At 34.4% G+C, this 144,179-nt stretch overlaps 9 protein-coding genes, 1 non-coding gene and 1 pseudogene across 11 annotated transcripts; 3 read left to right on the top strand and 8 right to left on the bottom strand.

Moving 5' to 3' along the window:
• Positions 1–6,590: 6,590 nt before the first annotated feature.
• On the top strand, positions 6,591–9,072 carry LOC104907910 (transcription factor TCP17). 2 transcript variants are annotated; one of them, XM_048644367.2, is made up of 2 exons: positions 6,591–6,880; positions 7,344–9,072. In XM_048644367.2, exon 2 carries the CDS (start codon positions 7,402–7,404, stop codon positions 8,569–8,571), a length of 1,170 nt encoding a protein of 389 aa, XP_048500324.1. In that variant the 5' UTR covers positions 6,591–6,880; positions 7,344–7,401; the 3' UTR covers positions 8,572–9,072. The 2 variants fall into 2 exon arrangements, with proteins under 2 accessions (XP_048500324.1, XP_010695237.2); XM_010696935.4 differs by having other exon boundaries at positions 6,592–7,006.
• Positions 9,073–26,531: 17,459 nt separating this feature from the next.
• On the bottom strand, positions 26,532–26,603 carry TRNAT-CGU (transfer RNA threonine (anticodon CGU)). The gene has a single exon. It is a non-coding gene; the product is annotated as a tRNA-Thr (tRNA).
• Positions 26,604–38,487: 11,884 nt separating this feature from the next.
• On the top strand, positions 38,488–38,937 carry LOC125497690 (uncharacterized). The gene has a single exon (XM_048645348.1). The coding sequence runs from the start codon at positions 38,488–38,490 to the stop codon at positions 38,935–38,937; it is 450 nt and encodes a 149-aa protein (XP_048501305.1).
• Positions 38,938–40,865: 1,928 nt separating this feature from the next.
• Positions 40,866–43,428, bottom strand: LOC104907909 (tetraspanin-2). Its single transcript, XM_010696934.4, has 2 exons — positions 42,635–43,428; positions 40,866–41,499 (listed from the first exon to the last, which is right to left on the bottom strand). Exons 1-2 carry the CDS (start codon positions 43,187–43,189, stop codon positions 41,152–41,154), a joined length of 903 nt encoding a protein of 300 aa, XP_010695236.2. The 5' UTR covers positions 43,190–43,428; the 3' UTR covers positions 40,866–41,151.
• A 4,938-nt stretch (positions 43,429–48,366) lies between these two features.
• LOC125497689 (uncharacterized) lies at positions 48,367–49,340 on the bottom strand. Its single transcript, XM_057394784.1, has 3 exons — positions 49,280–49,340; positions 48,779–49,093; positions 48,367–48,713 (listed from the first exon to the last, which is right to left on the bottom strand). The coding sequence occupies exons 1-3, from the start codon at positions 49,338–49,340 to the stop codon at positions 48,367–48,369; spliced, it is 723 nt and encodes a 240-aa protein (XP_057250767.1).
• Positions 49,341–51,937: 2,597 nt separating this feature from the next.
• On the bottom strand, positions 51,938–54,757 carry LOC125497688 (uncharacterized; annotated as a pseudogene).
• An 8,984-nt stretch (positions 54,758–63,741) lies between these two features.
• On the bottom strand, positions 63,742–67,345 carry LOC125497687 (uncharacterized). The gene is made up of 11 exons (XM_048645345.1): positions 67,175–67,345; positions 66,819–67,086; positions 66,627–66,711; positions 66,386–66,513; positions 65,975–66,059; positions 64,967–65,084; positions 64,722–64,879; positions 64,482–64,602; positions 64,218–64,394; positions 64,056–64,118; positions 63,742–63,888 (listed from the first exon to the last, which is right to left on the bottom strand). Exons 1-11 carry the CDS (start codon positions 67,343–67,345, stop codon positions 63,742–63,744), a joined length of 1,521 nt encoding a protein of 506 aa, XP_048501302.1.
• A 1,725-nt stretch (positions 67,346–69,070) lies between these two features.
• Positions 69,071–69,952, bottom strand: LOC125497686 (putative F-box protein At1g67623). Its single transcript, XM_048645344.1, has 3 exons — positions 69,831–69,952; positions 69,583–69,745; positions 69,071–69,490 (listed from the first exon to the last, which is right to left on the bottom strand). Exons 1-3 carry the CDS (start codon positions 69,950–69,952, stop codon positions 69,071–69,073), a joined length of 705 nt encoding a protein of 234 aa, XP_048501301.1.
• Positions 69,953–70,849: 897 nt separating this feature from the next.
• LOC125497685 (uncharacterized) lies at positions 70,850–71,503 on the bottom strand. The gene is made up of 3 exons (XM_057395018.1): positions 71,401–71,503; positions 71,125–71,307; positions 70,850–71,035 (listed from the first exon to the last, which is right to left on the bottom strand). Exons 1-3 carry the CDS (start codon positions 71,437–71,439, stop codon positions 70,850–70,852), a joined length of 408 nt encoding a protein of 135 aa, XP_057251001.1. The 5' UTR covers positions 71,440–71,503.
• An 8,216-nt stretch (positions 71,504–79,719) lies between these two features.
• Positions 79,720–81,835, bottom strand: LOC104907908 (tetraspanin-11). Its single transcript, XM_010696933.4, has 2 exons — positions 81,072–81,835; positions 79,720–80,466 (listed from the first exon to the last, which is right to left on the bottom strand). The coding sequence occupies exons 1-2, from the start codon at positions 81,612–81,614 to the stop codon at positions 80,137–80,139; spliced, it is 873 nt and encodes a 290-aa protein (XP_010695235.2). The 5' UTR covers positions 81,615–81,835; the 3' UTR covers positions 79,720–80,136.
• Positions 81,836–129,416: 47,581 nt separating this feature from the next.
• LOC109136530 (uncharacterized) lies at positions 129,417–131,644 on the top strand. The gene is made up of 6 exons (XM_048645342.1): positions 129,417–129,980; positions 130,571–130,819; positions 131,055–131,135; positions 131,218–131,265; positions 131,342–131,400; positions 131,521–131,644. Exons 1-6 carry the CDS (start codon positions 129,909–129,911, stop codon positions 131,642–131,644), a joined length of 633 nt encoding a protein of 210 aa, XP_048501299.1. The 5' UTR covers positions 129,417–129,908.
• The last annotated feature ends 12,535 nt before the right edge of the window (positions 131,645–144,179 follow it).

Genomic DNA, 144,179 nt, shown 5'->3' on the forward strand with positions numbered 1-144,179 from the left:
ATGATGATATATAATAACAATAATATCTAAGAAGTAAATTAATATTACTATTTTAATAATTAAATTTAATAATATAATAATATTTAGTAATAAAAATAATGATTGGGTTGGACCGCAAAAATTACATCATAAACCGTCTTGAAGCGATTTGATTGGTTTATGATCTAAAAACGTGGGTTTATTTGTGTTTTAACCTAAACCATGTTCATCCTAATAATAATAGTAATAATAATGAGTAAAGCTATAATAAACAAAATAATATATAAAAACGACAACAACAACAACAATAATAATAATAAATAATAATAATACTTAATAGTAATGATACAAAAATAAATAAATAATAATAATAATAATAATAATAATAATAATAATAATAATAATAATAATAATAATAATAATAATAATAATAATAATAAGAGTAATTAGTAAAATAAATTATACCAATATAATAATAATATTTAACAAAATGGTTCTAAAAGAATGGAGCTGAACTGAACTGAACTGAACTGAACTAAACTGATTGGAGCTGAATTGAACTAAAAATAAGTTGGGGAGAACATGCCCTTAGTTCTGTTAAAATCTCTCTTCAATTCAAGTTTAATTTAGCCCATATCAGTCGAAAAGAACAACCCTTACTAATTAAGTATATAATCTCTATTCTTCTCTTTCTCTCTCTAGGAAACTTTTTCCCCAGTGAACTTTCCCTCCTTTACTATGTCTTGTTGCTTTCGAAAGTTTACCCTAGCAAGATTATTTCTTTTCTGTTCCTTTAATTTTTTTGGGGCGAGGGCATGTATTCCTTTTTAAATGTAGTCTTTTACGCCAATTTTTTTAAATTAATATATTTCACTTCTTTTTATTGCTTTTAGCTTTTACGGCTCATCAATTTTAGATTAATTTCCAAACAGAAATTTCATAGCATACGTCTACGTCTCATCTTGAAATTGGATGTAACGATCTTATTCAAGACCAGCTGATGATATAAAAAATAAATTCACGTATACACTATAGTACATAAAACAAACTAGAGAATATGATAAAAATTACTTTCAGACAACACACAATTGAACACACTGTTTTAGTTTCAAGTGTGAGTTACAGGTTTTAGGACGGCTGACTTGGAAGGTATGTAATTGATAATCTAATTTTTTGAGAAGTAAATTTCTTATGCGGCACAATGTAAAGATAGATAATTCTTCTCAAAAAAATTGGTGTGTCAATGTTAGGAATGTTACAAACAGGTTACAAGGATCTCGTCAATAGAAATAACAATGGACAATTTTCTAGGCACGATGCATTTTTCCAAAAGCAATATTCTAACCCTTACTTTGAGCACGGATTACACGAAATTCACTCTCGTGATACAAATTAAAGAAGAAACAACGATGATCACGATCACTATGATAATCGTCAAATGAGAATAAGTTTGTGAATGATTTTGATGTGATGAACAATGACTTTGTGCTTTTCAAAAGAGAGTTTTTTTCTTATTGCTTTCATAAACATCTATAGAATAATGAATTAGAGCCAGTTTAAACACAGGAACATCCGGTATTATATGATAAATAAGAGTCACAAACCAACTGAAGAGACGCGAAAATAGCACAGCGCAAAGGGCGAGCGAGCGCTCCACGCAGAAGTGTGCGCTCCTTCAGCACTTCTATTAGTTTTCATGTTCCGTAAAATCTTTGTCAATCCTGATCGCTCACTCTAACCTTGAGAGAACGCTCCTCCATCAATGTAATAAATAAATCAATAATCTCTATAACTCATGTTAATTCGAGTCACGACACCATAACCATTGTGACTCAAAACAACATGACATACAATCAATACATCTAAAACTCTAAGCTCCAATAGTCAACTGATGAGGCCGTTAAGTACTAACAGCTAGAGTCCAGTTTTGAAATATGATGCAAAATATAACATTAAATCTTGTAGTAGAACTCGGAATTAAAAGAAATAGAAAATGTTTAGTTTGTAGTAAACAAAGGTATTCTAATAATAATTCTAGTAGTACAAAAAATCATTGTGATCATACTAATATATATATATATATTTTTTTGTACTTGTACTAAGATTAAAATGTTTAGCTTGTACTAGAAAGTGATTAGGTTGTACTAAAAAGTAAGTAGTACGAAAATTGTTACGAGTAAAATTATTGTATTAATACAAGTAAAATGTTTATTTTGTACTAATTAATGTTAGTACTGTAAATATATTCAATAATACTTCTGGTATACACCTAAAATATGTTCTGATTCAATAAATTAAATTGACATTACCTTCTTTTGTCCCTTGTTAGAATCCATCTTGGACTCTAATAGTTAGTTACTACTCCCTCCGGTTTTTGAAGATTTAATCGACAATTGTGGATACACACTTTAAGGTAAATTGGAGAGTGTAAAAAGTAGGCCCACTTAATTTCTTTACCTTTTTTAATGAGGAGAAATAGTGTGGGTTTATTATATTTTTAAGGGACACAGAAAACATGGAAGAAAGAGAATATGGGCCGAAGAAGATTAAGTTATTGTATATCTTTTGCCAAATCAGAAGAAAAGAAAAGTAAGTAGATCTTCAAAAATAATACAAATGAAAAAAGAAGCGAGCAGATTTTCAAAAAACTAAGGGATTGATTAGTAGGGATTCCTTTTCAACTTATATACCAAGTCTCAATGTTAGGCACCATCAATTATATAGCTATTGAATCAAATTTGACATCCTATAAATTTATGACATAAACTGTGCATATTTCTTCTTGTAGTAGCAATACAATGATGAACGACACAAGACTATATCAAAAGTTGATACATTATACATTTCTTGATATAGGTTATGTTTGGAGAAGCAATTATAGGTACATTAAATGATAATGTGCATTTTAGTAGTATTGGGTAAGTTAAAATTATTAATGTTTCAAAATTGGGTGACTATAATTTTTTAAATTTTGATAACAACTAATAATGTCAAAATAATTCATCAACTTAAGCAATTAATTTTGCTAAACAACAAAACTAATCTACTATTTTATCAGTTCCAACTAGTACCTTATCAATTTCAACTAATAACTTATCACTTTCAGCTAGTATCACCAATCATAGACGTTGTATTAAAAGATCTCCGGTCTACTGAAAATTTTAACATTTGAAGCATATGCTCAACATAAATTTGGCTTTTCAAATCTAAAAACATAATCATGTAATTTGTTTTAAAAACCATTTTGAATTTTGTTTACCCCTTTTACTCTTCATGGTTTTTCCCCCCGTATTTTCTAGTGCACTATTGGCCATAAATCTCTTTCAATTACGTATTAGTAAAATATTAAAAGTATATATTGAAATAAATTCAATTATATCTTGCGTAAAATATTATTCCCTCTGTTTTTTTTTGTCATTCCTACTTTTCTGTGCGCGTCTTCCAATGTACGTTTTAAAACTTAAATATCTTTCATTATATATTAGTAAAAATTATAACGATTGAATATTAATAAAGTACTAATTGAGACGAATCAAACAAGACCCCACATGACTATGTTTTTTCTTATAAATTGAGAACATTTGAGAAGATTTTCTCTATGCAGGAATAGTGTCAAGATTCCAAGTGAAAAAGATAAAAAAAAAAACAAAGGGAGTATTTCTTAAATACTTTTGCGAAATATTTTGGTGAAAGTTTGGCTATAATATTGAGACATAATTATTGCCATGGAGCACAAAAGAGAAGAGAGTATATATTAGTAGTATGTTTCTGATAATCGCTAGTTTTTGGTTACTAGTGTCAAGCTATTGTAAGTTAAAAACTAAAATTTTGTGTCAGTAATTGGGTATGTCAAGTCTATCAATGATTGAATATAACCTATTTAAAGGGAGGTGATGGTTGCTATTTCTTTGACAGTAGCCTCTTTATGTCATAAAGGTAATAGATATCATATATTTATAACCTCCTTAATTTCCTCAACCCCATCTTAGCAATTTCATGGTCCAAAGACATAAAGTCCATTCAATAGTAGTTCATCCAATTAAAATTCTGAAAACTTATTTTCTTTTTACTTGTTTTTTTAACTTCCTAATTTTAGGAAATGTGAGAGTATATGCACTTATGATATATCACAGCTATTCAATTAAGGAAGACGATTCTTTGGTTGTATAAGGATCTTACGTAAACTATAGTCTTTGCTTATTGGCCTCATGCTATAATAAGTAACAATAAAAGTTTGACTCATCTATCCATGATAAGGTGTTAAAATTGGTGGTGTGAATGCCACTTATTGTGTTTGTTAGGGGAAGTTCCTATTCTTTTGACAAGATAAGGTTTCTCCGACCTCATCTCATTGTTGTTATATAGTCCGAAATCCTCCAATGCATTCAATGATTAGACTTCATCCAATCATAAGTTTTTTGTTTAAAACAAAAAAATCATTTTCTTATGGAAAATTTAGTCCATACAACATTAGCTATTGTTTCCATGCATGTTGTTGAACCAATTTAAGCAGGTGTATCGTGTGGTACCAACTATATTCTTGAATGCATCCAATGACATGTGACCATAAATGCTAGTGAATCTATCTTTTCTTGCCGATAGTAAGCCATGAGTGGCGAGTAGGAAGTAGATGCATGGAAGGGTTTTGCAAGTAGTTGAACAAGTGAAAAACTGACATAATCTATAACGATACATTTCGTTGAGCACACCAACATTAAATTTGACTTGCTCGTTATTCTAAACATCAAAAATTTATTTTTTTATACACTTCGTTTAGTTAGTAGTACTACTTTATAAATATAGTTACTATTATATAGACAACTTACAATGTTTTTTAACCGATTACCAAAATCTTTCAATTTTAGAATCAAGAGAGAGTTGCACTCATTACATGTATGTTACATATGATACAACAGTTGAAGAAAATTTCTGGTTACATGGATTGAAAAAATTATGACACACTTCTTATCTAGTGCAAAGTACTCAGAGAATTCAGAAAATTAGTCTTAAGTGACAGTTGGATATCCCTCTCAAGTAGGTAACATCCATCAGCTTAACACACATTTCACAAACCTTCATTTTCCTCTCTTAGGGTCCACAAGTATGATGAGCCCTTAAACTCCTTCCAATCTTATGGAGGGATATATCACCTTCCTATTTCTCTCTCCTCTTTCTTTCTGTCTCTTTCTTTCTCTCTCTGCTTCCAACTACAGAAAAAGGTTATTTTCTTCTGTATTTTTAGCATTATCAGTTTGGCACAATTCTTCACTTTTGGTGCTCTAAAGAGCAGTCACAGAACTGTATCAGATTGCTAACTGACACTAATCATTAATGATCTCATACTATATACACATTAAGCTTATAATTAAACATGCTACAATCAAACCTAATTAAGTTTACTTAAAATCAGATTATGTACCACTTAATTTTGCTGCTTCCATATATATATATACTGCTAAAATGATACACAAGTGGTCCTATTTTGCTCTACAAAAAGAAACATGCCAAAGTTTGGTCCCTACTCTAGCTACAAAGGTCTGTGTACCTCCCCTATCCCACACTTCTCCGGCTGCTAACCGCCTCGAATCACAAGCCACAGCTTTTTTTTGCGCGAGCTGGCTAGCTAGCCCAGTCTGCTAGAAGAATTAAATCTCAGCTATATTTGTATATTTTAGCTTGGAATATGATAAACCAACAAAAACTTTTTAAAAAAAAAAAATTTGCATTTTGTCATATTACTTGATAGTTGATATAATCAATGTGAACCCAAAAACTGAACATTCCAATGATATTGACAGTGAAATAAGAAGATTAGGGTTTATTTGTGGCCATTTTTGATTAAGTAATCAACTTTTTTTTGTTTTGTTTTGTGGGGGAGGTGTTAGCTGAGATAAGGTTAAATGATGTCTAGCTATCACAAGTTTATTCCAAAGAGGTTTAATTGGACTGAAAAAAAAATCTAGTTGTGTATATTGTTTTAGTCAAGACAAGCATTAGTCCTCGTCGTTTTCTCTACTACAACATGCATATGTAGAATGGTCCCCCTAGTCGAAAGCTCAGCATTCTTCCCTCATCTCTTATAATCAATCAACAATCATAGAATGTGAACCATGTATGTCTAAATAAGACATACAAGGTATACATATAAGTGTATGAAAAGCTTATACTTCTTATAGTTTCCTATCAATATTTAGCTTAACATGCATTTGTCATGTATTTTGATCTATTAGTTGCTACGTTTGCTTTTTCACAGTCTACAAAGACGTACAATTTTGGTTATGATGTCTTCAATTATGTATCAGTAGAAAATAGAAAAAGGCTTATTATACGAAAATATATTATAAGACAGGTTAAACAGTATCTCATATGATAGTATATCTTTTTATACGTACATTAGTGACTATGTATAGTAAAAATTTGATCTGCATAAAGAAAGTGTTGCAACTAATGAATAAGAACTAGTGAAAGTATTATTCAATGTTCAATGCTACTAGGCCAGTATAACATATCAGTATTTTAAGCATATTACATAATAAGCGCGTACAAGAATACAAAGGAGCTAGGGGGATTGTGTAGTAGTAATAAGCTAAGCTCGCGTGTCATTGTAGACACCACTTGCCACATGGTAGGTATGTATGCCATTCCTTTTCCTTTTAGGACGTGGTAAAAGAAATTTTAGGCATCTTCTCCTTAGCTTTACACAAGAGCATGATTTTCTTGAATAATTACCACCTCATCATGACTCTCGTTCTTTGCACATTGATAGGAATATTTTGCAGCTTTAGAAACCTCTGATCTTCTTTGCCTCAGCTCGCACATATATAATTACATGAACTTCACTTCATTCCTGCTACCTATTTCATCAACAAACTTCCAGCAAGTTTGAAGCTTGCTCTTCAAAGTATATTTTTTTTCCCTTCTTTTCATCACAAGTCACAATGTCTTCCATTTTCTCCAATAAACTTGAGATTCATTGAGATTATAACTTGTCATCATCAGCTTCAAGTGCATAGCTTATAGATTATATGTAAGTCCATCTACTGGATTCCTAATTTTTCTCATTTGAAGCATGAACAATTGAACATGAATTTATCTTTGTTAATTCTTCTGTATTAGATACATATATCTATGTTTTCTCTTTTCATCTTTGTTTACTGATGAGTTACCTTCCATAATATAAACCCTAATTACTAATTCTCAAAGCAAAAACTTTGCAGATTGTGAAATTCATCAAAAAGTTTATAAAATCCTTGTAAATTCTTAGATCTTTCATTGAATTTAGTTGCAAATTCCAAATACATCTATCATTTCTTTGTTTATTTTCTTCCCCTTTTATCTTATCTTATTTCATTTTTGTTTGGCAGCATTATTATGATGAAAAAGCGTATTCAAAGATAGATAGATACATAGATAGATAGATAAATGACGAGTTTGAGAGACAAAGACGAGGGTGCTCATGTATACAATACAAAGCAAGAAGTAGGAGAGTCCACCAAATCAAGTTTAGCAGCTTCTTCAAGTAGTAATTCAAGGCAATGGTCATCAGGATTCAAGAATCCAAGAATAGTTAGAGTTTCGCGTACCTTTGGAGGCAAAGATCGACACAGCAAAGTTTGCACCATCAAAGGATTGAGAGATAGAAGGATTAGGCTGTCTGTACCAACTGCAATTCAGCTATATGACCTCCAAGATAGGCTGGGCTTAAGCCAACCAAGCAAAGTCATCGATTGGTTACTCGATACCACTAAACATGACATTGACAAGCTCCCACCCTTGCCTGTTATACCGGGAACTTTTGCTCCTTCTCAAGGATATGGAGTTCCATTTTCTTCTACTACACCATTTTTTGATGCAAATTTGTTATCTTCTAGGAAAGAAGTTGGTATCAACATTAACAGTGCTACTCAAGATGTGGATGTGGATGAAGAGGATGAATCTATAGTTGCAAAATTGAAGTATTGGGATTCAAATGCAATGATGAGATCCAAACAAAAAGGAGTAGATCATCAAGGTACATCTCAAGTTTTGGCTCAAAATTTGTTCCCAATTGCAAGTGCTAATAATAATAACAATAGTACTAGTATTCTACCTCCACAACAACCTTCCTTTTTGAGCAATAATCCTATGTTAAATTATTATCATTTGGAACCTTCAAATTTATCCTTGACACAATTAGGAAGCCTTGGACTTTCTTCTTCTCATCATAATGATCACCATAATCAAGGTTCTTCTCAAACAAGCTCGACTCCACAACAATTACCTCCATCTTCGTTATCTCTATCTTCGATGTCTCAATTGTTTCTATATCCTTCCATGACAACGACATCATTCTTCCCTCAACATCATCATTCCTCGTTCATGAATAATAGTCATCAACATCAATTAGAGAATGACATGCGACAATTTAGTCGTTTCCCTTTCTCAAACAATCCTTTCTCTTCGTCTAATTTCCACAACTCTAGTGGATTGGATATGAAACCTAGCTTCAACCCAAGTATGAATAATCATGACCCTCATATGCAACAAGGTGATGATGAAGATAGTCAAGGAAAGAATAGCCATAATCCTTGGAAACAATCCTCAGGGAATTGAATTATGATATCATCATAATGCTCCCCAATTTGTTGTGAGATCGATCAAATGGGAACGCGAATCATGAGAATCAATAGTGGTTAATGGTTTCTCGCTTCTTGCTTCTGATTTTGTTCCCCTTGGGAAAGAAAAAAGAAGCCATTCGTTGTCGCAATTGATCATGGTTATTATCTCATGAGATTTGGTAGGAAGACTACACTAGCTACATTATATGCACAGCTAGCTAAGATTTGTGTTTGAAGATATGAGAAGCAACTCAATCCTATGCTGCCAAGACTCTTGATACAAGTAAGTTTTATATTTGATCATTGTAACTTACATTAAAAAAAACTTTTGTACTTGTAGACATGTTTCATCAAATTGTGACACAAGAATATATAATATATTATAGGTCAAAATGAGCTTCTCTCTTACAATGTCATACATAGATGATTCAGGTCATGTATTTTAGACAATATTTTCTTATAATAATAAGCTGAGTAATTAATGATGTCAAGACAATATTTACTTCTTTTATGTTTTTAGAAAATAAGGAGAAGAAGTCCAAGACCTATATTAAGGGAATAGTACCATAAGTTAAATTACCCCAATGGGATATAGCACAGCTGCACAGGTGCAAGTGAAACCCCATAAGTGTATATACTAGGCTTTTTTTTCACCATAAAAAAATATACTAGGCTTCATACATGCCAAATGAAGAAATAAAACATGGGGATGCTATAAAAAATTAAATCAAGTCAAGTTGAGTTTTAGTTTGTCCGTGCATTTTGTTCCTTTTTTTTTTTCCCCTAAAAAAACATATCATCAATTTTAAGTCAAGATAAACACTTTTGACTGGCTTGACTTTTGTTGTTCAAACTCTGTATACTGATTAGGTGAATGAGTTTGACCTTTTTGTGACGAATAAAACAAATTCCAAAAATAAACAAAATCAGTCAAAGAGAACAAGTACAGTTAGAGGCGAAGGTAGTAAGTTTAATAACTAGACACATGAAGTATCTTATATCGAACATAAGCTATTTAAACAACTGTGTTAAGAAAGTGTAAAATAAAAAGGGAAATTCTTATGTAAAACATTCTCATGCCATATATGTCACCCCAAAATTTGCTATTTTTTTCGGTGCGAAACCCACAATTTGCTAGTTAATTACTCCAAAAGTCAATTCTAGTCATACATGTCGGCTCTGTTTTGCAACACATTTACTTCACCTTAAATGAGAAAGTGTTAAAAGTTTAAGTCACCTAAGATAAATAGTCGTATTTGGAGATAAGAGTTAAAATAAAATTTAAGCTCAAAATTTAACTTGTGTTGCTAGAAATATAGCATCTCAATTTAAAATGCTAAAATTTTCAGCTACCTTATCAGTTAAGCTCCTTTTAATCACCTTATCAGTTTCAGCTCTATTTCAACTTATATTCCCAAACATAACCGTCTTATTATACAATTGTCTCACACAAAAATAACTAAACTATAGTCTATATTTACAATATACTTGAGTGATTTGAATATGGAAGTAAGCGTCCGTGTCAAACATTATGGTGTTCATATAGTTTATGACCTTACAGTTGAAGATTCCAGCAAAATTAAAGGGCTTGCAACATGAAGAGTTTAATGCAAACTTTTTGTTGATTGCTTATGTTTTTCATTTATTCGGGGTTTAGAACTGATATATACATAAACAATTTGTTCAATATATTTTTGATTTGCTTGTATAAATACCTAATAGCACTATATGCACACGATGTGTGCGACAGTATATTAATATTAATAGTAACATCAAATAGTATTAAAAGCTAACTTGAGATCGAGTGTGATATTTATGGTGAATATTAATGGACGTTACAATTTTTTTTATTAGCATTGCTCTAGAGTAAAGAGTAATGTTTTCGATAAAGGACTATGTTGAAGTAGGATATGTTATCTTGTATTTGGTAGATAATTCAACAACTCTCCTTTTTAAACGATGATCTAGGCTATGTTATTTATTTAAAAATACATACATATATATTATAGGCGTATTTCATTATGAGTATTAGTTTAATTTAATTTCAATGGCGAGTTGAGATTTTTAGACATACTATAATGAGTAGTACTTCAATAAAAAAATTATAAATTGATATTATCTGATGATGTATATTTATCTCTTTAATTATTTATTATCGCAACTAATTGTGAGCCCAAAAATATAACAAAAATGAATATTCTCCAAGTTTTTCTATTTTTTTATGATTTGTTACTGAATGTTATTTGAAATTATAAATTGACAGTAAGAATATATGTCAATCTATGCTTTTATAATTGTTAAATTGATCTAGTCTTAGTTTATATTTTCAATTGTGAGTTTCTTTTCACATATTTTTATGTATTTAATTTTTAGTATTATAGAACTTTTCTTATTATCCATATTTGTAAATGAGGAAAGAGTTAAGAAAATTTTTTCTTTATTATTTTTTTATGAAATTAAGGGTATAAAAGTTTTTTCAAGAAGGGATATCATAACTCCCCTTGATTTATATAATAGAGATTATTTGTGCTCGAAATTAGGTGAAACCGCAGGGTGAAAACTGAAAACTTTTGAAAGTTTCTAATTTTTACATTATTCTTTCTAAATTACATATTAGGGTAATAAACTCCGTTCCTTGAGTTTGGTTTGAAACCACAAACTTACTACTATTTCTTTTGACAATAATCTCTTCATCATACTCTCCATTAAGCTTTTTCTCTGGCATCCTGGGTGCAAGATTATTTTTCAAATCTTAAGCAACAAAACAATTCTAGTCTTGCTGCCATCAACATTTTTTGGTTCTTATTTTTTGTCATAAATAACATTTCTACTTAACTACGATGAGAGTAAGTTTTGTGTAAAAGAATCTCGCATTAGCTTACTGTGACAGTGAATTTAATTGAAAGCATTATTGAAAAGACTACAAAGTCTTCCCCTTATTAAAGAAAACAGTTTAACCACAATCTTTTGATGCGTATATATACAAATGCACTTCTCTTAATTATAAAACTTTCTTTTTATCTTGTTTACATTTATATTGATCTATACTACTTCTGTTCTTTTTCTGTTGCAACAATTGAGTTTCTACATTTTTAATGCAAAACTGTAATTATTAATATTTTAATTACTTTTTATTAAAAATTATAAACAAATTGATATTTTAAATCTATATATCGAGACAAATCTAAAAAGACCCTGAACGACTATATCTTTCCTTCTATAAAAATTACAATAAATAGTAAAAGGATGGTGAGTGAATAATATAAAACCTTTATTGTTGTAATAGAAAAAGATGGGAGAAAATATATACTAATTTCATAGAAAGCCAACTATGTAAATGTCTTCTATAAAAAAACAAATTAAAAACTATGTAAATGTCACATGTTCTTCTCTCTCTCTTACTCTTCTAACCTTATTCCTTTTTTATTTCCTTTGTACTGTACAAGTTAAGTTATTATTGCTAACTAGACATCAATAATTCTGAAAGTATAACTTTTGATCAGTTTTTCCTTTTGCTTTTTATGTCATCATTTTGTTTCCCTAAACCTAAAAACATTGTTAGAGCACTTTCATGCTTCACCCCAAAGAGCAGTACCAATCAATTTTTGAGTGTACTTCTTCAGTTTCTAATTGAGGCTTCTAGTTTTTTCAGGTTAAATGCATCTACTTTGACCCTTAATAATAACAATAAACATATTATGCGGAATCTTGTTTGTTTTAATGTGTACGGTAATTTCAAGATACATAGTTATATAGGAACAGTAACAAGGAAGATCTTTAGAAAACGGATGTAGTATATGACTAATATATATAAAATAGATATGAGCTTTTTTAAGAGATAATGTACCTTAAAAACCTTTCAAAAGTGAGTTAATGTTCAAACTCAATGAGGATATAGCTAGAGACAATAGGAGAATAATGGAAGTCCTCATCTATAACCGTGGGAGTCCATTATTAACACCCACATTGGTACCAAAAGTTGTTAAATTAATACTTCTTGCGGTAATCATAACAAATGTTTTATAGTACTCCCTTGGTCCTATGTACTTAGTTAGAATCTTGACACTAAGGCTCCGTTTGGTAGGGCGTAAAACATTTTCAGTGTAAAATGATTTTCATGGAAAACAATTTACAATGGAAAACACAATTCCAAAATTAGTTTTCCGTTGTTTGGTTTCATGTAAGGAAAATGATGAAATGAAAGGAAAATGAAAGGGAAAGTAAGGAGGTGGTGAGAAAAGTGTATAAGAGAGATAAGGAAAATAGTTTTCCCTTCATTTTGAAAGGAAAATGGTTTTCCATCATCGGGAGAGTAATTTTACCCCAAGGGAAAATGATTTTACACTCTTTTGCCAACCAAACAATGTAAAACTGAAAATGGAGGAAAACAGTTTTCCAGAAAAACGTTTTACGCTCTACCAAACGGGGCCTAATTGGAAGAACATAAAATCTTCTAGATTATTTTTTATATATAAAAGATACATAATTATGTGGGATCTTGTTTTATTCATCTCAATTAGTACTTTGGCAATATCAAATTTTTATAATTTTTACAAAATACATAATTAGAGATATTTCTAGTTAAAAATGTGCATTGGTAAATGGGCAAATGTATAAGTTAAACCAACAATATCAATCAGAAATGGGGAGAATACTACAAATTTGACTCTAACGGCCCGTTTGGTAGTTGGTCATAAATGGTGGTAATGGGAATGAATTTGTGGGTAAATTTGTGAAAAATATCAGTGTGCATTCCCATGGTAATGCTAATTTATCCTAAAGTGTCTACTTTTCTTCTTGAATTTTCATTCCCATCCAATACCACCTTGTAGGTGGTAATGAAAATTGCTTCCCCTTGGAGACAAAAACACAAGTTTAGGGGTGAGATTGCTTGCCCATGGAGAAAAAATGCCTCCCCATGGAGATTTTAATGATGCTTCCCTAATAAAATTATTACTTAAAACTCATTCCCATTACCGCAATTTATTAACGACTATGAAACGGGCCATAAGTCTTTAATGGTACCAATATCTAAATTATTGAATTGGTACTTAGAAAGTGTTAGATTGGTTTTTAAAAGTTGTGGTTTAATTAGTACTCCATGATTAGAGATGTAAATGGATCGGGTTCGGGGCGGGTGGAGCATCACCCGCATCCATCACCTGCTACCATCTGCACCACCCGATCCATCCATCACCCGGAAAAATCACCACCCGGATCCATCCATCCATTTACTTTCGGGTGAACGGATGGATCGGGTTATAATCGGGTGAAATTACCTCAAAATAATGCTAACCATAAAATTTCAGAATAATAAAGTTTCAACCGACAAAATCATAGATCCACAACCACAATTCAAATTAAGTTCAAAATCACAGTAATTCGAATACAGAATTTAGGAAAATTAGGTTGGGCATTGGGCTTTTAGATTTGGACATTTAGCTAGGCATTGAGGATTGAACCTAAAAAATGTTTTTTTCTAAATAAACGGGTGATGGGTCGGATTAACGGGTCGGGTGATGGATGAAAATTGTCCACCCGAATCCGATCCATCACCCGCATCCGTTAATCCGTCACCCGTTCACCAGCTGTTTAAACCGGGTTTTTCACCCGTCCATTAAGACGGATGGACCGGGTGATCGGGTGGTCCACTGGATATTGCCATCTCTATCCATGATAGTACCTATTCAACCACTTATGACAATAATTTTAATAATATAAAAAGTGACTTTAATCGGTATAGAGTTGTACTACCCATTAAACTATATACGATATCAATTTTTACCTCTAATTTGTAGAAATGCAAAATTTGCCTTGTTAGAGTCCCATTTGACCTCCTACTGAGGTGGAGATAACCCTCAAGACACTAGAATATAACCATCATATAATAATAATATTAAAATTTTTACGGGTCTTTGCTACTAAAAAAAATGCAGATTGGTGAATTATGATCTCCACGAAGCTACCATTGGTGGTACCAAGGACATGGTTAGATTTTGAGTTTGTGTCATATCATCACCATATTTCAAAAGTATGACTGTATGAGCATAGAGCATAACTGCATGTCATTGAACTTATTATGTCGGCTAACTATATGTCATGACGTAGATGTTAAATTTTTTGGTTTCAGCATGGGTTTTGTAACCCTTTGGAGAGAAAAAGAAAAGTAGTAATTAGCAGTTAAAATAACATGGGCATGCATAGAGGCAAGACATTTGACTGATTTGATCATAAATTACAAAAGGGATTCTATATTAATCGGTAGATTTGTAAACCCTACTCTTGAATATAGGTAACGTATATGTTACAACCCTGCTTTTTTTTGCATTAAGCGCTTAGGGCACAAAAATATGCCGTGTATATGACTAATATATATGAGGAATGCAAAGTCACAAGCAGCTGTATAAGTTGTGCCTAGGTTAGACATGTAATTTGAAAATTGGTCAAACTAAGGGTGAAAAAAACAAAAATACATCTAAACTTTATATTATTTTAACAAAAGTGTATTAGATGACACCAGAAGAGGAATTCGATTATTAAGTAATTAGGCTAGACATACACATGCTAGAAGATAAAGTCAATACATATTTCAGTCTCTTATTACTTGCAACAGTATGTAGTTTTTTTGGGTTATTTTAGTATCCTTGCAACTTTTGATTTGCGGGTAAATGTTTTATACAAAGAAAGTTATAATTTGTTGTTAATCACAAGGGTCATGTTTCAAAGCTCTTTCCTTCTTCTTCTTTCATGTGTTATTTTTCATATGTTGCGATATTATGAAATGAAGGTAATATGTTATAAAAATCTATGTGCTGGTTATTTTTTATATCATACCTGTAACTATAGCTGGAATTTTTTTTCTAGCCGGAATTATTTAATGTATTTTAGTTCACATCACCTATAGTCTGGATATATCTATATTAAACTTCTCCTTCTATTTTTATATCTCTACTAGTCATAATGGTCGTTCGGTTCACTATTTTTGGGTTTCAAAAAACGGAATCAATTACCGATTCCCTTTCTTCTTGTTTGGTTCAACCCCTCATCAATCCCTTACCATTACTTGATGGTAATGGATTCCCCCAATTTGTTACCTTCCCTCCCCCTCAAGTAACAAAATCCATTACTTGAAGTTAATGGTTACCGTACCCTTCCTTTTCATTTATTGACTTGAACCAAACACTCAATAAAGGTAACCATCTTTGTTACCATTTCCCTCCTCTATTTGTATCCATTCCCTTTCCATTTCATATCTTGAACCAAACGACCCAATAGAGTATAGACTATTGGAAACTATCGATATATTCTCACAAACTACTTCTATAAAATCAGAACATGCGTGAAGATTTTTTTTTTTGTGTGTGTGAAAAATTTCCATTACTACCCGGCCACAATTTGGTAAACACCCTACAGATTCAAGAAAAAAATACTTAGACGCTGGAGGCTTGATCAGTATCTATCTTGAGTTAAAGCTACCAATATGGAAATCTTCAAAGCAAACTTTTCCACACAGCTAATTGACTCACTTAGCTTGCAATCTTGTACGTATCCGTATTTCTAAGTCTTGGCTCACTGAGCCATTTTACGATCTTGTTTGTGTGTTTATGGTTCACACCGATTTTCAGATAAATGCGTGAGGAAATTGTCTACATACATGATAAATTATTTTAGTTATTATTGTCAGCTTCTATAGAGGATTTTGAATAGGAACTAGTTGTTGGCTCAAAAATCCCGTTTATTTTATTTATTAATGTGTGAGGTTAGATTTTTATATCATTATAAGATAATTTTAGAGCATCACATTTTGTGATAGTTTGTAGTAGTAGTGTAATAGATTAAGTTGAACCGATTGGTCATCTTCCATTACTAAGAAAATTGAATCCTAATTTATCGGGGCAATCACCAAATTAAAATCTTTATTTATTTATTTTTGATAAAGTCAAACTAAAACTTTTCGATAGTCAATGCAATTTAATACACACTTGTAGAATTGTAGGCAAAAGCACTTGTACTGTATCCATTTTATACTGGTCTACCAAATTAAATACAGACAAAATTTTAATTAAACATGATGATATAAGCTTAACATACGATTGATAGTCATTTGAAAAAAAAAAAAAACAGGTTTTTATGCAAGAGATTAAAGGAGTCATCATTCTTTAAAAATAAGATTGATCATAAATTTATTTTATTAAATTATTTAGTTTTGTGTTTTAAGATATGAAATTGTCATTTTAGGATAATAAAATATGTAATTATGAGTTTCCTATTTGTTTACCAGTTACTAAATTCGATAATTATGAGGTGTATGTTATATTATCTTTACATACTTTTTTTCCATAAAGACCAATATAGAATTGTAGATTTGAGGGTTAGTGTCTTTAATTTATTTGTATATCAAATGAAGCTTTTAACACATTTTTAATGTTTACTTTGTGTCATTGTTTGGGAGGGGAGGTATATGTGGCAGAATCACAATTCTTATTTATATATATATATATATATATATATATATATATATATATCGAAAAGTCTTATGTAACACCGTCTCAATCCAAGTAGATATCACTGAGACAGTTGTCAGTTTAAGCCTGACATATATTAGTTTAAGTTATAAATCTATTAACTTAACCCGAACATGTATTTGTTTAATCCAACATACTGAGTATTAGTTTAACCCTAATATCTATCCGTTTAAACTAGAAATGTGTTAATTTAACCCAAAATCTTAATATATATAGTAATTTATTAAAAGGTGTTCCTAAAAAAGTTTATGTATCACATGGCACTCTCTTCTAAAACTCTAATGTAAATCCTTTATTTTCAAGTAAAACCCTCAATTAAAAAAACAGTGTTATGTAGTACTACAAGGTATTGAACATGTGACCTTTGAAATGAAAAGTGAAAGCTTAACTATTAATCCACCATAACACCATTGTTTTTTATTTCAAAATAAAATATCATAAGATCTTATAATAATATCTCATTAAAAGATTTGCACAAGTAGTTAGATACCTAACCTTCTTATGACAATAACAAGAGACTATTATAGACATAAACTCTTAGTCCAACCTTGTATAGAGTTAAGCTATTGCTTTCATCCCCAAACTTTTGAGGATTTATTTTTCAAAAATCATGCAATTACTTATCATGTCATTATGTCAATTTTTCCTTACTTGACAAAAAGTTACAAAAGTAACAACACGGGGCATTGTCCGGGACACTCACTAGTTTGGCTAAAATATCTTCGGTTGAATCCCAATAAACTGATAATTTATATCTATACTAATATATTAAAAACCGTTCATAAGCAAGGTCACGTGGCGTCTTCACTTGGAGTATTTTATGCTATGTAATCTACATACACTGAAAGAAATAGAAAATGCATCATGTATGATTTGATCCAATAACCACTAAACCAAGTAATACTTTATGTTATTATTTCAAAGTAAAATATTCATAAATGAAAGATATTACCCGAAACGTAACCCGAATATAATAACTAGTTCATAAATTATAAACAACTAATTAACTTTAGATTTTCATTTTTTTTGGGGGGGGGTGGAGGTTTTGGATTTTCATTTTTAGGTCCAAGTTGAATCTTCAGTAGACCGTCCAGGTTTGATCCACTTCGCTATGCCCTAACATTAGCCACGTAAACAAAAGGGCCACTAAAACTTCGAAATGCATTTATTTTTGTCCTTTTCTAGTTCGTTTGGGACCAAATCAGAAAGAAAATGATCTTATCAATAATTCAATATCAAAGAAGATTTGCTTTCGCGTCAAAAAGAAAATTTGCTTCTTAAATTGTCCTTTGAGGATTTGACTCAAGGTGTTCATTCTACGTTTTCCAATTACAATATTTTTGATGTTCCGGTATGAAATAAATGTATTGGAGTGAACCGATATCTTTCGAATGTATAAGCCGGTTTGATATTCTGCAAGATAGAACACGTAAACTGTAATAGCCGGTATATCTCAGATAGAATGTAACAATGTATGTGAACGTATCAGATGAAGGGTAGTTATAGGAGCCGGCAGTGTCCTTGCTAAGGTAGGATTCTGCTCCTATTGGTTGGATACAATTCTATCCTTTTTCATACTTATCTTCCGGCCTATAGGCACATTAGATAAACATTAGATCAGACCCAATCCCATATGAGAATGGCCAAGTTAAGAGTACCATCAAGGTATCCTGATAAAGCCTGTATGACGTAGTAAATGACCCTATCGTAAATGAATTGATCATAACAGTCTTTAGCGGTTCCTTAGGACCGGTATGGAACTTAGTCAACCCCATTATAATTGATGGATGTGGTGTATAATGTTACTCTTTTTTTCCTATAAATGTAACGAAGTGATGATAGTTTGATAGAGATTCAATTTTAAATTAGCTAATGCGTTAAGATTTTGTGGCTAAAATAGCTAATACTTGGTACTTGCACTGAACTAAATTGAACTAAGTGTTTATTTAATATACCAAAAATAATATAAGCAATGAAAATTTTCATGATTTTCTAATTTGGGCAGTTGTTTGGTTGACATGAAGTGGGAAAAATGGAGGCAATGAAATTTTTTTAATACCCTTAAAACGTGGGAATTTATTCATTCACCCCCCTTCGATCATTCAAAATAACCACATCAGTTCATGGAAATTACCATTCAAAAGCTAAATTGTTTTATTGTTAAGTTTAATAAAGGCTAAAATAAGAACGATATCATATATGTATTAGTATTCCTTGATATTTCAACCAAACTTATATTGACGAGCTAATAAGTTTTAAGACTAAATTATTCATCATACATAAAAAATTCCACTAGGTATTTAGTCCGAGACCTGGTTTCGTCAAGTATCCAATGGGTATCGGGTCCAAAGTTTTACTACCCATAATTGGAACCATTTACAATCGGGTCTTCAAATTTGGACCCAGACCCAATCACAGCAGGACCAATTACAATTCCAGACCCAATCACAGCAAGACCAATTACAATTCCAGACCCAACGGGTCCAATCGGTTCTGAGTTTCGAACCGAAATACCCAGTTTCTATGCTCACCCTAATTACATTATATAGATCTCCATATTCTGTTTACACGAGTCGGCTTCAAATGGCTCATTAGTTAGGCGCAGTAATAAACTTTTTTCGATAGAGATAAACATCTATTTTCAAGTATTGGAGATAGCTGTTATAACTTATAACTCAGAAGCAACTGGTACATGAATTAAAATCCTATTAAAGCAACAATTATACCCATTTTTTTTCTCTCTAAAAGGGAGCCTCTCTTACTTAATAATTGAGAAAGATCAGCAAAATAAAGTAACCTAGAACCATGTCCCTCTCTTCACTACCCCCGTTTCTCCTCATCTCCAAATCCCTGCCCATCTAAACCCTTATAATAATGAACCCCTTCTCCCCTACAATCAACCTTATGAATGGCAACAAAAACACAATGCGAAAAATGGGGCCTGTGATCAGACCTCTTGAAGGTGATATATCCCCAGAAGACATTACTTCTAAACGCCATAGTCGACAAAGCAAAAGACTACTGCGACTTCAAGGAGCGGGACATATGGGATTTGGTGTACCTCAAGTGGATAACTCATGATGACATCTCTATCAAAAAAAATGGTAAACTCTTCTTTTTCTTCTGCTTAGATGTTAGAGATAGAGATAACCTAGAGGCTCTAGGGTCTGCTTGCTTTGATGGAGCTCTTTTCTTGTTCACAAAATGTAAACCGAGAGCTTCCTTCCAATCCTTCACTTTCACCCAATCACCAATATGGATTAGAGTAGAGGGCCTACTGCTTATTTACAACAAGCCACAATTAGCTAGAAGAGCACTCGAAAGAGTAGGGAAAGTCCTTTACTTCGATAATCCGTCCACATCCTAAGGTTTCAAAGACTATCTTAGAGCAAAAGTTGTCATCGCTACAAATAATACTCTCATCACAGGGTTCTTCCTAGATTATCATAGTGGAGAGCCAGACTGGGTGGACTTTAGATATGAAGGAGTCTTCGTCTACTGTAACAAATGCGGGCGTATAGGCCACAGAAGATCAAAATGCAGAATGCCAATTGAAACAGCTCAGAAACACTTTAAAATAGTCATGGAGAATGTAGGGAGAAGAGCGGGTCCCTTTTACACATCCCAGTCTTACCACCCACTATTGACTAATAAGCTAATAGGGTTAAAAAGAGTGGAGAAATAGAACTATGTGCATTAACTTGGTTAATTACTCATGGGAAAGGGACGAAGAAGGAGACAGTCCATCCGAGATCACACTCCCCGCAGAGCAAGAAGAAGACCTAGAGGATGATGGTAATACTGCGGGAAACAACCATAACAACAACGGCAACAACCTAGACAACACCGATTCCAACTCCTCATCCTCAAATGACCCTCTCTACTCTCTCTGCTCAAGCTCCTCCGAGACTAGCGATCATCTTCTTCTTCACTGTATTTTCTCTCAACAGGTATGGAAGTGGTGGCTTGAGTTTTGGCACATTCAATGGGTATTTCCAAATTCTCTTAAAAAAGCATTTCGGCAATGGCTCTACCCTTCGAAAAATATATTCTTCAAAAAGGTATGGTCTACCATATTCTTCATTATCGTGTGGTCTGTCTAGAAAGAAAGAAACCTCCGAATTTTTGGAAATACATCAGTATCCATCAAGGATTTCAAAGATTTAATTCTCCTTATTCGTCTTGGATGGTGGATATCAGGACGGATTAAAGACTTTCCTTATTCTCTAATTGACATCCAAAGAAACCCCTCTTGTCTCCTATGGAACGCAGGCGCAACTAGTAAAGCATTGCTGCAGCAGCCAAGCGAACCAGCAGTATGGAGCCCACCGGATGAGAATTGCATAAAGTGAAATGTGGACGCTTTCTTCAACCCCACTGAAGTAAATTCTTGCGATTGGCGGTGTGCTTCGAGATAATCATGGAAACTTCAAGTGCCTTTTCTCATCCCCAATTCCGCGCATGGAAATCAATAATGCTGCAATTTTAGCAATTCACTGAGCCATAAAAATCTCACTATCAATAAACATCTCCAAATATGCAAAGTTGATCATAGAATTTGATTCGGCAAATGCAGTACAATGGAGTAACAGTGAAGGAGGAGGGCCATGGAATATGAACTTTCACTTGAATATCATAAGAAACGCTCTCAAAAGCAACCAAACCATCGAAATCAGCCACAAATCCTAGAGCACAAATTATGTGGCTGACTCCCTTGCCAAGCAAGGGCTTCGCCGCAAGTCAGAATTCATAGTATGGTTGTAGTTTGCCCAGAAGTGTACCAAGTCTCTTGTCATGATATGGGCAGCAGGGAGGGTGAAGCAACTCAAGGTGACTAGTAGGGTGCATGTTCTATAGTGGTAAAATACCAGTGATTGTAAGCTCAATGAGGAGCCAGATTCATATTTGTAATGGACTGTGTGTTATTCTTTGAGTTCGAAAACCTCCTCGTCATTGGGTGCGGTATCACTATAAAAGTTTCCTTCTTCTGAGAAGGAATACCTAGCGACCAGTTGAGCTCTTCTTTCTCCCATATCATTAATAAAATTCAAATGAATTATCAAAAAAAAAAAATCACACATTAAACTACATATTGTTACCTTGATTATAATGTATTTCAATGGATACAATTTTTTCTTAAATTCTCTTTACTTATTCTCATGTTTACATTATTATTGGAACTTTTTCAATATTTTATAAATTTTTCTTATATTTTTTGAAAATAATATATATAATAAAAAATTAAAAACGAATGGACCATTAATATATATATATATATATATATATATATATATATATATATATATATATATATTCTAGATCCAATGAAAAGAATTTTAAAATAAGAGGGGTGAGAAGGATTTATGTACATATTATTTGATCTGAATACAAAGGGACTCCTACTAGGAAATATCTAAAATATATCGTATTCTTAATACTAAGTAAACTCTTATTGAAAATATTCCTAAGATAATACTATATCCTAAAGATATTATGATATCTTTATTTTACTGTTAATTTCATAATGAATAATTGTTAGATGTGCTAGTACTACCTCCGTTTCCTAAAGATCTTCCTTGTTACTGTTCCTACAAATACCAAGGAGGATCTATTTGTGTGGGGGTGTGAAGTGGGTAAAGTAGGAGATAGAAAGGGGTTAAAATAAATAAACAAATAAAAATGGGTTAAAGTAGGAGAGAGAAATGGAGTAAAATTGAATTAATAATGTAATGGTAGACCATATGATAGGGACATGAGAGGGTAAAAAGGGGATAAAAAATTCCAAATAAGGAATAAAGTAAAAGAGGGAAGATCTTTTGGAAACGCACTTAACGAAAAGAAGGAAGATCTTTAGGAAACGGAGGGAGTAGCTGTTAGTGGTTGGTGTGTAATTGTTAGCTATCAAAGTAGCCGTATAAAATATTGATGTTCGATAAAAGAATCTATTAAATTAACTGTTTACAAATAACTAGTCAAAAATTCAATCATAACTATAGTACTTCCTGCATTATATGTTAAATGAAATGTAAGGTATTGGGTCGGATTTTGGAGGAGAGAGAGATAAGAGAAAGAAAAAGAGGGGTCCACCGTCCATGTTATGAAGAGAGGGATAGAGAAAAGTAAGTACCTAATAGAGTAATGTTTCATTTATTTTGAAACCGTATATAATGGTAAGTGTTTCATTTATAGAACGGAATAAGTATAAATTTTACGCACCACTAAACACTATCCCAAAAACTACAAAATTAAATCTCGGTTTTGACAAACACGAAACACTACTTCTACCAGTATAAGTTTAATCATACCACTACCTAATTAAACACTCCTATTTTTTTAATTAGTGTTTTGACTTAGTCAAAATACTAAACTATCTTTAAAGCTTGTGCATAACATTATCTTTATGATTTGGGAAATTTTACGTAGTGACCCTTAGTTTTGAAAAATTCTACATGGTGAATTCTTGAAATCCAGATTACACAACGTGACCCTATGGTATTGTTTTACAAAGAAAAGTGACATTGATGATTTTTTCCATCCATTTTTATAACTTTTTCCATCCATTTTTGAGGTTAATTAAGTTTTAAGACACTTGATTCAAATTAAAACTTTTAAAAAAAATCTAAACTACCCAACCCCCACCTCAGCCCCACCCCGTCCCCTGTTCCCACCCCGACCCCTTTCCTTCCTCACCCTCGAAGCTACCCCCCAGTCGGAACCACCCCATCCCCCTCCTCCCTCCTCCCTCCTCCCTCACCCGAAACCACCCCACAGTCGAAACCGCCCCCTCCTCTCCCTCTCCATACCCATGAAACCGCCCCCTTCTCTCTCTCTTTCTAAAAATTCAAAAGCAACGGGAAAGTTTTGAGGGTGAGGGAGGAGAAGAGAGGGGGTGGCAGTGGTTGAGGGGTTGGTTTCGAGGGTTGAGGAGGGGAAGGAGTGGTAATGGTTGGGGGAATAGTTTCGAGGGTCGGGGAGGGGAAGGAAAGGGGTGGCGGTTAGTTGGTTTCGGGGGTCGGGGAGGGGAGGGGAAGGGGTGGCAACAGGGGAGGAGGTGGTTGTAGTAGCTACCAAGGAAGGGAGGGAGGCAAGGCTAGGATGGCAGCAGGAGAGGAGGCTGAGGTGGAATGTGGTTTAAATTAGGTTTTTTTAAAAAAAAAAAGTTAATTGAGTATTTATTAATTAGATTCAAACGTTTTAAAAATTGATTAAATACGAAATTGGATGGAAAAAATCATTAATATTACTTTTTTTTTAAAAATAATAACATAGATTCACCTTGTGTAATCCTATTTCAATAATTCACCATGTAAAATTTTCCAAAATTAAATATCACCACCTAGAATTTTCTCCCCATCTGGCTATCTCCAGCTTCTATTGTCCAATTTCAGACATTAAACCGATGGTCCGTCTTACGGGACGTACAAAGGATAAGTGGCATAATCCACAAGTCAAATTAAAGTAGGTAAAGGCTGAAAGGTTGAAAACTTTGTAACTTCCAACTTAAATTAAATAGTATAGTTGTAAATTTTGTGGACGGTACTGCATGATTAATGTGATGGATGTAGATGTCTAAGATTCACTATATGGAGCTTGATACTCAAAAGTCATACATAATGGCTTAGTTATGTCACAAGGCATAGGAGTAGATCAGCGTAGTATATTTTTCATATATGCCTATATTACCGAGCTAAATTTGGCGTAGTGGTGAGGAAAGAGCCTCCAATCTCAAAGTTAGGTGTTTGATCCGTACTAGGAACACTTTGATAGAGAGTTTCTCGTTATCATTCCTTCACTTTCAAAGTGTACCCGCAAACCCAAAACGAGTTAACTTGCTAGAGATTCTGGTGTAGCAGGGCCCTTCATCTTAACATGTGTTCCCTAAACAAAACAACAAATATATATGCCCATACGATACTAGTATAATAATATAAATCTCTATTATATGAGGTAACACATGGGGGACACCAAAAAATAGAAAAAGGAAAAAAAGAAAGGTTAATTTAGGGCCTGTTCTCCCCAGCTTATTTTCAGTTCAGTTCAGTTCAGTTCAGCTCCAATAAGTTCAGTTCAGTTCAGTTCAGCTCCAATAAGTTCAGTTCAGCTCCAATAAGTTCAGTTCAGTTCAGATCAGTTCAGTTCAATTCAGTTCAGTTCAGCTCTATTCTTTTATAACCATTTTGTTAAATATTATTATTATGTTGGTATAATTATTTTACTAATTACTATTATTATTATTATTATTTAAATATATATCATTACTATTAAGTATTATTATTGTTGTTTCTATATATATATTTTTTTATTATAACTTTACTAATTATTATTACTATTATTATTAGGAGGAACATGGTTTAGGTCAAAGCACAAATAAACCCACTTTTTTTAGCCCATAAACCAATCAAATCGCGTCAAGACGTTTATGATGTAATTTTCGCGGTCCAACCCAATCATTATTTTTATTACTAAATATTTTTATATTATTAAATCTAATTATTAAAACAGTAATATTAATTTACTTCTTTGATATTATTGTTATTATATATCATCGTCAAGTATTAATATATTAATACAAAAATATAAAATAATTATTATTAATTATCATTATTATCATTATTATCATTAATTATTATTATTATTAATTTATGATTATTAATATTATTTATTTATAACTATCATTTAAATATATTCAAAATACTACTATTATTATTATTCATTATTATTACTTATCATTATAATTATTATTTAATATTCATATTATTATTGTTTAAAATATTATTTATATATTAATTACATTCAATTTATTTCAATGTAATTTAATTCAATTCAATTCAGTTCAGTTCAGTTCAGTTCAGTTCAGCTCTGATAAGTTCAGTTCAGCTCCGATAAGTTCAGTTCAGTTCAGTTCAGCTGTTTTATGCCGAAGAGAACAGACCCTTAGAGGTGATCATGGACTGGGTTCGGGTAGGGTCATGTCCAAAAAAATTTGCCCATTGATCGGACCGAGTTCAGGTCTTGTATCTATTAAAGAAATTGTCCATTAGTCGAGCGGGCTCAAAATTGGGACCAAATTTATATACCTGAAGTCCACTATTTCAAGCCAAAATTGGTGTAGGCCGAAATTTAGGGGGAAAAAAAATCATTTTCGGCTTGTCCAAAACCCATCACAAATCCAAAAAATGGATCGGGTCAGGCTGATTTGATCACCTCTAGCTTAACTACCTACTTTCATTAAAAAAAAAAAAGAAAAACTAAGATAACCGTATCTCTATTTCGATTATATATATAAGACAATTTAATATGCTTTGACATACATAATATGCACATAAGATTAGTTTATTTATAACCAAACATGGAAACAAACATTCAAACAAATATAAAAAAAAAACAATTTGAAACGAAGGAAAATTATATTAAAGACAGAAAACTCTAAAGCCCCCGGCGAGGATCGAACTCGCGACCTTTCGCTTACGAAGCGAACGCACTACCACTATGCTACGGAGGCGACTTTGTTGATGTATTTTCCAATTTTCTTAATATTATATTCTAGTACTACTCATTTGGGATGTAACCCATGAATAATACTACTAGAGTGGCGGTCCACTAAACATAATCATTTTCTCAAAGATTTTTTAATTTGATTTAGTTCCACCTATCTAGCCTGTTTTTGTCTTACTAGTTATCTTGTTGGTTGAGAAGTAATAATTCCAACCTCTAGATCCAATGATCAAGCTTTGGTATCTCAGTTTCCACTATCCTAAGTCAAGTACTTCTTCAATCTCTTTAAGTTTGGCCCATATTGTTCTATTGTGTATTTGTGTTGAAGGAAGAATTTTTTTTTTTTTTTAAATTTACATATGTGACCAGATAGATAAAGTGGTCTTCATTGGCCCAAAAAAAAATGGAGTATGTTTAGAAACGACTCAAAATGAAATTAAATTCTAAATTAAGAGCATATATTGGAAGTGGAGGGGTTATAACTTATATCTAGTGGTGAGTCTTAACATTATACTTCTACATCTTAATTTTTTTTACAAATGGTAGCTAGTTGTAGAACTTTCTCTATTCCAAAATTGTTTTATATATCTTTTTGTTCAGATTACAAAAATTAGTATTTCTAATATAAAAAAGGATTATACAATTAAACAATAGAATTGTGTATTGATACCAAAAACATATAACATACCTATAATCAGGTCATATGTTGGGTTTTGATATACAATTGCTTTTACAAATTTACTACCTTTAATAATATACTATTGATTTTGCTGCATATACCACCAAAAATTATTCTGCACATAAAATGTTCAGAATGGTTCTAATTCAAGCCTTTCTCATAGTTAATGATAGATGATAAAATTCTCTTAGATTTAAGATATCTTTTTGTAATTAATATGTTTTCTTATTTTATTGGGTTTTCTTATCATATTAGAACTAACATTATTGTAATCCAATTAATATTGATCAATGACAATTGACGAGTTACACATGTAGCATAGCATCACAAATTCACAACTAGGGTTAGATTTCTAGTTTTTCAAAAAACATTTTACAAAAAAGGTCATCATCATATACACAATAAGGTGGAGATGGTGATCGTGTTTGCCAAAGAAGGTTGAGGAGTAGAGATGGCCACCAGTGCGGGCCAATCCAACTCGTTCAGACCGCCTCTTGGGTCGTGTGGGCTGAGCCAGCAAAAAGTCCGGTCCATCCCAACTCGAACCGTATAATTGGTAGGTGGATTGTGGGCCAAAATTTTTGAGCCAAGCCCACGAAAGCCTGCTATTAAAATCGTTCATCCCAGTCCACGAAAGAGGTCCAACCAAGCCCATGAACCAGACCACCCAACCTAAGTAATTATTCTACCAAATTGTGTATATTTTAATCAAATTGTATAAATTTTAATCAAATTGCATATATTATAATTCAATCAAATTCAAAAATAATGAAACTATTCATTAATATTAATAAGGAAAAATTGACAAAAATAAGCCAACCTTTACCCGGTCTTCCACATTTAAGTCAACCTTTTGAAAATCCAGAAATAATACAACCTTTGCATCATTTAAGCCAAATTTAGGTCAGATTACCTGTAACTTGTTCGTAACCGATGAAAAATATTTTGATTTTTTTCTTTTTTCTTTAATTAATCTCCTCCCTTTTTATTCTAATCTCCTCCCCTTCTCTCTCTCCTCCTCCCACTTTCATTCGACATCACCACCACGTCTTAATCTCCTCTCTTTCTTTGTCTCTTTCCTCCCACTTCATTCACCGACACCACCACCAACCACTGCCATCAATTTATTATCTCTCTTCTACCACAACCACCACCATCACTGACTTCTCCTTTGTAATTTCGGCTTAGTGCAGTGGGTGGAAAATAATGGTTTCGGGCTAGGGGTTTGGGTGGCTATGGTGGATTCCAGATTTGGGTCTGTGTTGGGTTTTGGTGGTTTTGGGCTGGGGTTTGGATGGTTTTCCGGCTGGGGGTTTTAGGCTTTAGGGTGGTTTTGGGATGGTTGACAATGGTGGTGGACAAATTGACAGGGTGGTGGGGCTAGGTTTGGTGCTGGGGGGGCTGGGTTTGTGGTGGGGTTGGGTTAATAGTTGGTGGTGTGACTCGGTTGGTGGTAGGTGGGGTTAGCTTCAACGGTGGTAGGGCTAGGTTAGTGGTGGTGGGGCTGGGTTACATGGTTGGCGGTGGTTGGTGGTGGGGTTGGGTTTATGTTGTGGTAAGTGGTGAGGTTGGGTTAATGGTGTTAATTAATTATGGGAAAAAAAATTAATTACAACAAACCTGCTGCAACCTGTGTTAGCAGGTAACAAGAGTCCCCTGTCCTAATATTGGTTTAAATGATATAAAGGTTGTATTAACTCTGGATTATCAAATGGTGGCTTAAATGTGGAAGATCGGGTAAAGGTTGGCTTATTTTTGTCAATTTTTCCTATTAATAATTGTATATATTTTAATTAATATTAAAGATTTTATGTAACAATAATAAATGATTATATAACTTTGAAAAAAAAATTCTCATGCCGTCCCGCTAGGCCCACGAACCGTTTCTCGAACCGTGAAATCGGTAACACACCGGTATGCGCTAAGATTTTTCAGCCCGTGGACCAACCCACCTAAAATCGTGAATTTCACGGTCCGGTTCTAGGCCGTGAAATCTCAGCTCGGCCCATTAGGATCCACGGACTAGCCCGCACCAGTGGCCATCTCTATTGAGGAGGCAATACTAGGTGTAAAATAGATTTAGGCCAAGAGTTGTGGACCTAGGGAAGCTAAGAATTATGTACATTAAGGGAGCTATGATGTAAGCCGTAAGACTCTATTAACTAAGCTAGCTCATATCTACAAAACTACTCCCTCCGTCTTTTTTTATTTGCTACAAGCACTTTTTCACAAAGACCAAGGAGGGAGTGGGGACCATTGACATAAATGGAATTAACAAAAAAGCAAATAGGTAAATTGTGGGACCTATGTATTATATATGGAAACATTTAAAATCAAGAAGGGAGTGATGGCAAATTTGTAAATAAAGTGTGGGACCTATGTACTATATATGGAAATATTTGCAAATGTAGCAAATAAATTGAAACACCCCTAAATGGCAAAATGTAGCAAATAAAAAAAGACGGAGGGAGTACAACATAGTAAGTAGACATGTTCAATGGGTTAAATCCCAAAAAAATCCCTTGACGCGACCCTAATGTGGAAGAACAATGATGGAAACAAAAGTGAAAACAACGCCGTAACAACCGTGCTGTAGTAAAGCCAAGAATGGCTGAATGCCTTTCTCGGGTTGGAGAAGCTATGATCGAATCAACTATAGGTGCAGATGAATTGATTCAACAATAGTGGAAAAAACCCATTTGATGCGGTCAAAATCGGACTTACTGATGCAATTTTCATCCGCATCAGGTAAGCTTGTAGCAGATCCAAAATATTTACTGATGCGGTTTCCTTAAATGATATTAACTGATGCGATTTTAAGGTAAAACCGCATCGCTAAATAATTTACTGATGCGATTTTACCTAAGAACCGCATCAGATTGTCTAAAGTAATGTAAAAAAATAAGTGTAGAATGTTACAACAACAATGTTACAACAACAACATTTCATTTTCACGGGTTTTGTATCATGTTACAACAACAATGTTACAACAACAACAATAACAAAATTACAAAAATAAAACCAATGAAAAATGTTACAATATTTATATCATTGTCAAAAAAATACAAATAAAACTAATTAAAAAAATTAAAAATAAATCTAGAATATTATTAATAACGCAAATAAATACAAAAAACAACCAAATTAAAAAAACATAAATCTAAGAGAAAATACAAACAAAACAAAAATAAATTACAAATAAAACTAATAACAAAATAAAAATGAAAATAAATTACACATAAAATTAGTAACAGAATAAAAAAGAAAAAAAAATTACAAATAAAATTAATAACATAATTAAAACAAAAATAAATTACAAATAAAATAATAGTAACAGAATATAAATGAATTAAACAAAAATAAAAACGAAATTAAAAAAAATTAATTGAACTAAAATACTAGAAAACGAGAATATAAATGAAAAAGAAGAAGAAATGAAACGATAAAACTAGAGAAATTAAATTAAAAAACAAAGAGAAATTAAACAAAAAATAGAGAAATTAAACGAAATCACTAGTTTCGAAATTAAACAAAAATAAATTGAATGAAAATACTAGAAAACGAGAATATAAATGAAAAAAAAGAAGAAATGAAACGAAAAAACTAAAGAAATTAAACAAAAAAAAAAATAGAGAAATTAGACGAAAAATCACTAGTTTCAGATCTAAATGCGCTTCTCGCTTCTTCCTTGTCGTTTCCTTCTATTTTCTTTATTGGTACTTCTTCCTTCGATTTTCTTTAATGGCGCTTCGTTCTTTGATTTTCTTTAATGGAGCTTGTGGATTCGATTATTTAAGGTTCGATTGTTTCGTTTTTTTCGATTATTGAGGGGTTAGAGTGGTGGCGTGAGAGTTGTGGTGTGAGAGTGGTGGCGTAAGAGTGGAGAGAGAGAGGAGAGTGTATCTGATGAGAGGGAGAGGAGAGTGTATATGATGAGAGAGAGAGAGAGGAGAGTATTAGGGTTAGGAGGAGAGAAGAGTGAGGAGGGGAGTTAGGGTTAGGCGGAGAGAAGAGTGAGGAGGGTATATGTCATAAAGCGTGCGTGGGCCAAGGATTTTGAGCGATTGTGTGTTGGGCCAAGGATTTTGAGAGATTGCGTGCTGGGCCATCCATGTTCAACTTGCTGGGCCAAGGATTTTGAGAGAAAAATAACAAAAATATGATGCGGTCCACAAGAGGACCGTATCAGATTGTCGTCCCAACTTTTCCTCCTATTTTTTATGTTGATTTTCGGATGCGGTTTTTACACTAGCATCTGTTACTAAGGGACATATAAGGTTTTTTCCACTAGTGCAAGAGTCAAGGTTTGTAGCAACTTTTGAAACTAATTGCAATTAATCTGTCAATTTCCCCTCCACAAAGATTTTCGAGTTTTGGCACTGGTTGCAATTTATGTGAATCACATTGCTGAGCTAATAGTGAGACGATGATGAAAATCAATAATCTAACGAACAAACGTCATAACTTAAAAATAAGGCCAGGGTCGGGCCGGGTAGCCCTTGATCCGACCAGTTAACAACGACTTTAGATCCGACTCGACCCTTATATAGTATGGCCTGACCCAACCCGACCCGGACCGTTGAACAGGTCAAACTACAAATAAAAGAAGCTCTCATTTCCATTCCGTATAGCTGCAAAAGACGTATTTTAGCTTTCATCGTCAATCTTTAAAAGAGGAAAGCTGCTAGACCTGGCAATCGGACCAATCGGATTGGATTCGAACCGGACCAATTCAGATCGGACCGTTTTCGGATCAAGTTACATTCGGACTGGGATCGGACCAGATCAGACCGTTTCGGATTGGGTCATCGTTCGGACTATTATTTCGGATCGGAATCGGACCGGACCAATTCAGATCAGACCGTTTTTCGGATCAAGTTACATTCGGACCGCCGGGATCGAACCGGGTCGGATCGTTTCGGATTGGGTCATCGTTCGGACTATTATTTCGGATAGGAATCGGACTATGGTGGAATGAATGGAATACTTATGCCAATCATATATTTTTTATATAAAAAAAGGGTAAGTTTCGGGTATTTCGGATCAAAGCCTAATCGAAACCAATAATTTCAGATCGGTTTACCTTCGGGTCGGATCAGTTTTAGATCGGGTCGGATCAGTTTCGGATCGGGTAAGATTATATCGGATCATTCGGATGAGTTTCGGATCAAGATTATTTCGGATCGGGATTCGGACCGGATCGAGACCGTTTCGGATTCGGATCAAGGTTCGGACCATCTAGTTCGGACCCAGATCGGACCACAGATCGGATATTTCGGATCGGATTTTCGGATCAGGACCAACTTTGCCAGGTCTAAAAGCTGCTGGAGCTTTGGCTGCTCATTAGAGAGGAAAGATATATATTGTTGTGGCTTGGATTATCAGGCCCTGTTCTTTTGGTCTTATTTTCAGTTCAATTTAGCATAGTTTAGTTCAACGTAGTTCAGTTCAGTTCCATCTTATCTAATGTTGTAATTATTATTTTTGTTTCCAATATTACTACTAACATTGTTATTATTATTAATATTATAATTATAATAACGATGAATTTCTTTTTTTAAAACTTTTTATTTTTTTATTTTGTTGATTTTCATTATTTTCATTATTTTTTTATTGATATTATTATTACTATAGTTATTATTATTTATTATTTATTATTATTCTTATTTATTAATTATTATTATTTATTATTATTATTAATATTGATATTATTATTATTTTTATTATTGATAATATTATTATTAATATATTTTTTTATTTATTACTCCTATTATTTATTATTTAATATTAGTTATTAGTTATAATTTATTACTCATTACTCTTTACAGAGATGGTAATGGGTCTTGGATCCGATCCAGACTCGCTAGGACCCGACCTATTTATAAGGGTCTGGGTCCAGAAATTTTAGACCCAATGGGTCCGGGTTGGGTCTGGGTCCCGAAGAACATGGGTCGGGCCTGGACATGGGTCCAACTATGTTAGATCCAGACCCGCCCCGCTGACCCATTTATATATTAGAAACTTTTTTTACCTAAAAGGCTAAACTCTAAGGTTTTATGAGTTGTGATTTTGTGAACTCGTTAGTGTTGTAACTCCATCTAAGACTTGTAACTTTGTAACTTGTAACATTTTAATATTTTGTGAGTTAATTCTTCAAATTTTGTTTAGAGAATGCTTTAACCATGGATACAAAATTCTGTATATATTAGGGCAAAAATTTAAATTACATATATTCAAAAATGTGATGAAAACTTAAAACTAAGAAGGATCCATTTAGGACCCGTGGATCCCTAGATCCAGCGGATTTGGGTTTGGGTCTGAAAATCTAAACCCAACGGATATGGGTCGGGTTTGTGAAAAATAAACGGGTCTGGGTCCAAGTGGACCCACCCCATTGCCATCCCTACTCATTACTCATTACTCATTTTTTATTATTTACTACTCATTATTCATTATTATAATAATTATTATTATTATCATTATTATTATTTATTGATTATTATCGATTGTTATAATAGTAAGTATTGATAATATTATGTTAATACAATTCAGTTTAGCGCAGTTCAATTCAGTTCAGCACAATTTAGTGCCTGAGTCATTAAATAATCTATCATATCCAACACACTGTCATTACATAATCTATCTGCTTCATGTTTTTACCACGAGTATTTTTTTATACATTTTTCTAACATTTGCTTTGCTTGGGGTAATGTTTGGTTCCAAGCTAGGCTTCACTATACATTTGTTTGGACATGTCCTATCGTATGGTCAGAGAAAACTTTTAGTTTATAAACATCTATATGCAACTCTTATCTCTTTGGAATAGATCTGATCCTTTTGTAGATCTTGTCAGCTATTTTAGTTGAGTTTTGATCGTAGTAATGATGTGGAATGAATGACAGAGATCAGTAGATATGTGTCATTGGGCTTTGCTAATTGCTATGGTCATGAGATTAACTCATAGCGGGCCCGCCTGAGCCTATATTTAAACTCTAACAATTTCCCTCGTTTCCCGCATACCATTATACTCCCTCCGTCCCATAATATAGTGCCTATTTCATTTTTGGTGGTCAAACTTTAAAATCTTTGACCGAATATTCTCATTTGTATATATAAAAAAACATATTCATGTAGGATCTTGTTAGATTCGTCTCAATGTGTAGTTTCATAATATCAACTTTTTATATTTTTTATTAATAAGGAATTGAAGATATTAAAGGTCAAAGTTACGTTTTGGAGACCGCGAAAAAAGAAACAAGCACTATATTATGGGACGGAGGGAGTACTATTTAGGATAATGTGTTTTGACTCGATTTTGGAACACTTTGAGTGATCTCTTATTTTGTTTCAAAGTCGAGCCTGAAGTTATTACTTGACAGGCCCATTTGGGAGGACCTTGGAACTTCCCTGACATGTAGATGGTTAGGCCTGTCTGATAGGCTGTCGTACATTTATCAAAGATAAATCCTAGCAAACCTTCTAATAAAATAGTAGGGTCGAATTTATAGAGAGATATTTGTTTTAGTCTGACTTCTAAGGTATGAGAAAACTAGACAGGATCACAAATATAAGAAAGGTCTAAACTAATAGAAATATAAAAATCAAACTAAAAAGATCTAGAGCAATGGTTTACCATGTTCATAATCACAATCTATCAAAATATCATCAATATTTAAATGAATCAGATATCTAGAGCACATGTTAATCCTATGATCGAGTCTTAACATTCTCAAATCAACATATGCAGTACGGTCGCTATCATAATCAGATTTGCTGATTGTAGGTAAGCCTCTAAAATTCGATCTTTCAATTCTAACTCTTATTAGCAAGATTTAATCAAACAATTGATCAGGTTGCAAGATTAATAATAGAAACACTAATCAATCAGAGATATAAATTATCAATCAAGATTCATATCATAAGAACATGGATTCCCAAACCTAGAATATAAACTACTCAATCATGAAATAAATAATAAAATATAAATCTACAAAGAAAAATATAATCAAAGAAATCAATGAAAGAAAGAGAATGAGAATAATAAACTCATGAATTAATGAAGAAAAGAGAAACTAGGATTTGCAACTAAAAACTAGAGAGAAAAAGATGAAGAAAACTAAAACTCAACCTAAAGAATAAAAATAACGTGGGAATGAGAGAGAGAGAAGAGAAAGACGAGTTATTCCTAATCTAAGATAATATTAAATAACCTTATATGACTAAGAAAGTAATGTACAAGATAAGAAAAGTCTCGAATAAATCATTAAATGGGCGGATTAGTGATATGCGCGTATCATAGCAGATTCCAACAGAAACAATGCAATCTTCTGAAAGACATAACTCCTTGACTAGAAGTCTTCTCGAGGCGTGCCACCTATCGTTTCAAAGATCTTCAAGTCTAGTTTCCAAATATGATGGAATTATTCGATTGTAAGAAACACATCAAAATTTAGCTCAAAAGAGTATACATAACTCTTTTGTCACATTTCTTGTAATGATTTCCCACTTTGTTTTCGCTCAAACTCGTACTATGGCATATCCAAACGTCCTTATCATTGTAACTTCCTTCTGCTTATATTTTTCAATTTTAGATAATCATACTCAAAATACGTTCTCAATACCTAAAATTTATCAAAAATAAGAAAATATATCGAACAGGAGTAGAATAACAGAACTTAATATTATGATGCAATAATGAGCCTAAAGATGAATCTGAATGCTCTAAAATGCAACCTAAATACACCTAAAAACTATATATCAATATGACATATCAGTGTGCTCTGACGTCCCTTGTGGGATACCTTGGTTTTCCCTTTTAAGGTTTTCTGACGCACCAACAAATTTTGTAGGCTCATATTTTGGGGAAACAACTGTCAAACTTGACCCTCCTTCTCCAACCTTCCCTTCTAGTTTCGAGCCTTGTAGGTGGTCTACTGTAGGAAATTTGAGTAGGGCTTCTCATCTTCCAGCTTTGATTAGAAGAACATACGGGTGAGTCTGCTACACCCTCTTAATCATTTATAAGAGGAGGACTTCTAAGGCTTCCTCTCAAGGTGCTTATTAGTATGAGAGGCCAAATATGGCTGAGTAGCCTCAAACTTTGGAGAAAGCTTTGGTTGCTTTGTCTTCCCAGGTTGAGGAGCTAATGCAAGCTAATGATCATCTGCCAATTTTTAGAGAGCATATCAATAGGTTGATTCGCATTGTTAAAGAGAAGGATGATCTGCTGGATGACCTTCATCGGCGGATCGGAGGAAAGTGGACTAGATAATTTTCTCTTTTGTAACTATAGTGGCTTTCTGAGTCTGCAAATGTGCAGATTATTTATGTTGTACATCGAATATGAGAAGAATTTTTGATTTGAAATTTGCTATCTATTTGACTCCTTGATTGACTTCTGCTTTGGTGTGGTGACATCTATCCTTACCCCTAGCTCATATGCTTTGCCGTTTTTAACAAAGGGTATGAACTTAAGTTGCATCAGATGTCTTTTAGTCTTCCTGATTATCTTATCAATGTCGTAAATTTGTACCAAATGTCTGCTGGACTTAGCCTCAGTCAGAGCAATTGGCTTTTTGCTAATAAATTTACCTTGCATGTCTTGGCTAGACAAGTTTCTTTCAGTATCAAGGACTTGGGCCAACTTACTTACTTGATGGGTATAAAGAAACTCATACTCCTATTAGCATCATTCTTTCTCAAAAAAAGTTCACTTCTGGACTTTTCAACATCCTTCTACCCTTCTTCCTCTTAACACCAAATTACATCCTGATACTGATCATCCATACTATAATCCAGCCTTGTATAGGTGTTATGTAGGCAAACTAAATTTAGTCACAAATACTAAATCTGACTTAGCCTTTGCGATCCAAACACTTAGCCAATTTATGCATTCTCCTTCTATTTCTCACATCCAAGCCCTCACTCACACTCTCAGATTTGTCAAAGCAACAGTTGGTTAGGGTATAATCCTTAAAGCTATTGATCAATTTACCTTATAAGCCTACAATGATTCTACATAGGTAGCTTAGGCCCTACCACAATGATTCTACCAGGGTAGCTTGGGCCCTACCACTTGGGAGTCAGTCTCTAGCTTTATTGGTTTCACTTGGTAACAGTCCCATCAGTTGGAATTCTAAGAAGCAATGGACTATCTGTAAATCATCCTTTGAAGCTGAATATAGGGCTATGACCCATGCAGTTATTGAAGTTACCTGGTTGGTTAGGCTACTTGATGAATTGGGTGTTTCCAGTCTCATGCCAGTGATCCTACATTGTGATAATCGATCAGCAATTCATATAGCCAAAAACCCATTTTTTTCATGAAAGACCAAACACATTGACATTGATTGTCATTTTACACGATACAAGGTCCTAAAAGGCTTGTTGCAGCTCTCCTACTTACCTACTCAGCATTAATTAGTTGATGTTCTCACCAAAATTCTTCCTTCTTCTCAGCATAATTTATTACTTGGTAAACCATGCATGGTTTCACCTCTAGTGGGGGGGGGGGGTTGGTATAGACCTTCCTGATGTTGGTTTGCCTACAACAACAACATCCAACTTAATTACATCAGCAACATCAAACTTAATCACATCAGCAAGTCCAGCTCAACACAAGGTTATTTGTTATAGTTTCAGAGAAATTTCAACCGAGAAACAGGAAGGAGACATCAATTCTTTTTGTCGTTCTTGACTCGATTGAAATGTAATAATGTAATCTATTTCTTTGTTTCTTTGCCAATTAAAAGAGTTTAATATCAATATGTGCTAGTCACATGGTAAATGTCTAGGTGTATATTATATTTTGTCCTTACTCTTCATAGGATCATGTGATGTATCCTCCTAGGGATTGTGACTCTAAAAGTTTCCTAGTATATAAAGGGAACTAGGTTGTTATGTAAAGATACCAACATAATATATCAGGTGGAGCCGTCATTCTCTGGGCTACCAACCTCAAAATCATTCTCCTACACACATCAATGGCAGTCACATTAACTTAGCATTTCACTTTCTCATTGCATAAAACTCTTCATGGTATCAAAGCTGTGAGAGGTAAGTGAAGATCAATACTCGTTTTTTTTCTCTCTGTAGAAATTACTTAAAAGTTACTGCCTTTGTGTGTTGTATTGTGAAGTTGTTAATCTGTGAAACTCCTCTATCAAAGCTTTTAACTTTGAGCTCCTAAAAAAAAAAACTTCTCTTGATAATCATGGCTGGAGGAGAAAACACAAAAACTACTATCGAGTGTAACAACCCTTTATACCTTCATCCTTCTGATGGTCCAAATACACTCAAAATAGAGCCACAACTTACAGGAGCAGGAGATTACAAAATATCCCTAGCAACAAAAAGAAAGTTGGGATTTGTTACTGGGGCTCTAACTAAGTCCAGTACTGATCCGGTTCTGAAAGAAGCTTGGGAAGCATGTAACAATATGGTTACAGCTTGGCTTCTAAACAACATGACTGAATCTCTAAGGAGGTCAGTTATGTATATGAAGTCAGCCAAAGAGATATGGTTGAGCTTGAGAAACAGGTTTACAGTGAGTAATGGAAACAGAAAGTATAGGCTAAACAAGGCAATATATGAAGTTCAACAAAATGAGAGACCAGTGTCTGAGTATTACACTGAACTCAGGGTTCTTTGTGAAGAGATATAATCTATGAATGACTATCCTCCTATCACAAATGTGAACTCTGAAATCACATCCTATGAAGTGCATCAATTCTATTATGCAAATATGTCTGAATACTATTGATTTCTACAATTACATCCTTAGTGTATGGCCCAGCAGAAGAGGCAAGGGACATACAAAGTTAAGCAAAGTTTTATCCTAAAACTAATTAATAATAGGGAAATTAAACAATCTGTCAAACTTTTTAAACTATTCTTTTGATAATCATCCCACTTTCTCTAATATGGGACAAGTATTTTAATATGCATATGAAAAAATCTTATTGATCTATTAAAATGTTTCAACATAGGAGTTGCTTTGATTTAAATATTGTAGAGTTGTATTATTTAAAAGATAAGTAATCAGAAGTGATGCTGGGTCATAAAGACTTTTGACATTTAATAAAGAACAAAGAATAGAAGTCACTACGCCGATTTTTCAATGACATAATGCACGAACAAAATTATATTAGGTTTTCACACTAATGAGTAATGACTAATGAGAGAGAAATTCCAAGTCATTCACTATTTAGAATTGCATTATTTACTATCCGTTTGGTAATCGTTAATTAATGATGGTAATGGAAATAAATTTTAAGTGTAATATTACAAGAGAATCATCCTTATATACAAATCTCCATGCGTAGGCTATTCAATTTCCAAGTTTGTATTTTTTCTACGCGGGAAAGCAATCTCATACCCTAAGCTTGTGTTTTTTGCACTTTAGGATAAATTAGCATTACCATGAAAATGAACAATGATTTTCTTTACAAATTTACATACAAATTCATTCCAATTTCCGTCATTTATAACCAACTACCAAAAGGGGCGTTACAGTCATGTGATAACCATCTTTTAATCTATATACAAGAATCTAACACTCTATTCCTTGATACTTTGGACCGTCATTCTGTTCAACTTATTTTAACTTATATAAGATCTTATAAGATAAGATAATATAAGATAAGATAAGATAATACTCCCTCCGTCTTTTATTAGTTTACCCACTTTGACTTCTAACACTATTCATCTTTATTACTTTGACCCTCATTTGTGCTTTATATGTAAGAAAAAATATAATCATGTGGGATATTATTTGATTCGTCTCAATATCTAGTTTTGAAATATCAAATTTTTATAATTTTTAGAAATACATAATTAGAGATATTATTACTCAAAGTTTTACATCGACAAACGTGAAAAGTCAAAATGGGTAAACTAATAAAGGACGGAGAGAGTACTCCCTCCGTCTCAAAATATAGTTCCCATTTCCATTTTGGGTGTCCCAAAATATAGTTCCCATTTCCATATTTAGTTCCACATTTTTCCGTAATTTGTCTCGAAAAATCGTGTCCCATCATTTATTTGCTTCTTGAATTTTGTTTTTTCCTTTGTTTATTCAACCAAAATGTTACAATCAATGCTCTTTCACTAATTATCTCCATTCTCTCTCCTAAAATCATCTTTTCCCATACAACATTTATTTAAATAAACAAAAAATCTTTACTATTCCAACTTGCATAAATTACCGTGAAAAAAGGGAAATGGGAACTATATTTTGGGACGGAGGGAGTATAATATAAGATAAGATGTTCTGTTAACTTATATTCACTCATTTCAGAAAAAATAAGATAAGATAAAATAATATAAGATTAGATAAAATCAGATAAGATTTTATAAGATCTTATAAGATAAGATAAGACAAATTAAGTTGAACATAACAGACTCTTCCTTTATTTTTTTAGTTATACACATAAGAGAAAACATAGTCATGTGAGATATAATTGGATTTGTCTCTATACATATTTTTAAAATATCAAGTAATTTTTATTTATACCTAATTAAATATATTATTTTACAAAGTTGATGTTGTCAACCGTGCAGAGAGCAAATTGTAGAACTAAAAAAATAAATAAGAGGAAGTATTTATTTGTTTTTTTAAATCATTGATGTAAATTTTGTCAATCCTGATGAAATTTAAAATATTGATATCTATTACACAAACAATCTAAAAAAAAAACTTACAAAAAAGAGATCTCGCTCATTGATAGACAAGAATTATTGAAATAAAACAAGGATCTTATCACACAACACATACTACGGTTGTCGAAGTATCCATAAGCGCAGAGCATTACCATATGCTATGGGGCCTTAGCTTGCATTGTTTCCCAACCAAACCCAAGAATTCATGTGTTCACAATCACCTATATTTATTGCCAAAAAAACGTCGAAATTTCGATCTCGGAGGACGACTACGGCCTGTTGTACCACTTGAATCAATTGCACCGCAACAGCAGCAGCACACGAGCGAGACGAGTAACAGGCAGACAATAAAGCTGCTAATACCGCCTGCCGTCCAAGTCCCTCTCAAGTCATGGAGGAAACCATCCTTACAGGTTTGACAGTTGAAGCAAAGAGTATTGGGATCATTACTCCATTTGCTACAGTCTGTTTTGTCTGAAATTGTGGCATTAGTTGATGGCCTACTCCAAACACCAGGGCTAGTGTATGTGAAATTGCACTCCTTGGGTGGCTTGCAGCAACCGTTCTATAACAAAGCTATATAATCAATGGAAAGTGCATACAGTTGATTGAAACTGGGGATTAACTGATTAAACAAGCAAGCCAAATAGGCTTTAAACTTGTTCTAGATGTGTAATGAAAGATATCCACAATAAGGGATGGGAATGGAGTAGGACCCGACCTAGATCTGGTTGGACCCAACATATTTATTAGGGCTTGTGTCTAGAATTTTGAGACCCATTGAGTCTAGATCAGATCCAGGTCAGGAATTTAAAATTTTGATTTGGGCCCAAGTCTGATAGATTAAGATCCAGCCCGACCTATATATACCTGGCCCAATTAATAGATAGCACGCACAAATAATTGAAATTCGGGATATAACAAAAGCAACAAGCAAACCAAAGACATTTAAAACTTGTTCGAGCATTGTAATGGAGGATATCCACAATATTTACCTAAACATTTTTAGGTTTTTTTGGTCAAATAAGAGTATGGACCAGAATTCGACCCATTTCAAGGATCTGAGTAAAAAAAATGAGATCTATTGAGTCTAGGTATGATTTGGGTGTGGGTGTTAAAAATTGTGTCCAAATCCGAGTCTCATAGATTCAGACCCGACCCAACCCATACACTCACCATAGACCCTTTTTCTCTTACATATTAAATAGGAAAATATAGTTTGAATTTTTAGTTTTTTACGGAGCGCTTGAGTCAAGTGACTCAAGTCTTCAATCCCTAAACTTCTCATTTTTACATTTCCGACCAAGACTCAAGCCAGTAATGTTTTAATTTAGAATGTTTTGTAGAAAAAGTAGACTAATGTTTTGGTATTTCATTATTTTAATAACTAAAAAACGGGCGTAATCAATTAAAAGAATCATGAAAATTCTTGATAAGTTTAAGACTTATTTTAGACCCGTTTTAGACACAAGATCCGTCAGACCTATTGGATCTGGGTAAAGTTCCAGATTTTTTAGACTCTACAGGACTGGACGGATCTAGGTCCAAATCATAATTTACAGGTCTGGCTGGACCCATCCCAAATCTGACTTATGTCCATACCTATATAAGACCAAATATGTTACTTAAAGAAATTCCCTAAATGTTATATGACTTTCTGAGTTTCAATCAATAAATGAATAGTTGATCACGAAAAATACCTGAATGGAGGTGAAGATCTCGGTTTGGGACTGCTGGTAGAGATGGTCAAGGAACGGTGAACAAACATTGGTATGGTAGACAAGGCAATGTCGAATTTTATGGAAATTGTGGTTGACAACCTTGTTACGGAGCCAATTTGTGGGTATGTAGCTATCAGTATAACTATCAGTGCCAGTATCTGTGACATATATCAGCAAGAAACCAGTGAAGACTAAGAGCATGAAGGAGACAACAACCAACCCACACCCGACATAGTCAAGCAGTCGAAAAAGGGTTCTCTTGTCCTTGTCAAGCTCGTCTTCTTCAGCTTCTTCATCTGTGGACTTGTCCTTTCCTAACAAGAACCACAGAACAAGCTGAGCCAAGGCGAGCAGCAGGAGGAGGACCCCTGTGACAATAAAGGGTATGGTCAGATTGAGCACCCTCTTGTTCTGGCACCCGGAACTCGGCTGGTGAGACAGCCATACCCCGGTCCAGATCACGGGCAGCACCACCAGCACCATCGCAACGAGTTTGAGGGTAGTCCAGTTGTGTCTTGACATAATGTACTCCATTTCAGGGTGTAAGAATTGAGGTAGCTATTAGAGGAGATGTGTAGTATAAATATGGTTTTTTAGAGTGCAAGTGTTGCCCCCAATAAGGAAACCTACTCCTTAGATATGCAACAAAGCTCTCAATAATGCCTTCATGTGTAAACTATTTGTGGTACACTGCAATGGAAGGGAGAAAGGGAGGCTTATTTATTGAAGTTGAAGATCAATTAGTTTTCAGTCAGAAGAATCAATAATGTTTAATAAAAGACTTAGGATGAAGTCCACTTTTTTATATTACGAAGTCAACTTTTGTACAGGAAGTCATTGCTATAAATTATAAAATAGAGATAAAATTATAACTACAACAAAGATAATTAAACATATATTTGTAGAGTGGGAAGGAATCCAATAATATCATTGATGAGGTTATATATATTTATAATACAAGTGGATGAAAGAGATAGGGTTTTGTTGAATTTTGGTTTAAATATAAAGGAAAAAAAAAGTAATTAAGAGACCTTCTACACAAGCGGAACTTCCTAATTATGGTTTATAAATGTGGTATAAAGTAAAACTATTATAATCTTCAATTCTAAAAAAGGAAATTGACTAACGATGTGTTTGGTATTTTTTTGAGTAAAGCAAGGAAGGGAAGGGAAGGGAATGGAAGAGATGAGAAATGAAGGAAAAGGAAAAAAACTAAGGGGGCGTTTGGTTAGGGGTATTTTGGAAAGGGTAAGGGAATCAATTTACTTGATTCCCTAACTTGTTGTTTGTTTGCTCAATTTAATGATTCCCTTTACCCCCACCCCTTACCCCCAAAGTCCTCTACTCTCATTCCCCCCACCCCCCAAGGTTTCACTTACCCTTTCTTGATTCATCATTGATTATATCTTTGACCACCCAACCACCACCACCACTTGACCACCTAATCACCTAACTACCTAACCCAACCACCTAACCCAACCACTATTACCACCCAACCGCCCAACTGCCCAACCACCGAAACCACCACCTGCCCACCAACCGCCCAACCGCCGCCCAACCGGCACCAAAACTGCCAAACCGCCGCCCAACCAAGCTACCCACACACGTGAAAACCACCCACCACTTGAAATCCGCCACAACCACCCACCACCCAAACCACCACCCACCCACAAACCCTAGAAAAATGGAAGAATCGAGAGAAAGGGAGGGGAGAGAAAAGATGCAGCGACGGCAAGGGAAGGGGGAGGATGCGACGACAAGGGGAAAGGGAACGTCGCGTCGGCAAGGGGAGGGGAAACGTTGCGATGGCAAGGGGCTAAGGTGGAATTGACGGGGTTGCAACAACAAGGGTGGTGGTGTGGTGGTCGCGACGGCAACGGGAGGGGTAGCGGCGGCGAAACAAGGGTGGGGAGGGGCGGCGGCGGCACTGGGGTGTGGGGGAGGTGGCGGGGGAAATCAAGAGAGGGGGGATATGGTGGTGTTAGGGTGGAAGAAGAAGAAAGAAGAAAGAGGAAAGACAATGTACTAAGCAAACAACACATTAAATCTAAGGGTTTTGGTTTCCTTTCCTCATCTACCCCTTTCTTGATTCCATTCCCTTTACCCCTTTACAACCAAACGCCCCCTAAACTTTATGATGTTTGGTTAATAAGAAGGAAAGGAAAGAAATCTTATGTTTGGAAGAACAGAAAGAAAAAGAACAACACGTCACATCTGATTTACATACTCGGTAAAGACATGAAACAAAAGAAAGTGGCATTACTCAAAACAAGAAAGCTAAAGGCGCCAGTCCAACTCCCATTTATGTTGTATGTCAACAAAGATGGAGTGGGAGCATTACAACTTCTTCTATATCTTATGTTCTAAAACAAAATTACTGAAGATAGAAATAAGTCATAAAACTTAGACAAATAGTCCATAAAATATTGCAGAAAAATGTTTGAATTTTAAATACTCATAAAACTTGTTAAATAAATACACCATCCTCTTCCATCATCTGATTGAGAAATGCTTTGCTAGCATTCTTTGGACAACCAAAGAATTCTCTCACCCTCGTGTTATTAACGTTCAAAAATCTATAAGCTTTGAATTGTTTGCTTTCTTCAATTCTTATGCTCACAATTTCTTCATAGATTTCATCACTTGAGTAAACTCGTTGGCGAATTTGCTTCAAAATAGAATCACAATCTCTTATGGCATCAACAACACTATCAAGTCATTGCTTTAAGATTTTGATTTCATAGCCTTCCTCAAAAAAAAAAAAAAAAAACTGATAATAGAAGACATATTTTTGTATATGATTATGGAGCTATGGATAAACGTGAGTTGAGAGAAGAGAAAAAGGTTATTATATACTGTATAACTTTTGGAGGGAGAATTATGTGGGAAGGAAAAAATAACGTAACAGATGGAAGTAAAATTTGGGAAAAGATAAATCAATTTTTAATTAATTATCTCTTTGCTCTCAAATTCCTCCAATTTTGGGAGAAAAGATAAGGGAAGATTTATAAGGTTTTCTTTCATCTCACTTCCTTTCCTTTTCCTTTCCTATTAAATCCCTTCTTATTTTTTTTATCAAACATAGGAAAGTCTTTTTTTTCTTTCCACTTCCTTTCTTTTCCATCCAATTACTCTATACCAAACACAGTGTAGGTGGCCACTAAGGGAAGTACAATTTGGAGGAAGGCTATGAAATCAAAATCTTAAGCAATGACTTGATAGTGTTGTTGATGCCATAAGGGAAGGTGATTCTATTTTGAAGCAAATTCGCCAACGAGTTTACTCAAGTGATGAAATCTATGAAGAAATTGTGAGCATAGGAATTGATTGAAGAAAGCAAACAATTCAAAACTTATAGATTTTCGAATGCTAATGACACGAGGGTGAGAGAATTCTTTGGTTGTCCAACATAACGAATGTTCGCAAAGCATTTCTCATTCAGATGATGAAATAGGATGATGTATTTATTTAACAAGTTTTATGATTATTTAAACTTCAAATATTTTTCTGCAATGTTTATTTTATGGACTATTTGTCTAAATATTATGACTTATTTCTATCTTTAATAATTTTATTTTAGAACATAAGATATAGAAGAAATTGTACGGCTCCCACTCCATCTTTGTTGACATACAAAGAAATGGGAGTTGGACTGACAGCCTTTAGCTTTCTTGGTTTGAGTAATGTCAAACATCAGTTAAAGTTTAGTTTTTTTTCCAATCCCTTCCTTTCTCATCTCTTCTATTCCCTTCCTTGACTCAAAAAATAACAAACACACGGTTAATATCACGGTGTATTTTATACCTGTATAAACCAATACACCCACCATACCTCTTCATCCCTTTCCCTCTCGTTCCCTCCTTTCTTCCGCCATTGAAGACTTCGACCATTGTGAAACAATTTTTTTAAAATTTTATACCTTATTTCTTGCTGCAAAATTTCAAATCCAACACCAAAAGTACAGATCATAACTGATACATCAAAATAAACTCATATAAATCAATGAAAATATAAGTGAAAACATAAACAACCGAGACATTAAGGAACATAGTCCATATAAAAACACCATAAAGTACAGAAATTGCGAGAAAAGAATGAGAAAAAGGAAAAAAATCTTACTTGCTTGAACTTCTTGAATCCGCATTATCGTTTGCAGCTCCAGTATCATGCCTTCCTTTTTTACAAGCATTAATTATTGTGAAATTTTAGCTAATATATCTGGGGAAATTTTTTAATTTTTTAGTTCGACGGGGGTTAGGGGAGGGGGTGTTTAGATCCTCTAGAGTTGTAAAATAACTCTACAAGGTAGAGTTTGAGCAATATCAACCATTGACTAAAAAAATCAATGGCTCATATATTCTCTTTCCAAAATTCTCCCTATTTTATCTCATCAAAATCTACCACTAAATCTTTTGCATTCCACCAATATGAGCCCTTGATTTTAAAATGTATGGCTCAAATACAACTCTACCTTGTAGAGTTTCACGAAAACTCTAGAGGATCCGGACTCAGGGGAGGGGGGCAATTCGACGGGGTGGTGGGGGATGGGGGCTACTAGGATGGTGGGGGCTGCTTGGGTGGGGGATTGTTGGGGGGTGGTGGGAGGGTGCATGGGAGAGGGGTTAGATTTATGGTTTAGGATCAATAGTTAATTGAGATTTTAAAAAATTAAGATTAATGACTAACGACGATTAATGTTGTTAGTTATTAAGGATTTTTGGGTGTATTATTATAAAAAATAGGAATATCCCATATATTTTTGAAAAGTTGGGTATCTCGTGAATTTTGTGAAAACTCGGGAGTACTTGGTGAAAAACCGACAAAACTAATTTGCCAAAGAAGTTACCTAGAGAGAGAAGACTTTGTCAAAAGATAAAAGATAACGAAGACTTAACTACTACTCCCTTTGTTTCTTTTCAATCTACCCACTTTTAATTTTTTTCTAATACTTTTTTTTTAATCTACACACTGTTACTATTTTTATTTTTGATCAGATGTTCCATCTATTTTCACCTTTTTTCACGCATGTGGTCCATTTTTTGATATAACTAGCTTTTAACCCGTGCAAAAATGCACGGGAAGTTTATTTTTTGAGATAATTGTGTACATCAAATGTAATATCTATAGATATTGTTGCAACATATTTTGAAGCACTTAAAGTTCGCATGCAATATAAATCATGAAAATCTGAGGTAAAAAAATACATGTCAACAAAGTGGATGAAAATAAAAATTAATTATTGAGTAACATTAATAATAAGAGTATTTAACCAACATTCTGAAATACTTCTTTGTACACTACGTTCGTGGTAACATTTGATGTTCCACGTTCTTTATCAACTATTAAAATTTTCAAACCCTTCTTGCTAGTAACTCTTGATACGGCCACATAAAATTGTCTGTAGCTGAAAACAGACCGAGGAAGATATAGGCCAACATGCGAAAGTGATTGTCCTTGACTTTTATTGATTGTCATTAAGCACACAACCAAAGGGAATTGTCTCCGTTGGAACTTGATGGGAAATTTTGTTGAGTCTGACGAAGTCAGCGTCATTCGTGGAATGAAACGTTATTGCCCAAATTACTACCAGATACCACAATAGCCTCTATAATGCGATCGCCTAAGTGCTTAACGACCAATCTTGTGCCATTACATAGCCCAGAACTTTGATCAATATTCCTTAGGAGCATCACTGGTGCTCCAACCTTCAGTCATATACTATGGTTTGGTAATCCTCCGCATTTAATTGTATTTAGGAACTCTGTTGAATACATCTCATGAATTCCAAAATTTCCTTCCTCCACTGAAATTGCATCTGAACTCAAGTAAGTTCTTTCTTCACCTGGCAATTGAGATAACACGTGATCGTTAACCGTCTCAGCAATTTCATTGGTTGGAGCAAGAATAGCTCTTTCTTGAAAATAACTTGGTTCCCAAATGTGATCCGCTATGTCAGGATATGTGCTTTCTACTATTGTCGCAATAGGGTCATGTCCCCCATCTACCAACATTTCATGGGGTATTTCAATATCGGCCTCACCATCATTTGGCCCTCCAACTTAGCCATCTCCAACATTGAGTATCCATTATGAAAATTCTTAATTTCATCAACATTTTAATTACTTGAACCTGTTGTGAGGCGCATGTTCTTTGTCAGCCTAAGTACTCGGCAAAAGTCCCATAAGTAAGAACTATTTATTGCTGAGAAGACAATGTCTTGTCTGCTTCCTTTAGGCACCACGGGTAATATTTTTCTTAAATCACCAGCAAAAACTACAACCTTGCCACCAAATGTGATATCTTGATTTGCAGGATTCACAAACTGCATAACATCCTTTAAACTCCTATCTAGAGCTTCAAAGCAGTATTTATGCATCATGGGAGCTTCATCCCATATGATTAACTTTGTCTTCATAAGGAGTCCGGTTAAGTCCGAGCCTGGCTTAATGCCAACACATGTTGAGTTCTCAGCAACATTATTAACGGGAGTCCAAACCTAGAATGAGTAGTTCTTCCTCGCGCGCAGAAGCAATAAAGAAGCTATTCCGCTTGATGCGACTGGCAAAACGGTATCTCCTTTACGCCTTAATGAGGCACACAACAATCTCCAAAGATACGTCTTACCTGTTCCTCCGTATCCATATACAAAGAACACCCCTCCTTTTCCTCGTGATACAGCTGACATAATTTCATTGTAAATTCCACGTTGCTCAGTTGTTAATCCTTGAAACAGTGCTGGAACTCCTCTTTTAACTTCCCTCGGTCATAGGAAAGCTCGTCCATTATCATTTTGTTTTGCCCGTCTTCTATGATCAGATCATTAGGATATGGCATTTCGCTGAATTTACGTAATGTGCTGCCATTACTTTGTAGCTTAGCTTCAATGTCTGCTAGCGCAAAGTTTGCAGTTTTTTTTCCACGTCATCAAACTTTACAATATATATTTACTCAGATATTATATCTATTTTTTTATATAGTGACTTTTTTTTAATAAATAACATGAATTAGCATAGATCCATACGATTTTAGTGTGGGCCAAGTCCATATAATTTTTTTACACATTTGAATATTGAAGTGGTAAGTTCTTTCCTTTAGTGAAAAAGAGTGAAATGGAAGCTAGTAAAATAGTGTTGATTTAAAGATTAACTTTGATTGTAAAAGTTATATTTCCTTATATTTGGACACAATCAAAATGGCTCAAATTTTGTATTCTCCATAAATGAGCATACCACTTTACTATAATGATGCTTCAAACAATTTGGCCCTTGGTTATAAAATAATGCTCCAAGTCCACTATGTGTTCTCTTAATAAAAAATATCATACAATCTCTCTTATTACAACTACATACATCATCTTCTCCATAAATTGATTCTAAATCTCTCTCTACATACAATCTCTATCTTATTACAACCCACGCCTAGATGATTCTAAAACTTATTACAACCAAACCTATCTTATTACCGATTATTGCATACAACTTATCTACGTTTTTTTAGCAAATCTCTCTTAGCTACATTTTTTTTATACTTTAAAGCTACAAATTATCCATCAAAATTATACTCCAAGTCATCGATTTTTGCATCAACAACAAATATAAAACTCATGCATGTGGGTTTTATGAAGAAATTAAGCCTTTGATCTCCATGTTCTTTGCATTTGAAGCATGGTTACTATAATTCCTTGATACAACCAAGGTGTAGAATCATTCGATCTACAAAGTGAAGAAGATTTAAAGACCGCATGCAAAACCGCAAATATATGGAGTTGGATTTTTTTTTTTGAGGGGAATATATGGAGTTGGATTGATATGGAGTTTGAAGAAATTTTCTAAATGGGTCAATATAGGTTGAAATTATTTGGTAAGTTCATTTAAAAAATTTTGATTTTGACTAATTATGATGAAATTGAACTGATTTTATGTTTTCATGTAGTTTTTAGCATATATATATATATATATATATATCATATAATTATAATACTAAAATGAGTCATATAATTCTTAAAATTGATAATAGTGAGTGAGAAAAATCAATAATATAAGCTAAGGTTGGAATGAAATAGTCAATATGCCAATGTATTGAAAATTTTGTAATTTATTACAGTTAGTGAGTGAGAAATTTATTGAAAAAATTAAGATTCTAAGTTTTAAGAGTTAGTGAAAATTAATTCAATATATTAGTAGTATACTCCCTCCGTTTCCTAAAGATCTTCCCACTTTCCGTTTAAGGGTGTTTCCAAAAGATCTTCCCACTTTTGCTTTATTCCTTATTTGGCAAAATAAATTTTCCTATTTACCCTCTCATGTCACTATCATATGGTCCACTATATATTACATTATTAATTCAATTTTACTCCATTTCTCTCTCCTACTTTAACCCCTTTTTATTTGTTTATTTATCTTAACCCCTTTCTCTCTCATACTTTACTAACACCATGCCCCACACAACTTGATTTTCCTTGGTATCTGTAGGAACAGTAAGTGGGAAGATCTTTAGGAAACGGAGGGAGTAACTGTCAATTAGGAATTTAAAAATTACCCATCAAATAAAAAAATTTAGAATTAAGATTATTGAAATAAGGATGATTTCTACCGGTGAGTGACACAATAATTTTAAAGTTAGTAAAAAATAAATAGACAATATAAGTTTGTTCCATTGTTAAATATTTAGGGTTTTATGAATTTTAATTTTTTGTAGTAAACTTCATCTTTGCTTCATTTTGTTTTTGTGCTAACATGGTAGTTTTATTTTTTTTATTTGAGATTCATTTGAATTTTTTTTATTTTTCGTGTAAAGAAAGAAGTGGAAGAAAATCAGTTTATATTAGGGTGTGATTACATGAACATCTTATATAATAACATTTATTTTTTTGATAAGTTACACAAATGGTAATGTAAAATGGTAAGTTTTATCAATATTAATATTGTTTACTATTAGTTAGCAACTGTGCCGTAAATAATATGATTGTAAAGCAATTCCATTTGTTGAGTTAAACTTACCAAATTTATAAGATTGTAATTGATCCATTGTACACGTGGCACTAAAAGAATAAGAATAAGTATAGTGATGACATGTGGCAAAATGAGCATTAGCTTGACACATAAGCCAATTGAACCTTGTTTTATATATATATACTAGTTTTGGGACCCGTGCAAAAATGCACGGGAAGTGATTTGCTTAATAAGACAGACTTTTCAATGAAACCAATAGCAAACAACGAATTTTGTAATGAAAGAATAAGTAAAAGTTATATTAACAAACATTACAAAAATGTGTATGAAGTTATACATTTTGGAACACTTCCTTGTAAACAACATTTGTGTTGTTTTGCACACATTATTCTCTTTATCACAAATCAGAATTTTAAGTCCTTTTTTGCTCGTGACTCGGGAAATAGCGACATATAGCTGACCATGACTGAAAACAGGCCTCGGTAAATACAACCCACGTGCGACAATGATTGTCCTTGACTTTTATTTATTGTCATGGCAAAACACACAGTCAAAGGAAACGTCTTTGAAATCTGATAGGAAATTTTGTTGAGTCAGACGGTGTTAGTGTCATTCGTGGGATGAATACCTTGTCACCAACATTGCTCCCTGAAATGACAGTAGCTTCAATCACTCGATTGCCTAAATGCTTACTACCAGCCTCGTGCCATTACACAATCCAGATGTCTGATCAATATTACGAAGCAACATGATAGGCGCACCAACTTTTAACTTAATACTATGATTTGGCAGGCCGAGCACTTTATTGTGTTTAAGAATTCAGTAGAATATATATCATGAGCCCCTAAGTTCCCTTCATCTTTACTAATTGCATCACAACTCAAGTAAATTTTCTCATCACCTGGAATTGTGGACAACACATGATCATTTACCTTCTCAACTATTTCATTAGTTGGAGCTAGAATTGCTCTTTCTTGGAAGTATTTGGCTTCCCAAAGGTGATCAGTGAGTGAAGGGTATGTGCTGTCGACAATGATGATATGGGGTCATCTCCACCGTCTATAAGAATATCTTCAGTGATTTCAATATCGACTTCTCCATCATTGGGCCCTCCAGCTCTGCCATCACCAACGCTCAGTATCCATTCTGAGAAGTCCCTTATTTCATTAGCGGTAGACGAAGAAGAACATGATTGAAGTCTCATATTGCGTGTAAGCTTCAAAACCTTACATGAATCCCATAGAAACGAAGAGTTTAAGTCGCAAATACTATATCTTGCCTTGTACCCTTGGGTATAACAGGCAGAATCTGTCTTAAATCACCACCAAAGACAACAACTTTACCTCCAAATGGTCGATGCAAATTATCTCGATCAACAGCTTGCATAATGTCCTTTAAACTCCTATCAAGTGCTTCAAAGCAATATTTGTGCATCATTGGTGCTTCATCCCAGATAATTAGCTTTGTTCTCATGAGCAATGCAGCTAAGTCAGAACCAGGCCTAATAGCTACACACGTAGAGTTTTCACAAACATTGAGTGGAAGCCCGAACCTTGAATGGGCGGTTCGACCTTTTGGAAGAAGTAGGGACGCAATTCCACTTGATGCTACTGGCAAAACAATTTCACCCATCTTCCTAATTGCAGCACACAATGTCCTCCAAATGTATGTTTTACCCGTGCCTCCATATCCGTATACAAAAAACACACCTCCTGATTGGCCATTAACAGAGTGCATTATTTCGTTGAAAACCATTAGTTGTTCTTCGGTTAGACATGGAAACAGTTTGTCATATTCCTGAATTAATGAGGGTATGTCATATGAAAGCTCATCCGCTATTAGCTTTTTGACCTTCAAACACGACTAATTCATCTGGAAAAGGCATCTCACTGAATTTTCGAAGGCTACTCCATTACTTTGAGTTTAGCTTCAATATCTGCCAGTGCAAAAGCTTGAATTTGTTCATCGTTAGAGTTAAATCTGCAATGCGATAGGAAGATTTAATATTAGATGCCTTCATTTATGTCATCTGACCTTTTTTCGTTGCACAATTATTAAACATCAAGTGAAGCGAAAAAAAAGTAAGTATGCAAATACTGGACATTGTACCTTTGTTTTTATGAATACGACGTTGTTTATATAGAATGTCATCAGATAGTAGGTGCCATGTCTTTTTCCCATATGTCTTCTGGTTTAGATAAGCTACCAGACATAAGTAACATGCAAAATAAGATTCGCAGATAATGCCCCGTTTCTCTAAAGCTTGCCTCTGTTATGGCGTCTATGTATTCCTTGTCGTCATCAAGCAGCCCCCTTGCGTAGCAAGCTTCTTTGAAGGTTGGATACACTAACACATCAACGTTCTTATATCCTCGTAGCACGTCGGCCTTTACAAAATTAAGGAGCGTTCTTAGATAGTATTTCTCACCAGAACCTGGAGCGACATGGTATACCCTGCCAAGTGGAACCTTTCGACCTAGGTGTCCATTCTCGCGTAGGTTGTTTCCAAACAAATTTCGTGGGGAATCTACATAACGTCAACTGTCTTGCTTCTTCATACTTTTGGTTGCATTCCATCCACGATAAAAACTTTGTGCTATCAACATTAGGTCTATCAAGTACATCTCCACGTCCATCTGGTCAGTGTAGACGACCGTTTGCTCCCCAGGTAGATGGAAACTCAATCTCTCAACAGAGGGGTTCGATGTGAATAGGAAATCCATATATCCTCCACACTGCCTCACAAGCAGATATGTAACGGCAGTCGTAATACATTTTAATCTCATCAATCTTTTGTGGATCATCGCAGCTATTTTTGTTTGATAAGCAGCAGCAGTTACTCTATCGTAACCCTTATTTATGTACTTGAACAAATACTTTATCGATCTGGATTGATTGCACCATTCAACGTTTATATGGCACGATACTTACGAAGCAGTTGTGGATTATAAGGAACAACAAACCTATTATCAAGATGCACTCCGTTCTTTCTCAACCGAGATTCCGTTATCTCTTCTTCTATAAACTGGATATCCTTCCTCATCAACCTTTGTTTCGTCAATAAATCTTTTAGGAAAATGCTTTGTGCACTTATTTTGATCCATGCAAGGTGCATTAGTGTTGAGGGACCACATGGACCATGTAGCATCATTTCTGTAACAGTCTCATAAAATCCGGATCCTCAATTGGATCTGGTAACTCAGCGCATATAATCTTGTCAATATCGCTTGCCTGTGGATATTTGTCAGCAGGGTGCAGGAAAAGAAGTATATGAGCATGGGGAAGGCCACGCTTTTGAAACTCAACTGTATAAACAACTGGAGAAAAAAGAAGATATGTATGTATCATTATTTGAACAACCTTATAAGTAGACCAACTAATCTTGCTGTGTAAATGTTTTGTAAATAGTATGAAATTCAATTAATTCAATATATATATATTAAAGAATAAAAAAGCTGTAGAAATCACATCATTATACCGCGATTTGATTTATACGTACCAGCTTTAACTCGGCCAAATATCTCATTCTCCTTTAGTCTTTAACCAATTGGTCGAGCTTCATTTTAAAGACTCGACAGATGATATCCGGTCTGTCCTCGGGTCTAAGTCCCTTTTTTGAACGAATCTGCTTATTTCTGGCCATTTAGCATTACACGTAAAGGTTATGAACAAATCTGGATAACCATACCATCTACAAAGGCCATTGCATCCTGATAGTTCTCTCTCATGTAGCTATGCCACCTGTGAATGACGGTGGTATAACAACGCGACTCCATTGGAAGATCCCTCTGTATCACCTCTTTCCACAGCCCCTCTTAAATTCTTCACATTATCTGATCTTAAACTTTGTTGGTTATTCTTTAGAAAGGAGAGCCTCTCTGCCTCAATCATAGTGTAACCGTCAACCAAAAATTGTTGATACAACCGACGACATAATAACAAAGTATCGGCTTCATGTTCACGATCTTGCATTCCTGTATGCAAACCACTCCGCATAGTAAGTCGTTCTCTTTTATTCGTAGAACTACTTGATGCGGTCTTGTCTCTATGCATAACATCTACTCGATATCCATCTTCCCCATATGGGAAAATCAGTGGATATTGTAACGGTAAATACGATGGGTGAAGCTCAGATATCTGCCTTAATCTTCCATTTTTCCTTTGGACTACAATACCCTCTTATCTGCTGTATCAATGTCTCCAACTATAAGAGCGGCCACTTCAGATGTTGTTGGAAGGTTATAAGTCCTTCCATCAGAATCCCTTCTTCCAATTAGCCTAAGTTTTAAGTCTTCGCCGTTGTTTGATTCAAACGATCTCTAGCCATTCTAAAACTCTTGGCCAATGGGTTATGTTGATCAACATATCCTTCAATTGTGCAACGACACGATCTTCAAATTTATTAGGGTCTTTAGAACTGACGAAATATAGTATGTTAACGTTAGCATTGCTTTATTATGAATGAGGATATATATATTACATTTAATACAAATGACATGTTCAAATATTTGCAGTAAAATAGCACGATACCTTGCCGCATTCTTCCTATTGTTAACTCTTCTTCAGTGTCATATATGTATAATTGAGAGAATTTAGGACGTGCTCCATCGTTCGGCAACAAACTGCCTATCAGGTGATGATTTTGACCTCCAATCTTGTATGTATATGGACCACGACCATGGTAGTTGGTGCAATTATTCTACCTCCCATAGAAGTGAACGAATACATCATGTTATACCCTCAATATTATCAAGGAAGTGCGCACTTCTACTATGTCTCTTTTTCAATAGATCTTCCAAAAGTTGGGGTGGACGCTTAAGTAAAGGTAATTGTACTTTTCCTTGCATGCAACACATCCCAAACTTTGGTCGTCCATCTTATTCCGTTTGTTTACTCGTTCACCAAACCACATTTGTGCTCCACAAACTCGCAAACACATGTGGGATCTCCCAAATCTGAATAACCTTCTACAATTAAGAAAAAACTTAAAACTTTAATTAGTCTTTTAAAGAATATACCAAACTATTATATGCCTTACTGCAGGATTTATACCTGAATCAATTATTTCTACTCGCGCATTAGAATTTGCATAATTGTCACAACATCCATATCATTTCCTTCACCATCACTGTCATCTGTACACAAAATTTAAATTTTTAATGCATAAACACACAAGTTTACTAATTGTATAACTTATCTACATACTATTTATTGTGCTATATTAGTTAATTAACAGTTACTATAACATACCTGGAATGATTCTCTTTGAAACCGATTCAAGTACTTGCCTACTTCGGATTACACGTGTCTTTGATCTAAATGAACTGCATAATCGCATTGGTTGTATAACTTCCGTTGACAGTGGAAATGACGTAGACGCTATGTCAAGCGACAATAGGTGATGTCAGTTGGTCACAACGGTTTTAAATATTTATGATCATACTATGCCAAACTGAAATAGTATAAACATGGCATATTTATAATAGTTTTATTTATTACCAGAACTTCGTTTCTCTTCAATTATAAGTTTTCGTTGGTGCCTTGCTATCTTGATGCATGTTCTTTATCTAACGCACACAATTTCACAAAATATCAATAGATTGTTTATACAGTAACGTTATTAGACAAATCAACAATCAATAAGTTAATAATTTAGTATAAACAAACCGATACTAATTTGTGTTATAGCACTTAATGGAGATTGAGTTGTCACGTGCACATCACAACTAATATCTTGTGAACTTGAAGATGGTAGACTTGTCGAAAATACTGCATTAAGAATAATGTTACATTACTATCTTGCAAGTAATACGTTTTCAAAGTAAAAGAAATTATATACACTCACCATTAGGAATCGGAGTTACGTACGAATTAGTAGAGAAGTTTGTAATTGTCGACGATAAAGGAGATAATCCATAAGTTGAGGAAAACGCTTATAATGGGAAGACAATAAACATGTTAGTTGCATATATAAAAACAAAAGGATAACTAATTATTGTCCAAAATGGTTTGATGATATGTGTTAACTACTTAATCTAATTGCAATTTATACCTGATGAAGATCCGTTAAGAGGTAAGTTGGTTGTCGTGGCCATTAAATTTCGTGATCGTATAGGAGCAGAGTTACGCGTAGATCTTGCACGCTTTTCTAACATAATAAACTTCCTCTTTTGTCTTGCATATTTTTGTTGAGCTTCTTTTGATAACAGTTGATTGAGTGGATGAGTGGTAACTAAAATAAGAAATGTTTTCCACGTTAAAATCCAAAATTTGTACGTATATTTAGATGGTTTTGAATTCATATGTACGTTCAATGAAATTAATGTTATAATTCTACTTATGTTATAGTAAGTTGTTCTTGTCAAAGTATAACAATAAGCAAATTAAAATAGTTAACATATAAGAATTAAGGTGTATTATACTAAAAGCGAACTTTGAAATTCCACGTTTGCTCAATAACATAAACATTCAGTCATTTATATTGTTAATTTACAAATTAAATAATATAAATTTAGCATGAATTAACAATTTTTTTAAATATGTACATGAAACAATATTGAATGGATGATAATAACAAATTGATTAGTTTACATAAAATAACACTTACGAATGAAATATGTTTAGAATGCTTAATGAGAAGGACATGACATTTCTATATTCTATAAAAAATTTGTAAATACATAGTATGATTTCCAACTAACTCAATATATATGTATATATATATATATATATATATATATATATATGTATATATATATATACTTCCTTTAAAGCCCATTATACATTTCCATGTAAACATAACCGTAATAAGATACTCTTGATATACTACCTAATACTACCTAAGCTAAATCTTAAATACCTAAACATATGTTAACCTACATATAACTTATATCACGTGTAACTATTAAATTTTTTTATGACGTATAACAATGATTTATAAATAGTTAACACAATTATTTATTTAGGCATAAAGTGATTTATTTAATGTGGCCTTATAATAATATAATTGTTTTTAAAGCGCATTATACATTTACACCTAAACATAATATTTACTATAATAAGATTTCCAAGCCAAATATAACACAATTATATATATATATATTATATATATATTATATTATATATATATATATATATAATATATATATAATTATATATATATATATATCTTTAATTATAAAGCCCAAGATACATTTCCATTTCCATTATACATAATTATTTACTATAATACTCTATTTATACTACCTAATACTACCTAACACAAACATTAAAAACCTAAGTATATATATGATTCCATCAAACCAAATGCACCAAACAAAAAATTTTCATTCATTTGGCCGTTCATATTCTCTCTCTCTCTCTCTATCTCTCTCTCTCTCTCTCTCTCTCTCTCTCTAATTTATCTCGAAGATTCATTGCCAATATCTCGAACATGCATGAACATATTCTCATCAAAAATGGCAACTTTCCTTCTCTTCTATATTTTCCAGATTTTTTTAAAGCTATTTACACAACAAAAATAAATTCGATTAACAAAGAAGACAGCAGAAAGTTTTAAGATTATCGAAAAGGGGATTTATAAGTTGGGGAGTTCAATTTCGGAAATTTTCTTTGCATGCAAACCGGAAAAAAAGTTGATTGCCATTGATGAAGATTGAAGATCCGAATTACAGGTGTAGTGCTTTTATAGATTTAAGTTTGTTTTTTTTTGTAAGTAATAATTATATTAAGTTCATGAGTATATGAAAATTTTGTAGATCTTCAATTTTTTGCTTAAAAACCAATAAATTAAAAACATGCATCTATATCCTCTATTTGTTTTTCTTTCGTTTTTAGTTTATATGAATCTAGATTTTTTTTTTCGCATGCATGTGACAAAAAAAAGAATTAGATGAAAATATTACGATATCTGAATATCTAATTTGTGTTTTCCTTATACTTTACATGGTGATCTATATATTTTGTTGAGAATTTTTATGGTTAAATACATTAAAAAAAATCAGTTTTGCATTAAAATAATGAACGTATTAAATGGTTTTGACTCTACCTTTCTCGCAACTAAATTGCACAGAAATTTATGATATTGTGTAATATTGTTAAAAGTTATTTTTTTTTTACTATTTACAACCTATATTATTTCATGAATATATGATTTAAGATTCAATCTTAAATCGGTTCTTAAAATTTGCATGCATATCCTCTATTTGTTTTTCTTTCGTTTTTAGTTTGTATGAATCTAGATATTTTTTTTCGCATGCAAATGACAAAAAAAAGAATTAGCTGTAAATAAAACGAAATTTGAATATCTAATTTAAGTAGAAATATCATAATACCATTTAAATTTTGCATTTTTGCTAATTATTTCATGAATATATCATTAATTAATCAATTTAAAATTATACCTTTTTTAAAAACCGTAGAATTAAAAACTAAAGTGTATCCTAAAGTGCTTTATTGTTAAATATAAGCTTAAAGAAAAAATAATTTCTCGCATGCATGTCACCAAAATTAGCTTTAGATTAATAAATAATAATATATAATTTTAAAAATAAAAATCGTAGTAAATAATCATATATCATTTAAAAAATAGTTTTTTTAAAAATAATATCATTTTGTAGAAATACAACAGTTAAGCATTAAAATAATAAACGTATTAAATGGTTTTGACTCTACATTTCTCGCAACTAAATTGCACAGAAAATTATGAAATTGCGTAATATTGTTAAAAGTAAAATTTATTTACTATTTACAACCTATTATATTTCATGAATATATGATTAATGCATCAATCTTAAATTACAATTAAATTTGCATGCATATCATCAATTTAATATTTTTTCGTATTTAATATGTATGCATCTGTAATTTTTCTCGCATGCATGTCACAAAAGTACGAAATATAAAATAAGTAAAAATATCATAATATCATTTAAAATTTTACATTTTTAAAAACCGTAGAACTAAAAACTAAAGTGTATCCTAAAGTGCTTTATTGTTAAATATAAGCTTAAAGAAAAAATAATTTCTCGCATGAAAGTCACCAAAATTAGCTTTAGATTAATAAATAATAATATATAATTTTAAAAATAAAAATCGTAGTAAATAATCATATATCGTTTACAAAATAATTTTTAAAAAATAATATCATTTGGATAATAATTATGAATGTATGAAATATCTATCCATAGATATAGGTATAGAATCGAATGTTAATTAAAAAAGTAGGTGATAATATGTAGTTGATCCTTTAAATCAAGTAGTTCATATCCTTAATCGTATATCCTTAAAAGTAATTTTTTTCAATTTCATATTATGTTCTGATTTTATAAATTTAGTTGATAATATTTATGATTTAATAGATTAATAAATAATCATAAATCCTTGATAATTTGGAGTTGATTCTATAAAAAGTAGTTGATATCCTTAATTGTATATTATGTTCTGATTTTATAAATGTAGTTGATAATATTTATGATTTAATAGATAAAAAAATAATCATAAATATTTTTTTTAAAAAATATCATTAAATACATAAGCTAAACTATGTTTTTTTTTTTTGGAGGGTTTGCTTTGGATGCAAAGGATGGTGGCCATTGAACAAATAATGTGAGATGAAAAGGTAGTCTTCTCTTTTCCTCTTTATAATGTATAATAATTATATACTTTATATACATGATAAATATAAGATATACTAAATTACCTTGACTTATGTATGTTATAGTAAGCACATTTCATGATGAATACCTTTATTTGTTTAGTCAATGTTTGATTATTCCATAAAAACTGTACAAATATGAATATAAAAAAAATGTGAGAAAGTAGTTTATATTGTTTCACATCTTCTTGAAAATTTGTTTTGATTTAATATTAGATGGAGTAGAAAATGTTAATATATATATATGGGAAATAGTAATAGAATTCAACCATTTATGTTTGCATTACTTAAAAAACGCGATATAATATTTTACTATCATGAGTAAGTAAGATGACATCAGAAAATATATACACTACAAAAAAAAAACTTGGCAAAAACCATTAGTCTATTACAACATATGAAACATGGAGTCCTGATGAATATGTTGGTGTACATAATAATAAGATTAAGTAGTTTGAATACAAATGTATACACATAATATATGCCAACATACTAATCCTAAAATTATACTATACATTTATACTAACCAACAATACATACCATTAGGAATATTAATTTCAGGAGATAAAAGAATGGGTACACTCAATTCCTGTGTTTTCCTTTTATTTTCAATCAAGCTTCCCTTCCTCCTTCCCCTACTGACATTGTCATCATCATTTGTATTAGACGTTGTCTTTGTATGTAGATCATTATCTCTATTGTTACCTGGAATTAATATGTTTAATATAATATGGCTTAGTTAATCTCAATTCACAACTATGTTTAAAATACGTAACTATATAATGAAAAAAAGAATTGCAAATCAACTTACCATTAGAAATGTCAATTAAAGGAGTTCTCTCAGTCGAAAAATTTGACAATTGGCTTCTACTTCGCTTATCGTTCAAAATTGATTTCCTCCTTTGCATAGCAACCTTTGCATCATGAAGTTGATTTGAATTGTTACACACAATTGGTGTATTGCCACCGAAATCGTTTTCTTTTCCGTAATCTGAAGGTTTCTTTACGCGTTTACTATTAGAAGAACTCATTTCTCTAATTATTTTTTATTAACGCAAAAAAATATGGTGTAATTCAAAAGATAAGAACACTATATAATTAATTTGTCTAAATGACCATGAAGAATATATGTGCGTTTTTAGTGGAGTGGAGGTATTATATAGACTCTAATATGCTAAAGTTTCCTTAGCAGTTATATATCTTATTATATATATAGAGTCTAATATGCTAAAGTTTCCTTAGAATATGGTGGAGTGATCTAAAGTATCTTTAAATAAATATTATGTGAGCAATGGTTATTAGGAATATCATATAATAGGAAAAAAAATAAGATTTCCGAATAAATAAAATACTCAGGCCCTATTATTAAGCTTCTCAATATCTCCCACGTTTGGAAACAAAATTGTCATGATCATATATAGGTTTAAAAACGTAATTAGGGCCTTTTAATTAAGTTGATTTGATGCGCATTTAGAAAACTTGCCTAAATTTCTATAGTTAGTTATTTAGGAATAATAACGTGTTTTATATAATTTGTTTTATAATAATTGATATTGTTTTCCTATTATGAAATATGATGTCTACCATTAACTTACCTAAATATTAGTTCTTAAAAATGTGTAAGATGATGTACGTTAGATAGGTTATTATAATTGATATTGTTTTCCTATTATGAAATATTGATATCGATAATTGATATTGTTTTTTTCCCAATAACGTATACCAAATAATTATAAAAATGACCTATTTATTTAAGCCTACATTTATTTATTTATATTCCGATTCCTTATAATAATATACATAACATGTAATACTAAATACTGTCTATCATAAATAATATATATATATATATATATATATATATATATATATATATATATATATATATATTATTATTGATTATGTATAATTTATAACAATTAGGTTTACAAATTAGTTAAATATTTAGTTAAACATAAAACATTAGTATCAAAATACATACATATAGTTTATATCACTGGAAAATGATTTTTTCTTTAATAACGTCTACCAAAGAATTATAAAAACGAAATATTTATTTAAGACTACATTTATCTATTTATATTCGGATTTCTTATAATAATATACATAACATGTAATACTAAATAATGTTAATCATAGTAATATATATATGTGTGTGTGTGTGTATATATATATATATATATATATATATATATATATATTTATTTTTTTTTGATTGATTATGTATAATTTATAACAGTTAGGTTTACAAATTAGTTGAATATTTAGTTAAACATTATATAGTGAGGAAAACATATATGATAATCAAATATATCATTAAATAATGCATAAAAAATCACATGTGAACCGCAAAAGTGTCAAAATGATTCTAAAGGACAATAACCAAAACCTTAATAAAGTAATGCAAATTGTTTAGAAATATAGAACAGAACTCATTTGTAGTTCCTAAATCTAGATGAACTTTATAGACTCCATTTTTGTCATTCTTCTTCTTGAGGCACAACAGACTTGAGTTTCTTGGTAGTTGAAAGCTGCATTCCTAAGGGTGAATGTTCATCAAGTAATGTTGCCCTCTTTTGCGGTGTGATGTGGGAGAAAGAAGAGTCTGCCTCCGAATGAGAGAGATCCTATTGAATATGGTGAAAAAAAAAATCGTTGTTAGAAATGCTAAACAATATATATATAGATATATATATACATATAATTATATATATATATATATATATATATATATATATATATATACTTACATAAATGTGAGTAGAAGGAATTAGTTGATATATCTAATTATTACCATGTTCTCTTCACATTCTTGGACACTTTCTGCCTCACTCTCTTTTTTCACAACAATAGAGTTCTGTTAAAAATAAGTGTACATAAGTAATTACCAATTAATTGTTTACATAATAATAGATAATGAAACAAATTGTAAAATCATGTGTATCAATTCAAATACCTCCAACTTCACGTAAAGTTCAATCCACTTATTAATTAATTCAGGTTCATCAGACGTAGAATTCACAGTGTAGGAATAATTTTGATCAACACCATTATTATATGGCACGGTGACCTTAAACAAAAATCTTTTCCCCAATAGACTTTTGAATTCTTCAGGAAACTCATTGTTTTCCATCTACATGTAGTTCGATATTAGTATTTATAAATGTACATAAGAAACCATGTATTACAATTGGTAGTTAGATATTGTATGCTAACAAACCTGATTTTGAGAGGCAACCATTTCTTTTGCTGTTCTACCAACCAATTTAGACACCTCTTTATCAAACATCATAAAAGAAGCATCTCCAGATTTATCAGCAACAATCAATTTTATCTTGAATCTATAAGAATTTTCGAAAATTAACTATTAAAATATAAAAATATGTAATTTTTATAACTTAACATTCAATATTAGTGTATATTTTCCTTTTTGTAATGGTAAATTAGAAAATATAAGTACCTTGGTGTTGTACTACGTAACACTACATTCTCCTTTCTACATCGAATGACATCATCTTCCCTTATCACTCCACTCATACATCTGTTGCATCCATCGTAATACCAACTATACCCAACATCTATGTCCTCTATTGTGGCTAGGCATACGCATACACAAGACTGAGAAATGAAAAGTGTACTAAGGTAATTAGTCATTTTTCTTGTGATGGTAATATATATTGTTGAATGAAATAACAAAATTATCACCTTTTTCATGTTCATAATATCGAAAATATCTTTTACATATTCTTGCTTCAAAAAGTCATCACTCTCATTCGTAAGTTGAGTTAGTTGGCCAGATATTTGTTGAGTTTTGCAACACATGCTGCAAAACAATCATGTAGCATAATCTTAGACAAATCGTGCTAAATGTGTATGCAAAATGTATGTTCCTACTATTTGTATGAGTTTTTGTATTAATAATGCATTTTCCAAGAGATTAGTTTCCTATTTATCTAATAATGCACTCAATCTTTCATATGTTCTGATTTTACAAACAAACTTAATAGCTAATCTATAATGTAGATATATTTGTAGGATATCATGCAACAACATAGAGTCAAAACTTACATATTTGGTGATATGTGATGAAACGCAGGTATAATTTCTTTAACTTTATATGACACAACATAATTTACATTTATATTAATACTATCAATACATGCTTACTATGTGATCCATAGCATATATTTAATTGGTATAATAAATTAAATAATAATATTTAACCATGTTGGTTACTATTAAATGGTGTTTATTTTATTCCACCTAATATTAGTTTATTGTTATATGTAAATCTATTTTTAAAGCCATGTAATTTGTTGTTAATTTTAATTGTAATAATTATTTATTTGTATTTGATATTATTAGGTGGAACAAAATAAACTCATATTCATAGTTCACCTACATGGTTAAGTACAATTATATTAACCTGTTAATTAATGTGTTATTCTATACAAATAATTATATGTAGTTACAGAATCTCAAATTATATTATTGTGGTAAATAACATACAATTACATGTTATTCTAATACATAGTTGCATGATAAAACAAAGGTTTATACTTGTACGAAATATATTTTGTTTTATATATGAGTGTTAAGTAGGGTAATTGATATATAACATTAATCATCATTAAAACTTTAATTATATAAATGTTTAATTATATAAATGTGGCTGATATATCATATATTAAATTAAAAATTAATATAACTTACCTATCTTTAAAAGCAATAATTTCAGATAGTTGTGTGTTAATGAACAATCTTGAAGCATATCGAGAATTTTGAACACGAACACCACCTATTATAAAAAAACAGATAGACAAATTAATATATATAACACAATAAAAATTTAAATAACAATAATCGAATCTAATTTACGTTAAAAACATACGAAGCAGTTATGGTAAATATACAATTTTGTAACTTTTTTAAAAATATCCGGAAAAAAAAAAAAGTTAACTGGTGCATTTTATTATACTTTTTCTTGATTCTTCAAGATATATTTAATACACATTTAGTACGAAAATAAAATCTATTACAAATCTAATACGAAAATTAAAAAGCTAATACATATTTAATACAAAAATTCAAAAAAAGCGTAGATTAAATAAAAGTAGGAATTACCTTTATACATTATTCGTTTTGCAAACTGTAAGATGACTATAACTGCACCATTAGCTCCCTCAGCATTGATGTAATTTATCATCTCATCAGCATATGTGCCCCATAGAACACATGTTAGGTTGTCATTCCTAATTAGAAATACGAATGAAAATTTAATAAGTTGTTATATTAAAATTTGAATAAAATTTTCAAAATTATCCCAAAAACAATAGGCAATGATTAATAATGTATATACACATACTTTGTGTCCATCAGCTCAATAGTCATGCACCTCGATTTAGCCGTATTGATTAGTTCACCATACGCAGTCACTTGCCCAATTATATCTATATGTTGTTTTTAAAAAACAATTATAACTTAATGTGTACGTTTCAGAATTATAACTAAATATCATAGAAATAAAGAAAATTATTATAGAACAAAATAAACATACCAATGAGATAAACATCAGAACCTTTTTTGGCCAAAATATCACCAAATGGAACAAATTCAAAACCATACAGTGGGATATCCAAAGGATTGCAGTCTACTATAGACGATCCATAATTCATTGATATGGTGAATTTATGTTGCGTTGTTAGCTCGTATCCAGCATTATCACGTAGCAAAAAATTTGAAATATGTCTAAACCCTCCTTCCTCAATTTTAGGCCAAAAAGCAACAATTAGGTTCCTTCGAATACTGGCATGTATTTTTGTACCCTATGAACACATATAAAATATAATTGACTATTAGTAAAAGAAACGAATAAAAATATCTATCTATATAATATAATTACATAGCACTTACATGTACATCCATCAAAATCATTTCAATGCTACCAGCTTCCATATTGTTTGTAAAGTTTGGCTTCTCATAAACCCTTATTATCCGGACTTCAATAGTGATATATTTCGTTCCCTTAACCAAATCAGAAACATTAATTATTTTTTTAACAGGTGCATCATTTTGGGATGCCATTTGTCTAGGAATATATTCGAATGAATGAAATATGGAATAAACGGGTTTTCAAACAAATGTGATTAAGATTAGGAGTAAGAGGTCAGTTTGTATTTATATAAAGTGAAGTAAATTATACTACGAATTAGTATTCACGTTAATATGAAGCTATTTAAGGAAATGATTTGGTCAAAAGTTAAGACCTAATTCGGTTAGAGAATTGAAAAATAAGAATATCTACTAATCAATTACAATGTTAATCACCGATTCTAAAATTGAGTAAAGATTTTTGTTATCTTAATATAAATCATTAAATCACTCAAAATCCGTCAAATACAATTATTTTAACATCGAGTATCGTATATATTCATGAAATACAATTATTTGGAAAATTTCTATTATTGTAAACTTTTTTAAAAAAAAGAATAGTATCATGATTCCTTCTGAATTAACAAAGAGATCTAAAAATCTATATATTTGTTCGTTTATAGTGATTGTAATTGCTTACCTAAAATTTAAATATATCATAATCATTGACAATCTTAATGACCAATTATAAGACTGCTTACATTAAGTTATTACCTTCATTTAAATATATTCGTACAGTGATATTAGGAATAACATACCTAAAATATGAATATCTCATAAGAATACTACTAATCAATTACAATTTTAATCACCTATTCTAAAATTGAGTAAAGATTTTTGTTATCTTAATGTAAATCATTAAATCAGTCAAAATCATATCGTCAACTACATCAAGTAATACGATATCTCCTCTTAAAAAAATAAAAAAAAATTAATAAGATATCTATCCTATTTTAACATCGAGTATCGTATATATTAATGATACGATTTTCTAATCAATTTTTTTCCTTTGTAAAATTTTTATAATCTTAATCACCGATTTCTTAATTACTTACAATAAGTTTTTACATTCATTTAAATCATTAAATCACTAAAAATCATATCATTAACTGCCCTAATTAATAAATATCCTACTAACTACTAATTTAACTTCGAGTAACACATATCTTCCTAAAATAAAAAATCTATAATACATAATAGTAGCATGCTTCGTTGATTCGTTCTGAATTAATGTTGAGTTTTTAAAAAATATAGGACATATATTCACAAATCTATGCATATATTACTAAAAACGATAATCAACTAATCAATTACTAATATATTTACTTTTATTTTTTCATTGATTAGACCATATATTCCTAAAATACAATTATTGCGAAAAAGTATTATCATTGCTGACATAAAATAGATCGTGTAGATTAATTGCCCACAAATCGTAAATTTTTTTTTTTTAGATAAAAAATATAAGACATATAATGTACAACCTTTACGTAAATTGACGTAACATTAATATTTAATTACATTACTTAAAAATTAATTGTTAGCGTGCATATATAGGTAAGTATATTATGAATCTTAAATAAGCCAACTACTTAAATTAACCTTATATAGGCTTAAACAATTATAAGTTTTGATTATTAGTGTTTAATCTAAATATTGGTATAGATTGCTTTGATATGTGGTCAAACTGAATATAAATTTAGCATAACTTAACAAAAATGATTATCATTTACTAAGGAAAAGATATAAGATTAATAAAAACTGATCTTATTGAAATTAAAACTCTTATTATGAAAAGAAACTTGATACAATTGAAAAATAAACTACAAATGTATATAAAGCAAACATTTAAAACAACTAATTCATAAGTTAAAAAAGCTAGTCGAGCAAGCGTAGAAAAAAGGCTGCTTCGCGATTACATAAGTATGCGTCACATAAATGATTGAGATCATCAGGACCCCATGCGAAGTAATCCCATTTGTCCACAATGTTGTCATATTCATGAAGGTGCCCTTGATCACACTTGACCAATTGGTCTGACTCACGAACAATGCTATTATTTAACCAAAGGGACACCATCATATCTCGTAAAGTTCCTCTTAATTGAACCACTTCATCTATTGGATGCTGGTGAAAAACACTTAGTAATAACGATACACCCCTCTTTTTGCGCTCTTCATCTACATTGCATATAAGCAAAAGTCCCAATAAATATGTGGCCAACAAATTGCCCTCTGCATGTGCCAATTCGATGGTTTTCAACCCTTCATCTAACAACACATATGTAAAATATTGTACCTATAGAGAAATAGTTAGGTATGTTCAGAATTTAAATAAACAAAAAATATACATGCGATAAAATTTCGTTATTCAAAAGTAAACAACTTTACCATGCCATAACGCAAAAGTGCTTCTGGGTTCTTGTATTGCACGCACAAATCAAAAAAGCTTGCTTTATTTTCATCATTACGCATCGAATGCATGTACAGATGTTCGAAAGAAACCTTTTTATATATCTTCTCATCGTGTGACATTTTATTAATAGCCTTGCAACTGAAAATAAATTAATTTCATAAGATGATAATGTGTAAATTTAAATCTCGTAAAAACAAAAGAAATATATAAATATAAAACTCACGTCATTCTGCATGCAAATAAATCAAGAGCACTTGCAGCACCAACGCGTGAAAGTATTTCAATAATAATTTCAGTAGGAAGGGAATGAACAATGTTAGGCTTCTTTGCATTTGGGAATTCCATGTTTGAGAGTGTGAGAAAGAAAAAATCGAAATATCAATTTGGAGGGTGTATTTTGGTTAAATGAAGTGTAAAAACTATGCATGTATATTTAGATATATATAGATTCATAAAAAAATGCATGCTTAGAGAAAATGAAAAGATGTGTCTTTTGGCAATAATATTTGAGACAATGGAAAGTCAAAAATTAAAACCTAATCATAGCAACATTTCGTAACTGCCAAATGTCTATGTATATCCCAATTAATTCCATTTTAATATATGAATTATTAAGAATTCATAAATAAACGAAACAAATCAAAATTCGATTTTTATTTTTTGTAAAAAACCGGAATATATAAATCTGTATATATATTATACATATTTACATTATTATAAATGGTTGTGTCTTTTGGCAATAATATTTGACAAAATGGAAAGTCACTAATTATTGGCAACACCTACCAAAATTTCGTAAATGTCAAATATAAAACTACCCCAATTAGTGCACTATGTAATATAGGAAATTTTTTCTAAATTCAATTACAAAAATTGACGCCAGTTACTATTTTTTTATTAAGAACGTGACTAATAATTGTATATGGTTGTTTATATATACGTCCAATATTAATTATTGCACTAATTTAGTTTATTATTTTAAGTGTTTGGTAATAAATCAAATTTATAACCAGAATATATAAATACGATTACATATAATCTATATATAATGTTATGATGCTTTATTGGTAATAACTTTTCATTCTATTATGATTTAAGACATAAACAAAACCCTCGAATTATATAATTAATGACGCATAACAAAAAGTAGTAAACTTACATTATAATTGAAACACAATTTGTAACTAAGAAAATTTAAATAACAAATAAAATACATAAAATATATATTTTGTGATACATTTGTTAGCTATAAGTAGGCAACTTGCAAGTAAATTGATAAGCACACTCTTCCGCCCAGTAAACGTGTGTAACATCCACAACTTTATGAACTTTAGATTTAAAACATAGCAATGTCGCTTCAAGTACGAAAACATATGCATCTCCAATATGAGAGAACAGTTTGGTTCGTATGTTGTCCATGTATTTAACCTAAAAAAAACAATCATTAGCGATAATGCGAAATTTATATTACAAAGTTGTAGTTGTATCATAGAAGATTATAATATTAACATACATACCTCTTCAGTTCGTGTTGGTAGATCAAGAGTGGACTTTTGTAATATAAAACATATTTGCTTGTGAGATAGTCCAACACTTAATGACCCACTTATATCCTTAATTTTGATATGCGCCAATACGGAATTAGAACTATTTACTTTATCAATATCATCTATTCTCCCAACAACCCTACATTTGCATCCCTACAATGAAATAATGAATTTAATTTACATATCTATATAAATATAAACGAACGCATTTAAGATATTATAAAGTAAATATCAGATAGGACATACTCCGTTGTATTTGTGAAACTCAGAAATGGATAAACGCATTGAATTCGAGATGCATAGTAATCTATTGAGCGGAAGAGATGTCTTATTTATCCATAGTGTCTTGTGTCGGACAAATGGTCGTTACGAAACCTAATTAACCCAATCAAAACATGTATTAAAGAGAACACGTTAAGTTGCGCATGGTTCAAAAAATGATCAAATCGCATGTAAGTACACATAGTAGCTTACCACTGTTTTAGTTTGCTTGCAATCTTTGTCCTAGGATTGATCATGATTTGTGTTTCAACAGATTGCAAATAAATGCCTATGAAATGTAGTAAAAAGACAAAGGTAATTCAAATACAGAATTTGAACATATGTTACCTAAATAATACAAATTTCATGCTTACCGTCATCATTTTTCAAAACCAATCCTCTTGCTAAAACAACCACAGCGTCTTGTAATAGGTCAGAACTTAATTGTTCTAAATGGTAAAAAAAATTGTCGACAACGCATAGTTTCATAGCAGTATAACTGATATAAGTAGAAACAATTAATCAATATATTAATTATGGCAAGAAAAACGAAAATAACTACAATTACATGTAATATAAATCACGAAATTATAAAATTACCTCTTGTCAATTAGTATGATATATTGTTTTTTGCTTTCTTGATTAATTTTTGATTGAGCACGTCCCATATAGATGAGTACTCCAACAACACCTAACATGTCATTTTTTTAGAATTACACAATTACGAATATTGTCTATTTCACATGCATATAAATTTATGATACTACTAATACTAAACGTGGAAAAAAAAAAAAATCAAACAGAACAAAGAGGCGAAAATTGCTATACTGTGATAAAAAATCGAAAAAGGATTTATTTAAGCTACAATGTAACGATTTCTTTTTTACTTCGGATTTCATGTAACGATTTTTTTGTTTTTTAGAACTATAATGTGATAAAAAATCGAAAAAGGATTTATTTAAGATACCATGTTTTAACAGAATGTAAAAAAGTAAAGTTTAAAAAAAAAACGTGTGGAAATAATAATTTGCAGTATATATATATACCTATTTCCTTATTTTGAACACGAACTTGCCTCGTCAAAGAATTTAGCAATGTTAACTCATTTTTTCGCACCTTATTGACATGAGGATCCATTTCACAAAAGAGAATAAAACAACTGTTTTGTATGTTCAATATATATAAGAAAAAAATACAGCAAATTAAAGTATGTGTTGCTTGAAATCACTTAATTTCGGAATCAATCAAAAAAAAATTCACTGGAATATTTCGTTTCTAAATTGCTATATATAAATGTTCATAATTAGTGTTTTAATGCTTATGTTTGGTAACGAATAAATATATTAAAAGGTAAATCAAATCAAAATCTTTAACACATATAAGAGAATCCCACGGTGATATGTTCATTGTTAGATCGAAATATACAAACTAATTACGTTAGAATTAAAATTTTATGTCCACGTTTTTTTTTATAGATCCGAAAAAAAAAATTAACATTATATTTTCTTTTTCTTTATTGAAATTAAGTAATGACTATGATAACTAAAGAGATATACATAATACATATTTAAAATTCATTACTATAAAATTTTACTTAATAAATTTAGTCATGTAGTGCAAGACTTTTTCTGTAATAAACAAAATTCATGACCATCAAAAATAAAAAGAGATATGGAATACATAGTTAATACGGAAATACAAAACAATACATGAGATAAACTTGAATAACACCACCTAAACTTTAATACTTTTTTTTTCTTGAAGACATAATCTCAGCTTTTCATCCTCAATCGTTGAACACGTTTAAGTACATTAATCATTTATTAGGGAATCCAAATACTGAACTCTTTCCTTTGCTTATATTGTTGCAAGTTCAATCTTATTACGAAAGGAGATAATCATACCAAGATAACCCATGGTTTCCACTTCATCTTCATCATCTAATTTCTCTAGTGCTTTTAGAGATTTCGAAATCTCCTCATCAATGGCAGACCATGCTTCAAAAAATTCATACATAGACTCGTTAATATCATTGACATGTTTTGCAACTCTAGGATCCATTTAATGAAATAAATTGTTTTTGAGAAAGTTGAAGGATAATAAGCAAGGATTTTTAAAACCGATTTTGAAAGGATTGGAAGCAAGAGGGGTTGAAAAAATCGGATACTTGCAATCTATTTTATAGGCAAAAAATTTATCATTTAATGTATTGCATGCATTAGGTGGTAGATACTATTTAATGGCTTGCATGCATTGGTTGGTATTTAAAAGCAAGAATTTATTACATGTATTAATCACCAACCATGAGTTTTTATTTTTTGAGGGGAAACAACCATGACTAATATTGGACACAAAAACACGTATCTATATATATTAAAAATGAAAAAAAAAGTACAACTCTAATTGGACTTATTTTGTAATTCAACTAAGAGAATTGACATACTACATTAATATAAAATAGTATGTAAAACAACTTGCTAAATACACCTTGCACAATAATACAATAAAGTTTTATTTCTACTTAATTGAAGAAGATCTCCGTCGACCAAATTCAATTCTTCGAAACACTCATCACACACTTTATGAATCCTTGGAGGAACAGTATGTAGGTAGTATAACATCATGTTATCACAATCCAAGTGTACCCTAAACCGAGGTTTTGATGAAGTAACGTCTTCAATAGTATCCCATATAGGCGAATCATAACATATATCATGCGTGAATTCTTTTGATACCTTATGACTCAAAAGACGACCCGAACGAAATAGTGTTAACACCATTGCATCAACATCAAAAAAATTAGAATGTGCCAATTTCGGATGCCATGTATCTTCATTTGAGGCGCATTGTGCTTCACATGGAACTTCATGAATTACATCTTCAATTACGGACATATCACGTTTATGGTTATTGGATTGGTTTCTATTTAGTATTTTTGTGAAGATAATATCATAAAAACGAATGAATAAAAATCAAACAAACTGTTTTATAGTGTGCCATGACCATCCTAAAAACGCCATTTAGACTCTCCTCTAATTAAAAAAATTCCGGAATTTTGGATTTGGTGTGGTGTGGTGAGACAAAGCCATAAAATCATTGATATTTATACTACATATGGCCGAGTATAACATATTAAATTAATTTTTTTTTTATTATAGTAATGTAAAATTGTTTCCTTAATATTAGCATGGTGGTTGGTTGATTATCAATTACAACCATGATTGATTCCTAATTGATTCGATAATTATTTGTTTCCATAATACTGTTATTGATATTCAGATTTCCTTTATTGCTTCCATAATTTATGCGAAAATCTCTCAATTAAGATCGTGATTGATAATTTTTTTTTTTTTAAATTTTCACGTGTAACTTGCTCGACACACATGACCTTATTCCAATAAACGTTTCCTTAATTATGTAGATCACATATCAATTTAAATCCCTGATTGACGCCAATTACATCTTCTTTGATTCGAATGACACGTGGACACCCTCAATGAGCTTCGAGAAATACTGATCAAAGGAGCATGCCACGTAATGCCACGTGGGATTGAAATTGCTAATAGAACGACACATGGCCTCAAGGATTTTACTTTAGATATATATATAGATAGATAACTCACCTTAACATTTCTCTCGCCATCCTTTGAGTTTCTTTATCATATTTTTGGATTTTTTTTGGCCCCCTTTCAAAAATTCGTGGTAAGATGAATTATCTCTGGACTTGCCCTCGCACAAGGCCACTCAACCAAAGGTCCAACAAACCCCCTTCCTCCCATCATACTTTTGGACTTGCTCATTAATCCCCCGAGTAAAGTGACTAAAATGAAGGGATATATCTTTTATAATAAATAATATCTACTGAGGATAAGAGAAGACTAAGTCTAATCTTTATCTTTAACAATAATATATCAAATGCGAAAAAAAAAATCTTTTATTGAACCAGATCAAACCTTGAAATTTTCATTAGCTTGCATTCGTCACTAGCTCAAGTACATTTGTGCGGTTAGATTATAAAAATTTTACCACCATTGCAAGCTATTTGATATGTTAATCCAAAGAAAAATATATTAGTGACATCATATATATATATATATATATATATATATATATATATATATATATATATATATATATATATATATATATATATATATATATATATATATATATATATAGGGGTATTAACGAGCCAAGTCGAGATCGAGCTTGAGCTTGCTCGGGTCAACTCGTGACACTTTTACTCGAATTGGAGCCGAGTTTTGAGCTTTTTGAGCTTCAGTTTTCTAGTTCAATTTACGTTAAAACTCATTTTGAGTTAAAAAAATAAATTATATATATATTTTATAAATAACTTTAAACTAATTATTTTGAGTTTTTCACAAGTAGTGTGCACAATTTAAGTATAACTTTTTCATTTATTTTGTATAATATAAAAAATAATATACATAAAATATATTTCGAGTCTGCTCATGAACTTTTCTAATCGAACTTTGCTATGCTCGGTTTTAAAAAATTTCGAGCTGAGCTTGTAGGAACAAATAACTGTTAACACAAGAATTATACTTATTTGATAACTGTGGCGTGAAGAAATCACTGCCCTAAAGTTGAATTTTCCCCGCAATAACACACGGACTCACAGCAATCAACCTCTAGGGATACACGGACTCACTGCCCAGTTGGAAGAGAAAGGAACTAGAGAAGAAGAGAGTGTTTTGGATTTTCTGTCTACAGAACTCAAACAATAAGCTCGGTATATATAGAAGATTTAACAGGCCAAAGGCAAAATCCAAAAGCTAGAAGCCGAAAGCTAAAGGCCAAAAGGCAGAAGCCAAACGCTAAAAGCCAAAAGCCAAAAAGTGGGTCACTTTGGAGGGAAGAAAAACTGACCGAATTTGTGACCCAAAACTTTAGTTAAGTTAAGTTTATTCCCCAAAGCCCAAGGCCCATGTCCCTAGCCCGGTCCGGCGGACGCGCGCGTGTGGTAACCACATATCACCACAAGCCCACTAAAAACTTCATTGCTACTCAACTCAAAGAGTAGTGGAAGAGCCAAGTTTATAAACCTTTCCTCTCCCTATTATATTTCCAATGTGGGACAAGGGACTTCAAGACTCTTTACTTCTTTGAAGCAAAACATTATAAACAATTCCAACAATCCCCCACATGATTCAAAAGAAGAAAACAGGAAAAAACAGGGCTCAAAACAGATGATCTGGGCAATAGATACTGAGTTTTGAAGTATCAATGTCTTATGGACTTGAATTGATATTTAGTGCATACAAATATGTCTTACTGTCGTAAGATGTAGATTTCTCTTTGAACCTTTCACGAAGATAGCAAAGCATAGTTGCGCACTCAACCTTTTTCAAATCAAGAAACGTTCTCGCAAATATAATATAGGTGCCGCACAATAAGCTTGGATTCTTGTGAATGCTCTAGAGAGCCTAAGCTTTCGGACTCTCATAGGAAATTGGGCGTAACCCCCACATTCACATAGGTAAGTTCATCAAGTTTGTACTGTCACAAACCACCTCAAATAAGGCTATGAACTTATTAAGAGCTCTATGCTCAACCTTACATATATATATAACAGTAGATTTATACTACATCACTTTTGTTAATAGAATGGTAGTAGTACACAATAACTTGAGTTCTTTTGTGATTTCGTTTGACCCTTTGAACTTAGGAATTCCTAATAAGGGTATCCATCACAATTCACTCCACAATAGGCTTTAAACCCATTCCTTGTGCTGACTCCAGCACCATTTTTCTACAAAGGCCTTTGGTGAGAGGATCAACAATATTCCTCTTTGATTTTACATACTCGAGTGACAACACATTATTTCTAATTAGATTTCTAACTATGGCATGCCTTAAGCGAATATGCCTTCTCTTTCCATTATAGGCTTGATTATTCGCTACCCCAATTGCTGCTTGCGAGTCACACCGCATAGAAACTGATGGAGTTGGCTTCCCCCACAAGGGAATATCAGCAAGCAAACTCCTTATCAATTCAGCTTCTTGACTTGCCAATTCTAAAGCAATAAACTCGATTCCATTGTAGATTTGGCAATACATGTTTGTTTTGATGATTTTCATGATATAGCTCCTCCAGCAAGAGTGAAAACATACCCGCTAGTAGATTAAATCTCATCATTATCTGACACCCAATTAGCATCACTTTTAGATACTTCAACAATCTAATCAAGGCAACCCAGTGCTCCTGATTAGGATTGTGGGTATACCTGCTCAATCTACTAACAGCATAAGCTATATCAGGTATAGTATAATTCATCAAGAACATGACACTTCCAATTATTTTTGGATATTGTTCTTGTGATATACTATCACCTTTATTCTTTTTCAAATGAATACTATAATCATATGGGGTTTTCACAGGAACACAATCAGATTGATCAGAATTTGTGACCCAAAACTTTAGTTAAGAGTTAATTCCCCAAAGCCCAAAGCCCAAGGCCCATGGCCCGGTCCTTGCGGGCGCGCGTGAGGTAACCACACATCACCACAAGCCCACTAAAAATCTCATTGCTACTCAACTCAAAGAGTAGTGGAAGAGCCAAGTTTATAAACCTTTCCTCTCCCTATTATATTTCCAATGTGGGACAAGGGACTTCAAGACTCTTTACTTCTTTTGAAGCAAAACATTATAGACAATTCCAACAGAGCTCGAATAGTTGGCGAAGCAGGGAGGCTCATTAACAACCGTAATCATATATAGTTGGAAGTTAAAATTGGTGCAGTTCATGGGAGTTGACATCTTAAATAAACTGTGGAAGCATGCATATGGAAAATAACTTGGATTGTGCGGTTCTATTTGGTAAAAACAAAGATTTTTTTTTTTTGCCAAATGCATCCTTTTAAATTGGACATTTTGTTAATCGTAGTTTTTTCATTTTAATCTCTTAAATTGTAGAACTAGATGTAACTCTGACATCATTCATGGCACGAACCGCACCTATACCAATACTTTGTGCCTTTGTGGTGTTTTTGCTACTAGTCAAAGTTTAATATTAAGTGCACCCGAGCCATAATTTGTAGTGTTGATATCAATTATGTCATTAATGTATTATAACTAAATAATACTTATAACCATTTTCTTTCCCCTTTATTAACCAAATGCCTCCTAATTATAATGCGACAACTTCATTGCAAAACCAATAGAGGTGCATAAATTCTTTTGATCATAACTAAACAAGATGATAATTTAGAACTTAAGCGATTGAAAATTACAATTTGGTCAACACTTAGGGGTTATTTGGTTCAATATTTTTGGATTTCAAGAAACGGAATCAATTACAAATTTCCTTTCTTCTTGTATGATTCAACCCCTCGTCATCCCTTACCATTAATTGATGGTAATGGCTTTCCCCAATTTATTACCTTCCCTTCCCCTCAAGTAACAAAATCCATTACTTGAAGTTAATGGTTACCCTTCATTTTCATTCCTTGGCTTGAACCAAACACTCAATAAAAATAATTTGTTACCATTTTCCTCCTCTATTTGTATCCATTCCCTTTCCATTTCATCTCTTAAACCAAACGACCCCTTAAAAGATTAAACGTAAAGTACAGGGCAAGTTTTGACAACTATGCTCAAACAAATTTGTTGTATGCATTTTGAATGAGCCTGAAGAGTTTACAACCAAAACAAATTGGCTAATTTGGCAATCTTTTTTAGATGGACAAGACAAATTATGTTATTCTTTTTTGGGGTTCTTGACAAACAAATTTTGAAAAAAAAAAACTCGTATGAACATGGTGTACACTAATTAGTTTGCGTCCAATATATGCTATGTAGGTTGTAATGATTATGACTTGTACTATTTTGTCTTTCTCTCTTATTTAGATTTCCTTGCCTTTTCAGTTTCTCTCTCATAACTCGTTCATTTTTTCTCTCTTCAAGCTCTTACTCAGATTTTCAGTTTTTTTGATATAGTTGATTGTACAATTGAACTTGTTATAGAAGTTTAAGATTATTTTATCAGTTTCGATATAGTGTGTTTGTGTGTGTTATAGTTTGTTTCTTTGTGCTATAGTATGTTTATTTGTGATAATGTTTCTTTGAGCTATAGCGTGTTTGTGATATAATGTATTTCTTTCTGATATTGTGTATCTGTTTGTGATGTAGTGTATTTCTGTGTATTATAGTTGATTGTACAACTGAACCTGTTATAGAAGATTAGGATAAATTTTCAGTTTCGATATAGTGTGTTTGTATGCTGTATATTGTCTTTCTTTGTGCAGTGTTTTTTCTGGCAAGAGCTATAATGTTTATTTGTGATAGCGTTTCTATGTGTTATAGTGTATTTGTTTGAGATAGGAATAGTATATTTATCTCTTATATGGTGTATCTTTTTGCGATACAGTGAATTTCTGTGTATTATAGAAGTGTGTGTCCCGATTCATGGCGTGAACATGATGCACACTAATTTTACTGTAAATCAGGTCCACACAAGTTGAATTGCAAATTTTGTTATAACTCGCTCTTCTCTAAGGCTAATTATTTTTTACAAAGAAAAACAAAAGAAAATGAATAATTATGAAACGCTCGTACACTAGTGATCCACCCAAAAAAAAAAGAACCTACAAGCACAAAAAACTCGCATACTTTAGGTTGTATAAGTCCTAGCGAAAGGCATAAGCTCTGTGGATTGTTTATAAACAAGGCCAAGATAAGGGGTTTTATGTTACTACTTACTACACATTAGAGCCAAACAATAGTTGGTCAACTTTGCTTGCACGTTGAGGACTTGCTTCTCTGCAACAGGGGCAACAAGCGAGCAAGACGAATAACAGAATGACCACGAGGATTCCGATACCGGCATCCTTCCCAGTCTCTCTCAAATCATGGAAGAAGCCATCCTTACAGGACTGACAGTTGAAGCAAAGAGTGTTGGGGTCATTACTCCATTCGCCGCAGTCTGGGTTATCTGCAAACAATGTGGCACCATCTGATGGCCTGCTCCATAATATACTTGGGCTAATGTATGTGAAATTGCACTCTCTGGGTGGCTTGCAACAACCATTCTATAGTGAAAACAGCAGATATAACAAGATATCTTAGCTAATTGCTCTTAAAATGCAATTGAGGTGTGAAAGTTAGCTCAAACTGGAATAAACTAAATATAAGTTTATGTATATCACACCAATTTAATGAAGACAGTTATGCATAAATAGTAAAATTTTTAATAAAAACGAAAGATTATATATCAATTGGAAAAGCATAAATCATCTATAATAGATAGAGTAATGATTTTACAATATTTATGTTCAAAAACCTTTGTCAACATACATTTTTCAGAGATACAATATCCTGTTAATACAAGATACAACTATATAAGAGTGTATAATCTATATTATCTTGCTGCACGTGCACATTATCCTTCAGCACAAGAAATAGGTTGATCTGTTCATTATGAAGGTCAAATAGGCTCAGCAAAATCGGGTATTGGTTGGAGTTCAGCAAGATGTATAAAGTTCATAGAAGTTTATACTGACAAGTTTATCAATATAAGTTATTAAAAAAAAAAAAAAGCAGCTTTCTAGTAGATATAAAATCAAAAGAAAACAGATCTATGCCTCTTCTACCAGTTCACATAAGACGTCTACAAAAAAAACAGCAAGTGAATTACCTGAATAGATGAGAAGTGCCTGTATTTAGGCTGCTTGTTGGTCTCGCCCTCATACAGATGATCCAGGAATGGTGAACAGACCTTGTTGTCAGACACGAGACAGTGCTTTATTTTGAGCCAGTTGTGGTTGACCTTACCCGCAAGCCACCTAGGGTAGTGATCAGCAACACCACGGCCACCAGTGGTATTGATCAGCAAGAAAACGGAGTAGAGTGAGAGCACTAGAAAGAACACATTCACCCAACAACCGATGTAGTCAAACAGCTGAACCAAGTTGGTTCTGTCAGTGTTGTCAAGGCAGTCTTCAGCAGCTTGTTGGTCTGATTCCTCCTTTCTAAGAAAGAACCACAGGACAAGCTGAGCCAAGTTAAACATGAGCAGGAGGGACCCTATTACGACGAGGGGCACGCCTAGTTCCCTCTTATTCTGGCACCCACTGCTCGGCTGGTGACACAACCATGCCCCGAACCAGATCACAGGCAACACCAACAGCAGCCTCGCGATGAGTTTTAGGTTGGTGCAATTGTGTTTGGATATGTACATTTTTGAAGTTTAAATTAGTTTATGAATTTCTGGTTTCCGGATTTTGGTGGATGAAATAGAGAGCATAGATATGGCTTTGATATAATTCACTAGGGGAGCCAGAACTGAGTTGGTCTCAGCACAGGCAGCTCTTTAACGCTCCATATGATGAGTTATTAATTTAAGCTCAGATGAAGAAGTCATTAGTCAAAAATTTATTAATCAAGTCATTTTCTTCAATAAAATAACAAGCCAATCAGACGCTTTTATCAATTGAAAAAGGAACGAAGTTATGTAACAACTTGGAAAGTCCAACGCAATGGCCCTTTGGCATCACAGTGGGTCACTGGCAGTTTTTAATTAAGTATACGATTCTAGAAATTGAAATCATGCATTTGAATTTCATTTCAAACTCCTCAACCTCAAACTCGTTTGGGAAACATGAGAATTGAATTTGGATCTAGGCGCGGGGCTAGGGTCATCGTGGGAGGGGAGGAAATATTTGGGAAATTAGAGGAGAGGAATAATAATATGGGGTAGAAATTGAAATGACAGAAAAGGGGATGGGGGTTAGACAATCTGTTTTTAACTTGGATTGGAATTGTATTGGAATTGATCCAATGTATACAAACAAGTCAAATAGATCAATTTCTTACTTCATTCCCAAACAGGCCCTAAAACATTCTAAAATTCCCCATGTTCTATGGGTACTCACTTAGTCACTAATTGTTGTTAATGACCGTTTTATACTATGAAGTCTTAGGGGGCGTTTGGTTCATATAATAGTATGGGTTTGGAATCAGGAATGAAACCAAGGTGGTATGGGTTTGGAACTTGATACTTAATACCTTGTGTTTGGTTTCATTTAGGAATGAAAAATCTTCTTTTATGTGATACCTAGAGGTAAGGTATGAGTCATACCCACCTCCCCCCATGGGTTTCTAAACCCCATACCTTATGGGTTTGAGGTATGGGTTTAAAGTTTAGAAATAAGTTAAACAAACACTAGATATGGGTTTTGTTCATTCCAAACCCATACCTCATACCTAAAACTAGTGAACCAAACACCCCCTTAAAACTCTTCGTTACGTGCCCTAATCTAGTGTTGCATTTAACTGTGTGTAATAGCGCAAAGAAGTTAATTGACTGCCTAAAGGCCTTGGATATGGATTAGGGATCCTTTGGAACATGCTGGTGAGGAAGATAATCACTTTTTTTTTGTTTTGAGGGGAAGGAAGATAATCACTTCACACATTTATATGTGGCTTTAAGCTTGTATTACATTTTGAACATGGAATAAGATCTCTTCGTTCATGTGGCCTTGGACACCATTTACTTTTTTTGGGCTAAATAGAGTCATTTAAGGCATGATATAGAGTGTAGACATGATTTGATAATAGTTTTATGCACCATCCTTATAAAACTTTATCAACTAATTAGCCGATATTCACTACACTATGGTACTTTCTTGACAAAGTTTATTAGGTTTAATTTGTGTTGGGTTGTTTCATTGATTCTTCAACAATATATAGTACAACAAGTTTAGGCAACCAAGGATTTCCCTTACAAGGCAATACATCAAGAAATATATGTTTCCTAAAATATATCACTCAATACCCCCATCAAGTTGGAGCATGGGGATCATAAATGCCCAACTTGGCAAGAAGAGTGTCAAACTGAAGTTTCCTGAGAGCTTTGGTGAGGATATCAGCAACTTGTTCCGTAGTATACACATAAGAGGGAGCAAGAAGACCATCGGTGATAGCATCACGAACGAAGTGACAGTCAATCTCAATATGTTTAGTCCGCTTATGAAAGACGGGATCAGGGCAAGATGGAGAGGGATTGATTGTTACAAAATAAGCGAATAGCAGTAGGATGATGAATGTCCAAACTTAATAAAAGACAATTTCAACCACTTCAACTCACAAGTAATGACCGCCATAGAGCGGTATTCGGCTTCCGCCGATGAGCGAGGCAAAGTTGCTTTCTTCTTCGTCTTCCAAGCAATAAGAGAAGCACTAAGAAAAACAAGTCATCCGGTGAGAGAGCGTCTAGTAAGGAGGCAAGCAACCCAATCAGAGTCACACCAACCTGCCAGTGTGAGATCAGTATCAGCATGTAGAAGGATACCCTGGCCGGGAGTACCCTTCAAATATCTAATGACTCGCAAAGCAGCCTCCAATGGTCAACACGAGGTGCCTGCATGAATTGAGACAAAATATGCGCCAAATATGCCAGATCCGAACGAGTGGCAATTAAATAAATAAGACGACCAACGAGTCGTCGATAAGGCTCGAGATCATCCACAAAAGAACATGTAGCAAGAGTAAGTTAGTGATTTTGCTCAATAGGGAAGCCAACAGGCTTAGAGCTTAAAAGACTTGCTTTAGAGATAATATCCAAAGTGTACTTACGTTGGCAAAGAAACAAGCCAAAAGAGCTGCGAGCCACCTCAATAGCAAGAAAATATTTCAAAGGACAGAGATACACTAGTGGAAAAAACCTTATCTGTCACTTAGTAACAAATGCGGTTTTTGTAAAGCTGCATCCGAAAACCAACATTAAAAATGAAAGTTGGGACGATGATCTGATGTGGTCAATTTATGGACCGCCATCAGATTAAAAAAAACTGATGCGGTTTTTAAAAAATCTAATGCAATTCAGAGGACCACATCAGATTTTTGTTATTTTTCTCTCAAAATTGTTGGCCCAACACGCAATCTATCAATACCCTTGGCCCAACATGCTGATTCGGCCCACGCAGCTGAGCTCTTAACTCTCCTCGGCCCACGCACGCTCCTCACTCCTCTAACCCTAACTCCCCTCCTAACCCTAACTCCCCCTCCCCCTCTCTCTCTCTCTCTTCAAACGCTCCTCACTCTCCTCTCGCTCTCTCTCTCTCTCTTCAAACGCTCCTCTCTCCTCTCTCTCTCTTCAGACGCTCCTCTATCTCTCTCTCTCTTCTGACGCTCCTCTATCTCTCTCTCTCTTCAGACGCTCCTCTCTCTCTCCAGACGCTCCTCTCTCTCCACCCTCACCCCACCACTCTCACGCTACGCCACCACCCTCACGCTCACGCCACATCACCACTCAGGCCACCACTCTAATCCCTCAATAATCGAAACAATCGAACCCTAAATAGTCGAATCCACAAAAGCCATTAAATAAACTCGAAGAACGAAGCGCCATTAAAGAAGATCGAAGGAAGAAGCGCCAATGAAGAAAATCAAAGGAACCGCAAAGCGAGTTTAGATCTGAAACTAGTGATTTTTCGTTTAATTTCTCAATTTTTTTGGTTTAATTTCTCTAGTTTTTTCGTTTCATTCTCTAATTTTTTCGTTTCATTTTTTTCATTTATATTCTCTCTTTTTTAGTATTTTCGTTCAGTTTATTTTCGTTTCATTTTTTTTCATTTATATTCTCGTTATTTAGTATTTTCGTTTAGTTTATTTTTGTTTAATTTCGTTTATGTTTTGTTTTTTATGTTATTTTTGTTTAATTTCGTTTATATTCTCGTTTTTTACTATTAGTTTTTTTTGTAATTTATTTTCATTTTTATTATGTTATTGATTTTATTTGTAATTTTTTTTCTTTTTTATTCTGTTACTAATTTATTTGTAATTAGTTTTGTTTTTATTCCGTTATTAGTTTTATTCGTAATTTATTTTCGTTTTGTTTGTATTTTCGTAATTTATTTTGTTATTGTTGTTGTAAAATTATTGTTGTTTGTTGTAAAATTGTTGTTTATTGCTGTTGTAAAATTGTTGTTGTTGGAGTATGAGGTCTGCACTTTTTTTATGACATTACTCAACACTATCTGATGCGGTTCTGACGTAAAACCGCATCAGTAAATAATTTACTAATGCGATTTTGGACCGCATCAGAAAATATTTTGGATCTGCTGCGAGCGTACCTGATGCGGATCAAAACCTCATCAGTAAGTTTGATTTTCACCACATCAAATGGGTATTTTTCCACTAGTGATAGGCTTTAAAAGCCTCCAAAGCAACGAAATCATTTCCAGCAATAATAAGATCATCCACGTACACTAACACATGAATCTGAATAAAACCCTAAGTGAAAGTAAAAAGAGAATAATCAAAGTAAGACTGAAGAAAGCCATACTCTTTCAAAGCAGTAACTAGCTTGGCAAACCAACACCTAGGAGCTTGTTCAAGGCCGTATCGAGATTTGCGGAGACAACAAATCATGTTAGGTTGAGAAGACTCAAAACCAAGAGGAGGTTTCATGTATACCTCCTCATCCAAGTCACCATGTAAGAAGGCGTTGTGGACATCCATTTGATGAAGTTCCTAACTTTTAGCAGCAGCGATTGCTAAGAAAGCACGAACGGTGACCATCTTAGCAACAGGGGCAAATGTCTCAATGTAACCAATGCCTTCCTTTTGATGATTGCCAAGAACCACTAAGCATGATTTTTGACGATCCAGATTGCCAGCAGAATCAAATTTGTTTCGATAGACCCACTAAGTACCAAGAGCACGTTTATCCGAGGCAAAGGCTCCATAATCCAAGTACCATTCTCCTCCAAGGCCAGAATTTTATCATTCATAGATTTCCGACAATTGGCATCCTGCATAGCCTCTTTAAAAGATTTGGGCTCCGAAACAGAGTGAGAGCAACAATAAACTTTCTATATTTCACAGAAAAACTTTGACAATTGATGTAATGTTTAATATGATAAGGATTACTTGAGGAATGTAGAGGAGTAGATGGAGATGGACTTCCAACTTGAATAGTGTTTGTCACATAATCACGTAGGAGTTTTAGTGTGATGACCACGGCCCAAGTCAGGGTAGGTCCAGCAGAGGGGCCACAAGAAGTGGCAGATGAAGTTTGAGGGGGGTCCGTGGGCTTAGAGAGAGGCCCAGGTGAGGCAGCGAGTGAAGGGAGAGATCTGAAGGTGGGGACTGTGCTAGAGAATTACGCGGGCCTGGAGAATTGGTGTGGGCCCGATTTTGATGGACGTGAGGTCCGAAAGTGGAATCAGGTGGGTGGGTTGGATTTGGGGAATTGGTGTGGGCCGGCTTTTGTTGGGACGTAAGGTCTAGATGCAGAGGGAGGTTGGTGTGCTGGATTTTGGTTTGCAGTTGTTGGTGCGCCGTTTGTAGAAATAGGTGAAGGGGTGTAGGGCCTGATTCAGGAGAAGGCAAATGGGCCTGAGTAGGGATGCGGGGTCCAGTGGACATTAGTGAGAGATTTTGTGAATTTTAGACGTGAGGTCCAGGAGATGTGGGAGCGATGTGGGCCACAGTTATTGGAGGGGTTGAACTTGTGGGCTGAGTAGATGTGGAAGGAGATGAAGACTCAAGAGATAAAGAAGAGAAAGACTCATAATCCGAAAAATCAAGGTAAATATCATCAGTATGAGGGACAAGAGTGTAAGGATCAATGTTTGCAGCTTCGAGGTCACAAAAAGGAAAAGTTTCTTCAAAGAATTTAACATCTCTTGAAATAATAAATTCTTTAGTATCAAGATCAAATCATTTTGAACCCTTTTTACCAAGAGAATACCCCATAAACATGCATTTGTGACTTCGACTAGCAAACTTATCCCCTTTAGACTTTATATTATAAGCAAAAAGGAACCAAAGACTTTGATAGCATAATAGGAGGGGGGATGACCAAAAAAGAGCTCATATGGAGTTCTATTGTTAAGCAAAGGAGTAGGAGTACAATTGATAAGATGTGCGGCTGTAAGAATACTCTCACCCCAAAAGAAAATAGGAAGATTAGCATGAAAACGAAGAGCTCTATCCACATTTAAACTATGTTGATGTTTACGCTCAACCCTCCCATTTTGTTGATGAGTAGCAACACAAGAAGTTTGGAAATATAATATCCCACGTTTTAATTTTATTTAATTAATAACTAATCTTAATTATTAATCTAAAAGTAATCCAAATTTAGTAAATAACAATCACTAAGCTAATGTTAAAAAGGTATTAAATATTTTATTTAATAAGTTATGGTTAATGAAGTGTATAAATCAAATTACTAAAATCTTGTAGTCAACCATGCAAGAAACTTGGGTGTACAACTTAATGTCAATAACAAAATTCTAATAACCCAAATGTCTAACTTTATGAGCCCAACCAAACAAAAAATAAACTTTTAAGCTAAAATTAACCCAACACTATTCTCCCAAATCAGAAAAAAAAAAACAACTTTAAAAGAAAAGAAAAATAACTTCTTCTTCTTCCTCCTCCAAACGTGTAAGAACAAGGATGGAGATTGCTCAACAAAGTCAAAAACCATCAATTCCAACTCGGTTTACTTAATCTTCTATAAACCCATTGAAATTTTACTCTCAATCACACTCAACCCACCGAAATCCAGAAAAACAATAGGTCTGCTCTTGTTTTCTTGAAATCCATGGATGCTAATGGTTTGGAGGATTTTTAAAATCTGAAAATTCATCTACTGAGTTAGCCAGAAAATAAAATCAATTGGAAACAAAAATTCAATCGTTGATTATTTTCTTCGACAACCAGCACAACCACCACCTCAACCACTGCTGCCCCCACTTCTCAACCGCCGCCAAAGAAGAAATACCACCAGACGTCGTCCAAGCGCCACCCATTTTCTTCCCCACCCGCGTCTCTTTCTCCTCCTTCGAACCACCCTTCACGCCCATTCTCTCTCCTCTCTCGCGAGCTACACATCACTACCACACATCAACCACTCGCCTTTCTGCTCGTCGCTGTTCTGCCGCCCTTCACTGCCGCGAATTTTCGCCCACCGACAAGCCTTCCATCGTTGTTCAAAGACCCATGTTTCTTCCTCCCCTACGTGTGTGTGTTCTGCTTGGGTGAATTTACTGTTTTATATTTTCCTCTTGTGTTGAGTGTTGACTTTGTCCAAAATGAATAAACCCCTGAATACTAAGTGGAAATAGGTACTACAAATTCACGCTTATCACTAGTATCTAAGTTAAGTAAGGCACTTAATAAACTATAGTTTACATAAGTTAGCAAATATTATTAGCTTATACTAACACATAGATGGTCAGTTTTAAATTATTTAAGTTATAATACGTTTTAACTTATATATCTAAACTAGTTTTAAAAAGTTATAACCACTTATAATAACTAGCTCACTTATAGTGTAACTTATAATATAGTAACTTGACTAACTGATGGATGATACTTTTAATCTGATTTCTAAATAATATCTACGAATATTCGAGAGATAAATATATAAAGTATTCCTATAAGCTATTACAATATTAAGATATTCGAGCAATTCGCCATGTAATCGCTAAATAACTTAGACTATAAAACTTATATAAACAATATAAAACACTAATACTAATGTTTTCTATTGATTACTAACTTATATAAAATACGCGAATTGAAACTTAAAAGAACTCGTTCCTCGGAGCTCAGTAAGGACGATATAAGGGACATGAGAAGAGGGTTTCATACTGCAATTGATGTAACAATTACTGCTAGTACCTGCAACTCCCTTGAAATATATTTTATGAAATTATAACATGCTACTGAAATGGTAATTATTTATGAACAAGTACTTCTGAGTTGCGCAATTATTATTTGTATATGTTTTAATTAAGTATTATAAAGTTCATACGATTCCAATGAAATAATATCGATCACTAAAAATGATCTACGCTCCCTCCCCTCTCCCCGCCCCCTCGTCTCTCCCCTCTCACAACACTCTCCCTCCCGTGCTCCCCGCCCCCTCCTTTCTCCCCCCCTCACCGCACCCTCCCCTCTCCCCTCCGCCGCTCCCCGCCGCCCTCGCCCCCTCTCCCTCGCCCCTCACTGCCCCCTCGCACCCTCCTTGCCCCCTTCGCCCCCTCTCCTCTCCCCTGCCCCCACGCCCCCTCTCCCCTTCTCACCGATCTCTCCCCACCCCTGCTCTCTCCCCTCTCACCGCCTCTCCCTCCTCACTCCTCCCCTCTCACCGCCACCTCTCCCCGCCCCTCACTCCCTCCCCTCTCCCCACCCCTCCTCTGTCCCCTCACTGCCCCCCTCGCCACGCACCCTCGGACCCTCCCCCTCCCCTCCCCCCTGCCTGCCCTCCCCTCTCCCTTCCAACCGATCCTTCTCCCCTCTCCCGCCCCCTCCTCTCCCCCCTCCCCTCCCCACTCCTCCCCCTCTCAGCCGCCCCTCGGACCCTCCCCCGCCCTTTCCCTGCTCTCTCTCACCGCTCCCCCCCCGCCCCCTCACCCCGCCCTCCCTCTCTCCCCTCTCACCGCCCCCTCCCCTCCCCGCTCCTCCTCCTCTCACCGCCCGCTCTCGTCGCTCCTCACTCCGTCCCTTCTCCCCCCCCTCTTCATCTCCCCTCACTGCCCCTGGCACCCTTCCCTCCCCGCCCTCTCCCCGCTCCCTCTCCCCGCTCCCTCTCACCGCCCTCTCCCCACCCTCTCCCCCCTCGCACCCTCTCCCTCACTGCCCCGCCCTCGCACGCCCCTCGCACCCTTCCCTCCCCTGCTCTCTCCCCACCCTCTCCCCGCTCCCTATCATCACCCTCTCCCCACCCTCTCCCCGCTCCCTATCATCGCCCTCCTCCCCACCCCCCTCGCACCGCCCCCCTCCTCTCTCCCTCTTACTGCCCCCTCCCCGCCCCGCTCCCCCCTCTCACCGCCCCTCTCGCCGCTCCTCACTCCCTCCCTTCTCCCCACCCCTATTCTCCCCTCACTGCCCCTCGCACCCTTCCCTCCCCGCCCTTGTCCCCCCCTCTCCTCGCTCCTATCACGCCTCTCCCACCTCTCTCCCCTCGCACTCTTCCTCCACCCGCTGCCTCGCCCCTCACTGCCCCCCGCACCCTCCGACCCCTCTCCCCGCTCCTCCCGCCCCGCTCCTCTCTTCCTTTCCCTCCCTTCTCCCCATCCTCCTCTCTCCCCTCACTGTCCCCTCGCCACGCCCCTCCCTCCCTCCCTCCCCTCCCTCTCCTCTCCCCGCTCCCCTCCCCGCAACTCCCCACTCTCACTGCGCCTCTCCCCACCCCCACTCACTCCTTCCCTTCCCTCTCCCCCTGCCCCTCCCATCTCCCCCTCTCCCTCCCACGCCCCCTCTCCCACCTCTCCCTCTCTCCGCACCCTCCCATCCCCGCTCTCACTCCTCCCCTCTCCTCACCTCCCCTTCCCCTCTCATCCGCTCCCACTCCTCCCACCCCCATTCCCCCGTTCTCCACTCCCTCACCCCTCCCATCCCCGCTGCCACTCCCTCCCCCTCCCCTCTCCCACTCCCTTACCCCTCCCATCCCCGCTCCCACTCCCTCACCCCGCTCCCACACCTCTCCCATCCCCGCTCCCACTCCCTCACCCATCCCTCCACTCTCCCCCTCCACCTTCCCCCTCCACCCTCTCCCCGCCCCTCCCCTTCTCCCCCCTCCCCTCTCTCCCTCCCACCCCCACTCCCCCGTTCTCCACTCCTCACCCCTCTCATCCCCGCTGCCACTCCCTCCCTCCCCCGCTCCCCTCTCCCCACTCCCTTACCCCTCCCATCCCCGCTCCCACTCCCTCACCTCTCCCATCCCCGCTCCCACTCCATCACCCATCCCACCCTCTCCCCCCTCTCTCTCTATCCCCACTCCCTCCCTCTCTCCCCCTCCCCTCTTCCCCCTCCCTCTCTCCCCCTCCCCTCTTCCCCTCCTCTCTCCCCCCGTCCCCTCTTCCCTCTCCCCCGTCCCTCCCATCTCCCCCTCTCTCTCTATCCCCCTCCCTCTCCCCCCTCTCTCTCTATCGCCCGCTCCCTCCCCTCTCTCCCCCTCCCTCTTCCCCCTCCCTCTCTCCCTCCCCTCTTCCCCGTCCCCTCTCCCCCCTCTCCCCCCTCTCCCCCTCCCCCGCTCCCTCCCCTCCCTCCCGCTCCCCCGCTCCTCCCCTCCCCCTCCCTCTCCCCTGTCCCTCTCCTCCCGCCTCCCCTCCCTCCCTCTCCCCCCTCTCCCTCCCTCCCCCCTCTCCCCGCTCCCTCCCTTTCCCCTCCCTCCCTCCCCCGCCCTCTCCCCCTCCCTCCTTCTCCTGTCCCCCCTCCCTCCCCTCTCCCCCCTCCACTCTCCCGTCCCCCCACCCCACTCCCCTGCTACCCCGCTCTTCCCCCCTCCCCCCGCTCTCCCCCTCCCCACTCCATTCCTCCTCCATCCCCGCTCCCCTGCTCCCCTCTCCCTTCTCCCCCTCCCCTTATCCCTTTCACCCCCGCTCCCCACTCTCCCCCGCTCCTCACTCCCTCACCCCCATCCCACCCCACTCCCTCCTCACCCCCTCCCCTCTCTCCCCCTCCCCTGCTCCCCTCTCCCCACTCCCTTCCCCGCTCCTCCCTCTTCTTCTCCCCTCCCTCTCCCCCCTTCTCTCCTCTCCCCTGCTCCCCTCCCCCCTCCTTTCCCCCCTCTCCCCCGCTCCTCCCCTCCACCCTCCCTCTCCCCCGTTCCCTCCCCTCTCCCCCGCTCCCTCCCCTCTCCCTTTCCGCCCTCTCCCCCCGCCCTCCCCTCTCCCCCCTCCCTCCTCTCCCCCTCTCCCCATCTCCCGCCCCCGCCCTCTTCCCTCTCCCCTCTCCGCTACCTTTCACATCTCCGCTCTCTCCCCTCTCTCATCTCTCTCCTCTCCCTTCTCTTCTCCCCTCCCCGCTCCTCTCCCCGTCCCATGTACCTCTCCACTCCCCGCTCTCTCCTTCTCCCCCTCTCCCTTCTCCCCCTCCTTCTCGCTCTCCGCTTTGTGCCCCCTTCCTCTCTCCTTACTCGCTCCATTTCTCCTGCCTCCTTCTCTCCCTCTCTTTCCCCGGGCCCTCCCTCCTCCTATCCCTAAGCCTCTACCTCTCTCGTCGCTCTCCCTCTAACTTAATAAGAATAATTATACTATATTATTATCATATTTATTATTATTACTTGTCACATGTCATCATCATTCAAGGATTTTTTTTTAAAATTTATGCTATCAAATGCCTTCGAAGGGTTTCGAAAAAAAAAATCCTTTAGTGGTTCATAACATAAATTAACTTAGGTTAAAGTAAATTCCTAAATGCAATTATTTATTAATTTGAACTTAGTCGACTCAACTATGAATCTTTTGAAAGAGAAATTAACTTAGGTTAAACTAAATTCCTAAATGCAATTATTTATTAATTTGAACTTAGTCGACTCAACTATTAATCTTTTGAAAGAGCTCTTCAAGGAACAACCGATCTCCTCTCTCGTTACCGATTGATCTTCAAACCGACTTTTTCTTTCTATCAACGAATTAAATTAAGCTTATTGGTGCATCTTTTTCGTAAAATGGAGCAAAAGAAAGAAATATTTTTAGAGATTCTTCGTTATATGTATATGTTTATTTTTTGTCTGTTTATAGTTAGTTCTTTTTAATTCAGCTCAATCGAAAGTGTCAGAATATATCTTTTCATTTTGACGGGTCGCGGAAAGAAAGATACTTCGAATATTTTTCTATTTATTTTTTATCTATCATTAGAAGGTATATTGTACTTCACCATCTATTGATTAATAATGACACTGACAGTACTTGAAGAAAAACAATAAGCTAACATATATCACGGGAACAAGTCATCAACATGATTAGAGCTGACCCTTAGATCTCCATTATATTACATTTAAAGAAAAGTTGAGATATATATGCAAGTATTAGGAAGATACCGAGGGTATATGAGTTATGGCACCTCAAACATGTAGACACTTGACTATTTGAATCGGGAATCAGAACTAATAATCTCCTACACTCCTGACATCACATATGCTTTACATAGAATCAAAAGAAAGAGAATAAGACATCCACAATTTATTAACACACGCTTGGATATGAATTGTAAAAAGGTAATATTCAAACATGAAAGCCATGAGTAGACCTGGCAATCGGACCAATCGGATCGGATTCGGACCGGACAAATTCAGATCGGACCGTTTTCGGATGAAGTTACATTCGGACTGGGATCGGACCGGATCGGACCGTTTCGGATCGGGACATCGTTCGGACTATTATTTCGGATCGGAATCGGACCGGACCAATTCAGATCGGACCGTTTTCGGATCAAGTTACATTCAGACCGGGATCGGACCGGATCGGATCTTTTCGGATTGGGTCATCGTTCGGACTATTATTTCGGATCGTTTCAGATCGGGTTTCGAATTATGGTTTCAGATCATCGGATCGAATTTCGGATTGGGCAAGAAAGATTTTGAGCTTTGTTAGTAGGATAAGGGTTGAACACTTGTCCTATGTAAATAAATTTTATTCTATACTAATCTTTTAAGTTATTTATTATATTAATTGTTTAGTAGTTAGTACTCCCGAGTTCCTACATTTTTTAAAATTATTCCGTCTAACTATTTGAGTATTCGTTCCAATTATTGTCCAACTAATTTGATACTTTTCCTCTAAAGTTCCAACTATTGTCTACAACTAGAGTGAAAATTTAGGTGGGAAATTTTCCCTCCTTAATAAAACTTTACCGGTTGACTTTTTGAACAAAAGAAAGAAATAATTATAAAGAATCAAAATACCTTACTCTTACTGTAGTCTGTAGGAAGTAAATGCGCCACTCTATTGTGTAAAATTTTAGAGTGAAAATTTAGGTGGGAAAATTTCTCTCCTATTAAAATTTACCAATTAAAGTATTAAACCAAAGAAAGAAATACATAACCAAAAAGCTGAACTGCACTACCTTTGCTCATTTTCGTTGCTCGTCTCAACTCAACTCTCACCCTATCACTCTCACTCTAACTCTCACTCAAATTCTCAGATCTAAAACCTCATGTCTCAGTTGCTGCTCATCTAATTTACGGTGCTAACTTGCTACGACCATCTAATCTACGGTGATACTACCGCCGACCGCGCTCTCACCGGCAAATCTCTCTCGCACAGGTATTATTTGTGTAGTATTGCTATTTATCTACTATCGTGAAGTATTAGATGGTAAGATTAAAGATGTGTAATTTTTTTTTTTGACTCATTACATGTCTTTCGCTGATTAAGAGTGATATGCTACCCTAATATGATATCTATTTGTATGTTTATTGAGTGCTTGTGTTTTATACTTTTATTAATAGGAAGATCAATTGTTGGATGTGTTTTATATAATTGGGTTTATTTGAAGATTTCATGGTATAAATGATGCACCATGGTTTGTAATTGCATATATGTGATTGAATTACAAAGACTTAGATCTGATTTTTTTTTATTCCCTAAATTTTCTGAACATAATCTGGTTTTTTGTAAATCCTAATTGACGTTTCAATTAAGTTCACCATTCTTGAATCTTGATACTGTAAAAAAAAAAGGGGGGGGGGGACTTTGATAAGTTGTTTGGGTTTAATTCTGTAAAAAAAAAAAAGAATGAAATTTTAATCTCTCCATATCCTCCAATCCGCCAGCATAATGCCTATCCACCAAACACATCTGATTTTGCAAGAATCAGCAACCATTCTCATGCTTATCTCACAGAAGTGAAATCATAACAAATCTAATTCAACATGACAACATCCAGTCCTCGTAATAGCAGAACTGCAGAAGTGAGATCTTTTCCCAGAATGTGATTTTTCTTCGGACATCCCAACTTTGTGCAATTTTTTATAAATACTATATATTATTTGTCAATTACCAATTGCACTTACATAGTCACATTACATTCTAATATACTATGGTCTATGGTAGGCATGGAACAAGACGGATTAGCTGATAATGCCAATGAAGTTGGTAACTACACTTTACAGTAACTCAACATCAATATCCTGAATCACAAACATTTGGTGGAAGAAGAAGCCCAGTTTGGAAGGAATTTCTAAGGCTGGACCCTGCAGAAACTACAGATGGGAAAGAAAGGGCACTTTGCAAGCATTGCAAGAAAGCAACTTTCGTTTCCGACACACATTATGGAACGACCAATATGAGGAAACATCTTCAAAAATGCATGAAAGGTATAAAAATAGAATCAGAAGATCGCATTTATGATCAAAAGGTGTATAGGGAGTTAGTGGCTAGAGCAATTATTAAACATGGATATGCCTTCTCTTGGGTAGAACATGAAGGGAATAGGGAAATTCATGCATATTTGAACAATCAAGTTAAAAGTATATGTAGAAACACCGCAAAAGCTGATTGTTTGAAAATGCATAAAAATTTGAAAGTCCAATTAAAGGATACTCTTCTAAAATCTCTGGTCGTATTTCTTTAACTTGTGATATGTGGACTTCTTGTCAGACTGAGGGTTATATGTGTTTGACTGCTCATTATGTAGATGCTAATTGGAAGTTAAATAGCAGAGTTCTAAATTTTTGCCACATTGACACACCACATACTCGTAAAATTATGTATAATGCTGTGTTAGCCATGCTTCAAGATTGGGGCATAGATGAAAAAAATTTCACCATTACATTAGACAATGCATCTAGTAATGATAAAATGCAAGACTATTTGAAGGCCACCTTAAGAGGGCGAGGGGCTTTGCTATGTAATGGTGATTTTTTTCATGTTCGTTGTGCTGCACATGTTTTGAATCTCATTGTCAAGGATGGACTTAGGGTCATTGATTATATTGTTGTCAAGATAAGGGATTGTGTGAAGTATATTAAATGGTCAGAAGCAAGAAAAAATACTTTCCGATCTTGTGTTGGCTTAGCTAAGATAAAGGAGGTTAAAGCATTGTGGCTTGATGTTCCTACGAGGGAACTCGACATACATGATGCTTGATAGGGATATTTTATATCGTGAGGCATTTGTTGAAATGTCAGATCTTCAACACTGTTGTCCAATTGCAGAAGAGTGGGAAATGCTTGAGCAAATTCGATATGTTTTAGAACCATTTAATGAGATAACTGAGTTGTTCTCCGGAAGTGATTATCCAACCTCAAATCTTTATTTTGGGAATGTTTGGAAGATTCTTATGCTTTTAAATAAGTTAAATAGAAGTGATGATGACCTTTTGAGAGCGATGTCAGTAGAAATTAAGTACAAATTTGACAAGTACTGGTTCAATTCAGAAGAGGATGACTATGGCATGTTATTTGCATTTGCTGTGATTCTCGATCCTCGTTGCAAGTTACCTGTTCTTAAATATTGTTATGAAAGTTTGTATGGGAATGTGGAAGCTGCTTTGAAAGTTACTGATATCAAACTGAAGTTGGAGAGGTTATACAAAAATTATGATACATCAGGGACATCAGACATCCATGCCAACACAACAATTCCAAGCATCTCATCTGGCAATCACAAGCGCAAATTCGATTACTTTGCAGTGAGTTTTTATTCGAATGCTTTCTATTTCTTCTATTATATGTCAGCACTTGAACTCATAGAATAAACTTGTTTTCTCTAATAGTCGTTTCCTCCAATAATCGTTTCTTCTGTTATCTACTATTTTCCTAGAATTATGATGATCAAGAGGTCGGAACATCTACTCTTAGCAAGTCAAATTTAGAGGTTTACTTAGAAGATGCTAAACTAGAGCGAACAGCAAAGCTTGACATTTTGCAATACTGGAAAGAAAGTGAGCATCGATATGGGAAACTTTCTCATCTTGCTAGGGACATTTTGACTGTGCCCCTCACAACTGTTGCGTCGGAATTAACATTTAGCATAGGAGGTCGAATATTGAATAAGTGGAAAAGCTCTTACATTCCCGAAAATGTGGAGGCTTTGATTACAACTCGTAGTTGGCTATTTGGTTATGAATGTAAGTATTTAGTCAATTTTTTTTTTATAGTAAGAGTATATAGTTATAATTTATTCTATTAATGCATATTAATTTTTTTTAGTCAAATAGGCTAATTATTTTCTTATTGCTTTCATACATCCGTTTTCTCTATATTAATAAAATGATCAACTTTTTTTATGTAGCAAATGAAGATGATCAGTTTGTTGGTTGTAATGTGGATTGGGCTACAACAACCTCGAGATGATTTATTGGTGCTTAGAGTCTTGAAAAGTTGCTCAATTTGTAATAAACAAAAAGTCAAATGCTTAGAGATGCTGCTTTCTCTTATGTCTTAGATATTTAGCTTCTTTATATATATATATATATTTATATATATATATATATATATATATATATATATATATATATATATATATATATATATATATATATATATATATATATATATATATATATATATATATATATATATATATATATATGTTGACAATATTGTTACGTATGGAGCAGCAAGCCTCCAACATTAGTAATTTGTGTAATTGTGACATTTATATTTTGTTTGACTATGGTGGAATGAATGGAATACTTATGCCAATGATATTTTTTGTATATAAAAAATGGGTAAGTTTCGGGTATTTCGGATCAAAGCCTAATCGAAACCAATAATTTCGGATTGGTTTCGGATCGGGTAAGATTATATCGGACCATTCGGATTTCGGATGAGTTTCGGATCAAGATTATTTCGGATCGGGATTCGGACCGGATCGGGACCGTTTCGGATTCGGATCAAAGTTCGGACCGTCTCGTTCGGACCCAGATCGGACCACGGATCGGATATTTCGGACCGGATTTTCAGATCAGGACCAACTTTGCCAGGTCTAGCCATGAGTGACCAACATTTATTTATATTAGGGCTAAAATGCTTGACCTCAATGATTTATGATGATGTATATTTAGTCAAAAGTGTGAACCAACAAAAACTAGTTTGTAAAGTATTCTCTAGTTAGAGATGTGACTTGTATATCTTCTTGATTTCAGTAGAAAGCACTAAAAACATAATACTATTTCTATTTTGAGATGCTACAACTAACATTCCTGGATATTAGATGTTGAACAACCACACAATAATATTTAATTGATGGAAAATTGTGTCATATTATTTTTTCCAACTCAACATATTGCTATCTTTTCTTTTCTTTTCTTTTTTGACAATGGAACACGTTACTATCACAGATCGAATATATTACTTCTTGTTTCTCAGTTTGTGTTTTCATTCAACGATACTTCTTGTTTCTTAATTTGTGTTTTCATTCAACGAGGACCTTCCATTTAAGATAAAGGAATTATATTGTACTTCAAAGAAAGTAGCACAATAGTATCCAACTTACCATTGATATAGAAGACACCCAAAACTTGTCCCCATACTAAAAATACACAAATAGGCTAATATTACAAAAAAATTCTGTTAAAATAATCACGTAAAGAACCGGAAGAAAAAGACATAACTAATTTTGCATAAAGAGTGGGAAAACAATTAAAGATACAGTGAAACACAAACAAGTCAACCCTCTTGTTGTTCCATTTAACTACATTTGTTCCTCTAATCCATAGCCTAACTGAACCCAACAGTACAAATTACACATCCAACAAAATTCTAACATACTCTCAATCAATGAGTGCATCTCTAAAGCTTACTGCAGCATAAACCTTTTAAGTTGTAGTTCACGCCATAGAAAGCAAATGTGAAATTTTTATAATGACATGAGAATATATAGTTAAGGTTGACTGATTTGGCTAGATTTTAGTTAGCTAGCTTTTTGTCTCATGGGTCTAGTAGGATACTTTCGTAACCGCGCTTTAATTTTAATCACCTATCTCTTATTTCCTAGCTAATATTTAGCCAAATAGAGTTTTCATATGGCTATGGAGAATTCAAGCATATGCAACTAAGTAAACAAAAAATGAACTTACACTTGTTTTTCCAGTTTACTTGGGAAGCTCTATGAGACTAGGGCCCTCATATCTCCAAATTTAAAACATAATCTCAATACTCTAAGTTTCTCGCGTGCAACTAGTCATTAACACAATATGGCTTGCCTGTAAACACTCTAATGACTCATCACTACACCAATCAAAAGATAAACAATACATATGAGTTTAAAAAAATTCAATAAAGCAACATAAACTTTGAGACATCCCAGGATAGAAGAATTAAGCAGAAAATAACTCGCTGAAGAGGTTGTAATCTTGTAGATTTTATGCCATAAATGCACACATACAAACACTTAAGCAAGACGAAGACTTGTTACCTTTGTAGTAAGCTCCATCTTTTCAAGACCACCAACAATTGCACAAACTCTAAGGTTAGATTTTATCACCTCGCTTGCTATTCACAGAATCCTGCAGCTCCAATATCTTTACCCCCAATGGATAAAGCATTCTCTGCAACAAACAAAATGAAATTACAACACTAATCCTAAACATAGAATGAGTAGAAAATGTACAAATGCATTAGTGGAAAGCATATTTCATCTGAAAAGATGATGAGAAATTATTAACATGTTTTTTCCTTTAACTAAGATGAGGTATGATTATGTTGTATGCCTGTATCATTTGTATGTCATACTAATTTGCATTGGTCAAAGAGTGTAAATAAAAGACATGAAAGATAATTTGTTAAAATATCATCACATAACTAAAAACTTTAAACAGCATTAAATGAAATAAAACCAATAATGAAAAACCCAATAACCAATAATGAAATACTAATTTTCATCCAAATTTATTGACTCCACATCAGTTTCAATATTTCGTATCTACCAGTTGGTGCTTGTAAAAATTTCTGAAAAAGCCGTAAAGAATTCATCACGACATATTTCTTTCACAATGCTTAATTGATCAACTTTGCAAAACCAATGGAACATATCTATCTAGAACACCAAATACTAATTCATTTTGTAGCTTTCGACATGATAATTCTAGCCTTCGACCACACAAACATAATTTGTTAAAATATCATCACACAACTAAAAACCTTAAACAGCATTAAATGAAATATAACCAATCACGAAAAATCCAATAATCAACAAAAAAAAAATCAACCCAATTATTAAAGATAATAAATGAGTTATGAGTACCTAACTTTGCTTCTTCTGGGAATTAAAGCATGTTAAACCTTAACATTAGCAAACCTCCATTGAAGATAAAAATTATGAACCAACTTTAACCGATTGAAATCATCATCGTTATCTTGCTTGTTCGAACCACCCTTCTTCGTTGCCATCGTAACAAACAAACACCATCATCATCACCGGCCGTGTCCGAACTACGCTTCAGGATCATTCTCAGCCCATCGGAAGCCCGCACCAGAATTTCAGTTCTAGAATCTTCCTTAAAAATCCTAACGGCAGGGTTTCCAGGAGGTTCTCACCGGGCTAATGGACAAGGAATCCGGCCGTTTTCGTCAACTTTTACGCGAATGATTTTCAAAGAGGTGAGATTCCAACTTCCGAGGGTTTTAGGAATCATCAGAGATTTCAGCAATGGCGACATGAATCTTAAGTTGATGAACCCTAGGTCGATATCGTCGAGGATGTAGGGGACTTGTCGGCATTAGAGTTGAAATTTCTGATGGTTTTCCGACACCATTGTTGGGCTCCTTTATGAGGATTTTTGGGGTAAAACTGGGAGAATCGAAGCGTTTACAGAAACCCTAGAAATATATTTTTAAATTTTGAATTTTGTATCGCCATTGTTGGGGTTCTTTGATTAGTTTGAAGGTAGGATGGGAGAGGATGAACAAGTAGGGAGAAAGATCGTGATTTGTGACGTTGAAAGAGAAAGCGATGAAGAAAACTAGCCGTTAGGTTAAAAACAAAAAATTAGAGGGATAGAAAGATTAGAGGGAGGAATGAGAATTCTTATTTTTGTTTTCTTGGCGAGCTTTTGATGTAGTAGACTAGTAGTTTTTAAATATATGTCGTGAAGTGAATGGGACACAAATTATTTTATTTTATCTTTTTGTGAGAGGGAGCCAAATTAATTATGGTATTATAGCAATATTTTAAATCTTTGATTATGAGCTACTAAAATTACTATTATTTCATTACTATAATCATAATTCTTATTACCTTCTCGGCAAAAAAAAAATCATCAAAGCACTTTAACTATACATTTGTTATTGTTCTTGTTATTGTTATTGTTATGCATGAGGAGCGCTTGACGCTTGCCGGTGTCATATCATAATTCTACCACCAAACCAAATCTCTTTATTTGCAAACTAGTTTTGGAAGTTTTTTTGTCCATAAAATATTAATAAGGCAAATGCTAACGGGGGTCCCCGGGGTGTTAGATAACACTAATATATCTTATCTATATTAATTCTATTCCTAAAATAATACTTTTTAAAGATTAAGGGCATGTTCTCTTCGGCATAAAACAGCTGAATTGGACTGAACTAAACTGAATTGAATTGAACTAAACTGAAATGAATAGTGATATGTGGGAGTAAAAGTATTGTCTAGAGTTGAACTGAACTGAACTGAACTGAAAATAAGCTGGGGTGAACAGGCCTTGAATACCTTTTACTTTTTTTTAGCTCTACCCGCCATCCTTTGAATACTCGACCTACTTCTCTCAAAATTTCAGCTATTAAAATACAGATAAAAATGTTGAGATATCATATGAACGTCCACCATAAACTCATTGCAGCCATAGATGTTGATATCTTGAATTTTAATTTTGATAAGGTGGCCATCATGAATCATCATAAAATTTGATTTGGATGTGAGCTCATCTCCTTCTTTCTCACCAAACGTTAGGTGGCTGCATATATGAAGCAAAATCTCGTCTTGTACAAAAGTATGCTCACAGTGATACAACACTTGTTACCAAGGCCCGTGATACCACGACTAATACAAGAAGTTTTCAAGTGACTAATATGTTGAACGCTCCCTCCTCAACCAAATGGTGAAAAAGATTCCAATCATCTGATTGCTCACAATTAAACTATATTTTTTGTTATGTCCAGAAGAAATTATTATTTCAGGAAAAAAACATCATTTGGCCCGTCATCTTCTTCTCATGAGAAGTCGTCATCGCTGAAATTACTTTGTTGGCAGCAGAAACAAGAATCTCTCGTGTATATTCTCTCTAACCCTGAGATACAATTGCAAGTCTTGAGCCATTTATTGCTTTCTATCCTAAATTGCTTACTCACGACTTTAAGCAAGTACTTAGGAGAGAAAAGTGAACCACTCAGTGTGCTTGTTAGTTTGACAGCCTTTAGTCCATGGTTTTTTTTTACTTATAATAGAAAATCAATAGGTTTTTTCTTTTTCTACACACAAAAAAAAGGAACAGGTTTAAGTTTGATGGAAGTAATATAGACAGAGAAAGTGGTGGTGCATGGTGGTGTTAGAAAGAATGAGCACTAGTGACGGTGAAAAGATCCTAAGAGAGGGGGACATCGACGTCGTGTCGGCGGCGACGGCGAAACCGTTACAAAAGGGGAAGGCTTAAGTGGTTCATGGAGGTGGTTCGTGGTGGGCCTTTAAGATTGATGGTGTTTTGTGGTGGTGGGTTCATGGGTTTCCGTGCAGAGGTGGTGGGCTGGTGGTATTGGGGTTGTGCTGGGCGATACTGGCCCTAGTATAGAATTAACGATCAGCATCGGACTTGTGACCAACATTTACATTGGACATTGGTCCGACAACACAAGTCTCGACGCAAATTAAGTTACCTAGATTGTATTGTTAATTTTGTTGCTTTTTGACCTCAATGGAATGGTTTTAAACCCTATAATAATTAAGTTATTAAGTCCTATTCTCTTCATTTTAATTTCAGTCATGTTCTAGTGGACGAAAATTAAAGAAAATCTGAACCATCAGTTCTAACGAAAGAAAAGCCAATTCAACTTATGTTTACCATGTGCGTCGCATGTTGCAACATGTCCGACGTAGATGATTGTTATGTGCGTCGAAAGTTGCAACATGTTTGACGTAAATGACTATTATGTGCATCGCACATTACCATGTGTCCGACGCAGATGACTGTCATTTGGATAAGTGGAGGAGCCATGTGCGTCGCACCTACTCACAGTCCAACGCAAATAGCTTAGGATCTACGTCGTGTCCTAATCCAACGCAGATCATGTCTCTCTCATTTGCGACGAGGTCTGTGCCGTCGGACCCATGTCCGACGAAAATGGGCACCTCCACCCGATGCAAATCGTCGATTATGTACTAGTAATTCTCATATCATAAGTACGTGCAAAATGGGTACAACTTGGCTCGCAGTCGCTTGTGGCTCGCCTTAGCTCTTGGCTCGTTGAGAAGCAACGAAAACGCAAGATCGCATTCTCTTTAACTCGTTCTCTTTCCCCATAAGTTGTTGGATACGGGGTCCATTAGCAATAGCAAAATGAGATTGTAAAGAATCCCATAAACTTTTTGTATCACGATATTTAGAGAGTGTACCTTTAATTTAGGGATAAATAGTGTTCATGATCCAAGAGATGAGCATAGCTTGGATAGTACTTCACTTAGAGGTTGTACATGGTGGGGGAGGAGTGGTGATTGTGCCATCAAGGAAGCTGAATTTTCGGCGGGCTTCGAGAGCCATCTGCACGTCGGACACCCATTGGTCATAGTTGTTGGCAGTGAATTAATCGGGTGGGGGTGATAAAGTCACCCGGTCTGTCTTGAGGACCAAGAAAGAAAGGAAAGGTGGAGGAGATGGTGGGAAGTGGAGGGGCCGTTTGTTCTTTGTCATCACCGGCCATGGTGATGATGATGAGATATTAGTGTAGGTGGCACTAGCCTAATACCATGACAAAGTTTATTAGGTTTAATTTGTGTTGGTCTGTTTCATTGATTCTTAACAATATATAGTACATCAAGTTTAGGCAACCAAGGATTCTCCTTACAAGGCAATACATCTAGAAATATATGTTTTCTAAAATATATATCTCGATATTTCTCCTCTTGCTCTTCTAAGAAATAATTTCATTTTATAATAAGCAGTAAGGCTTTTTGAACTACATCTACATGAGTTCACATTCTTGACAGTCTCTGATTTGTAGGCTACAGATTACATGCTAAGATACAATGGTTTCATCCAAAATATGTGAATTGTAAATTTGAAGAATTGACAAAGGTACGTACAAAGATAAAAAAAAAAATGAGTTACTGCAAATAGAATGAAATGAGGAGCAATTATAACTTCAACTCAGAGCTAAATATGTGATATATTTGACCGGTTGAGCATTGCTGATGCAATTGAATCTCCCCCTAGCTCGCAATCGAATGAAATAATGACATCATAAATTTGATTATTTAAAAGGTAAAATTAAGATTGTTTCTTAAATGTGAAAGGGGATTCCTTCCTATAGATGAGCATATATGATCCATATATTCTGTCGTTTGCTAAATAAAAGAGCATGTTCAGTCACTCTAAGCGAGGCTCAGCCACTGCAACATTTAGTCACTCCAAGGGGAGGCTCAGCCACTCTGAGCTGGCTTGAGGATTAGAAATTAAACGTTCGTTCCCCATAGTTTCCATCTATGAAGCATAAACACGCCTCCGGCCTAATGTTTCAAGTTTCTGGCAACAAAAATGACACGACATGCGTGCGACACGCATCGAAAATGTTTCAAAAATGTGTCTTAAATAGGAAACGTTTCTTAATTTTAAAAGTTTATGAAAAATAAAACGAACATGATGTTTCCCTTATATAAAAGTAGACAAAGAATAAATAAGTATTTTTCTCACTATATACCCCTAACAAAAAAACTTTGCACTATATAACCTTTCAACTTTTGAAATTCATCATACACCGCCACTTTTTAAGAGATACATATACTTACCCTTAAAGACTAACGAATGTTAACTCCATTAGTCATTAACCCCTAATTCACCCTCTAACCCTAATCAGCCCCGATCCTGACATTTTATGGGCCGCGCCCTAGGCGAAGTGTGAAAAATGGGCCCCCTTACCGTTTCTATTGATTTGAATAAAATTCAATAATGGATCAAAAAAATATTATTTAGCATAACAAGTCTTAATACATAAAAGAACTTTTGAAAAATATAAAAAAAGCTATCTCTTTCTTGAAAATCATACAAAGCGGCTTCTTCGAGCATTTTGAGATGCAAAGTCATTTATAATTACATCAACATCAATGTCTTCCAGCATATCCTTCTCAATCGATAATGTTGCCAAACCGTTCAACCTCTCTTGCGCCATTGATGATCTCAAATAGGTTTTTATTAACTTCAGTTTTGAAAAGCTTCTTTCGGCCGATGCTACGGTCACAGGCACTGTTAATAAACCTCTGTAAGCAATTACTACATTCGGATAACAATCTGCTGATTTGACATATTTAAGAATTTCAATAGCAGACATTGATTCATTTGGCAAAGTGAATTGTAAGACTTTTAATTCGGAGAACAAACCATTTTGATCAACATCCGATAAATTGCCATGAGAAAAGGTAGAGTAAAACTTTTGACAACATTCTTTCAACTCATTTTCATCAAGTGATTTTAACTTTTGTGAATTATATAAAAATCCAAATATATTTTCAAATGTCTTCAACTACTCAAATCTGTTTTTCAAAGACGTTTTTGCCATATCAACAACAATAAGAAAATTGTTGATTCTAATTGATTCTTCCGGTGATTGACTTTCTTGATCCTCATTGTTCTCTCCAAAATGTCTTTTTCTAATGACACGATGCTTTATTGGAAAGAAATGTTCAATATTCATTTCAAATGCAATACTTTTTGCAAGATTTATACTTTTTTCAAAGCCTCCATCTCGATACTTTTCAAAATATGAAATCCAATTGCTTTATGGTAGAGTTAATGCACATAGACTTAGACTGCAACTTCTTGCTAACCATATTAATAGCAAACAAAATGTCATACCAAATAACAATACCAAGTAAAAATTCAAAACTTTCTAATGCATTAATCAAACTTTCTGCTTCACTCTTCGTCTTTGCATCATTGTCACAAGATTCATACAATTCTGACAAAGCTAATCTTATTTGGGGACATTGAAATCTTATAGCTTTGACACTCTTAATTCGACTCTCCCAACGAGTATTAGACAAATATTTCATAGTTAGGCCAAGAACATTATCGAACAAAAAATTTCATCTTTTTGTGGATCTCGAGAATAATGAATATAGACGTTGAATAACACCAAAAAAGGAAATAACTTTAACACAAGAATGTGCCATATCACCAAGAGTAAGATTAAGGCTATGACAAGCACAAAACATACATAAAGCCCTCGGATTTATTTCAAGCAATCTTTTTTGAACCCCTTGATGCTTTCATTTCATATTGGAACCGTTGTCATAACCTTGTCCCCTAACATCATTAATATCTAGATCAAGAGACTTACATATTTCTAGCAATTCATTAAAAAATCCCAATCCAGACGTATCATCCACTCTTAAGAACTCCAAAAAGAATTCTTCAATTTTTATTGGAATAATAGACATATTTACACATCGCACTATCAAAGTCATTTGTTCTTGATGAATCACATCAGGGGTACATTCAAGAATTACAGAGAAATATTTCGCCTCTTTAATGATCCTTATTATAGAAGATCTAACACTATATGCTAACAAAGAAATAAGTTCATTTTGTATTCTCAGACCAAGATAATGATAGTGAATTTCCTGACTTTTGATACGTCGAATATAATCTTGCATAACTAAATCAAATTTAGCAATCATTTCAATCAATCCCAAAAAATTTCCATTACTATCCTCATAAAGTTTTGCATTAGATCCTCTAAAAGCTAAATTATTTTTTGCAAGACATTTCACAACAGAAACTATCCTCAACAAAACTTGTCTCCAACGCTCCTTTTCTTTTGAAATTCATTGTTGTAAATCTTTATCAATCCCTTGATTATTACTTAATTTAGTGCGTACTACAGTCCAAGTATTCATGTTGGTCATATGCTCAATACTATTCTCATGTGTTTTAAGTCTTTCACTAAGGTGTTTCCAATCATTCAAACCATCATTTGCTAAAAAACTTTTGTTATTTTGCAACGTGAATAACTTACAACAAAAACAATAAACTTTGTCCACATGTTTAGAGTAAACCAACCACTTTCGATCACTAGTCTCTCCATTACTCATCTTTCTTATTAGATAATGAACATATGAAAAATGTCTAGAAAGATTATCAAGAGGAAATGTAAGATTCATTTATCTTATAGGCCCCTTTTCAATTATAATATCGCTCATTTTATTATCGAGAATAACCCAATTACTAGGATCATAACTATCCAAAGGAGGGACCAAGTTTTCATCATTTTCCACATTATATGTCGACTCATTTGGAACATTATCATAGTCATTAAAATTGTTGTCATTCAAGTGCTCGTTAGATTGTTCAAAATTATCACCATTCACACCTTCATTAGGTTGCTCAAAATTATCACCATTCAAATGACCATTAGATTGCCCAAGATTATCGTCATTCACATTTTCATTGAGTTGCTCAAGATTATCATCATTAATATTTTCATTAGGTTGTTGAAAATCATCCTCATTGGCACCTAAATCATTAGAAGACCCTTCTACTGTTTTAGAGAAAAATTTGAAGAGAGCTCCCTTTTGTGATTTTAATAACTCTTGTGTTTGTTTTCGTTATTTCTTTTTTTCATAACCAGATAGATGTTTTTTCGGTAACATCATATGAATAAATAGAAGAGAATATAGAACAATGTCACCTGTTTTGGCTGTTTATTACGATGTTGATTATTGAGCAACAAAAGGGGCTCGAATTTAATATCCAACATCAACAAGAATACTGCGCATATATGAAAATCAGAAAAAAAAAAATTACAAACAAGTCTAATTTATTTTAGATCAAATTCATTAAAAAAAAAATAGCAACATGTTATTCTGTTGTGGCATATATTGGATCCTACTGTGTATTTTTTTTCCAACTGTGCGTTTGACAAATATGAAAATTATAACAAGAACACTAGTACACTACCCATTCAACATCACAAACAAGTGTTATTTTCTCAATTCAAATTACCCATTTGGCATTTGACATATATCACAAACAAGAACAAAAAAAATTATAAAAAGAACACTACGCATTCGACATTTGACGGATATGAAAATCAGGAAAAAAAATTACAAACAAGTGAACAAGTCTAATTTGTTTTAGATCAAATTCATTATAAAATAGAAATATTAGCAAGAACAAAAAAAGAATTATAACAAGAACACTACCCATTCATTTCGGCAGATATGAAAATCAGAAAAAAAAAAAAATTACAAACAAGTGAACAAGTCTAATTTATTTTACAACAAATTCATCTAAAAAAATAAGAATATTAGCAAGAACGACAAACAAATGTTACCCAAATTGTTGAAGATGAAGTAGCCAACCGTCCAGATTTTTCTATTATTTACCCAATTACCCCCTTCGAATCTTGGATTCTTTGTCTACCAAATTAGAACTTAGGCACTTCACTAAGTGACATGCAGTGAAATTCGAACAGGTAAACTCCCAAATTTGCCAAATTATCAAAATTTTGAACCCAATAATTGTGAGAAAATAAGAAGAAAGAATGGAAATTGGTGAGATATAGAGTTCATAGGAGTTTTATTTATATGAAATATAAATCCCGTTATAAATTTTAATACGAAATAGCCGTTTATGGGGGAAATCATCTTCAATTGTGAAGATCAATTAAGAGAATTGGGAGATTGATTGAGAATGAAAATTGGGAAAGAAAAAATTAAAAATGTTGAGATTTTCAGAATATGAAAAACTGAAAAGAAGGAATTAGTTCAAGAATTTAATTTAATCTTGAAAATTTTTCAAAATTTATTTGGTAATTGGAGGATATGAAACGATTTTGAGAGAAACAAGGAGTAGTAAATGAGAGTAATAAAGGAAGGTTGAAGAAGATGAGAAAATTAAAACAGCGTCTTCTTATCTCTGCTATTGCAAGACCAAATTTTTTAATTTCTTTTTTTTTTTAATAAAAACTGCTTTAATAAATTTGGGCTACCTTTTCTTGGGCCCTGGGCAGGCGCCCCTCCTGCCCAGCCTCAAGGACGGGCCTGACCCTAATTAACTAACCTAACCCTAATAACCAAGTAACCACCATCATTCCCCCACCCCACCCCTCCCACCACCCCACCACCCCCTTCCCCTCACCACCCTCGAAGCCCCCTCCCCGCATCCCCGCATCCCCCCTCCTTTGCTGCCCCCCTTCCCTCCCCCGCCTTTGTTGAAGAAGATGAGAGGATGTGGGGATGCGGGGGAAGGGAAGGGGGAGAGGACTTCGAGGTGGGGAAAGGGGGCTGTAGGAGTGGTGGGGAAGAGGTGGGTTGGGGTGTGGGGTGGGGGATGGGTGGTAGTTGGGTGGTTAGGGTTAATTAAGAGATTAGAGTTAAGGTTAATTAGGGTGTCAAGGTTAGAGGGGACTAGGTTTGGATGATTTAATTATGATTAGAGAGGAGGAATTAGTGGTTAATGACTAACGGTATTAGACTTTCAATGTAGTTTAATAAATTTTTAAAACATCGGGGGTATATAGTGAATTTGGAAACTTGCAATGTTATATGGTGCAAAAAAAATTGTCAAGGTTATATGATAAACGAATGAACAACATAAGAGCAGCCATGTCGACTCTCCTGCAAACCCAGTGGACCATCTCTCTCTTCCCAACAACATGATAGCCTATCTTTGCAACATTATTTTGGCTAACTACCGATATTTATTTGGCTAAATATTATTTATGCTTTACTATATGTTTATCATGAAAATGGAGTTTGTATGGAGTACTAATTTATTATTTATGAACTTGATTTGTTTAATTGTCATATAATATTTTATGTAAATCTTTTCTTCGACATTTCCTAACCATTTCCTTTTGTTTGGGAAATTAGAAAATGACATTTCCCGTTGTCGTGTCGTCTTCATATCCGTTTTTCCTCTTTTTCGTTTCCGATTCTGTGCATTATAAGCAGTGGCGGATCTTGAGCAACTATTTTATAGGGGCCGAATGAACAATTTAAAAGTTAACTGTAAAATTTTAGAAGGAAAATTTTCAAAAAGCTACCTTTTATAACCAATTTTTTAATAAAAAAACTACTTTTTAAAAATTTTCTTTCAAAAAACTACCTTATATAAAATATTCCTTTCAAACAAAAGTAGGTAAATTATACTTATTTTTATGGGTTTTAGGAATAACTACAAAGCATGGATGGTGGACTAGAGACCACCTTCCTCTACGTGGTCCTACTTCAAAACGCATAACTTTGAATATAAAACGCAAATTTGAAAAAAGGAAATTAATTAAAAAAAAGAAAATGATATAACTCCTAACAATCCTGGCTGATAACTACCCATGAATTCCAGGGATACCGCTAGAACACCCGCAATTTTCTATCTACTTTTGGTACCACAAAAGGTACATATGAAACCATTATGAGAAAAAGAACGTATGACTCATGGAATTATAACATCATAGCTACTTATGAAGAACATATCACCGGTTCAATTAGAATATGGCGTTGATTTGGAAAAAGAAGTTGTATAATAATTGATTGATAAAAGGTACATATGAAACCATTATGGAAAAAAAAAGAACGTATCACTCATGGAATTATAACATTATAGTAACTTATAAAGAACATATAATAAGATTATAAAGAACATATTGCCAGTTCAATTAGAATATGGTATTGACTTGGAAAAAAATTGTATAATTCATTGATAAAATAAAACATGAAACCATTATGAAAAAAAGAACATATGACCATGGAAATACAGCATGATAGTAATTTATGAAGAACATAAAGAACATATTGTCAGTTCAATTAGAATATCAAGAGATTTTTATATTATCTGATTTATACTATCTATGGAGTAACATATCTCGCTTTCCCCTCAAAAAAAAAATCTTAATAATTTGAAATGTAGTAAATAACTGTTATCTTATCTTAATATCCCCATGTGTCAGTTAGCAAAATTACTTCGCAACAAGTTGTGGAGGAAGTGATTATTACTTTTCTCTTTTTTTAAATAATGAAAGCTATTTGAAATTGGATTTTGAGCGATTTAAGGGCAGCGTTTTGTTAGTTGTGGTGTGCGTTTTGTTAGTTGTGGTCTGCGTTTTGTTCCAAGAGCACGTAGCTCTTTGTAGTCTCGAGTCCACTTACAAAATTGCGATTGCAATTGGAAAAGAAAAAGAAGAGGTTAGTAACAATAAATGGCTAAAGATATATGGAGTAAAAGAAAAGAAAAAAAATGCATTTGAAATGAAGAAATAAGAGAGTGTGAAAAGTAGAAAAAAAATGCATTGAACTTCGCTTTCAACCGGGTTTGAACCTAAAACCTAAATATGAAATGTTCCTTTTCATTCAATGCAATTGCCATTGTGCTAATTTTGCATGTCATACATTATTTTGCAGGTAAGTTCTTTTATCTTATAAAACTAAGGGGGCCAGGCCCACACCAACCCCAACAATAATTCGCCATCAATTATAAGTTTCCATAAGTTCATATTTGGTGTCTTGAGATTTTAGAAAACAATGCTAATTCTAGTTTGGTACCTTGAGAATTTTGATTTCTGTTCACTTTGGTAATCTAATGAGAACTCAACAGTCTGCTTGTTTATTAAGTAATTTTTCACATTTCTTATTTTACTCATTTTGTCAAGTAAAAAAGATTAAGCTGATAAACGAGCCAGATCGAGTTAAGTTTATGTTGCGTTGATATTGAATAAATTTGAAATCACTCATGCGAAATCCAACCCGTTTGTTGATAGGGTTGAAACACTAAATTATAACTCAACTTGTTAATATTTTTGTTTGAGAAAAGCTTAATTAAGAACTTTTCCATGAATATGTAAGTAAGTCTTTAGATCTACTAATAATTTTTTTTAGATATTTATAAATGAATAGGTTGTTCGAATAATATAAAGAACATGAGCTTACAAGTTCTTTTTTTTTTTGGTTTGTTGTCAAAAAGTACTTAATAAAACACGAATTTGGTAGAAAATGATCTAATAATTTTTTTTTTTGTCTAAAAGAGCCTATTAAAATACTTATGATTGTTAATAAGACCCATTTTATGAATTTCAGGCCAAAACACCGAATTTCAACATTGATTGCAGATGAGCTTAGAGAAGTGAACGGTAAGACAAACAAAAAAGAGTTATTAGGTGTTTCCTTAAGAAACTTGTGTTTTATTAGGTACTTTCGACTTATTATTTTTTAAGTGAAGAGCTCACTAGCTTTGATTAACGTAGAAAAATTCCTCCCCTCAAAAGAAAAAAGGTAGAAAAATTCATAACCCAGCTAAGTAACAGCTTTATGTGTCTTCACTGTTCACTGGAGCCAATTTTGTTGTTTCTTTTCCCCATCATCCCTTGTTTCTTTAACCAATCAATCTGCTGTTTTACAGTGCTTGGTCATAGCATATTGTTGAAGTTACTGAAGCTGAAGGCAGCAAAGCTTCAGCAACATTACAGAGGCCAGCAACTCAGCCTACAGCTCATTCAGCTCTAACAAACTTTTGACAGCTCAGCATATTCTGTTACTTGTAATAACAAACTTGTATAGCTTATCTAGAGTTAGTTATCTTCAGTTTGTTTTCTTTCTATTAGATATAGCTGTGTATATATATATATAGCTAATGATGTAAAAGTTTACACTTGAACTTTAATAATACAATTTGATTCTCTCTCTAGAATTTCAGAGAGTTCAATTCTCTCAAAACCTCCTGATGAATATTCTCACAGCATATTAATGCAAAAGTTCAAAGTTGTTCTATCATATTCAATTGTTAGATGAACAATTTCATCATGGTATCAGAGCAATAAGTTCTGGATTACAATCAAAATTCCGCAACTATTATCAATTTCTGATTTGAAGACTAAAATCAAGTATACTTCTCTGTAAGTTTGAATCAATTTCTTCCTTTGCTGAAAACAAAGAAATCGAGGTAATTTTCTCTCAAAATTCTTTGAAATTACATCAAAATGGCACCTAGAAATTCAAACTCAAATGAATCACAACCTCTTGAATTCACACAAGATCCTAATAGTGTGTATTATCTCAGTTCATCCGATTTAAACACAACAAAATTAGTTGCTACTGTTTTCTCTGGTTCTGGCTTTGCTGATTGGAAAAGATCCATGATAATTGCACTGTCAGCAAGATATAAACTAGGATTTGTTGATGGTTCTATAACCAAACCATCTGGAAATGCGAATCTATTAAAAATCTGGACTAGATGTAATGATCTAGTTATATCATGGTTTCTTGCTTCATTAGATCAAGTGATTGCTAGATCTATATTGTATTTTAAAACAGCAAGAGAAATATGGCTTAATCTTGAAGAACGATTTGGAAATTTTTCTGGAACTGAGTTGTATAGTTTACAACAGCAATTGAATGATATAGTTCAGGAGGAAGATGAGAATATTTCAGAATTTTTTACAAGAATCAAATCTCTATGGGATATGATTGATGGTCTTGATCCAATTCCTGCTTGTGTGTGTACTGGTTGCAATTGCAACTTAACTAAACTCATCCTGAAGTCACAACAGAATACTAGATTGCTTAGTTTCTTGATGAAAGCAAATCAGAAGTATGCATTGGTGAAGAGTACTATACTCATGATGCAGCCCTTGCCAAATATAACTCAAGCCTATAGACTTCTTTGTCAAGAAGAAAGTCATAGAGGTATTGCAGATTCTGCCAAAAACAACAATGAAGTTGTAGCTTTTGCAGCGAGAAAGTTTGATCACAAACCTTATAAGCAACAACAACAGCAGGCTACAAGAGTTACCTTCAATACCAGCAACAACTCAGGTTACAATTCTGGTAAAATACTTACTGGCAACAAAAGATCATCCATCTTTTACTGTGATCATTGCAAGATTGGAGGTCACTCCATGGACAGATGCTGGAAACTTCATGGCTATCCAGCTAACCACAAGTTTGCCAAAGGCAAGAAGGTAGCAGCAGCTGCTCATAATGAGCTAACTGAGGATGAAAATGGTGATATGATTCAAGCATCATTTACTAAAGATCAATATGTGAAGTTAATGGATGTTCTTAATCAGCATACTACCTCAGACCAAAATGAACATCATGCTGCTGGAGGTTCTGGTTCTCTTGGTCTGGCAGCTAGTGCTCAGCTAGCAAGTACTTTTTTGTTAAATTCTATCTTAAAACAAAATTGATCATTGACAGTGGTGCCACTGATCATATGTGTTCTAATTTGAATCTGTTTACCAATTATCATCAAGTTTCTGGTACAGACTATTTCATAACCATACCTGATGGAAGTAAAGTCCAGGTAAAACATGTAGGAAACATTAAATTAGGTTCTTATCTAGAACTTAAAAATGTTCTACATGTTCCAGGATTTCATTTTAACCTTATTTCTATTCCAAAAATATGTCAGGAAGCCTCTTACACTATCAAATTTACTCATGATACGTGTTTCATTCAGGGCCCTTTGATGAACCAATACATGGTTCTTGGTGAGCTGGAGCATGGTCTGTACAAATTAAGTGAAGAAATCCTTCCCTCTTCACCTTCTACTGCTGATATAAATAATGCTGTCACCAACATTTCTACTTGTTTTACTGCTGTAGAAAATGCTAAACTGTGGCATTTGAGATTAGGACATATTTCTTTTACTAAGCTTCCAGAATTAGACAAGTCTGTAGACATACATGGTTGTTTAGCTGAGAATATCTGTCAAATTTGTCCAATAGCAAAACAACCTAGAAGATCTTTTCCTATTAGCTCAATAAAGTCCACTTTTGCTTTTCAATTAATCCATGTGGATGTATGGGGCCCATACAAAACTTGTACTTACACTGGTCATACCATGTTCCTTACTATTGTTGATGACTTTACAAGAGTCACATGGACTCATCTAATGAAAAGCAAGTCTGATTCTGTTGCCTTAATGACTCAGTTTTTGAATTTTGTTGCCACTCAATTTCACACTCAGGTTCAAATTGTAAGAACAGATAATGCTCCTGATCTTATAGAAGGTGAAATGAAGCAACTATTTATTACCAGAGGCATTGAAAACCAGAAGAGTTGCAGTGGAACACCACAACAGAATGGTGTAGTGGAACGAAAGCACAGACACTTGCTTGAAACAGCAAGATCTCTTCTTTTGCAATCCAGAATTCCCACCAAGTATTGGGGTGATTGCATATTAACTGCTACTTATTTGGTGAACAGAATGCCACTCAAAAGTATTCAAAATGTTACTCCCTTTGAGAAACTTTTCAACTACAAACCTAATCTTACCCATTTGAGAATCTTTGGGTGTTTATGTTATGTTAACACCACTCCCATACACAGAACCAAATTTGATCCTAAAGCCAACCCATGTATCTTCCTTGGATATCCTCCTGCACAGAAAGCCTATAAAGTCTTAGACTTGGTTACACACAAAATTGTGATTTCAAGAGATGTTGTTTTCTTTGAAAAACATTTTCCTTTTCACTATTCTTCACTCACAAATAAACCTCTCTCACAAATTTATCCTTTGCAAATATTTCTTCCCACTGTTACTGATCTCAGTGATATCAGTTCAGTTTCTTTTCCTAATCTTCTCAACTCTGTTGATACAACATCATCTCCCTCTAGTTCTGACACCTTTTCTTCTCCTGCTCCTTCTATTCCTGTTCCAAGGAAATCTTCAAGAATTTCTAAACCTACCACACATCTTAAAGATTATGTGTGTTCTCATACTACTCTTAACTCTTGGTGCAATCTGGTTTCACCTAATAATTTTCCATCACATTCCAAAGCTTTACTAGCATCTTTACTTACTTCTATTGAACCAACAAGCTACACTGAGGCTGCTAAAGATCCTTTATGGACAGAAGCTATGAATAAGGAACTCATAGCCTTGACAGAAAACAAAACCTGGGATATTGTCTCTCTTCCTAAAGGTAAGAAACCCATTGGTTGCAAATGGGTTTATAGAATCAAGAGAAAGGCAGATGGTTCTATAGATAGATACAAGGCAAGGTTAGTTGCAAAGGGTTTTACCCAGAAATATGGTATAGATTACCAAGAAACATTCTCTCCAGTTGTGAAAATGCCTACTATCAGGAGTATTTTAGCCTTGGCTGCTAGTAAAGGGTGGGATTTATATCAATTGGATATAAACAATGCTTTCTTGCATGGAGACCTCCATGAAGAAGTATACATGCATATGCCTGCTGGCCTTCCTAATCCAGATAACCTTGTTTGCAGGCTTAGAAAATCCCTTTATGGCCTCAAACAAGCCAGCAGACAATGGTTTGAAAAGCTTCATTCTGCCTTGCTATCACAAGGTTTTCTTCAGTCAAAAAATGACTATTCCCTTTTTATCAAGAAAGAAGATGCAGATATAACAATCCTTGCTGTCTATGTTGATGATATAATCATCACAGGTACCAATTTGATTACCATTGATTCCATTAAAGCCTACCTTCACACAACTTTCAGCATCAAAGACCTAGGAAAATTACATTATTTCCTAGGTATTGAAGTCATTTCTACTTCTGAGGGCTTCATTCTTTCCCAACATAAATTCACTAAAGAACTTGTTCAAGATAGTGGCTTAACCTTTCACAAAAAGACCTCCACCCCTCTTCCTACCCATGTGAAGCTATTGATTGATGAAGGAGAATTATATGATGGTCCAGCAGCTTACAGAAGCTTAGTTGGTAAGCTAAATTTTCTAACACATACAAGGCCTGACCTTGCTTTTGCTGTGCAAAGTTTAAGTCAATTCATGCACTCTCCTCGTCTTGCTCATTATCAAGCTTTGGTTCATACTCTCCACTATGTGAATTCCACTGCTGGACAAGGAATTCTTCTCAAAGCTTCTGATACTCTTACTCTTCAAGCCTACAGTGACTCAGACTGGGCTGCATGTCCTAATACCAGAAAGTCTGTCACTGGATATGTCCTTTTATTGGGCAATTCTCCCATCAGTTGGAAGTCTAAAAAGCAAGGTACCACTTCTAAGTCCTCATCTGAGGCTGAATATCGAGCTATGGCTCAGGCTGCTTCAGAAGTTTGTTGGTTGGTTAGGCTACTCACTGAATTGGGTATTTCTAATCTTACTCCTGTCACTCTACACTGTGATAATATGTCAGCTTTACATATTGCTAGAAATCCAGTCTTCCATGAGCGTACCAAGCACATAGAAGTGGATTGTCATTTCACTCGAGACAAAGTCATTGAAGGCCTACTTCAACTTAGTTACCTTCCTACTCAGAACCAATTGGCTGATGTTTTTACAAAAGTGCTTCCTGTTGCACAGCATAGAAGTCTTCTTTTCAAACTAGGTCTGGTTCCTACTGCTCCCATCCCTAGTTTGAGGGGGGGTGTTGAAGTTACTGAAGCTGAAGGCAGCAAAGCTTCAGCAACATTACAGAGGCCAGCAACTCAGCCTACAGCTCATTCAGCTCTAACAAACTTTTGACACCTCAGCATATTCTGTTACTTGTAATAACAAACTTGTATAGCTTATCTAGAGTTAGTTATCTTCAGTTTGTTTTCTTTCTATTAGATATAGCTGTGTGTATATATATAGCTAATGATGTAAAAGTTTACACTTGAACTTTAATAATACAATTTGATTCTCTCTCTAGAATTTCAGAGAGTTCAATTCTCTCAAAACCTCCTGATGAATATTCTCACAGCATATTAATGCAAAAGTTCAAAGTTGTTCTATCATATTCAATTGTTAGATGAACAATTTCATCACATATTTACCTCAATCTACTAATTTTCAATATGCTAATGGAAGAAGCATATTGAATCTTTTTCCTTACCTTCAAAAAATAAATATTGAATGAGTCAAATAGTTTAAAGTCACAAATTTGTACAAAAATAACACAATCTGCTAGTTTAGCACACACTTTCATAAAATCTGCTACCTAGTACCAGTGCCTCTTATTTGTTATCCATTGTCTGGTATCTGCTGATAACCCGAACATGGCAAAGAGGATATGAGGAAAAAATGGGAAAGGCAAGCACCCTCCACATAGTAAATCACAAGATTAACAACTTACAATGAGCCAACTTCTTGTTTTTCACCTTCTGACGCTGTAACTGCTATCATAAACATCAAAGTAACGATTACGTTGATGATTAGGCTGGAAAAGATAAATATTAGAACAGACAACGAAAGCAGCATCGACTAGCTATAGCTAGTCCTGCTAGGAAGCTTGTGCTTCAACTTTTCCCAGGGAACTTCTGATAATTTTTTGTTTGTTTGTTTGCGTGCTCGGGAAGCACTTAGTTCTCTAAGGAAGTACTAATCTATAGTACAAAATACATCAATCGAACCTTGAACCTTGAAACTAAAAACTATTCAATTATATAAGATATACAGCAGAAAGATGCATATGAACCATAAAAAAAAAGCCATAAGTACCTCAGAGTTTGACTTGGACTCGGATGAATCTTCCTCGGTTGATCTTTCAACAAAGTTTTGCAATACATCTTTGCCATGAGAGGATTTATCTGATCACAATATTAAATGTGTAAGAAAACACAAGCAGAACTAAGCTCAATCAGGCAACCCTATCCCACTCCAACCCTCAAATTCAATAACCACACTTTGTTAAGGAAAATGATGCAGCCAGTTTGTGTTCTCCCTCTGAAACTTGACAGTCAAAGTCTATGCTGCATACTCAGATTCGGAAAGAAAGGTACCTCTATGACAAGGTTGCAAACTCCAATTTTCATGCTGCATACAAGGGGTTCCACAGAAATATGTAAGCAGCTAGCAAGAAACGTCAACATAAAAAAAACCAAAAAAAAAAAGCCTTTTCAAGAATGCATAGCTATGTTATGAAGCAACCATCATTACATGTAATTTCTTAGCATCGTTTGGCTTAGATATACTATCAGGAAGCAATTTGGTATGCTGTTGATCCTACGAATGTTGTTCGTCCTGATTGGTCAACAATTAAAACAAGTGTAATTCGGTCGGCAAAGCTTATGATAGAAATTTGGGGTCTCATGCAGAAGTTGTAATGGACCGGAATAATACAACAAAATTTCATTTTCTATTGCACACTATATTTGTGAGAGCTCATATCTCTCACTTATCTATTTGGTATAACCCTTGTTTCTATCCTTCAAAAATATTTAGTGAGAGCTCTCCTGATTAGCTCACCTCTTCAACTCATGCACATACAACACATATTTATAGTGGTTGCATTCCTAGTTTCTAGATTTTCCCTCCTTTTCATAAACAAATCAATAAAAAGATGGTAAGATTTGGAAGGAAACGGAAGCTCACTCTCCCTCCCATTAATAAAGCCAATTATACATAAACTACAATGTCTACGCCATGAAGTATCCTAAGCATGCATCTTGAGCGCTGTCGCCACAGTTGCACATGAGAAACAATTGCTATCAACTAAACAGCTCAAAAGGAGACATAGGATATATACTGGGGAGAGAAGCCCAAGATGACCAATGAACAACTAATATTCTCCAAAGGAACTGCAAAACTTTCATGCTATCATTACATTGAGGCGTTGTATTTTTTACAGTTTCTTATTGCTTACTATTCTACATTTCTGTTTAGTCTCCCTAGCTTAAGAGGACATGTAAGTTTTGTATACATAGTTGCTCATGGACCGTAAAGACAGCAACAGTAAATTAAAGAAACCAAGAGAGTGCACTCTGAAATTTTAGGCAGAGGACATGTACTTAACTAGATCAAGCACACAAGGATCTGATTACACTCGGAAAAACATATTCCACACATTTTCCCAAGTTCTTCATACCCTTGTTGTGTTCAGTATTCATTCTATAAAAATGGCTAAAACATACTTCTCTGACTTGGGTAACAAGACTTTAGCAACTCTGAACAAGGAAGCTTTGAACCAATCAGTAAAGAACATGTACACTCTACAGTCATACATACATATCAGTGAAACTTGGTTGAAGAAGATGTCATACAGGACTGGATAGTATGCATAAATCAAATAGTCAATCCGTCTTTTTTTAGTTGCTATATTTTACCATTTAGACACTCTCTTTAGACACTCTCTTTTGTTTTCATCCCACAAAAAAAAACTACTTTATGCTTTATTGTTTTTAATGGTCTTTTCTTGATTTGTGTGCTAAAGTAGATGTAGCAACTAAAAAATGGATGGAGTAATCTTTAAACAATTGCACAAGTCTCACAGAGAGAAGGTGAAAAGAATAGTTATACTTACCGGGGTAACGACAAAGCATCCAACCAGTTGGGCCAAGCTGTAAAAAGAAGTCTTCATGAGATACTCTTGAGAATGCAAGATCTTAGCTTTAAATGATATTCCCTTAGTTTCAATCTCCTTAAAAACGGTGATGGTGACAGCATTGGTTGTGCTATCGCAGGGCACGTAACCACAAGGGTCAGGACCATCAGGGTGAGGAGGATTCCCATAGACGACATAACAGAAATGATCAGCTCCTACATACCGCAGCAACCTGTCGCATTCGACATACGGCTGTTTAAGGAAGGACAAGGTAGGGAGCCAATCCTCAGTGGGTTGATCGCTAGACATGTCAACCACTCCATCTGGACTCCGAAAGTGAGAAGTCAAGCTTAGCTCATCATGATAACTCAAAAGCCCATGTTGGGATTTCACAGGAACTCCACGTAGTGGGAGGCCATATAGGAAACGGCCACCATCCCCTTCTTGAAAGCTAATGGATATCTCAGTGGGGGACGGGCCGGAACGCGTCCAGGTACCATTATTGAGGTCGTACACAACCCGGACCATGTCTCCTCGACGTGGCTCCCAACCCAAGAGCACCACCTGTTGACGGTTTTCCAAGACCGTGCAGCCCGTCCAGTTTACCAGTTTGTCTACTGGAGGGTCTTCAAGGACTTGCCACTCATTTGTACTTGGATCATAACACTCAAATAGTTTTATAGCAGACAGAACATCTTTTATATGTGCTAAATCCGTCAAGTCAAATCTAATACAACGAATGCTACCTAAAGCGTAGAGCTTACCATTGGCAGCAAACACACATGGTCCGGGCTTTCCTGTGTTGAGGCGAGCCCCCAGTTTGGTAAGCTGCGCGTTAATCATGTCGAACACATACACCTCTCGAGGGAAGGCCCCTTCGTCACTCTTCCTAGGGATCTCGCCGCCTAGCATGTATAATTTCGAACCCAGCACGGCGCATCTCATTCCATGTGGGTTATCTCCGTTTTTTGGGAATTGTGCCACAGGGGTTAGCTCCGAACTAGCAGGTGCAGCTTCGGATTCTGATTGGAGTTGGAAGTCGATTTTGCAGAGGGAATGAGTCCATCGTGAAAATGGATAGTGAGAGTAGAACAGGTACATCGATCTACGCAACTCCATCCCAATTCCTAATATAAGTTCTGAAATAAGAACCTAGCTCTTGCTGTCAATGAGTTAAATTAAAATAAAATAAAAACAAATGGAGCTCTCAATGAGAATAGGTTTTTTTAGAAATAGGTTTTTTACGTTTTCGTTATGGTAATACTTATAATTAGCTTTTTCTGCAAGTTATGCAAGTGACATTCTACCATAAAAATAAAATTATAAAAAACTTTTGAAACAAAAACAAGCGTGAAACTGTGAAAGGAAGAGAGAAATTGAAAACCCTAAACTCAAGGAACGAAGTCACGAACTTCAAAGGAAGGAGTCAGGAGACGAAGCCACGAAGCGACGCAGCGACGCCCACCGTGAGTCGCCGTCGCCGACCTCAGTCAATCAGTCGTTTCAGTAGTTTACTCAGTCAGTAAGTTTTCTAAACCCTAATTTTCAGTTTCAGTTTTTTTTTTTTCAAGGTGATATTTACATTGTTTAGCTGTGAATTGTGATTCTTGTGAAATGTGAATTTGTGATTGTGGATTTATGGTTGTTGATTGATTTGTTGTTGGTTTGGAATTGGTCATGAACTCGTGATTTAGCATGTATAATTTCGAACCCAGCACGGCGCATCATCTCATTCCATATGAGTTATCTCCGTTTTTTTGGGAATTGTGCCACATGGGTTAGCTCCGAATACTAGCAGGTGCAGCTTCGGATTCTGATCTGAGTTGGAAGTCGATATTGCAGAGGGAATGAGTCCGTCGTGACGATTACATCGATCTATGCAACTCCATGCCAATTCCTAATATAAGTCCAGAAATAAGAACCCTAGCTCTTGCAGATGAGTTAAAATAAGACTAGCCTTCATATGCACGCGATGCGTGCGTTAATTTCAAAATTTGTTTTTCTATTAGATACTCCATTCGTACTTTATTTATGATTAAACTTAAATGTGAAAATATCAGCAGTTAGATAATTTAGATATACTAAATTCGCTAATGTAAAAGATAAAAAGATTGTGAGTGATTGTAACATTAATTTTTTTGTGAATGAATATCGAAAGAAAGACAAAATAATGAGTTGGTTTAACTGAATTAAAGAGTATCAAAGGTAGTGAATGTGCAGACTTTTCATGTGCACGTTATGTATGCCATCTTTTTTATAAGGTATAAATATTTTGTCCATTTAATTTTTGATTGAAGTATTTGATGTATATACCATTTTAACTTGTTTTAAATGGCAAGTTGGAATGAGAAATTTTTAAATGATTTGCTTTTGTAATTTTTTTTCATTCCATTGAATTAGTTAGGTATTTTAGTCACTTCAAAAGAGGACACCACACCTCCTCCCTTGGCTTATATAATAGAGATAGAAGGGAGCTCTCAGTGACAATAGGTTTTTTTAGAAATATTTTTTTTTACGTTTTTGTTAAGGAAAAGCATAAGGATGGTGGTAAGAGGGCTGACTATTGGCGACGGCGTATTAGACGAAGACTGGAGATCCTCTATAATTCTAATAAAATTAAAATAGAGTAGTATTTGAATCATATATATTAAGATTAAGGGTTTATATTGGTGGAGGAGAAAATTAGGGAGTGGATTTTGATGAGAAACAATCAGGAGCGACTTTGGAAAGATAATATATGAGCCACTGATTTTTTATTCAATGGTTGTTATTGCTCAAACTCTACCTTGTACAGTTATTTTAGGACTATAGAGTATATTTATATTAGCACCAGAAGGTAAGGAAGGTGGGATTGTTTGATTTTGGTTTTTTATATTTTTGCAGATAAGATCTAAACCGTTGACATAGGTACATTTAGATGAATGTTAAGATTAGCCTAACTCTCACATAGAGTTCTAAACTTTAGAGAATCCGCACACGAGATCTATCTATGTATAGAAATATATTTTTATATAGTGCAAATCTGACATATATTTTCTTATATATTTCACTTTTTCTACTTGAATGTCAAAATCGATATTGTATATATTGTATTTCTCTTTACTCTCTCCATCTTGATAATACGTTTTTATATAGTGCTAATCCAACATGAATCTTTTTATCTTTCTCACTTGATATCTTGATAGTATTCATACTTAAAGAGAATGTTCTCAATTTTTTTTAATTTATAAGAAAATAATAGTCATATGGGGTCTTGTTTGATTCATTTCAATTAATATTTTATTAATATTCAATCGTTATAATTTTTGCTAGTATATAGTAAAAGATATTTAAGTTCAACGATAAGCATTGGGAGACACACAAAAAAGTGAGAATGACAAAAGAAGAACAGAGACTAATTATGAGATTTGTTACAGTCAGGGTAAAAAAAAAAATATAAATTGTTACACTTAATAGTCTGATAACATCCATTATAAAAATAAGAGTAATATAAATTAAATATATCAACACTTAGTAATTAGTAAGTGAGTAGTTTATACTATAAATATAAGATATATTGGGACAACCAATAAAACAATTTATAGTGTGTTTGGTTCATTTTTAGTAAAGGAAAGAAAGGGAAAAGAAAGGAAGGGAAGGGAAGAGAAAGGAAAAGAATGGAAGAGAAAGGAAAAAAACTTTAATTTCCCATGTTTGGTATAAATTTTCTCTTTCCTTCCGAATTCCCCCGCTTTTGGGAGGAAAAGAAAGTGAAATTTTATTAAAGAATCTTTCCTTCCAATTCCTCCCATTTCCTTTCACTTAATTTTTTTTAATGAACCAAACATTGGAAAGTAATAAATTTCCTTCCACTTCCTTTCCTTTCCTTCCAAATTCCTTCTACCAAACAAACTGTTAATAATTTTAACACATTAACTCTAACTCATGCATCGCACGAGCATCACAACTTATATGCATAAAAATACGGGTGATGTTTAGTAATACGAGCGGTAAATAAAATCACCCACATCAATGGAATATAAAAGCTTTCGCCGTTTTCTCTTAAATATTATGGCATTTGCTTTTGGCTCAAGTAACTGATGTTACTCTTACTCAACAATGAACTGTGTATCTCTTTTTTATCATCCTCATCACCTTCATAATATCTCCCTTCACTTCCATCTCTAAAATTTACTAATCAAAAAACATCTTTTAGACTGATAAGATAGAGAGGTCGAAATGCAACAGCAGACATTGGCGGAGTAATCCTTCAATTTCACGCTCAATTCTTGAATCATGAATATATCTTTACCACTACAAATCAGAGGTGCAATATCATATATATATTGAAGCACTCCTTAATTAGTCCTTCCCTTTGTTGGGAAACGAGTAAATATCTAAAAACAACACACAAGAATTTTACGTGGAAACCCTTTTAAACTAGGGAAAAACCACGGTCCCGATCTCCAGGGACAGAACTTCACTATATTATTTTTGGGAGTACAAAGGTTACCACTACAACTACAATATTAGAAATATGTGTTTAGGACAAAGTTCTACTTTGTAACCTCCATAATAGTACTACTACTAACTAAACCTAAACACCCTCCCACTAATATTGTGTTTGCCTCACACCAATTACTTCCTCTCACTCTTTTTGTTTGTATATTCTTCACACTCTAATACACTCACACTCTTCTATTTTCTTTGCTACTTGTGCTCCTCAGCTCTCACGGCATTGCTCATTATATAGAGCACCTCATGGCTCTTTCTTCAAGCCACAATTAATGACATTGTAGCAAATGTCAAACATCACGTAGGATGATTCCTAAAGTCGTCTGCCAACTTTCTCTTTTCTCCCCTAGAGCCTCCAAGCTACATCTAGCTTGCTCTAAAAAAAGACAAAAGTAAAATCTCCTTATTTATGCAAAAAAAATCTACTGCATGCTCTACTACTCTAGCCATCAATAACTAGCTCACTCAAGTCGAACAAGATTAAAGGTTCTCATAGAACCAAATACCACGACAAACTTTTTTTTTCCAACTTAATACAATAATAATAAAACTATTAATAATTAATGATTTGGGGAGATTAACCTAACATTCTTTAATTTTTTTTGGGGAATTAATTAAAAAGCTACTCATCTGGATCTCTTCAATTGAATTTTGTCACTGTACATTTTATTTGGCATCATCTAATACTCTATATCTCAACACATATAATTCCCATCGATCTATGTTGTAGGAGTTCATGCTTAGCTTGTTTATGTTATTTTTGATGGGTTGAAAATGAAAAATATTTTGGGTTCGGATGAGTTTGTAGATTACTATTTCGTGGAAGCTCTTAGAGTTCAGATGTATGTGTAGGATGTATGATTTTAACTTTTTTGTTTTAATCATTATCTTTTACTATGTTTCCGATTGATTGTGTAGTGCTACACTATATAGAGTTTCGAATAGATTTTAGAGTTTAGGGTCTTAGCAGGAAATCGTTTAACCATTAGGAATTTATGGATTTTTCCCATGTACTATATGACCCGACCCGGAAAAATCGTGTACTCTTGGACATGTTACTGTGTTTTCATATCGAGTATCCGAAAAACCCGGTACCTAATTATGAATACCCCTACTTTATGTGCCTTTATAATAACATGACTTATTCTGAAAAAAATTTAGACCTTTCCAAAGTAGATTAAAAATCCCTTTTATTCAAATTGTGTTTTAAAATTTCACTTGCTCTATTGATATATCAAATTAGGTCGAATAGAAATGGAGAATGGAGAAGCTGCGGTTAATGGTCTTTATGTAGAATGTTATCCTAGCTGGAATAAACATCTACTCCCTGTCCTTAAGTCCTTCTTCCCACAACCTTCAAAGGTGGATATACTGGTTCCAGCTTGTGGAGAATCCGAAATGTCGTTGGAGCTCTATGATGTTGGATTTGAGCATATAACTAACATTGATTCCTCTCGAGATGTCATTAGAAAGATGTTGAAACGTCATGTCAATCGACCTAATCTACTGTGGAGGTTAGGTGACATAACTGACAAGGTAATACTAACATGAATCTGATTAAAGTATGTATTGTATTTATTTAATAGTATGTTACTCCGACATGTACATTTTCCTCAAAAACCGGCTGACACGATACTTCACTTGGATACTGTATTTTAAACTAAAAACATGAACTTTTTCTACACAATAGCCGAGTTGGATGCTTCGATATACAAGTAGACACTTAATCCGTGTCTGAATAACATAGCATTTAACAATAACTGCTTATTTTGGGAAAACACATTTCCTATTAGCTTATTCATTTAAAACTTGCTAAGTATTGTCATAGTGATTACTTTGTTTGTTCATCTTGAATGGTCATTGAGTCTTACTAAAAATTATGACATTGTCTCTTTAAAACATTCTATCAGTCCATTTAAAAGTTGCTAGTTTGGTTATATCTAGGGTGTTCTGGTTTGAAAGAAATAAATAACAAATGATCTCATGTTCTAACTTGTATTTGAATGAGATTGAGTGTGGTGGGAACGTTTTATTTCTCAATTGATTATGACTTGAAGGGTTTAAGTCTTGTACTGTTGTATTTTTACTCTAATGTCAGCAAATATTATTTTTGTTACAGATAACATTGCAAAACTGGGTTATCTGAACAAATTAAAGTCATATTATTTTGTTGTTTCGAAGTTAAGTAATTTCTGCAGGGACTAGATGTAATTATGCCTATCATACAATCTTATAAAAAATATTGTAGAAAAAATGGTTTCATCGAAAAGTTTATTCATGTAACTGTTTTGAACTTTAGAATTTTGTATAATTCTAGTCATTTAAAAAGCACAAAAGTTACAATGTTCATTCCCAAGTTCTATATTGTGTATTGTGCATTGTTAGTTTTAATCTTTACTTATAATTGTTTTTGTACTTTTAGCTTGGTAGTAAGCCCCATTATGATGTTGTGATTGACAAGGGGGCTTTGGATGGCTTAACTTCATCAGAGAATTCATACATAAAAAAGGTTGGACTTGTTTTTCTACGTACTTAATTTTAATTTTTTTTATTGCAATTCAAATATTATAATCAAGAAATTTCTTTTCGCTTATTGGATTTAGGTGAAAAGTGCTTTAAAAATGGGAGGGATATTCATCTGCTTTACGCATTTTGATGCAAGAATCAAAGGTATATGTAATATGACTTTATTATATTTTATTCATGTGTCATGCTTGAATTATTGAACTGTGTATTTTTTCCAAGTAAGAGATAAAATTGCAATAAACCACCCTACAAATTTACAACCTAACTAGCCTTAAAGGAGTCAGAACTAACCCAAACTATACAAATACCAAAACACCAAAACATGGCTAACAACTAGCTCTTTATGACACATTATAGATCCAATTTTTATCTCTCCTAGAAACCTTCTTAAGGAGCACTGCCAACGCTCTCACCTTAATTACATTTTGCAGAAGTTTAGTAACACTAGCATTGTGGGAATTCTCTTATTTCAATAGCAGTCATTTCTGTTTTGCTAAATGACAGCAGATACAGCAGCATGACTCACATCTCTGAAATTTAGAAAGTCTGCTCTTCTTGAGCCATCGTAATATCCCTGGTAATTTAGTAGCTAGATATTGAATATGTAACCATTCCATAAGCCAATGAATGCAAGTTTTGCTGTAATAACAGTCGACGAACAAATGGCCATGACTCTTAGGACTAGAATCACATATTAAGCAATTACTAGAACGGCTTACTCCAATCTTTGCTAAGCTTGACTAGTACCTCCCAAAATGTTTATAGTAAACACCCTTGGCTTCTAGGCAAGTGAAACTCTCCCCCATCATCTTTAGCTGAATTTGAAGTGAAGCACCACTCTCCAAACATTATCTGGTAAAGGCTTCCAAGACAAGAAGCATTTACTTTAGTTTCCAAGAGACCAATAAGGCCTACATAATGCCTTTGAATAAAGGATGTCACATCAATTTGTTTTTGAGCTTTATTAATCCCTCGGACATTCCATGAAAGAATAATGGAAGAGTCCCCTTTTCTCACTTACATATTCTCTCCAATTCCAGTCTCTTGCAATTCTCCTCCAGCTACATCCACTAAAACATCAAATACATTTGTTGTAGTAGTAGGCTTGATTGTGGTTGATAGTCTTATAGGCTTAAGAGCCTTTTGAAAGCCATCATCATTCCATAGATGTGTCCCTTTAGTAATTCTATAGTCAATAGTTCCATAACCAATCTTGAGACAATCAGCACCATTTACTAGGTTTCCATTTATAAAGCACATAAACAGTAAACGCCTTGCTTGACACCATGTTCATCCATAAAAAACAAACTAGAAGGAAATTGTTGATTCACTTTAACCTCAATAAAAACCCCTCCCATATTGGACTTTGTCACGTTTCCTAGTAACATCATCACATTGCATCGGCTTGCCTAATTGTGAGACAATTTTATAGAGACAATTCTCCCCGTAACTTTTGATCCCCAATTTTAGCTGAATCCAAATAGGAATGGTTTTCAAATCTTCCTTCTCAAAATCCATATTCCGAGACCATCCTTTCATGATCACTGGCTTACTATAAAAAAAAAAAAAAAGCTCTACTAAGCACCTTATCACAAGAAACCATAGCAGAATATCTCACTATAAATCTTCCCTTTTTCACCATCACCACCTTGTCTACATTATATGCCTTCCACACTCTTCTTATGAAGCCATCCATGACATGAATCGGAGGATTAGCTCCAATTACATAGCATACAACGAAAGAACTCCAATAATCAGTCTCGTCTTGTATTTCAGTCATGTCACTTGAACAATCTTATAATCATTCTTATTAGTTTCATTATCTAAATTTCCAACTATTTCAGAGTTCTAATCAACATCAACCTCATCAAATTGTTGTAACATAGGAATTGTAGATATACCTTCTCAATTCGAATGTGCATGAGGTCAAGGTTGAGAGCTCCGATGAATCGATTCAAGCAATTCATTGATTATGTGCTGAATTTCCTATTGTTGCTTCAGATTCTGAAGCGATGATATTGGGGTTAAGATTTTCTCATTATAACCAAAGTTCAAAGCCTCCGATCCAATAAATCTCATCAATCGATCATGATTTTAGCGCTTGAGAATCCGAAAAAGGACCTATGACAATTGTTCTTCCGTAACCTCCAGATTTCTTGCCATGGCTACGGCTCACGTTAGCAAACGTGCGCCGAGAGAAAACTTGGAGGGAAAGAAAATCACCTTGTTTTTCCTTTAGGGATAAGATCATTAAAGTGTGTTTAATTTTTCTCTTTTTCAGCCTTGCTTTTACAGGTTTTCTCTCTGGGATTCAGAACAACTTTTCATGATTTGCCTGAAGACAATCATGCAATAATGATGGTGACACAGAGAGTCAACTTTTTGCTGCCATATCTGTTATCAATACATGATGATAAACATGTGCAGGTAACTTTTTCTCTATAAAGGGATTAATACTAATGTAACGTATGATTAACACTTAGTAATTCTTACGTGTTGTTCATGAAAACAGTGTGTTATGATTCTGTTAGTGACATGTATTCAGCAGATGATGTGTGTTAGGAATAGTCATGAATTTGTTACAGCACTTACAGGCTACAGCTCTGAGTCAGTCATTTGCGTGTCTATTAGCTAGAAATTGGGTGGGAATTTAGGACTTTGGTTGTGAATACACTTGTAAACTTGTCTGAATTTCTCTCTCAAATGGTCATCGAACCTATTGTGCTTAAGTTTGTTGGCTAAAGTTTAGATGGCAACAAGTCGTCTTTAATTAGTTAGATGGTTGTCATTGTTGCTTTTGTTGAGAATTTGTGATTCTCTTTCACGTTCTCTGTAAATTAAACCTCTGTTCTCTAATGAAAGAACTTCATTTCTAATTTCCTCAAACGCTGTTCTTTCTAATTTTGGATTTTTTGGAATTAGAATTTTGCTTCTTCAACTTAAGTTGGTTCTAGAATCATATTCCACCTAAACAAAACTTATTACCTTATTATGTTTGATTTGAACGAATTTTGTAGGCCACAAACCCACTTCTGTATCAAGCTATCTCAGATGAGAATGCAAAAATACAACGTGTTTTAGATGATATGTCATTTTCTCTTGCTGAAATAGAATCCGGCGTAATGGGAGATCCGAATGAGATTTCAATCGGTCGTTGTTTTATGGTTGATTGGACTGGAAAGGCAGGCTTAAAGTATGAGGTTCTCGTTCTTGATGTTAAACCATCCCGACATTGTTTTTCATGGGATATCTTTTTTGTTCGGAAGGTTCGTTGATATATTCTCTTTTATGTTTTTTTTTACTTGGATATTATATTAACTATGCGTGCCAAAAAAATATTTGTTAACTCCTAATAAATTAATATTTGTACAACGTTGTTTTTTTAAATTATGTAACGTCATTTTTTTTTCTCATTGATAAATTCTCTAATGAGAAAAGTCATTTCTTTTCTAATATAGATGAGTATGTTTCTTGTATTAATGAGCTTTGTGGTTGAATCAGTTGACATCAAAGCTATTGGATCTTAATGAGCAGAAAAAGTTGATGATATGTAGTCGTGTGCAGGCTTCTCGTGTTTATGTGGTATGTGTTTTATATTGCCATTTTTGATATTGATAAATTCTCACATGCTTACTCAAGTATACTTACATTGTTGTTTCTACAGGTATTATTACCACAGTTTGGAAAACGTCGTTCTATAGATGAACTTATGGTAACTTTTACATGTTCATCATAAATTAGTATAGATAAATATCACCTTAATACTTGATTATAACTTTGGATTGCAGCGTAGTTTTGACATACTTTTCTCGAAGTTAGCTCCTCAAGGTAGTGAAGGTACTTTTAGGTATGTTTAATTGCGGTTGCCTTTCTACTTTCTACTTTGATGATATAGAAGTTTTTAATTTAAGTCACTATGATTTAATAGTTGATTATATATATTTTTCGTCTATTTACCTGTGTATAGGTGCACGAAAATCTCAGAAGATCAATTGTTATCTGTTTCGGAGGAAGAAGATAGTTCCAAGAAAATTGAAGCTGAAACTTCTATTGATGTTCTCGAGTTTAGTGGAAGATTATGTGTCGAGTAGTCTTTGTCTAGGTTCCACACCTTCTCCTCCCCTAGTTGAGCAATAAGTCAATATATTTTTCACCTCCGTCAAAGAATGGCATGACTTGCATATTACCTGCTTAATTGTTTCTTTATCCAGGTAGATTTGCAAATTATTTGTCCGCTCTACGATAGAGCCAGTACAAGCCACCTGCAATGAATGAAAATGTAGTACTTCTATATGCAATTAAGGATATATGAACTTTATGAAAACGTTAAGAATCCATATTTTTACTTTCATATTGAGGGAAGGGTGTTGAAATTAAGTTGGGGGGACAGTTAGGACAACAACGCAGGAGACATACCTTGAGACTGAAATAAATGCGCATAAGAAATGGGAATTAGAGGGTAAATAAAAATGCAATTTACGCAATTAGTCTAGCACTTAGTATGGAAGTAAACTTCCTTGGTTCACTTCTCTTATTGTTAGAGAAATCTGAGAAGGTAGGAAGAAAACTTAACGGCTTTTTGTGTCTATTGTTCACTCATCCAATATCTCTTTTTTTTTTTCTATCATTGCTCGTTTCCAACTTCCATAACATAATTATTTGAGCTTGTTGAAGAAACTCTTGTAAATCCCCTCAAAGAAAAAAAAAACTCTCGTAAATCCCCTCAAAAAAAAAAGAAACTAGTAAATGTGACCTTGGGTACTATTTTTTTTTTGGACCTAAATTGTCATAGGTAATGATGTAGACATGATTTGATCTTATATGTTATGCACCACCTATATAAAACTTTACTAACTATACTTCAGTACTTTCTTTTCTTGCTCTTATAAGAAAAAATCTCATTATATACAATAAGCAAATAGTTGGCCTTCTTGAACTATATCTACATGAGCTCAAATCCTTCGGAGCCTTTGATATGTAGGCTGCAAATTCATACAAAGATAAAGTAACTTCATCCAGAATTATTAAAGTGGTAAATTTGAACAATGGACAAAGATACCTACGTAGAAGAAAACATGAATTACTACAAAAATAATGAAAAATTAATGAGTAATTATAAATTTATAACCAACTCAAAGCTATATATGTTATATATATTTGACCGATTGAGCATTGTTTGGTAATGCAATACTAAATACTAATGTTAGAGAGAGAAACCCCACGCGAAAAAACCCCCTCCAAGCACTGCCCTCACGGCACAAAGCCTCAGCCACCTCCTTAGCCCCACCCCGGGCTCCATGAAGACGTCATGAATTCATCCCGTCCTCAAGCCCAGCAACCGGAGCCGGACCCGCCGCTTACTCATGATAAATTTAAATTATGTAACGTCATTTTTTTTCTCATTGATAAATTCTCTAATGTCATTATGATAAAAAAAAATTTACTTAAATAGTCATAGGTAATGATATAGACATGATTTGATCATATATGTTGTGCACCATCTGTACAAAACTTTACCAACTATATTTTGGTACTTTCTTTTCTTGCTCTTATAAGAAACAATCTCATCATATAAAATAAGCAAATAGTTAGCTTTCTTGAACTATATCTACATGAGCTCAAATCCTCCGCATTCTCTAATATGTAGGCAGCAAATTGCATACTAAGATAAAGTAGCTTCATCTAGAATTATTAAAGTGCTAAATTTGAACAATGGACAAAGATACCCACGTAGAAAAAAAACATGAATTACTACAAATATAATGAAAAATTAATGAGTAATTATAAATTTACAACCAACTCAAAGCTAAATATGTTATATATATTTGACCGGTTGAGCTTGAGCATTGTTTGCTAATGCAATTGATATCCCCGAGTAAAGTGAGTTAAGTAAAAAGAAAAGGATGACATATATGATAATATGAACAAAATAATCACTAACTGAAATTTAGTTTAAAGAATTAAATGGTTTTGCTAAATGCCGTCCTAAAATTTCTTAATAACACCCTGTATTTTTGTACACAAATATACAGGTTGTATTTAATACATGACATTCCTTCCTTTCCTCCTTCCCTTTCTTTATTTAAACCCCACACTTTCCATGTTTCTTACACAAATCACCACTAGACTTTCCTTATTCATTTTCATTTTCATTTTCTATCAATATTTCCGGCATTGACCAAGGTGTTTGCTTTCGGCTCAAGTAACTGAGGTTACTTTTACTCAACAATGAACAGTGTATCTCTTTCTTATCATCATCATCACCTCCATAGTATCTCCCTTTGCTTCCATCTCTGAAATTTATTAATCAAAAAACATCTTTTTAGACTGATCAGAGAAAGAGGGTGATATGCAACATCAGACGTTGGCGGAGTAATCCTTCAATTTCACGCTCAATTCTTGAGTCCCGAATATCTTCACCGCTACAAACCAGATCAGAGGTGCAATGTTATATATGTACTGAGACACTCCTTAATTAGTCCTTACCTTCTTTACTTTTTTGAGGGGAAAATTAATCAAAAAGCTACTCCTTTTGGATCCTTTCAATTGAATTTTGTCACTATACATTATTTGGCATCATCTAATAATACTCTATATCTCAACACATATATTTCCATCGATCTATGTTGTAGGGATTCATGCTTTGCTTGTTTATGTTATTTTTGATGGGTTGAAAATGAAAAATATTTTGGGTTCGAATGAGTTTGCAGATTACTATGTCGTCGGAGCTCTTAGAGTTCAAATTTGTTATTTTCCTAGGAACACTACAAGAGGGGGGTGAATTGTAGGTGTAGAAATAAACGTAACTTTTTACGGAAATTAAAACTTAAACGAATAAACAAGCTAGAGGAACCCAAGGGATTTTTACGAGGAAAAACTTCTTGGCCCAACAAGAAGAAACAACCTCGACCACTAGGGATTTTAAACTCAATTCTTTCACTAATTAGGCCAAACAACTTTGTTACAACCTAATTCTAACTCGAGCCACACCTTGAGTTCCTAAACTCAAGTTCCTGAGCCACTGTTCCCTTAACAGCAGTTCCTCTCAACTTCACTCGAAGTTTTCTCACTCATACAAGCTTTACTCAAAGCCTCTCTCTTACAGAACTTCACTCAAAGTTCCCTTACCCCAAAAACCAAAATACAATTGATCGAAATAAGCTAGTGGAATTAGAGTAAGAAAGCAAAGAACAAATGGCTATTATGAGAGAATGAAGGCACTGACACTTAATTAGTTAAACTCACTTAATTACTTAGTCAGACACACTTTGGAACTCATTTAGACTTCAATATTTATAGTGATAATCACAAAGAACGTGGGAGTAAAATCGATTACATGTTAAGTCCATTAACCCATGATGTTCCTTCCCCTAAGGAACACGTTTCTCATCATGTCCCATGATCCCATGATCTCAAATGAACGTGGATATATTTTAGCCACAACTCCTAATAGTAGGAGTTCCTTGAGCTTTATCCGAAAATAGTTATAAAAACAGCTTTTATCATTAAAACTGAATTTTTAATCTTTAAGAAAATAATATCTTTTAAACAAATTCTTTATAAAACCGGATAATTATTTTCTTATATTTTCCGAAAAACAAAATCTTTTTCTAAAACAGATTTTCTTTTTAAAACTGATTTTAAATTAGATAAAACTAATTTCCTATAATTTAGGCATGACTTACTCAATTTCGTAATTGTACCGTTATACTTTTGCACGCCTAAGTCTAGTTCCTTTTATAAACCAAGTTCCTTTAACAGATTCGTTTAGTGCCACTTAGTTTGTTCCTTAGAAAGGAACAAACTCTCATTCTCAAATAAAACTGCCACTGTTCCTTACCATCCTTACTTTGTTCCTTTACACTGGAACTAGAAAATAAAACGCCTAGCTTTTATTCTTCTTGATCCAATGCTTGCTCCAGTATCAACTTATAGAAACTTCTTTACTTAGCCTTTGAAATCCTCTCTTGACTTCTTCCTTGACTTCGTATTCTCCTAGTTCCTTGCATTGATACCTTAATCATCATACACTTAAATAACTCATTAGTTCACTACTTAGTTTGCATCTTTGTTTCTTTGTCAGCATCAAAACTAGGGTTCAACAAAATTTATGTGTATGATCTTAACTTTTTTGTTTTAATTATTATCTTCCGACTATATTTCGAGTTATTAGTGCTTCACTATATAGGGTTTCGAATAGGTTTTAGATTTTGATTGGTGGAACTTCACCTTTAAGTTTAGGGTCTTAGCAGAAAACTGTTTAATAGTAGAAAAATTTATGGGTTTTTCCCCAGCTCTATGACCCGACTTAGAAAAATCGTGTACTCGCGAAAATGGTACTTGGTTTTCAGACCGGGTCACAGGCCGAGTGTCCGATTATGAATTCCCTACTTTCTATGTAAAAGCCAAAAAAAGAAAATTATTTGCGATCCGAACTGAAAATCAAAACTTCAAAAAATTTGGACCAAACAACGTTTGGATAATATTATAATGTAAAGGGTAGAATGGTACTTTCATAGTCATAGGTCTATAACGTAAACACTATATATATTGAATGCCAGGTTAACCTACAACAGGTTAACACAATTATTCTCCACACTTGTACATGGTATCAAGAGCCTAACAATTTTCTCTCTCTCAAAATTTTTTTTCTCACGAAAAATAATATTTTTTTTTACACTCATGGGATCTTCGGCCCCCGCTTCCGCCAGCCTTGCCACCGTGACTAGTTCACCGTCGCCGATGTATGCCGATCCCCTCGCCTCGCCTGCGCGCCTTCATGCCGCCGCGTCGCTGAGCCTTGCTGCCATGACCACTCCTTCCGCTGGTCCTTCCTTCACGTAGCCCTACGCTGCTGCCGAACCCTCGAACCCCTTCTCCTTCGGGTTCTCGTCGGCCCTTCTTCACGCCGCCACGTCCTCTGGCTCGTCGCCTACCACGCCCCGCTTCCCGCCAGGCTTTGTGCCGTCTACCATGCCGGCTGCCACCACACTCACGCCTTTTCCACAGGCTTCCTCCTCGTCGTTATTTGCTCTACCGTAGATCTCTACTCCCAACTTAAGTAATCTGGTAACTATTACTCTCTCTTCTCCTGAGGATTATTTGTTATGGAAAACTCAGATTACTTGTTTGCTCCTTTCCCATCAACTTCTTGGTATGGTTGAAGGTACTATTTCTATTCCTCCTGCTACTATTACTGATGAACGTGGCATGCCTATTCCTAATGCTCAATTCTATGAATATTTACGTGTGGATCAACAAATAAAATCATGTATTTTTGCCACATTGTCTAGGGATGTTTTTGTGGATGTACATGATCTATCTACTTCTGTAGAAATTTGGACGCGTTTACAGACTAGATTTATGCATGCTAGTATTGCCAGATCAATGGAATTAATAGATTAACTCGTATTAAAAAGACTGCTTCCCAGACCATGGATGGATATTTACGTGAGATTAAGGTGATTGTTGATTCCCTTGCTGCTATTCAGTGTCCTGTGTCGAACCAGGATTTAGTGCAGTATACCCTTTTTGGTTTAGATCGTGATTCTGAGTACGATCATATAGTTACTACCCTCCTGCATTATCCATTCCCAATTAATTTTGATGATTTGCATCCCAAGTTGCTACTACATGAACAAAGATTGATAAATTCTAAGGATGCATCTGATCCCTCATCCCATCATGCCTTACTTGCCGTTAAATCTACTGGTACTGGTTCAAGTTCCTCCTCCCAGACTAATTCTGGAAGGAGAAATCGGGGAAGGAATAAAAGAAACAGAGGTGGTAATAATAATCGTGGGGGCAACAATGCTCGGGGTAATAATGGTGGGAGTAAAGGAAACAATAATAATCGTGGCTCTGGAGGAAATAACAACAACATTGGTAATCGGGGATGATCAAATGGTATAAGTAAATTTTCTAACTTGTCATCCTATAGTATGCCTTGCCTAGATTAATCATATTACTAATAATTTGTCGTCTGCAGGGAGTAATTCATCAAATAGTAACAATGTTACCTCTACCCCTACTTCCGATACATGTGGTTTGTGTTGGTTTCCAGGTCACCAAGCTGCTTATTATTCCCAGCGTTTTAATTCTAGCTTTGTTCCCTTCTCCTCAGAAAGTGTCACTCGAGCCTTAGCTGCACTGTCTGTTGGTGGTGAAGCTAATGACTCAGTCTGGTAAAACTCCTTATATTGGATCTAGTTCTGTTGTAGTTGGTAATGGTACCTTACTCCCAATTAAATCTACTGGCAATTTAACTTTAAAAACTGCAAGTCGTCCCCTTCGTTTATCATCTGTCTGTCATGTCCCTAATTTAAAACATAATTTATTATCAGTTAACAAGTTGTGTCATGAAAATGATTGTGTTGTGAGTTTTGATAAAAATTCTGTTTATGTTAAGGACCAGATAACGGGGGAAGTTCTGCTTCAGGGAACCAGTAAGCAAGGTGTCTACCCTCTTCAGCCTAGCATTGTCCCTCTTGAGCCTTCTGTTCCTGCTTTCCTAGCCATTAAGGAGTCTGGTGACGTGTGGCATGCTCGTCTGGGCCATACATCTTCTAGCATTTTAGGAACTTTATGTTCAAATAAATACATCACATGTACCTCTAAATTTCATGATGATTGTGTATGATGTAAGCTAGGAAAAATACATAGTTTACCTTTTAATTTTGTTGAACATATTTCTACATATCCATTATATAAAAATTCATAGTGATCTTTGGCAATCTCCTGTTTTGTCAAATCAATTATTTCGCTATTATGTTGTGTTTGTTGATGATTTTTCACGCTATTCCTGGATTTATCCATTACGTCGAAAATCGAAAGTTTATTCGAAATTCCTTATGTTTCAAAAGATGGTTGAAAATCTTTTTAATTGCAAAATTAAAATATTTCAAAGTGATGGAGGAAGGGAATTTGACAATTCTCCTCTTCTTCAACATTTTTCTGACAATGGTATTATTTTTCAAAAATCTTGTCCCCACACTCCAGCTCAAAACGGTGTTGCAGAACGCAAACATCGTCATATCATTGAAATGGATGATTATTCATTCTGACTTTCCTGCGGAATTTTGGGTTGATGCATCATATATTGCCACTTACACTATCAATAGATTACCCAGCTCGGTTTTAGGGGGTGTTTCTCCTTTTGAAAATTATTTCATCGTCCTCCTTCCTATCAATTTTTGAAAACATTTGGATGTGAATGTTTTCCTTTGTTCCTGAACTCTAAAAATCACAAACTGCAACCTAAATCCAAAACTTGCGTTTTTATTGGATATGCATTGGAGTATAAAGGATATCGATGTTTTGATCCTACTACCAAGAACGTCTACACTAGGCGTCATGTCCTCTTTCATGAACATAAATTTTTAGTAGGTCCTATGTCTCCTATGCCTTATACATCGCCCTTGGTCCTTACCTTTGACTAGAATTTAACCAATATAGCTGATGTGTCTCGTGCATCGTCTGGTTTGCCCAGCCTTGTGACTCCTTCCCCTCCCCTCGTCTCGTCCGCTAGGCCGTCCTACTCGCCTTTACGGGCCTCGGACGTGCGCGCTGCTGGCTGGCACGCTGCCTCCCCAGCGCCAGCTGGTTCAGGGACGCCTTGTGCTGCCTCGCCCGCCTAGTAGCCCGGCGAGCTCTTTCGCTCGCCTACGCCCACCCCTCCTTCGAGGTCTGCTGCCCAGCGCCTAGTGCGCACAGCAGCCTCGCCTGCCCCGCAGCCTAGCGAGCCATCTCGCTCGCCTACGCCCCTTGGTCCCTCGCCTCCCGTGTCGCCTAGTCCTGCGTCCCCCCCTGTCACCCCTGCTCCCTCGTCGACCGTAGCTAACCATCATCCGATGGTTACGCGTCTCAAAGTTGGTGTGTCAAAGCCTAAAATATTCATGAACTTAAAAACTGATATAACTGAGTCTGAACCTACTAATTTTAAACAAGCGTCTAAAGACTCACGTTGGCGTCAAGCTATGTTAGATGAATATAATGCTTTGATTAAAAATGACACATGGGAGTTGGTACCTCACAACTATGATAAGAATTTGCTTGGTTGTAAGTGGGTTTACAGGATTAAATATCATTCTGATGGTTCTGTGGAGCGGTTCAAAGCCAGACTCGTTTTTGGCAATCATCAGCAGGCAGGTATTGATTACTTTGAAACCTTTAGTCCTGTTGTTAAACCTACTACTGTTCGCTTGGTTCTTACTATTATTGTTTCTCTTAAATGGTCTATTCGTCAGTTAGATGTCAAAAATGCGTTTCTTCATGGTTTTCTCAATGAAGAGGTTTATATGCGTCAACCTCCGGGTTTTGTTCATCCATCTAAACCTACTCATATGTGTCGTCTTCGTAAGTCCATTTATGGTTTGAAACAAGCTCCTAGAGCTTGGTTTTCTCGGTTTTAACAACTTTCTTTTATCTATTGGTTTCAAGTGCAGCAGTTGTGACACTTCTATGTTTACTCTGAAATATCGTGGTCATCTCATTATTCTTCTCTTATATGTTGATGACATTGTCCTTACTGGTAGTAGTCCTCCTCTTGTTGTCAAATTCATTTCTGTTCTTTCTTCTCAATTTGCTATGAAGGATTTAGGGGATCTTCCTTACTTCTTAGGTGTGCAGGTTGTGCGTACTCCCTCTGGTTTATTTTTGTCACAAAATAAGTATGTCTCTGATTTACTACGAAAATTCCATCTTCATACTGTTAAACCAGTTACCACTCCTGTTGTCTCTAGAGTAACATTGTCTCTACTTGATGGAGAACTTCTTGTTGATCCCACAGATTATTGTAGTATGGTTGGTGCATTGCAGTACTTAACTATGACTCGTCTTGATATTGCTTATGCTGTTAATATGGTGTCTCAGTTTATGCATGCTCCTCGTACTACTCACCTTCATGCTGTGAAAAGAATTTTCAGATATCTGCAGGGCACTCTGGATTATGGACTTTATTTATATAGCAGCAGCTCTCCTACTGTTGTTATTGTCTATTTTGATGCAGATTGGGTAGGATGTCCTGACACACGACGTTCTACTACTGGTTATGCTGTTTTTCTTGGGAAGAATCTTATTTCCTGGCGTTCGAAAAAGCAACCTACTGTCTCTAACTCCTCCACTGAAGCTGAATACAGGGCCATTGCCTACACAGCTACAGAAACCATTTGGCTCAAGCAACTTCTTGCTGACATTGGCCATTTTCTCTGTCGTCCTATGATTGTCTATTGCGACAATGTCTCTACTATTTATCTCACTGCTAATCCAATTCATCATGATCGTAGCAAACATATCGATGTTGACTATCACTTTCTTTAAGAATGGTTGCCAAGGGAAGTCTTATTGTTCGACATGTTCCTACTCAGTCTCAGGTTGCAGACATTTTTACTAAAGGCCTATCTACTGACTTATTTACTAAGCATCGTACCAATCTATTCGTTGTTTCACCTTGTAAAGATTGAGGGGGTGTATTGGATAATATTATATGTAAAGGGATAATATTATAATGTAAAGCGTAGAATGGTACTTTCATAGTCATGGGTCTGTAATGTAAACACTATATATATTGAATGTTAACCTACAACATGTTAACACAATTATTCTCCACTTGTACACAACTGTTTATTTTTCGGTCTGGACAGAAAAAATCAAACGTTTAAAATATTTGGACCTAAATAGGACTCTAATAGGTAGATTCGCTCTTAGACATTCAAAAAATCATAAAGGGGGTTGACCTATTTTTGAGGTAGATGTAGGTGTCGAAGTAACATACGTTAAATAGACACATATATACATACTTTAATCAGATTCATGTTAGTATTACATTCTCAATTATGTCACCTAACCTCCACAACAAATTAGGTTGATTGTACATACTTTAATCAGATTCATGTTAATATTACATTCTCAATTATGTCACCTAACCTCCACAACAAATTAAGTTGATTGACATGACGTTTCAACATCTTTCTAATAACATCTCGAGATGAATCAATGTTAGTTATATGCTCGAATCCAGCATCATAGAGATTCGACGACATTTCAGATTCTCCATAATTTGGAACCAGTATTTCCACCTCTGAAGGTTGTGGGAATACGAACGCAAGGACAGGGAGTAGATGTTTGTTCCAACTAGGATAACATTCTACATAAACATCGTCAACCGCATCTCCTCACTTCTCCATTTCCAATCGACCTAATTTTATATATCGACAAAGCAGGTGAAATTGAAAACATTCTTTATATACTAGTAATTTTTAATTTACTTCGAAAAGGTGTAATTTTTTTCAAAATCGCCATGTTCAGTGGCGTATCCAGGATTATAAAATGGTGGTAGCGTAACTTTACAATAACATCGAGTCAAAAAAATCATAACTTCATTCCTCATCGCAAATTAACTAGTAATATATTTATCAACACACCTGAACTACTAAATTGTGCTACCCAAAGTTACGCTAACCCTCTTTCGAAATCCTGGATCCGCCCCTGAACATGGCTTATTTTGAAAAAAAAATTACACATTTCCAAAGTAAATTAAAAATTACTTATATTCAAAGTATGCCTGCTCTGCGATATATCAAATTAGGTCGAATGGAAATGGAGAATTGAGGAGATGTGATTGAAAAAATTTATGTAGGATGTTATCCTAGTTGGAACAAACATCTAGTCTCTGTCCTTGCGTCGTTATTCCCACAACCTTCAGAGGTGGAAATACAAGTTCCAAATTGTGGAGAATCCGAAATGTCGCTGAAACTCTATGATGCTAGATTCGAACATATAACTAATATTGATTCCTATCAAGATGTCATTAAAAAATGTTGAAACGTCATGCCAATCGACCTAATATGATGTGGAGGTTAGGTGACATAATTGATAAGGTAATACTAACATGAATCTGATTGAAGTTTATATATGTCTCCATTTAACGTATGTTATTTCGATTACTACATTTATTTCAAAAATCGGCCAATCCCATCTATGAGATTTTAAATGCCTAAGGTGAACCTATCCAAATTTTTGAATGTTTGATTTTTTGGTCCACACCGAAAAATAAACAATTGGTCCAAATTTTTTGAAGTTTTGATTTTCAGTTCAGATTGCAAATAATATTCTTTTTTGGCTTTTACAAAAGTTCTACAAAAATTTAATTTTACAATAATTTTATGTACTTTTTATCGATATTATATCAAAAAATTATTATTATATTATTAATAGTTATATTTTATATATATTAGAGAGAATAGAGAGGTAAGAGTTTTTATATATTTTGGGGTATGGGTTTGTGGGACAATATAACCAATACTATATAGCAACTTTATATTAACCAACCAAATATTTATGTTTTATCTACTGAGTGTTTAGAGATAATATATTAAGATCATTCAAGTGTGTTAAAATTTTCTCTTTTTCAACCTTGCTTTTACAGATTTTCTCCTAGGATTCAGAACAACTTTTCATGATTTGCCAGAAGATAATCATGCAACAATAATAGTGACACGGAGAGTCAAGTTTTTGCTGCCATATCTGTTATCAATACATGATGATAAACATGTACAAGTAATTTTTTCTCTATAAAGAGATTAATCCTAATGTAACGTATGATTAACACAATGTGTAATTCTCACGTGTTGCTCATGAAAACTGTGTGTTATGATTCTGTTACTATCATGTAGTCATCAGGTAATGTGTTAGGAATAGTCATGAGTTTGTTACAGCACTTACAGCTTTGAGTCAGTCATTTGCTTGTCTGTTAACTAGAATTTGGGTGGGAATTTAGAGCTTCGGTTGTGAATACACTTGTGTACTTGTTGTCTGAATTTCTCTCAAATAGTTTTCTCTCCCTCAAATTTCTTTTTTTTTATGTTTGTAGGCATTTTGGGTTAGCTTACTATTTAAATTAAAATGTACGATATCTCTAGAAGAGGAGTGTTATTTTAGTTAGTGGCTTGCTGTCGTCGCCACATTGGTGATCATTGAACCTTTTGTGCTTAAGTATGTTGGCTAAAGTTTAGATGGATACGTCGTTTTCTCTTGATGAAATAGAATCCAATGTAATGGGTGATCCGAAGGTGATTTCAATCGGTCGTTGTTTTATGGTTGATTGGACTGGAAAGACAGACTTGAAGTATGAGGTTCTCGTTCTTGATGTTAAACCGTCCCAACATTGTTTTTCATGAGACATCTTTTTTGTTCGGAAGGTTCGTTGAAATATTCTTTTTTACGTTTTTTTATCTTGGATATTATATTAACTACTGCCTATGTGTGCCACTTAAACATTTGTAAACCTCCTAATTAATTACTATTTTTTACAACTTTGATTTTTTAAATTATGTAACGTCATTTTTTTCTATCATTGATAAATTCTCTAATTAGAAAGAAGAAGAGAAGTCGTTTCTTTTCTAATATAGATGAGTATGTTTCTTGTATTGATGAGCTTTGTGGTTGAATCAGTTGACATCAAAGCTCGTGCGCCGGCGGCTTCACGTGTTTATGTGGTATGTGGTTTATATTGCCATCTTTTTTTCTTGATAAATTCTCACATGCTTACTTGTTTCCAAAGTATACTTACCTTATTGTTTCTACAAGTATTATTACCACAGTTTGAAAAACGTCGTTTTATAGATGAAC

This window comes from Beta vulgaris, chromosome 5 (genome assembly GCF_026745355.1).
Source record: "Beta vulgaris subsp. vulgaris cultivar EL10 chromosome 5, EL10.2, whole genome shotgun sequence".
NCBI classification, from domain to species: Eukaryota; Viridiplantae; Streptophyta; class Magnoliopsida; order Caryophyllales; family Amaranthaceae; genus Beta; species Beta vulgaris.

What these genes read in the sequence shown, in the direction of transcription:
- LOC104907910 (XM_048644367.2), top strand. Translation starts at nt 7,402, where the DNA reads ATGACGAGTTTGAGAGACAAAGACGAGGGTGCTCATGTATACAATACA.
- LOC125497690 (XM_048645348.1), top strand. Translation starts at nt 38,488, where the DNA reads ATGGCTGGAGGAGAAAACACAAAAACTACTATCGAGTGTAACAACCCT.
- LOC104907909 (XM_010696934.4), bottom strand. Translation starts at nt 43,189, where the DNA reads ATGGAGTACATTATGTCAAGACACAACTGGACTACCCTCAAACTCGTT. An exon ending in AGATCTTCACCTCCATTCAG is followed by an intron (nt 41,500 to 42,634) that starts GTATTTTTCGTG and finishes GCTTTGTTATAG; the next exon opens with AACGGTTGCTGCAAGCCACC.
- LOC125497689 (XM_057394784.1), bottom strand. Translation starts at nt 49,340, where the DNA reads ATGTCAGCTGTATCACGAGGAAAAGGAGGGGTGTTCTTTGTATATGGA. An exon ending in ATATGGATACGGAGGAACAG is followed by an intron (nt 49,094 to 49,279) that starts GTAAGACGTATC and finishes GCATTAAGCCAG; the next exon opens with GCTCGGACTTAACCGGACTC. An exon ending in GCGCCTCACAACAGGTTCAA is followed by an intron (nt 48,714 to 48,778) that starts GTAATTAAAATG and finishes GAGATGGCTAAG; the next exon opens with TTGGAGGGCCAAATGATGGT.
- LOC125497687 (XM_048645345.1), bottom strand. Translation starts at nt 67,345, where the DNA reads ATGGCATCCCAAAATGATGCACCTGTTAAAAAAATAATTAATGTTTCT. An exon ending in TGATTTTGATGGATGTACAT is followed by an intron (nt 67,087 to 67,174) that starts GTAAGTGCTATG and finishes ATGTGTTCATAG; the next exon opens with GGTACAAAAATACATGCCAG. An exon ending in AAGAATGTGAAGAGAACATG is followed by an intron (nt 63,889 to 64,055) that starts GTAATAATTAGA and finishes CATATTCAATAG; the next exon opens with GATCTCTCTCATTCGGAGGC.
- LOC125497686 (XM_048645344.1), bottom strand. Translation starts at nt 69,952, where the DNA reads ATGGAATTCCCAAATGCAAAGAAGCCTAACATTGTTCATTCCCTTCCT. An exon ending in TTATTTGCATGCAGAATGAC is followed by an intron (nt 69,746 to 69,830) that starts GTGAGTTTTATA and finishes ATTTATTTTCAG; the next exon opens with TTGCAAGGCTATTAATAAAA. An exon ending in CACTTTTGCGTTATGGCATG is followed by an intron (nt 69,491 to 69,582) that starts GTAAAGTTGTTT and finishes ATTTCTCTATAG; the next exon opens with GTACAATATTTTACATATGT.
- LOC125497685 (XM_057395018.1), bottom strand. Translation starts at nt 71,439, where the DNA reads ATGCGTTTATCCATTTCTGAGTTTCACAAATACAACGGA. An exon ending in AGTTTCACAAATACAACGGA is followed by an intron (nt 71,308 to 71,400) that starts GTATGTCCTATC and finishes ATTTCATTGTAG; the next exon opens with GGATGCAAATGTAGGGTTGT. An exon ending in TACCAACACGAACTGAAGAG is followed by an intron (nt 71,036 to 71,124) that starts GTATGTATGTTA and finishes TGTTTTTTTTAG; the next exon opens with GTTAAATACATGGACAACAT.
- LOC104907908 (XM_010696933.4), bottom strand. Translation starts at nt 81,614, where the DNA reads ATGTACATATCCAAACACAATTGCACCAACCTAAAACTCATCGCGAGG. An exon ending in GGCACTTCTCATCTATTCAG is followed by an intron (nt 80,467 to 81,071) that starts GTAATTCACTTG and finishes TTTTCACTATAG; the next exon opens with AATGGTTGTTGCAAGCCACC.
- LOC109136530 (XM_048645342.1), top strand. Translation starts at nt 129,909, where the DNA reads ATGATGGTGACACAGAGAGTCAACTTTTTGCTGCCATATCTGTTATCA. An exon ending in ATGATGATAAACATGTGCAG is followed by an intron (nt 129,981 to 130,570) that starts GTAACTTTTTCT and finishes CGAATTTTGTAG; the next exon opens with GCCACAAACCCACTTCTGTA. An exon ending in ATATCTTTTTTGTTCGGAAG is followed by an intron (nt 130,820 to 131,054) that starts GTTCGTTGATAT and finishes TGGTTGAATCAG; the next exon opens with TTGACATCAAAGCTATTGGA.